Below are 144,179 nucleotides of genomic sequence, written 5' to 3' on the forward strand. Positions count from 1 at the left end.
ATGGTCATTGGTAAGAAAAAAGATAATAGTTTCACATATTAGTTTTAAAAATTCCTATGAAATTTCAAACCACCTACTCAATTAACTGGTACCTTAATTCACTACAAATGTTCACTTATTGTCCAAAGAACTCAAGTAATCAATAATTTGTATGAAAATCTTGTTTGACCGAACTGGAGTTTTAGCAACAGCTAAAACTTACTGTGTAACTCCAATAGATATTTATCTTGCCTGGTGAGGGTGTCTGATGTCATAAAGCTACCTTTCTGACAAAAGGACCAAAATTATTTGATTTGAGAAATTTCAGGCTTGGGTGGTTTTTCAGTTTTAGTGTTTGGGGTTTTTGTGTTTCATTTTTTGTTTTGTTCTGTTTTTGTCTGAACATGGACAGCGCAAAAATCTTAAAACTTTCAGTGTTTAAATATACATATTTTTGCAAAAGCAAGGTATTCACTTCAGCCAAATTTGATTATTAATGAATTTCCAGTTACATCAATTCATCTAAAAATGATGCAAAACCTTATAGCTCTATTTCAAAAAGATAGTATTTGAGACATTCCTTTTACATAAAGGTTTATTTCCAAATTTTTTAGAGAGATTATTCCTGGAAAATAGCAGTCTACTGGTCTTTTTAAACTAGCTACCCATTTCAGCTTTAGTCTGGGCTTATTAACTCATAAAAAATACACCATGGTGGTAAAATAGATTATATGTTATCCCCAGAGAAAAAGAACCAGAAGGAGTAAGGACACATAGAGTATTAAATCCTGTTATTTAGCCTTACAGAGCAAAGAACAGGGCAAAAATCCCAGCAGATGTTAAAATCAGTGTGGCTAACCTCAGTCCAATTATTCTGTGCTGATTTACACCAGCCAAGGCTCAGGAGGTGAATGCCTAAGGTGCAGATGGGAACTACATAAGCTGCTGCCCCCTTTAAGGATGCTTCTCTCTTCAAGTCAATAAAGTGTTTCTGAGGCACCTTGATTATATTCATATTTATCTCTTGCCATTTACATGAATTGGGTTGTCATGACAGCTGTTCTTCGCTTATCTAGCTAATAATAGTTTCTGGAGTTTTTTGCAGTAGTCTTTTTCTCTCAATGTGTGCATATCTATTGTGACTTTTCAGTGCCTTTCAGATTTAAGCATTCTCAGAAATGTGTCTTCAAATCTGTGCTGCATATTCCAAAGGTCATAGCTAAGCTGACGTGTACAGATTTATGCATTATAATTCCTCTGTTTTTGCACTTACTGCACAGAATACTTGTGAAATGTTGTATTGATTTTCATAATTTTAATGTGGTTACTTTCAGAACTTCCCTAGTCCCTTTTAGCCACTTACATCTGACCAGTTAAGTGGCCAAATTAGAGACACTTTCTTTTCGTTTATCCAATCAAAATATTCTTCTCCATTTAGAATATTTTAGAATTGCTTTCTGTGCTTTGATTTCTAACCTACGGAATATCCTCTCAAGGGCAAATGAACCTTAAAACCTCATTGCTACTTGCACATTTCAAGGCCTTTCCCTTGGCACTGCTGCATTGTTGTCCAAGTTTTGCCATTGGCTTAGCCACGTCCATAAGTTGAAATGTACTTTGGGTACTTTATTGTCTATAGACTTAGCTATACTAAAATTAGAAGGGTGATATTCACTATTATTGTATGAGTAGCTGCTACAGTATAAGCCTGTCTGAAAATCACAGCAAAACCAAATATAAACAGCTGCTGCAATTACATGAGGTAGAATTCAGTTTGCAAGAGTTGTTGTCCTTTGGAGCACAAGCCAGTTACCAGCAGGAGTCAGGAATTGTTCCACCAGGAACAATTATCTAAATTATATGGGAGGTAACAGGGATTTTCATCCCGGAACATTTTAAATTCTTTTGGTTTTGAGTGAAACAGTTTCTTACCTAGAAATTGTAATCATTCCAAGGCACTTATCTATCCAGAGCTATACAGCTATGGACTGTGTCCTGTGGTCATTGAAAAGATAATAAAACAGTGCTGCTAATACATATACCACAAAAACTTGGAGTAAACTCAGTATTGTGTGAAAAGACCTTAGGGGCTATCTCACTGGCTCTCTGGTCTCCAATTATGCAACTTATTTTTTGAATTTAGTAGGGGTATTGGCCACCTAGAATCAAACTGTGGTCTTGAATTCAGCCTTTGATTTATTTCTTGTGTTTCTATTGAAAAACATACACTTTTTTCCCCCCACACTGAAAGACACCAAACAGCAACACTCAGGTTGAGCCAGAGTCCAGGTGTATGCAGAGACCTGGGACCCCTTTTCTGTTCCTGTTCTCTGTGATACTGAAAGTGATTTGCTGCTCTTATTTCCTTTGAGATGGAGGATTAGGGACAACCTGTCAAGGAGGAAAAGGGGTCCCCTTGTGACTTGCATCACAAGTCCCATGACTATTAGTGTAAGCTCATTTTCTGGCTGGTGATGGAAGATTACACCTACCTTTTGTGTTTCCTGTAATAAGGTCTTTGCCAGGGCTCCTCTGCTTCCTTGAGGCTTTTTAGTGCACTGGTTTAGTGCACAAGAGTTGCAGAGTCCCCGTGGTTTTGCAGTTGCAGGCTAACCTGCACAGCTAATTTGACAATCCTGTGGCATGGCTTCTCCTGTAATTGCCTTACGGAGCCTTTTAACAATGGTAATAATATATTTCTTGCTGTTTGAGAAATGGAGGTGGTGGCAGTTACCACAGGTGAGCACAACAAATACTGGCACAGTTAAAAAGAATCAGTTTAGGGAGGGCTGCGGAGCTGTGCATTAGGGCTGCACAATTTGACACTTTGCCCATAGAGATCTGTTTCAGAGATTTTCAATTATTTTCTTTGTGGATTTATGACTTTTGAAAGGCTTCATGCTGATGGCCACAGAGACGGAAATCCTTTATTCATAAGACAAATAGTGGCAGTACCAGATTTCTAACACTAATATGCCTCAAGTGCAACTCTGTCCTACAGAAATGATTGCAGCCTTTACATTCTTTCATGACTTTGCTAGGAGATTAGTGGGCATGCTGATAAGAGCCAGATGAGGGTTTTAATTAGGTGAATACATATTCAGTATTGGCAAGATTTAGATAATTTTAGCTGCATTCATGGAGTAGGCTACAACTATCATACTATAGAAATTTCTAGTCAATGTGGACTTGAATAAAAAGTTAATCACTAACTTACACCTGAAAGTGCTTTGGAAAATCTCCTGTGAGTGTCCCAAGACAGAGGTGATGCTCGTGACTTCAAGAAAGAGTTGAGTCTTGTACTCAAGGTCTAGACATAAAATCAGGAAGAGGTGAACAAAGGGAAAATGTGTCATATCAAAGAGTTATTACTTCTGCTTTAGCATTTCTATTAAGAAGAATTACAGGGTGAAAAAAATTGCATGTTTTCAACAGGAAATCTGTAAAGAACTTGAAGTTCACAGTTTATCTGATTTTTACCTGGGTGTTGTGACCACTTCAATAATACATGGCATGCAGTACATTTTGTGGAGAAAAAGGTTCAAACGTACATGGAGCAATAAGCAGAATTTTATATAGTATGTGTATCTCTCTCTCTCTCTCTCTCTCTCTCTATATATATATATATATACATGGATATAGTTTGCTTAGTTCATCCAACAAGTTCCTATTCAAAAGATCCTTAGAGAAATTTCTTACTCCTTAGTGTAGATGCAGGGAGGTCCTTCTTCTCCTGGTGGCACTAACAGCAGTGTTTCCTTTGAATCTTTTTCTCTGAAATTTCTGCCTGCTTGGATACCCACGGCATAGCTGAACACCTGAATCATCTTTGAATCTTTAAATAATGATACTGTAGAAACAGTTACTAAGCCCTGAAAGTAAAAATCTTTCTGTTCAATCTTGTCAAAGGAAGTGCCTGAAGTTTTTAGCAGCAGACACTCCCTACCTTGCACTGTCTTCCAGTCAGACTGATGCCATCATTATGGTGGCTCAGGGGTCCTCAGCTCACAGCTCCTAGGTTACATGCAGCTTTTTCAAGATCTTCCCTGGAACCTTCAGTTTTCTAACTGGAGATTACAGCCTTATTATTTTTCTTTCTCCATATGGATCCTTCAGGGTGACTTTTTAAGTTTTATGAAAATGAAATGAAATTATATTTGTCGCATGACTTGTGAGGGTTCCTCAGGGTGAGAGAGATAGACGAGAATCTTGCTTCATGATCAGAAGGCTGGATTTATTAATTTAAAATATATAATACATCAAGACTATACTAATAGGAATAGAGAGAAAAGTTGCAGAAGCTGCTAAGCTAAGAATAGAATAGGAATCTAAAAACAAGAGAGCTCTCTGTGAATCTGTCCCCGAGCTTGGTCCTGTGATTGGCCCTTAGTTGTAAACATGGAACATGAGCTCATGGAACATGAGCCAATCACAGGTGCACCTATTGCATTTCACATCAGCAGATAATAATTGTTTACATTCTCTTTCTGAGGCCTCAGCTTCCCAGAAGAGGAAAAATCCCAAAGAGAGGATTTTTATGAAAAAATGTCTGTGACAGATATTAAATGGGAGTTAGTGCCTTTTGAAGCTATATAAATACTTTTTCAGTTCTGTGGTATAATACCCTAAAAAAAATCCCAACAATAAGAAAATCCTGTATGTATCAAGTTTTACCACTATAAAAAGTCCAAACAACAACAACAAAAACCTGTGTGAAAACTTAATAAAATGAAAATACTAAATCTGAACCCAGTGTACACAATCAAAATCAGCTACAGTCAACAGTGGCACTCCTGACCTTGATCCAGACTGCTGGCCATATTTAAACAGCAATCTTTCAGATTATATCTCCATATACATGGATTTCAGTTTTCCTCTGACTCCATCCCCACCTGACATTTATGATGTGCTGATTCCATCCGTCCTTATCCCCTGGATGGGATGAAAAACACATAATTGGAAAATACTGACAGCAGTTCTCTGAATAACCCCAATAGAAGCTGGGTGAGATGTAGCTGATTGCCTGAAGCTGGTACTGCATACAATGAACATTCACACAAACACATAATAAGCAATTCCCTACTAAACTTTCCCCAAGGTGAGGCATCATGATGCTAAGTCTTGTCTCCTCCTGGTCTGATCCTGGAGAGAGAATCGTGACATTTTTTCTCCCATGGCACTTTTCAGATGCAGGACTTAACCCCTAGGGCTGTAGACAGCTGAGCATAATTTAGGGAGTCACAGACTTTTCTAAATTGCACTGAAGACTGAAGAAAAACAAATATGATTTATAGCCACATTGGTTATTTCCCTTCTTTCTTCAGCCATGCTAAGATTATATTGGCTTCAGCTTAAGCATCTAAATTAGTTCTTATCCTGTATTCATGAAATTCATGATACGCATAAAAGGTGATGCCTTTGTGAGGTCCTTTTGGCCTTATAAATCTCCACAAGAAAGATAAAACTGTGTTATGTAAGTTTTATGATATTTACCAACTAATTTCTCAAAAATGCAGCTGATTGTGACTGCGTTCTTTGTAATGGATCTGCAGCAATGACAACCATATGCTCTCTGTTTTGTATAACCAGGTTTTTAAATCATTAAAATCATTAAGGATTCTTGGTGGCTTTGTAAAGAAAAATAATTGCAGTAATAAGGATATGTCTAAAGGCTTTTTCACTGGTGAAGACTTAGCTTGGCAGACTGTTTAGTTTATTTTCTTTCTATACTCCTTCCTAGTTTAAAGCATTGTAGTGATCATCATTTAAGGGATCATCTCAGTTGTGCCCTCACACATTAAAATCATGTTATGTAAAAGACCAAAGTAACATGAAATGCTAAATCTTTTACATCTCTAGAAGAAAATATAAAGGCATACATTTGCAAGACTCTTATTAAGAAATACAATGGCACTGTAGACTTCCAAGAGGAAGAAATCCATGATGCATAGTAAGAAATTAAAGTGTTACTCTCCTACCCACTTTGGCAGTGTGAAAGAGTTACATAATTTCCCAAATGCTGCAGATTATTTTTCTATTAATTCCTTAATGATGTAAGGATGTGGCTCATTCTGTGATGTACTTTTCAAGAACTGTGGCAAAGACAAATAACAGAGAAATCAGTATGAGTGGATCAGAGTATTTCTGCCACAGACTTGAGTAATTTGGGATAACTGCAGGGCCAGAATTACCACCAGAGTCCTGAAGGGCATCTCTATGACAGGGACAATTAATGTACAAAATAATCATTGGCCTTTTACAATTAATGCTTCTCAGAAATCTGTCAAATATATTCTGCTTAAAATTATATAAATCCATCCAAATAATTACTACTTCTGCCAGCAACATTTTCTTGAATTTTATCTGAATGGTCTCCAAACGTGGTCATTACCTCATCCATTTCAAGGACATTTGGCCTCATGGAATAATAACATGTCACTTTCAGGGATAGAATATCCTGTGAAAACCATCTATCTATTCACTCAGCTCTCAATTCATATTACTTTACATTATTCACATGTTTTCAATGTTCTGAGGGCACTTCTCAGTTAAGATGGGTTTGTTAGCTCACACCATTTTAAATAAAGTCTAAATGTGTTGACTTAAGAGCTTTGCTTCTGATGTCTGCAGTGATTTAGGCTCATAATCTACTCCCTGCTCTACTTTAATCTTATAGTCCTAGTTAGAGACTAGGACAGCAAATAAAAGGAAAGAAGCATGTCCCGACCTTGTTGTAATCAACTGAATTCATTGATCTCTGTCAAAGGACAGACCTTAATTCTTAAAACTGTGGACATCTTTATTCTTTGGTAGTGTTTTCACTGCTCTCGAGATGCAAGTTTCATGAATTAATTAATTAATAAACTAAAGTAAGGCTTAAATATGTAAAAAGACAATTTGTATGAAGAAAGTTTGGAAAAATGTGGTAGAAAAAGAAGCATGAAGAATGTGCTCCAGAGAAGTGCCAAAAGGGAACTCAGAAACTCATGCAGGAGCAGCAGCATTGTTTGTGCTGAATAGTGGCAGCAGGACTTCATGTGCCTTGTACTTTGGGATAGTGGATAGATAGAAGCCTGTGACCCCAGTGGACATGCTGGGCTTTTTTTTCTTCTCCTTTGTTGCAGATTTACCTTTCTATTGAGAGTCTATTTATGGAGAGGGTCTGCTGCAGAGCTGTGCTCTCATGCAAGAAGGTGGTATGTCATGCTGTGGGTTCTTTTTGGATCAAGATCTTCCCTGGATGGAGGAGGGTTGATAGTTCTTGGATGTCATAGACACTAAGGAAAAGAACTAAGTGTATTGCTCACTCTCCCAATGGAAAGGGATGATTTATTTTACCCATTTTGAAGAAATAAATCATTGGGGCCAGGAGATAACTATCCCTGGCCTTATTTCTCCCTCACTTGAAACAGACAAAGAAACTACACAAAATTCTTTTTGGTTATGTCTTCCTAGCTGTAGCTTACAAATAGTTTTGTGTTAGTTAAGAACTGGGATAACTCATATAGCATTCAAAAGAACCGCCAAAGACGAAGTAATAGGAACTTTAAAAGAAAGAAATTTAAAACAACTGTCATTCCATGTAAGTGATACTATTTCAGCAATCCCAAACTAGGACACACTGGATTGGGGAAATGGCTGCACCCTGTAAACAGATCTGCTCTAGGGCTGTAAGTCTGTGAAACTATTTGAAGCCACCGGATCTACATGAATTTTATGATTGAATCTTAGTGTATAATAACAAGGATACTCTTAATTGAATGCATAGGATGAAAGTTTAAAGCAAATGAACTAAAATTGACAAAAGAAATAGAAGATTAAAGATGATTCTTGTTTCTCATATATACAAGAAGATAAAGTTAAAAGAAAGCCTCTTTCTCAGACCATAAAAACCCTGTAGTCAAAATATTGCATCTATTCCAAGCTTCTCTTTTTTATGTTTCACTAACCTATTATATTACTGATTAATAATTAGTAAGTTGATCCTAGAGGCTGTTTCAGGTTAATTACTTTTTAAAAAATAATGACAAAATTTAATGTATTTGAAAGACAATAATTATTTTTCTATTTAAAAAATGCACAGCACAAGTAAATGTGCTGAAAAAAAGACTCTCTTCATCATAGTTTAATTAGGCTGCTGCAAAGTATCTACTTGCTATAATATCTGATTTTTATCTCTTTTAAAAAAAATTGACTTTATTTATTAAATTGACTGTTCTCCAGTTTAGAATTTATTGATACTCATCTACAAATTCTTTTCATTCTCTCATTAAGATTTCTTTACTGAGACATTAATGTCTTAAAACATCCTCATGTAACTTTTATTCTTCAATCTGAAATCCCAGCTGTGTGCAAGATAATAAAAAGGTCTCATCTATTTTAGCAGGATCAAGATTTCATTCTAGCATAGCAAATAGCAAGCTTTGTAGCTGAATGCATGAGGAAAGTACTCATATTTGTGACAAACTGTCTGTCTAACCTTTTTAAGTGCAACCGTGTTTGAGTGCACAGCATTGTTAATGGGAACTGGTGTTTTACTTTTATTTTTAGATTCAATATTAGCACACAGCAGCAAGAATTCAAGTGAAGCCTCCTGCACCAGCAATCAAAGGAGCTATGACAGCAATGGCTGGGTTATTAATTGAAATCTGATGCACATTTATTTGGGCTTGGTAGACTTTTTCCTCCAAGAATAAGGCACGTGGCAAAGGAGGGTTGTGGGCTCCCAGAGCCCACACAAAGAAGAGACAATGCTGAACAACTGACAGGGACATTTCAGACATAAAAGTTTTACAGAAGCCAAGCTGTTTTCATTGTGGCAATGCAGAAGATAGCTCATCTGAAGGGGATTTACAAAGGTGTAAACAATACCCTGAATGTAGGCCATTTGCCGTGTTTATGCATTAGTCTGAATGTGTTGCACATTCATTTGATGAGTAGATAAACCACAGAAAGTTTTAAAGAAGGTTCTTAGACATCATTTGAGTCAAATTCTGTCATGTGTCTCCAGTTCAAGATATTTGTAGGATCCAGCCAGGCTGAGTCTCTTGAAATAGTAACATTTTGTACCCTTGTGACTGCCACACCAATCATGATCTGAGAGAATAATGACAGATTTCTATTTTGGATATTGGCTTGAGTCTGACAGCAAGGAAGAAGAGAGGAGATCTTCCTTTGACTGGCCTGACATGAGATCTCAACACAGTTACAACTGTGCAGGGAATTTAGATCTATGCAGTGAGTTTCCTAAACAATAACCAAAAGTTTTCAAACGAACAAACAAACGTACAAACAAAGAAAATATCCCGGTTTTAGTAGAAAATAAAGAAGGTTAATTAATTTTTTTAATACAGAAACTAAGATGGAGTAGTGATAAAAGGGATTGTCAGCCAGCTTCCCCTAGTCCACCATGTCCTTGTAGCTAGACCATTGTCTCAGCTCTGTGGCTTTCTGACATGCAGCAAAATGCACAACCCCTCTGCACGCTTTTTGCAGTGCCTTGGGCCCAGCAATGTCTCCAGTTCCTGTTTCTCTGGGCATTATCTTTGATGCTTTTGGAGCTGCAGGCTATTTTCCTCTGTATGCTCTTCTGGTAGCCTTTATTCCTCTAATTTCTTAGAAAGAGATTCTCTGTGGATCTGTGCAATTCCTGCCAAAAAACATTTTCCCTCATCCTCCAGAGGGTTATATATGACCTCCAGTTCCCTTTTTAAGAAGTGTAGTGCCTACACTAAAAAAAAAAAAACCAAAGAAAGGGTACAGTCTGTCAGAACACTGATCTTGCTAAAATCCTCAAAAAGGAAACTGGTCCTCCTACTTCTGTTGCCATGACAATGAACATTTTTACAGAAAACTGCATTGTGGCTACAAAATATATTGTATAGCAGTTCATACAAAGCAGTAGCATCATAGCAATTAACTTCCTGACTCAAACAAACTGGCTGCCAACACCAATATCCCTTTTCTGGTGGTGATTAGCACCAGATGCTTCAGAGAAAGATGACAATAAATTAGTTTTAAACAATTATGCAACAAATTGTCCACGGAGAACTTTTCTAACTGCTTTTAGTTAGAAATTAGCTCATTACATAAGTCAAGGGTTTGTGATTTTTTTTTTCTATTTACATAGTTTTCCTCTGCAATGTAACTGTAACAGTTCTCACTGGACATACAAATGTTTAGTTGTCTTTAACTGTCTTCTAAAATCTGATTTCCAGAGTTGTCTGTGGCTGTGAGTTAGGATCAATAGTTTAACATTGTTTAAGTTTTTTTTTAAATCTGTTCCTCATAGATCAGTTTCTCTTTTGATGAGAACTCTGTTTATGTTATGTTATATATTATGTTGTGTTATCTCTCTGCTGTATCTTACCTTACTCACTTTTCTCACAAAACTAAGCAGCCCATACATTTTAATGTTTGCCTTGCTATGTTGGTCCCTGTCTGTATAAACTCTGACCACCTCCTCCAAGTGCAGCCATGTCTCTTAGGAATGAGATAAGAGCACAATCTGAACTGTACTGATTATCACAATAATCAGTACTGGGCTGTACTGATTATTGTGATAATGACATCACAGCAGTATTTATTTCTAACTTACCTACATAAAAAAACCTACATAAAACCTTTCCAACTTACCTACATAAAAAAGATGTGGGAGTTGATTGTGTGGAAAGTATAAAAGGAATTAAGGGGTAAAAAGTACAAAGGTAAAAAAGAAGTAAAAGTCCTGACAGTTACACCAGAATGTTCTGTTTCAAAAAATGTAGAAGAAATTCCCTTGTCTCAACACAGGACAAAAGCACTAAAACAAGCAAGAAAAATCCTCAGACTAAACAGACACTTGGAGAAACTCTTGGCTCGCACAGACAGTGATTGGAAGATGGTGCAGATCATCCAATAGACTTTGGCACTCAACCTGAGAAGCATTTAGAAACACTGCACATTTTTTGGGTCCTAATAAACTTATGGTGTCTTCTGCAAACAGCTGACTTACTTGCTTAAAGGACTAAGTGTATTTGTTCCTTTCCTGAGCTAAAGACTAGACCATTAAGGCAGAAACAAGAATAGATTTGGGGGCACTTGAGAAAAAATAATGAAATATTTCTTGCCAGGGAGTTATCCCAAGTTTCAACTAAGATGAAATAATGGTTTTCTCCTCTTCTAATAGAAATTGCTATCACAATATTAATTATTCTTTTGTCCAAGAAAAAACAGTGTTTGAAATAATAATAAAGGAAATAAAAAGAATCAAGAATCAATCAATAATCTTTGTTTCAAGAATATTACTAGCAAGTCAGCTGTAATTCTGTTTGACACAGATACTATTAAAATTTCAAGTAAAACCTGAGTTCAAACTTGAGTGAATATAGATTGATTAAAAAGAAACAAGTAAAAGATACCTTGAGCTTGTTATTTAGATTCATGCCATAAACAGAATTTTATGTATTTACGCAGCTGAGTTATGGAACATCTACCCTTTTCAGTACTTCAAAGATGTACCTTCTTGGCAAATATGAGTACATTAAATTATAAATTCAATCAAATAAAGTACTTATGATTAAGTTAAATATACAAGCATGCAGCAACACCACTAAACCTTTTTTAGAGGATTTTAAATAAGTCCATCTTTATTTTGCATATATTCATTTAAAAGAAGTATTTTGTGAGCAAATTCCTGTGCATCAATGCATTCTGGCACAGACAGTTATAAAATAAATATGTCAGAAAATTTTTTATAAGATGATTTAGAGCTTGTCATTGTTAGTATTTAAAACTAAGCTTGGATAGGGAAGATAAGAAAGTGAGTGTGACTCATAAAGGTAAAAATATGATGACCACTATGCCCATTTGAAAAAGTGCAAAAGTTTTTAAATAAGATATTAAACCCTTGATCAGAGACAAAGACCATAGTCATACATAAAAATACATCAATATATTTATTTCTGGAGTCCTAAAGCCACATCTAATTGGGCAGGGTATGTCTTTCCTGAGCAGGGGAGGGATCTTGAGAAAGGGAAAAAAAGACATCTGAATCCCCTTCTCTGTTCATTTCGTAAAGGTAATTACAAACTGGTCCAAATCAAATTATCTCTGAGTGCTGCTGTTAATGCTATCCAAATTACAGGAGAGCAATTTCCAGAAAAATGGGCAGGATCCTATTTTCACCAGAACAATATACTACTAACATGTCTGCCCAAAAGCCAAAATTATCTCCTCAGCTTGCTAAAGAATAATCTGCAGAAAATATCTAAGACACTTATATATTTAAAAGGAAGTGGAGAGTTTGTGGAGCAGATAATTTTCACAGGAGCTGGTTTGAAGAGGGAAAACACACCCATAAGTGATCTTGCTGAAATCTAATTCACGTTACAGACCCAATCTCCAGTTTCATTGCACAGTGCTTGTAGGGGGTGACGTGTTAGCAGAGCCATGGTGCAGTCTGCATTTTAAATGCTCCATAATTGAGTCTTTATTCATTTCTTTGCAGGATTACTTGTAATTGCAGCGAGGCCCTCGATCGTTGGGTGGTGGCGTGCGCAGAGAGATCGAGCGTCCAATTGAATTAAGGCAAATGTGCTTCAGCAGGGAATTGCAAAGGAGAAATTGAACAGAAAAGAGATGGAATATTGTATTAATCGGGGGCATGACTTTGCAGCAGAGGTCACTGTACATAATTCAGACCTACTAACAGCATCCAGGCTGAAGTGAATATGATAAATTGATGTGGGAGGTGCAATAATTGCAGGCTCAGAACAGCATATACTGCCAGAGGGTCTTTGAAGGGCAGAGGATCAAACAGAGGTTACGTTTAGGATTTACAGGGAGTAGATTCCTGTGACCTTGGTGGCAGCAAAAGCACAGCTGTGAACCTGAGAAGATGGCTAAAGCAAAAGAGTTCCAGAATACAAATTGGTCTTGGAAACTGTGTTAGACCAGCTTAAATTGTTTTGTTTCAATTTTGATAAATATAATGAAGTTTCAAATTAAGAATCCTCCTCCTTTTTTACTTAGCCTATTAGGACTAGGACCACTGCACTCTATAATGATGCACTCAATTTCATCAGTGAGCAGTAATTATTGCTCCTCCTTGCATGGGAGACCTCTGAGACTACCCTGGGTCATTCTTGAGAAATGCTGTGGTTGATTAAGAACTATAAGGGTCATTCTTCCTTCAAAACAGGCACTGAATTAAAATCCTACCCTGCAACAGATAGTGATGCTGTTTTCAGCCGAGACATAAAACAAGGATCCAAGAGGTACAAAAACATTTTAATTAGAAATGTTACTTTGAGCATCTCAATTAAATCTCCTTTGTTCCTACAAATCTGGCCCAAATTCTGCCCGTTTAGTCATTACACTGTTTGTCAATATAGTTCTACTGTGTTCTATCATTTTACAGGGCCTTTCTCCTTATAGAGGTAAATCAGATATCACTAAAATTAAAGTTTTTAAAACATTTGTTATTATTTCTCTAATATTTAGAAGAAGCTTTGCGTAATTTTGACTGACAAAGCCCTAATGGACTTAAATCAAAGGATTTAAGTGAGTATCAAAATCAGTACCACCTGAAAATCAGCCTCATATAGTGGTATAAATACATACTACCATAATTACGTCAAATTTGTTTAATTTTGGCTTTTATGTCAATTCATTAATTTGATACCACTGAGAAAAATACTTGCATCATAAATATTTTTGATAAATATACTTAATGTAATCTCCAAAACAGAATAGCCCATCTGACAAACCTGGTTCATATCTACTACTTTTATCTCACACTCTAATTCCTCTGAAACTAGCAAGTTAGAATAAGAAAAACTTTTCTACTGCTCTGCTATATGAATCTCCTGCTCATAACAACAGGCAGCTTGCATAGACACTAAAGGTGTTTCAGAAGTCATTAATTAACAATCCCACTGTTAATTTGAAAGAGAATTTAAAACAGAGATGCATTGTAAACCAAATATATCCTCCTCTCTGCGATTTCCATTTTCTTTTGATCATAACGATCAACTCACATTACTAACCTGAATCTTGTCTCTTAGAGATGAAATTCACAAAATTCCCACAAGTGTTTCGCAGCAAACAGAGCAATCAGTCCCTTAAGCCAAAATAGAATCTCTCAAGAAAGAAGAAGTGAACTAATCAATTAATGTGTGTTTATAGCAGGATAATTTATAATGGAAAATTATTATAGCAAAGCATTTTTGAAGTACAGCTCAAAAAAGGTATCAATATTAAAATCTTTCTGTTAGTAATGTGATCTCTCACTTGTGAGTGGGGAAAAAATTTTAGAATGATCTGGTTTTCATAACATACCTGTATCTCACAGTGGACTGTAAACATGACATGCATAATTAGAAGAGCGGGAAACAAATTGACAGAGTAGTGAACTGTGCCACAGCTCAGTGTTAGAAGCTGTTCTCTGCAGTAAAACCTATTTACTGCAGCTCCAGTACTGTGTTCAATTTCAGTCCACTTTATGCCATAAAGGTAGGCGGACTACAGGAGTTAAGGAAGAGACAACATGGTGCAGAAAGCAATGGTTTGTAACCATGCACAAAGAAAGCACTGTGGGCAATGTTAAAAGCCAATTGTTAACACAGAAGTGAAACAATAATAAGCATACTGCAAAATAGGTGAATGGAGATAATAGATTGTAGTTAAGACAAGAAAAATTTATTCTTTGTTGAAAATCTTCTTACTGGAGTTATATGAATATGTAATCTCCCATAAGAGGTACTAGAAAACTTGGACTGGTGAAAAAACTAGGAAGAATGTGACAATAAATGGTTGTACAAGAAGACAAATTAGATATTCTGCTGCCACCAAACCCCCGTTCCCTTCCAATTTCCATGAGCTGAAACCCATGCAGATACATTTCAAAAAAAATCCAGAAGGAAATTGAAGGTATTCAAGCCCACATAATTTTTGTTTCCCTCTCTTCTGTTTCTGTGTCTTGGAGTAAACCACGTGGCTGAAAGCACAGCGATTACTATCACAGTCAGACTGAATAGGTCTGACTTAAAGTTATACTAGCCTTAGACAGTAGTAGGAGTTCTGAGGTGTTTCTTTATTTATTATTTGTTTTGGAGAGGGGGTGAGAGGATGAGGGGAATTTAAAGGGCAGAAAATATTTGTATGAAAATAACTCCTCTCTGGTGCTTTGTCTTGATATATGCTCCAGTAGTGCATGCATAACCTTGAAGATCACTGCCCAATGCCAAAGATTTCATTAGCTTCTGGACTGGAGCTATTTGTAAGTGAACAATCATACTGACACAGCAAAATTAATCATTAAGATTATTATAATAAAGTTGTGAGGCCTTCAAAGATTCTTCCTCTGCACAGCTGTGGCAAATCATGAAAGCTATTGCTAAATGTGAATCAATGTACATGCATTCACATATTTAGTCTGTTGCTCACTCACAAGAAAAATAACTGCAAGCAGAAAAAGCTATTATTTCCTTATAGCATAAAGCCTATGAACGTTTGCATGGGCAGTCAATACACAGGATATACTGGATTCATAAAAGTGTTTTTGTTCTGAAGAAAATAATAATTTTTTAGTTCAGGACAAAAGCCCTAGAAATGAAGGATAAAGGGTTATGTCATGGGCATTGCTTCAGCTTCTCTGCTGCTCTTGCTCATTTGCTTGGACAAAACTGGGTAAAACTCTTCTAGCAAGCACTCATTTCCTGCAAGACATCTGTGGAGCCTGTATTGAGATAATTAACCACAAATGGAGGAGTTTGTATTATTTCCTGGACTTCATTTCCTTAACTTCCTCTACTTATTATTATATACTCTGTGTTTCATAACTTTGATGCCACCATAAAATTGTTCTAACAGGAGTCTTCTCTGATGTCACCAAGCAATTCTTCTAACAGAAAAAGAATTCAGGAACAACTGGATGGCTGGACAGCTATTTACCTGCATATCCTAAGAAGAAGGAAAGAGTTTGGAAAGCCTTTTTTACTGGTTCTGTTTACATTCCCTTTAACAGATCACTGCTTTGTACATCCTTCTGCCCTTCTGCCTTTATACATGGCTGGTTTTTTTGCAATGTCCTGAATAAATTCCTTCTTTCTTTAAGTGTCACTTAATTATCAATTCTTTCATATCGAGTCCTAACTGCAGACTCTGAACTGGCAGAGTTTATTCAATTCCTCATGTAAGGCTCTGTGTGATACGAATGCTGCAGCTGCATATATCCCCGCCTGGCAGGGCTGATGGCAAGAGTACATCTGGTCAAAGAGAACAGAAGTGCAGCATGTCCAGAAAAGCATTGATGTGCTTATCTGCTGTTCTCATTCCTTCAGGAGAGTGACAATGTGGTTTGCCATAGTTCTTTTTTAGTCACAGGGAGGGTATGAGCAGTAGGACAGCCCTAAATTCACATAATTTTAAATACCGTAATGAAAAAGATGACTGCAAGGTACCATCAACCTTCTCCACCTAATTCCAAATAATGTCAGCATATGTCTGGTCCCAAAAAATAGGTTAATCATATTTTCTCAAGAAATAATTTTGGCATAATCTAGGACAACACTCTATTCCACTAGGGAAAAAATTCAATATAAACATAAGATAGGGGTAATTCTTCCTTGAAAAATACAGTAACAAAGAAAAAGCTTGAAGGCTCTTACTCTTAATCAGCACATAAGAATGAAAAAAGATCTTGTTGAGCTTGAAAATTGTAAAGATATAATTAAGGTATCTGTTCTTATCTTCTCCAAGAATGTGAGATGGAATTTAAAACATTCACTAAAACAAAAAATCAAGTTTTCCCAGCAAACCAGAAAGTTTGGGAACCCAAGTAATCTCCTTCAAAATTTATCTGATCAGGTCAAGGTAAGGATTCCCTAGAGATGTTTTTAATGAAATCTTAGTCCTCACACCCATTGGAAAAATTAAGCCATGCTCAAAGTTTTTCAAAATTTTCTTGTGACTGATGTAAGCAATACACTAAAATCCCACTTTAGGTCTGCCCCAATAGAGAGGTATTTACACAGGAAAATATTTCACCTGCATACAGTAGGAGTACAGAAGAAATAACACACGTGTATATTTATGAGGATTATGTGTAGTGAGCTAATGAAAAATACAAGAACATTTCCGATTCTTTTATTCCATCACTAAGGATGTAAACTGGCTATGCAACTCTAGCAGAGAGCCAAAAAAGGAAAATTTTAGAAACAACCATTTACAGGATTTTTTTCTTACCCCAGTGATGTGGTTGTTTTTAACATCCTGGGACAATGCTGAATGGGAAAATAATATCTTCCAAAGCACATTAGTAAAATCTTTTGAAGGTACATATGTACCCTTTGAAGGTACATACATACATGACATATAGATGATATAAGGCGTAGTTTAAAACCTGACTGGAAACCAGATACTGCTACGTTGTAGTTTGTCTTAAAGTGTAATGAAATCCTAACATTTGAAGTTAATACCTTCCTAGATAGACCACTTTTTTACAAAAAAGAGTATCAATGTTTCAAAAGAAGTTGCTACATGGTATTGGCCAAACGCTGTACACATCCCCATTTAAGGATGCTGCCTAGAACAAAATAAAAGCAGCCTAACAGTCACAGTTCATTTATATTTGCAGGTATTTAAATAGTTGATATCTGACATATGAAGTACAGATAAAAATCACAAGATTGTACTTTTAGAGAGAGCTCTTCCTCTTGTATTAGATGGGCAAGCTTGGGGTTTTTTTGAAATTGCAAATTAATAGCTGACATTTCTCTTTCCTAATATTTTCTAAGCTGATTAATTCTGAGAACCAATTCCAGTAAAGGTATCAAGCCAGACTATATTAAGTGATAAGGATTACACTAATTCATCCACAGCATCTTGATAAACAATCTTTCAGTGATGGATGAGAGGAATTTAATTTCTACCAACTGCAGACTGAATTCCTTCAGAGTTCTATGACCTACTGAAAAAGGTCTTGCATACAGACGTATAAACTGATTCCAGCAACCAAAGCAATCAAAATAACTTCTGCCTGATTACCAGCTGCAAATCCGCAAGCAGCAGTTTGTGCATTTGTGGTATTATATGCCCAAATAATAATAGATTTATAGGGACACTTTAGGTGGACTTTGATACTCCTTTTTCATGGATGTGGTCCCCTGTCCTGTTCTGAAAGTGCTTAGCATCTCCCAGGGTCTGCATCCTTATTAGGCAATGATTCATGCTGAACTCCATCTAACTGGGAAAAATGACATGGAGCCAGTTTAATACAGAAGGAAATATGGTTTTTCCCAACAGACAGGCCAGCCTGAGAAAGACCATCTCAATCAACATAAACATTTTACAAAAATTATGCACTTCCGTTGTGATCATTTACCCAGTTGGAAAAAAGACTGCAAAAAAAAAATCATATCAGATAATATGGAATCATAAATTTCTGTATAATAAACATACAAAATAGCATATTATATGCACATTTCATTTCTTATAACACAGATTTATTAGTTTCACTGAATTATCTTCAAATATTTCTCTGCCTTATGGATACCATTCTATATATATACAGTAAAATGTTTATATGTAGAAGATACTTTCTAGTGGTGAGATACATGATGTATGCACATTTAGTTTAGTAGTCTAGCACTTTAAAATAAATTTTTCTCCTAAAAATGACTAATATATACACAAGGTGTTTCAAACTAATCTCAGTAATCTTCTTATCCATTATCATTCCTAACAGGCAGATCTTCAAATCCTTTGGAAGGACAATATCAAACATTTCATCTATTATAAAACCTGTTTTATTTGAAATCAAGTACTTTGGTGATGTTTCTCTTTTCAGGAATAAAAACTGGGAGCCCGGTTTTCATTTTGCTACTGAGAATGGCATGATAATGAAAAATCCAGGTCAAAGATATGGCAAGACACAATTACTTAAAGAGTAGTGGAATGTACACAAATTTCAGGTAAGGAGCCAAACCCTAATGCTGTGCTAATGGTAACAGATTTCTATACCATTAAAAAAAAATAAATTGTGTTTAAGAAATGCATCTAAATATCTAGTTACATGTAATTCTTCATTGTCTTTATTCCTTGTGAAAACAAACTTGTATCTTTTAATATTTATGCTTAAAAAGTAGGTTCAAGTATATTTGCTGTTATGGAATGAGTTTTCATGCTTTTTGATAGTGTATCACCAAATGGCTTGGGCTGGAAGGGACCTTAGAGATCATCTCATTCTAACCCCAATGCTATGGCCAGGGACACCCTGCTGTAGAGCAGCTACTGACAGCCCCATACAGCCTGGCCTTGAACTCTGCCAGGAATGGGATACCCACAGCTTCTCTGGACAACCTGTTCCAGTGTCTCACTCCCTTCAAAGTGAAAAAAAATTCCTTCTAATATCTACTCTAAACAGGTTGAAGCCTTTAGCCCTTGTGGTATCACTTTATGCCCTTGTAAAAGGATCCCTGCTGAGCTTCCTTGTGAGTCCCCTTCAGGTATTGAAAAGCTGCAATGAGGTCACTCCAGAGCCTTCTCTTCTCCAGTAGGAACAATTACAAATGTCTCATAGGAAAGGTACTCCATTCCTCTAACCATCTTCATGGCTGTCCTCTGGACTTACTCCAGCAGGTCGATGTCCCAGCTGTGCTGAGGATCCCAGTCCTTTACTCAGTACTCCATGAGGGGCTTCACAAAGGAAAAGTAGAGGAGGATGACTTTCTTTTGATGCAGCCCACGATATGATCGGTTTTCTAGGCTGCAGACTCACATTCCTGGCTCATGTCCTCACCCACCAGTGCCCCCAAGTTCTTCTCATCAGAGCTGCCCTCTATCCATTCATTCCCTGGTTCATGTCAATATTGAGGGTTGCCCCAGCCCAAGTGCAGGATCTTACCCCATATGAATATCAATACCAATATTGCACTTCCACTGCAAAGTTACTTGCAGTGCTCTTTGCCTTGAACTCTCACTTCTAACTGTGAATGTAAGCAATCCTTTCTTCCTTTTGTTTCAAGCCTGAATCAAAATCTCATCCTTTTTCCTTTTTTCTACCTCCCTCTCCCAGTTGTCTGGAATACCTCTTCTTGGGGAATTATGTCATTACTTAGATGTATTAAAATGCATTAGTGAATTACCTTTATGCAAATTATTATGAAAATACATAAGTTGAAAATAACAAAGTTAAACAATAACTTCAGGAGGCTGTCAGGATTTGACAGGACTAAATCACTCCTACAAACTGTGTGTTAAATAAAAACTTCTATAGGTAAGATCCATTAATTTTTTCATTAATGCCAGTAGCATTTCTTTAAGTAGTTTCCATAGCTTCTTGTATAATGAGCACAAAAGAGAGTCTTGCATTCAAACTAGGGCTTATATAAATGCAATGCTGCATGAAATCTCAGTTCTCAAACAGTGCAAAGAGTCAATGACATTAATGTAGCACTGGTGACTCCTCTCCTTTGCAAATATGGCTGAAACAGCAGTTTTCACAATGGATTTTATCCAAATTAACTTTATTTCACACTCAATTTGTTGTGCATAGTTTACCCTGTCTTTCATGGCAATTAACTTCCAGAAATGCTTGGTGTGCAAAATGAGGAAGATCTAAATGAATTAAATTGGAACTTAATTGTACTATGTGATAATAGCTGCTTTGCAGTTTACACTGTGGTTTCCATTAATGCACATGTGCTTTAATAAGTTGCATTTGTAATGTATTCACCTCAAAATCATCTGGGAAGCCAAAGTAAGTAGCTGTTTCAAAAGCCTGAAATCTCTTCTGTTGTCATATTAAAGAGGGGAGAAATTTTACTTGATCAACCAGCAAAGATGCTAAACACATCACTTTGAGAAGTTACAAGATACCAAGTGGGAATGAAATCTCTCATGATTGTCTTTCTGCTCATCATTAGTAAAGCCAATTAGTTAGCAGAATGCCCATTCTTTTTAGGTGCATTATAAACACAACTGAGTATTATTAACTTGCTATGAATGTGATAACCTCAGAGGTAAACAATATGCTTTTCAAATACTGACCTAAATATTAGGAGACATTTTCCACTGGCTAGAACATCAGTCTAGCAGACAGAAATAATGGATATTTGCCTCAGGCTCCTCCACAGACTGAATCTAGTTATTTAATACAGGAGATATATGTATACACATAATGTCACCTGCACTTACATATATCTATACATATGTTTATACACATTTTCACAGAGATTAGTTAATTGTGAAAGTTCTTTAAGATCTGTGGATGGACTTTTTTGAATAGAACTTCAGAAAGGGGTAGAGCATCTACAGGAATATTAAATAAACTTAGGTGAATGTGTGATCTTTATGAATGGTTTATGAATAGCAAGAATTTATTTTCTAGAATGGCGGTATTTATTTTCACGTGAGCTCTTTTCCTAAATTTATACGTGAATATAATTCACTCCTATAGGCATTGTTATTGTCTGCAAATACAAATTTGAGTGTTACACCCAATACAACCCAATGTTTCTTATCACTTGGGGCACAGAGATAGTGGCCACAGAAGTGGCACAGAGAGTCTGAGATAGTCTATCTCTGTGCCACTTCTGGACCTCAAAGCTTTGGAACACGGCCACTGTTGACATCTCTTCTAAATATCGTGACTAAAAAATGAAAATCAGCAGTCTTAGCCTTTTCTGGAATTTTGGATGCTCTGGGGAGAAGCATTCCATCTAGTCTCCTGGAGCCAGAAGAATGATTTTTTGGGAACTAGAAGTGCTGGAAACATGTATGACATCTCCCTCTCAATTGCATCTTTCCTCTCTACCCTTCTCTGCTTGGAAAGAAAGGAACCAAAAATGAATCAAGAATTGCAAATCTTCTAGTTGCCTCCTACATGGCTAATATTCAGAAGGGAAAAGTCACATGGCACCAAAATTAAGCAACGCATTTGTAAAAATTCTCTGTAGAATGGGACGTATAACAACGGTATAGTTTGCAAATTGCCTTTACCCTCAATTTCATACAACATATTTGTGAACTGCTGAACAGATCAGGATTAAGACCTGATGATACAAGTCAACAACTTTCTGGGATGATTTCTGAAAAATAGGATAAACTGTCTAAAAATTTAATGAAATGTAATGCAAAATTCAGGAAATTCTTGTGTTAACATTCTTGGAAAACAAATCTCTTTCTCACTGATGCAAAAGGAAGCAATGATGTGAAGCACTTCACAACACACCGCGGAACTGGGACTGGCTGTTTCTTAATGAAATCCAGAGAAGCAAAAATAGAAACCTCTGTACAATTTCACAGGACTCAGAGGGATGCTCAGCATGATGGCTCCACTCAGTTATCTGTACTCTTGTGAAGAATAGTTGATGAAGTGTAACATGCTTGCCTGGAGGCATGACCCGTATCAGTGCTAATTTTGCAGATTGAAGGATCAAGGAGTAATTAGACAAGCAGGGGCATCATTAAAGTGTAGCATGTTTTCCTTTTATTCTCATAATTTTCAAATGCATTTGAGTTGTTTAAAAAGGAGAGACAAGTCAGTGTTTGCTGCATTATTAAAATTCTGAACTATGTTTTAAATCTTAGTGCACAAAACGTTTCTCAAGACAAATTGCTATACCTAAGCAGTTGTTTCAACCACTCTAGGAGATAAAAAAGGTAACTGATTATGTTCACTTTCCAGTAGTGGCAGAGGTTTGTCTGTGCTCCTTTAAGGATTTGCTGAAACAAAAGTGTATCTCATTTACAGCCACAGTAATCAGCTTACCTTTAATCTTTTGTTTTCTTTATAAATAGCAAAGATTTATTTGCTTTGAGCTGTCTAAAACCAGAGCTGCCATAGATCATCCAAGAGAATTAATCTTTGTTCTCTGCAACCTGATTTCTGAAAACTGGGGGGCAATGCAAAGAAGTCAATGCAAGAAAGTGAAATAAACATATTTTTTCCCAAATTCTGGGGTTGCTGTCACTAAGTTAAGATGTGAGAAAAAGAATTTTTCTCCCAGGAAAAAATTTCTATTCAAGAAAAATTTTGAAGTAGTTCTTTATTGATTCAGATTTCATTGAAAATCCATTGCTACAAAATTTGTTGGCAAATTGCTGTCCTTCATTAAAAAGCCCCATCACAGAATACTAAACACCAAGAAAGAATTAAACCAGCCAACCAGCAGAGCTATTCACCATGCTGTTGGCTCTTAGAATTTGGCAATGCTGATGGAATTAGGGCCTAAGCTTCTAACTGAACCAAACCAAATGTTAGCAAAACAGTTTATGTGTGCAAACCATAAGTGACTTCTTAATTCCTTGCTTTCTTTAGTTGGAATGCTAATTAATGTAGTTATGATTAATAACAGGATGCCTAATTGCTATTTTTTTCCTTATCTGTAAATGTCCATTTTTATTTAAAGAGATTGTTTTATTTAACTTGTATTGTATGTTTTTGAAGTCCTGATTTATTTGTCGCCCCAAATTGCTTGTTAGAAATGCATGACAAAGGGATAATTACAGTCAGATCTGGGCAAAGCATGCCACGTGTTCAAGAGTATAATTTGAATCTATAACTAATTATATCAAATTAGTTTGTGCAAATGGAACTTTCAGGTGGAGATTCAAATAATGTCAATAAAATGAAAAAAAAAATTAAAATTATGAATACTGTAGAAAGGTCATAACCAGGCTAAATGACAAGGAGTAATAACCTTTACAGTTAAGACCATGTAATCTACCAAAGGATGACAATTACTTTCAGTTGTCTGAAACTAATACATCTGAACATCACAAGCCTAATACAGCTGTGAACTAATTAGCAAGCCAGGTGCTACACATCTTATATCAACCTTTTCCATGAATTAACAAAAGTTTTAGTCTTAGAATCACTTAAATCAAATGAGACATTAGTATTATACTTCTGGAGTGGCAGGTCTACTTCTCTCCACTAGAAATTTTGTTGGTTTCATAAAGCTGGTCAGTGCCCTCTGAATTTTATCTTTCAATTCCTTTTACTGTAAATGTGATGAATATTGAGAACATGGTTTTCTTCTTACTCCATTGAGATCTAATGGAACACCCAAGTTGGTTTTGTTTCTGTGTTTGGGTTTTTGATTTTCCTTGGGTTTTTTTGTTTGGTTTTGGGGTGTTTGTTTGTTTGTTTGTTTGCTTTATTGGAAGTGAAACTATATTCCTTGAACTTTCCCAAATCACTTTGTTTGTCTTACTGGAACATGAGACTACCTGAAAAAACAGGTGACATTATAGATCCTCTTTTCACTATTTTATATCACAGGAGAAAAGCATTAGCATTATTTTGATGATGTTAAAGCCACATCACGTGATCCTGTTCCTATAGTTTGAATCTTAATAATCTTAATAGTTCCTATAGGCTAAACCTATAGTAGATCTTTGCTCATAAAGTACTGAGAGTTGCCTTTCATCATTCACAAGGGACAACAGCTGGTCAGTTTGACAGAGTGATCTTTGAAACAATATAAACACATAAATGGTGATCTCAGGATTCTTCTGAGCCTTTACTCCAAAGGATTTTTAAGATGCTCTTCATTCTCTCAAAATAATATTATTATTAAGGGTTTTTCTCAGGACAATTATTCTTCATGAAATTCCTGTATGCAGTTCATTGTGCAAATATACATTTAACCTTTTTTTACAAGGTCAAATATTTTTTCTTGACAAGACCTTGAGCTAATTTTTGAGTAACGTCTTTCACATTGTAATCCATTTCTTTTACTGGGAAACATATGATGGTTGTAGTCTGACAGACAGGCTATGATGGCAATGGTATGGTAATAGGTAAGATCCTATTCTATATAGGAATTGACCTGTCTCTGCTTGGGAGGAAAACTTTGGGGTGAGCAGTGTGTGTGATTCTTTAAGGTTACTCTAGTATATTACCCAGACTAGAGTGAGTACTTTAATAAGCAGAAAAATGAGTATTTGTGCTTTTGCCATTGACATTTGCCAAATTATTTTTAAGGCAAAAGCCTTGACCACTCATCAGTATGGAAGATGAGTTATCACTTATCATAAACAAGACAGTGGTGACTCTAGATATGGTGGTCTTGCTCCAACCCAGGCAATCAGATTCCATTTACTTCAAATTTAAAATGTTTTCTGGTAGGTCTGGTGTTTTTTTCAAATATCGTCTAAGCTGATGACTAGAGTTTCTGCATGCTATGGAATAAGTAATGTGGTCTACCTGACACAGGGATATATTTCAGCTATTGAAAATTGACCTGTTAAGCACCCACCAAAAAAAAAAAAACTACCATTAAAAGCTCATTATTCTCTGCTCTAGGTAGCTGCAGTAACCATGGTACTGATCTACACATAACACTAAAGGTACAGTACAATAATCCCTGTGGAATGGCAAATGTAGAATTTTAATGATGCCTGCTTTATTTAGGTTGTAAAGTGCTTTGGGAAAGGTATCCTTCAAGATGAAAGCTAGTACAGAAATATAAGCTATTGCTATTATGCTTTGAATTAATCACTACTTGCTTTCCCCTCCAGAGTGATGCAGAAAAACATCTTGACATCTATTTTACTTTCAGCCTAAAAAGAAAAAAGGCCTTCCTCTCATAAAATAGGATAAAGCAAAGAAAAATATAAAGCTCCTTCAAACCTGAAAGAAAGAAAATCAGTTTTGTGTTGATATATATAGCTTTCATCCTGCATTTCTTGAAATTGATATTCATCTGAAGGAAAGAAAATGACCTATGAAACAGAATCAAGTCCTTGGTTATTAAATATCTGCTAGGACAGATTCTGAATGGGTAATGTCTGTAAGCCCCTAAAGTAGGGGAATTGAGGAGAAAAAGCCTACCACCCACTTAACACTGTTACTGTAAATGAGCCACTATCATAATGCACAATAATTATGCTAGGCAGACTCTTAATTAATTAAACTTCAGTGTGTGAGGGGCAATACACTTAAACAAAAGAAAGGCAGAAAAAATTAAAATTGGGCTGGATAATATATTAATATAAAGGATAATAAAATTTGCATAAATAGACACCCTTAAAATTTGCACTCTTAAATAGCTCAATGGGGATCCTGTTTTCAGTGTACAGTGGTACACACATATAGTTAGATGCATGTATTGGTGATCAATGCGATGTAAATCAGCCTTTGATTATTTTATTTCTGTCTCAGAATATAAAATTAGTACCATAGAAAATAGAGAATTATCATTGAGGCAGGGAGGGACATCATGTTTTTATTCCAAGTCAAAAGAGTGCAGAATAGTCCTGTGTACAACATTCTCTTTCTCCTTTATGCATGTCCATCATTCTACACAGGTGATATAGTCTAATCATGGCTGTATGTAATGATTTGACTTGGAAAGGACCTTTAATGATCATCAGGAACAACCACCCTGCAATGAGCAGGGACGTCTTCAACGGGGCCTGTTTACTCAAGCACCATCCAGCATGATTTTGAGCATTTCCATTGATGGGGCATCCAGTACTTCTCTGGGAAACTTGTTCCAGTGTCTCAGCACCCTCATCATTAAAAAAAAAAAAGAAAAAAAATCCTTGTAGCCAATAGAAATGTGCACACTTTCAGTTTAAACCACTGCCCCTTGTGCTGTCACTACAGGTCTCAGTAAAATATTTTTCTTCATCTTCGTAGTAAGCCTCCTTTTTATATTGAAAGTCTGCAGTGTGGTCTCACACAAGTTTTCTCTTCCCCATGTTAAATAATCCAAACTGTCTCATCCTTTCTTCATAAAAAGGGGTGTTGCAGCCCTCTGATAATTTTTGTGAATGTCCTCTCTAGATACTGTAACAGGTCCATGTCTTTCTTGCGCTGGAGACCCAGGAATGCATGTATCTAACCTTGATCATAGGGGAGAAGATCTAGCTGTACTTTATAGAATCTCCTGCTTGACACTTGTGGGAAAAATAAAAATAGTTTTTGTTATTACCCACTCTGCTGAGAAAAGCTGTTAACCTCAGCCATCATATCCAGAAGCCTACATGGGAATTAGTGGGGGCATGGGAACGCAAGCCAAAGTCTGAAGAGATTCTGTATTGTCTTGTCTGATAACTTTAGAAAGTCTATGTGATTTCAGACCAGTGGGTCTGTAATTATTTGAGACCAGTGGGTCTCATTGCAGAAAACAGGCTGACATGGAGTCTGAACTGTACTACTCACTCTTTCACAGCACCCATCAATTATTCTTGAGGTAGAGGGGCACAGAAAAATGCATCTCTTTGGATTCTTTCTTCTATTCTTTGGGTACTGTAACACATGTAGGTGATATGTACATATGTCACTGTATGTATCAGTCTGGGAAGTGGCATTGTTTAGCTGGAGAAAAGGACAGGACGCTCAGCAAGGACCTTGCCACTCTTTACAACTGCCTGAATGAAGGTTGCAGTGAGTGAGGGGTCAGTCTCTTCTGCCATCTCTCAAGTGAAAAGATGAGAGGAAATGGCCTCAAATTGTACCAGGGAAGGCACAGATTAGATATCAGATAGAAAAACCACTGAAAGAGTGGTTAGGCACTGGAATAAGCTGTTCAGGGAGGTGGTGTAGTTACTCTCTCCAGAAGTGCTAAAGAGGTGTCTGGATGCGGCACTTGAAGATTTTATGAGGTTTAGGGGCAATTATGGCAGTGCTGGGTTGGTGGTCAGGCTAGATGATCTTGAAGGTCTCTTCCAACCCTTAGGATTCTGTGACATAAACATAAGATTGCTAAGATATAAGCAGATTCAGAGTCTTTCAGTTATGAGAGGATTTCTTCTCTGAGCAAGGTTCTATCCGTGGGTGGCTTTCAAAGGATCCTGATGAACAGATGATCCTGTCTTTGATTTTATCTGGGACACAGATACGGAAATGCAGGTCAACCAACCAATGATGCAAAAATCATAAATGAAAATACAGCAGTGGATACTAATTTACTATAGTTACATCAATGAAGAACCTCTGGCCCACCCCACCACACAGGTAGGTATATGTACTTCTTGCAAAGCTATAGCAGAATCAGAATTCCTGTCTGACTTTCTAAGTGGGCCTCACTCCCTCCTGTCCTGGACTCCACTTAGATGACACTCTTTAATAATTGCTTAGATACTGCACACTCTGTACACAGTGCAGGAATACACCAAAACTGCCAGTTCAGTACACACTCCTGGCTGACTGCAAACACTTTGCCAGCTATTAATGTCTTTATCCCTTCTTGAGAGCTTAAGCATGGGAATGAGGATGTTATTTAGTATAATAAAGCCAGAACTGGCTGTTAAATTAACAGAGCAACTCAACCAAGAGTGCCATAAAAGCTGTTTATCTCCTCTTTTCACACAACTGAACTCCAGCTAGTCTGAGTTTGGCTGTCTCAATTCTATGCTGTTCCATGGACACAGCACAAATACCATATAGCTATAGATGGTTACTGTATTAATTTCATATTTCTTTCCTCTCCAGCTAATAATTTAAAGCAGCAACTGGTAATTGTATATTTATCTCCCTCTTTGCCTTCTTTAAATAATCACTTTCCATTACTTCCAAGACATACATGATGTGTCAATGTGTCTGAAGTAATTTTTCATAAATCCAAATCCATTCCTTGCTGCTAAGCAAGCCAAAAATTGTGTTTTCCTAGGTTTGAGGATGCCCCAAACACCCAGAGATGCTTTATCCAAAACCACACTTAACCCTGAACACTGGAAGATTATATAAATCATGTATCAATTATTTTCATGCTATTTTGATTTTGCATCTGAAGAGGCAAAACACAGACACTTGAAGAGGTTTCTACTGAGAAGTAGAAAAGAAGGAATTTAAAAGATGACAGTCATCTTGTTCTCCTCTGCCTATTAGCAGCCATAATTTGATAACAAAGGACACACTAGTCAGAGTGGATATCTAAATGCAGACTAAAGTATGAATGGCAAAGCACATCTACTCTCAAAGTTGCCAGTATTGTCTCTGAAGTGGCTTCCCATGATTTCAGCCTTCTGGGTTAAATGCTCAGTTGGTGAATATTGATATAATGTCATTGACTCTAACGGAGTCAAACTGAATTAGATGAGCCGAGGATCTGAATGCCTGTCACAGTTTACTGAAGCAGATTCCTTGTACCAAAAATTGCCTTTTTATTTTCATGAAGATGTCATGCCTAGCAGGAAATCGCAGTTCTTGCACTTTGTGAGTGTTCCTCAGGTATCTCCTGTCTTGCTGAAGTTGGTTGATGCCTTGTTAAACAGTGCATGAAACCAGTTGGACAAGTGAACACAGTGAGCACAAGGGAGAATTTTCATCACACTGTCACAGCTTGCTTGCTTTCTAACATAATAAATTCCACATCTCCTAGACAGCTTCCCCAGAGAACAGTGCATCCAAAATCCTCTAAACGTCAGAAGTCTGAAGAAATAAAGATAAGCTGTTTACTCTTAAAATGATGGGCCCAGCAGATTAACTCCCAAAGACTTGGGTTTGTATCTGCAAGCTGAAAAATTAAGCTGTTGCCACAATAATATCAGTGCACGGCTGTAGAGTCCAGCTCTCTCCAAGGCAGTCATGTAACTATTGTATCAAGGAAGATCTCCATTAAGGATTTTGCAGGTGTTTGAGGCTAATTGTGAAAAAGTCAGCAGGACAGCTGAGTAACCCAATCAGAGAGGACTTATTTTTGCAGTGGCTAAATGGACCTTAATGGCAATTTACCTGGAAAAAAACAAAAAATGTTTTGTTGCTTTGTAAATAACCTCACAATATTTAGTGTCCAAACATAACAATTATTTGAGACTCTCATGTCTTTTTCCTCTCATCTTTTTATTTTCTTATTGAGGTTGAAGAAAATAATCCTGAAAGAACATTTAACCCAAGCTGACTTCAAGACTAAAATAATAGTCTAAAGCAAATCATAAAGACATGTTTAAACCTCTTTTAAAAACTTATCTCTGTTTCATACCTCCTCAAGAAAAAGAACCCCAAAAACCAAAAATACAAACCATTGATTAAGACTTGACTCAGGACATTTGAATCCTTGTTTTTGATGCTTCTTTTCACCATTCATTCAGATAAAAGGGTGGTCCTTCAATTCTATATAATGATTGGGCTTTTATGACACACTCAGTTTCTAGGGTAAAGTTTTTTAAAAGACTTCATGGCTGAACTGTATTTCACTGTTCTGATCATCCAGCATATTTTGATTTCTTCTGACACTTTATAAGATTCATCAGCTAAAACTCAGATCATGGAGGGAGGGCAGTGAATTAACATTTAGAAAAACATAGTGCAAAGATAAGTGTCAGGTCCATTTCCACAGATACGATCCAGTTGTGTTTAAGTAATGCATATCCTAGAAACCACACTGTAGAACATGAAAACATCAGTGAAATCTCTTTGTTGGGTTTTCCAGCGCAAGCCCAAGTCTGTTTAATAAAAGAAAATAGGAAGAGTTTGGAATATTTTGTTTTGGATAGACCCTTAAAAAGTACATAAATTTTACTTTTGCAATCCACTGTGGGAATTTTGGTTTTGACAGCTCAGCTTGGCTTAGGCAGTGCTCTTGATGCAGTTACCTGTCACTTACAAGTAGCAAATCTCTACTGATTTTCTCAGCAGATGTCAGCCACAAAAATCACAGCTGGTTTGACAACTTGCTTGTAAGAAAAAAGAAGAGCAAAAATGAAAATACATTTATAATTTTCCAGCAAGCAGTTCTCTCGTATGAAACCCATAACTCTTTACTCCTGATTCCTGAGGAGCACCTTTCCCTGTCCCCAGACACCACCACCGGGGCCCGTAGCACACGTGTGAGGTACCGTCGGTGAGGCAGGTGCAGCGCAGGTGTTCAGGTATCTATCAGTGATGGATAGAAGGCAGACAGATGGGAATGCACTGCCCTCTTTTTCCCTTGTTCAAGTCATGAAAGCCAGCAGGCTGGCTCCCTAATCCGCTGCCTGGAACTCTCCCTGATCTCAGTTTTGGAGCAGGGCGCTGTGCGTGCCCTTATCGCCGGCGGTGCCCCCGTCACAGGATAATTGCTGGTTGCTGGGTGAGCATCGCAAATCCGACTGCACGGATGGAGCTCAGCGCTTCCTGCCAGGGAACCTCCGGCCCCTGCTCCCACAGCTTAAGGAGCAGATCTGCTTCTCAGTAGCAGAGACAATGAAACCAGAAGCTGTTCCTAATTTCACTAGGAGAACATAATGATCTTACTCATCAGCTAACAATGACAGTATTTGAACTCCCTTTATGCACCTAGAAGAAAAGCATTTATTCAAACTAGTAATTATCGTTAATAGGAAGAACCAGGCTAGCTATAATGGATGAATGTGATGTAGGAAGCCCTAAAAAATGAGAAACCTGCATCATAAACAGAGGGGAAGCAGACCTTTCTTGCTTTATGAAACTGCTAATACTTCGAAAATTTATTTGTTTATCCAAGCTATTTCAGATGAATGAACTGTAGGGGAACAGCTAGATGCTAATTTTCTCCATCAGCAAGAACTTCCTAGAAAAACTATACATCTTCTTACAGTCATCTGAGGCAAGAATATTTTAAATACATTCAGAATAGCATTAATTCTTAAGAGATACCTGTGGTTTTTAATATTAATTATTTATATTTCTCATTTTTTGTTCCTTATCCTCTCGTTTCAGAAGTTCTATTTATTTGAACACAGATCAAAAATGGTATTTTGCAAGTTAATGGCTAGTCTGCTAATTCTAATGATGTACTGCAACAGCCTCGCAGACGAAAAACTATTTATCCAGTGCAGAAATACAGTTACTTTATGACCAGAGAGAAAAGTGTAAAACCCATCAGCTAATTTATAAAATAATTACTCTGCACAAGTTTAATTGGGTTATCAAATGAATACTATAGTCTTAGAAATATATATAATTTTAAGTAACTATATGTATATATATGTAATTTATATATATATATCTATCTATATGTGTGTGTGTGTGTGTTTCTGCATATAAATGGAATGAACTTTTAAAATTTACTCTCTCTGTTTTCAATGACGACAAACTTCTGTGATCAAGCATACTGGCAAATCACTGACTGTATATTCAGCTTAAGAATAAATTGCAAATTGAGCATTCATGCATGATTTTATCTTCTTTACTATCAGTGAATGCTTTAAAATCCTCCTGATCCTTTAAAAAAAGCTGAAGAAACCAAAGTGATTTTTCATTACAGAACTAAAACTGATTGTCTGGTAGCTTTCAATGTGAAAATAAAGAAATATGAGAGAGAAGGAGAGATGGAGAAATACTAAATAAGGATAAACGTACCAGTATACTGAAAAACCATAACAGTACTGTCAGAATTGATAAGGATTCTAGAGTAAAGTGCAGGAACTTTGAGGAGGCAAACACAGGGCAATATGGACATTATATTTGCTCATAACTGTAATAGATCTAATGACTATAAGAAATAAGCCATACATAATTTTAACTTTTAGTAAATGAAGTAACGCACTTCATATCTCACTTGCCCATTCAGATTCATACAAAAGTATCTCTAACTAGAATAATTATTTAGGAGGTGGAGTAAATGCTTTCTATTTATTTCCTTCTTTTTATCTGAATGAACATTTCTTCTGATAGCATGGTCATAAACTTCACATTTATAAACTAATCTTAGCCCTTAAAAACTACAGTCACATTGTGTAAATGATCCCTGTGATGGTATATGAACAAAACATCCAAAACTGAGAAAAAGTCACATTTGCTGGTACTAAATGACTATGCTGGTATTCTAAGGACCATTGTTTATTTCCTCACAGAGATTATATGGTTTTCTATTTTCTATGTTGAGAATAACCCAATATTTTTGAAACTATTGAAACACAGAACAGTGGTTAAAAAAGAAGCATGATTTTATACCCTGCCCTTCATCACAATTCCTTGTTATGGGTGTGATTCAGAGTTACAAAGGTCAGTGGTATCTGCTCCATTGACCTCCTGATCCATTTCTTTCCTAAATGTTTCCTTTCTTGCAGCTTGCCATTTCTGATACTGTGTATGGTAAAAAAGACAAATTACACATTCATGCCTTTCTGCCCTCTGAGTTTAGCAGCCCATGAAGTACAGTTCCCCCATGCCTGGCCACCCCAAAGGGCTGTATCTATTACCCACTGAATTGATTACTCATTGATTTTCCTGTCACTGTTCCTTATCCATCAGCAGCAAGACAGAAAATAACCCTCTCTGTAACTCTGTATGTGGCACACGCAATAAGCTGTGAAGCTGAGACCACACTGGTGAAATGATAACTGGATGGCCTGGGAAATTATGCTCTTTAAGCATTTTTGACAGATTGATACCTACAAGCCCTGCATTCTCACGACTGGAGGGCATGCAGCCATCTCCTTGCAGTACTTCACAGGAAAAGATCATGTGCACTTCTTCCTAAGTGAAACAAGGTGGCTAAAAGTATCTGTTCTTTGATGTTTGAAAATTATGTGAAGACATTTATTGTTTTGTAAATGGAATTTGAAAAATCATGTCCAGTTTATAGATTGTTTCCAGTCAGCTGAATGTGAATGTTTGATGTGCAAAACTCTGAGCAGTGTCACTGGGCACAAGATTCACATAACTCATTGGTACAATTGTCGAGAATTGAGTTTCATATTCAAAATGTTCACACTAATACTGATTTCAAAATGCAGTTTCTCAAAATGTCTTTCAATGTCTTCTTTCCTCTTCCCTGTTGAACTTGCCATAGTAACTTCATTAGCTGTCAAATTTGCGAAAAACAACACTAAGGGAAAGCTAATGGCAAAAGGAGAAAAAAATTAAGACAAAGTTCACAGAAAAAAATTAGTATTAAAAAATAGCAGTACTGCCTACTTTTTCAGCAATTAATAGAAAGTTTTCAGCAATGAATAGAAGCCCATCACAATCAGTCTGAATTGCTGAGTGATTTACTGTACTTTGGTTGCTGCCCTTTGTTTCTGTAACACACTGTATAATTTATGGTCAATTTAGAGAATGCATGGCAAAACTCAAGAATCTTTTTTGTTCTGAACTGGACTTGATATTAAATAGATGTAGGAGGCATAAAAGCAGTCTGCATAATTGGGGTGATGCTGTATAAAATTGTAAAACATGGTCAGAGGGATTAATTAAGCTAATATGCAACAGTGACCCCAGTTTGTGCTCTCTGCTATGAATCCTGCTGTTGCAAAATGTCGGATTTTTTAAAAGCATCAAACAGTAAGAGAATAAAAGCTACGATTGACATGCACAGATCTCAGCTTAATTGTAGTTGTTATCACCACAGTAGTCAAGAAATCCCTCTTAGAGGTCACAGTGGCTGCTGCAGGGATAATTTCACTCTTTACAGAGGCCAGCAGACCCTTTGCAAGCTACACACCAACTGATTTCAGTAACACAGCATCTACCTGTTTTTCTCAACATATAATTTGCAGCATCTTATCTGCTGTAATGTTCAGCAGATTAGCAGCCTAAAAAATCAGCCCTCTACCCAGCTGAGGAGGGATAAATAATTGATGGTTGGAACTATAATCCAAAGAAAGTAATTTTTGCTCATCAGGTCACTCAGATTCACGAAGTTCTCAGAAAAGAAAAAAATATACAATTTTAAGTAGAAAATGTTGACATGCTCTCATAAAGGAATAATATTTTCTACTGTTTCTGGTGATAGTATAGCATACCTGTGTGGGAATGAGACAGGTACTATTTTATTTACTTCCCAAAGGAAAACAGACCCAATAGTCTTGATTTTTTTTAATTATTATTTTTCCCAATTTTTTTGGTCATTCTTAGTCAATTTTTATACTGATTCATAGCATTTCAATGTCACCCTAATGACTGTTCATGTAAGAAGATATAAAATAATCTTTATTTTATGTTAAATATCCACTATTCAGAAACATTATCCACCTTAGAAAACACAGGAGTGAGAATGAAGCATATTTACCTGTGTGTTGCTGTAGAGATTTCTTGTGGAGACAGTCATAAGTGAACAGGAACATTCAATTTACAAATGTTTAATTTCACCTTCTTCAGCTAATTTAGCTTAGAAGTTACCATCAGGCAGCTGATGAAATATTAATTATAAATGGCTTTCAATAAGGTTAGGTTCATATTCACAGAAAGTATTTCTTCCTGACATTTCAATTCAAATGACTTCCTACTTGAATATTCTAAAAGTTTAAGATTTACACATGAATGCAGTGTTTGCAACAGTGATACTTACCATATTTAATTTTTCTGTTTATATGAATGCACAGAAAGAAACATCTCTACACAAGATATTTCATTACTGACTCAGATCAACTTCAAATCACAGAGTAGTTTTAGGAGCAGTACATGGACCACATTAGGGAAACTGGGATAGCCTGAGCAGTAAGATGTTGTTGCTCTTGATTTTTACAGATAACTACATTATACTCAGTGCATTCCTAAAGCTTCCCATTGACATAATTCTATTTGACCACTGATGGAAGAAGAGGCGCTGTTATTTGAGCTGGATATGGAAAAGCAATATCTACAAGAAAAACTATTGCAGGTGAGGTGTTCATTGCAACTTCTTTTTTTTTTTTTTTCCTGTTTTTCTTGAAGAAGAAATTGACTACATATATAAAAACATTTGTCCTTTATCTTGCTCAAATGAGCCTAAAGTCTAAAAGGTGTATAGTGAGAATACACAGAAGTTACAGTAATTAGCATTTTAAGAAAATTAACATGAACTCAGGACATAGTCCAGATAGGAATGATGATTTCCATAATTGGAATGCATATTACACTGTGCAAAGACATGAACTTATCAACAACAGGCATTTGATGGAAAATCTCTGCGTCCTCTGTGAACTCAGCTCCTGAGCCATGCCTTGGTCCATCCCTGCTGTGTACTGAACAACCAAAGTTATAAAATGCTCTTGGCTGTGGCTTGATTGATTCTTTTTGCAGCAGGCAAACATCTTTAACTAAAACTTGTGTTCATTGTCTGCAGCTGCCCAAAGATCCAGCCCTGCCCCTTTGTCTGGGCTTCAGCTTCTGGTTACTGCATTTTATTTAGCCTGACAAATACAGTCTTACACTATTAATTCTCAGAGTGATGATGCTCTGAGTTATTCTGCTCTTTAGTCCCTTTGGCAAAACCTTACCTCCTTCCATAATTTTCCCTCTAGTTTTTCTTTCTCCAGTGCCTTGGACATGAATATCATCAGTATCTTCCCCACCTAAGACAGGTACCCACTTCAGCATCAAAATGAGGCACCACACTTTTGGCTAAGCTTTAAAAACAGAGCTCCATTCCTTAAGTCCTGCTCAGGGTTTGGATAGCAGGCATGATGGTGATAGTCAATAACAATTGTCACAACAGGGCTGCAAAATTTTTGTGCAAACTTCCTTTCACTATGATATATTTTTTGTAACCAATCCCAAGATTCCTTCCACCTTCCTTGCAAGTCTTTATCTCACCATTTCTGTATCTTGTCAGTGTTTGGGTCAGGCCTTTCATCCAGCGGCAAGGCATGTTCAGTAGCTTAATTCCAAATGGAGGAGTACCTTAGCTTCAGCAGAGAGGCTGATCAATAGTTTAATCAGTGATACTGTTTCTAATTCCCGCCATGCTGCTGTACCATTTCGTTAGCTTTGAATGCTGCGGATCCAGGGTCAAACTGGGGTCATGCTGAGACATGAGCCAATGGGAAAGAAAGGAAATATACCTGGCTGCTGAATGCCTTTGGAGCTGCCAGGTGAAACAAAGAGGGTGCATAAATCCATACACCATGCTTGTACTTCCACTCTGCCTCAGGAGCAGTTTATTTGCATTAAAAGATCAAGAAGTTGTTTTCATGAGAAGAAAGCTTTCAGAAGGAGTAACAAGAAGAGTAACAGTGTTAAGGGAAATTTAAATACATTTCTTCAGTGCCTCTGAATTGAAAAACTAGAACTCATTCTTTATTTCCCAGCTAGGTGCAATATGATTTACTGAGTCTAATTTTGGAGCTGTTTACATTTTATTTTAGTTGATTAGTGTGAGCTACTGAAATATCCCTGCAGCAATTTTATTTCTGCAGAAGCATTATTGATATTCACCAGGTAATTTATGCTAATGCAGAGAACATTTACAGCTGTTCTCTTCCAATACTAGCACTTGCAGATGTTTTGTCAGTCACTTAAAAACACAAGGTGTACAACTGGATTACTTAAATGTTCTAATTAGTACAGTTGCTGAGAAACAATGGTGAACAACAGAATGTGTTTTTTGCATGATTACTTATAATAAATAGGTCAATAAACAAAAATCACACCTATGCCTGCAATAATATGAAGTAAACAATAATCTTCAATAGATCTGTAATGATTTCCACCAGGCTAGGTCCAGATATCCAGTATAGCATCAAGAATAAAATCATTGAAAGCAATGTGAGATGTTTAGGATGGAAGAAGGGCAAATTTTCAAATCTTGCCACCTCAAAAAAAAAAAAAAAATCAGTGTTCATTTAATGTTATTGTTTTGGCTCATAACAGAATCAAATGTTATTTTACACTACACCTTTTTTCCTCTATTTAACTGCCTTTTTAGGTCCAGACAGACTGCTCACATGTCAGAACTAATCAGCAGTGAATTAATTACAAACACAGATTTAGTAATTGCTTCTTTGCTAGAATTTAATATTTGCCTTCCAGTAATCTAGCAAGGAAGTCAGCAGTACATTGTTCAGCATAGTTCCAAGGGATAAAGAAGAGTTTCATAACTACTGTATTTTTAGTCTTTTCAATGATTCTTAATTAACTGAAGCATATAGTACAAACACTGCTGGAGTAAAAATCTTGTAGTGATTCTACCAGGCCAGTCACAATTTTAATCTGTTTGGAATCCCTGCAAACATTTTTGCAGATATTCTGGAAATACCTGTCTGTTTTTGAATGCTGGTAAAAACCCTGCAGATTTATACAGATTAGAAAGCACCTGAAAAACAGAAAACAGCCTCTCACCTGACATGTAATTGCTTAGGGTATAAAAAGTAAACCTAACCATCCAATACTAAGGCAGTGGTGCATGATTTCTAACTGTGATTTCATTATTACAGATAATGGTAAACAAAATATTTAGGATAGTAAAAGTCTACTGGGCTGCACAGAAAGGAAAAAAGACCATGCTGAAAGAGAGTCTGCCAAGGTACAGGCTGGTGCTGAAGTTATGCCCAAATAATTACTTCATACAGCTAGTGATGTCTCTAAAAATGTGATAAACTTGTCCAGCTTCAGAAGAAATGGAGTTCTTCCCTCTCTGGAATTAAAGGGGACACACCTTGCCAAGAAAGGAGCTTTGAGAGCGCAGGAAAAGCTGTCATCATGTGCAATGGCTCAAGTCAGCTACAATAAACCAACAAACCCCCTGAGGAATTGTAAGGGGCAGGGCTGAAGTCCCAGAGCATCACTGACCCTGCAGGTCCTTTGATCAGTTTCAGCAAGACTTCAGCTCATAGGGGGACTCTTAATTTTCAGAAGACAATTTGTTGTTTTAGGCATCTTCTCTAAAGCCTGCTCTCAGTGTCTTCTGTGGGTTTCCTTTAAGAAAGTGTGCAGATATTTCCGCAAACAAATCCATTAACTCTCTTAATTTAATACCCTCCCTCTAAAACAAGATTTCAGAGTAGAGGGCGATCAAATAACTGGTCCATTAGAAGTACTTTTTTCTAAATCCCATTTTCAGGTGGATTTTTTTCCTGATGCATCTTTAATATATGTAGTATATGTTTTGATACTTTTAATCTAATTTCCATGGGAAGAAAAAAGTTAGGAATATTAGACTATGAAGAACCAAACCCAGAAATCAGCTATTGTATCAGAAAACCACCCATCTGCTTTTGCAGCTGAATTTATAACAGATAAAAAACAATGTGAACAAAGCAGTATGGAGGTAACACATTCCCTACCCTTCCCCTTTCTTGTGTTAATAAACAAAGTAAAGAAAGATGGAGGTTACAATTCCTGTTATTTCCTTTCTTTAGCTGGCAGAATGTTAAGCAATGGATGGCTTTAAAAACGTCTGTTTGGCCATGAATGCTTTTGGCCAACAGCATCGTGGCTTTTTGAACAAAACATGCAGTCAAGTCAAATTGGGCCAGATCATCAAGCAGCTGTAGCTGCAATAACATCTGTCAGCTGAATGTTGTACCTAGTATCTTGGTCTGATTTATAGAAAATAAAAATTTCTAACTGAATTCAATAGGCGCCCTTTCCTTTAATGTAAGATTGTAACCAAAAATTAATGAAGTTAGATAGAAGGTCTCCAACACAGGGAAAGTATAAATTCTGCAGCATTACTTTGCAATAAGGTAGACAGATATTCTTATTTAATTTACTTAAAGTGAGGGTTTCTGACATAGGGAAGTTTGGGTATTTGGAAGATCAAAGCTGATAGAACTAGTTTAATACTTTAAATAAACTGAGTATATTCAAATCCTTAGACTGGATGCATTCTTTTGCTTTGACTTCAATAAAAAAGAAGCAGTAAGATGTTATTTTCAATTTGTATGCAAAGTGTGTTGAGGGGCACAAAAGTGTAATGGGCCATTACATTTGTTTTAAATTCATGTGAACAATATTAATATGAAATACCAAAGACTTTTCTCTGAGATTTTCATAAGAAATGGGTAAAGGTTTATTATGTGAAACTGCATACAATATTTCTTTCTGAATTGTACTGTGAATTATCACCTTGAAACTATGCTTGTTAGAAAATATTTAACTGTCTCAGTCTAGAACAGGAACATTTTGTCCTACATCTGCTTGTTTATTGTCTACTGCTGATTGTTAATTTAAAATATGCAACTCATGCTATAAAGTACTTGAAACATTTTTCCTTTTTTCTTATTTGCTGAATACCTACAGTGTACTCCATCCATCACATTACTAGGAGAGGCAGACAGACCCAATTTTACCTTCCCTTAAATTTGTTTAAAGCCTAGATCTAGAGGGTGATCAGTGAGTGCAACACTGAGCGTGGGGTACGTGAGAGCCCCTGTGGCCACCACCCATGGGTGGGCACCCAAGGAATGAGGGAGCCAGTCTGGCAAACCAGGCTTGCTTGGCATTCCCTGAAATGGGTGCTGGGATACTTTTGCCTGCCCAACCGTCCCTTGCTTGTGATTTATTTTGAATTCAACCTCACCCAGGTTTGATAGGTTTTAAGTTTAGGTGTTAATATTTAGTGGGTTTGGTTTTTTGTTGGATTCGCTTGCTCAGGCATTTTCTTACCTCCACAGAAAAGTTGGACAACACTAGTTTTAGCTGGAGAAAACTCTTCAGCAAGACACTGGCAATATTAATTGTTTTTTAATTGTCTTTGATCTAACAGACAAGTAGCATAGCTGCTAGTGTACAATAACTCCTACTCAAAAGAATTTCTTAAGTATAATAAACTTTAAGTAACCCTAAACAGAATTTATAAGTGCATGTTTATTCATAGACTTATTTTTTATGGATTATCAGTATAAAAAATTCAACTTTGGAGAAATATATATTTAATTAGGGTGCATATTTTTGTTAATATATATTGCTTGTTATTCTTTCATTTTGGGTTTGTACCATAAGAAACTTGATTCTGAATTCTTGTCACCCTTGCTGCAGTAAATTAGAGGTCTTGCTACCTAATATTTCTGAAAATCAGGCCTAATTGTTGTCCTTTTAAAGGGAGAGATTGATAAAATTGTAAAGGGAATTATTTTAGGAACTGTGGAATAGAATATGATGCACTGCAAACAATTAGACAAGTGTCTGTGTGAGCTTGAGGGGAAGAGCTGGGACATAAGTAAAAATAAGTCAGATTATACCTCTCTGAGCTGGGTAATTTGAGTTTTTTTCATTTTGAAACTCTTCACTATTGTGATTCCTGTCAATGACACACTCCAAAATATAAATTACTTAGAAGATGTTTTAAAGTTTAAATGTCAGGTTTAAATGTCTAAATTATAGCTTCACTGGATTTTAATGTTTTCACAACATAATGTTTTTATGACATTCAAAGGCTTGAAATTTCATGAGTGCATCTTTTGATATTTTGGTTCATACCTATGTTTGGCAATGAAAATGATTCTACTTTTATTTTTAATAATTTGGCCCCCATTATATTGCCTTGTCTTTTTTTTTTATTTTTCACACTAAAAGTTTAAAGAAAATCAGCAAAAAGCATAGAACAATGTTGAATAAAGCTTCATGTAAGAAAAATAATTTCAATGTCCTATTAGAACAGGTAAGACTTCCTGAAACAATATTTCAGTCTTTAAAAAAAATATGCCATAATGGCAACGGCTTATGCAAAATGTAAGCTAGGAAGAGCAGTCAAGAATTCTTTACAACCTTCCTGTTCTCCCAGTTCTCTGAATTCAATCTCTGAATTGTAACAAATTCCATAAAATTGTAGCACACCTCTCTCAATTTTTAGGAGCTTTCTGACAAGACGAATTATTTACCCCACAGTTTCATGGAGGAAACGTGGATTAGAAATGTCTCACTGATGTGAAAGTTCAGCTCCCAGCTGCTCTGGGGCTCACAAGGATGCAGGACTGGAGGATTTGTCCACAGGTGAGGAGATGATGCTGTGTCAGAAAAACACTGGGACAATGATTTCCTCCAACTGATTATTGTGCCTTGTGTGTTTGTAGCACTTGCTATTGTCTGTGATTGTGAGCATAGCTGTGTTTTCTCTGAATGTTTCCGTGCTCCACTATTGATGTGACCAAACTATTCTGAATCATGGTAATCTTTATCTAACATGATAGTTATTGTGCCTTTGTGGCTGGCAAATTGTTGCTGTATTACCCAATCTTCAGCGTTCTTCCAGGAGGGTGATAAATTTTGCTGTCTTGAAATGGGCTTGCTTTTCTTTTTTGTCCCTGTCATTGGATTGTTCAGGACTTTCTCTATAAATATAAAATGTGGCACAAATCTATTTTCCTCTTCCTTCAAGATCCTGGTATGGCTTTTTGTTTGCACTGATCTTTAAAAATATCAGATAGGGCATGAAAACAAGGGCAGTCCTGGAGATTGGTACTTTTGAAGGCACAAATAAGTGAAGCCCTAATTCCAATTAACAATTTCAGAAGTGTTCTGACATCTCAGGGAATTTTTTTAACTCTAGCATGAATTTTGGTAGCTTTTTGTCTGCTGCTTATTGATGGCTCCTAGCTGGCATTTCTGGCATTCTGCAGTAGTCATTTGCACTTAGCTGCTTTTCATGTAAGAATATGAAAGCAGTTTAGAAAATAGTAAGTATTATATGAATTTTGTAGCTTAGGCATCTGAAGGAGCAAGATAATGAATTATAAGATGAAGTCTTTGGGAAATTCCTCAGCAGAGTTGAATACAAACTTAAAAAATCACAGCTCCTGCTGCCTTTCAGAGGTAAAACACAGGGCTACACAGAGACTGTGAGGAAGCTCAGAAGAAAACAGTTATGGCAGGAGACAGTGAATTAATGCACAACAGGCACCACAGGTACCTACTGAATTCCATCATTCTGAATGCAACCACTTCACCATGAATGACACAAAAAATTCTTATAATTGTCTCTAAATGCAAAAACTTAATTTGTTTTGAGAATTTGGATTTTGAGAGTTGAAAATTCATATCTGATGCAAGGAAGAAACAGGATTTCTTTGATAATTTACTCAGTTGTCTGATGAATTTCTGACAAACTGTAAATTAGATAACATCCCCAACCCCACTTTGAAGTTCCTTGATCTTTACTGTGCTAATGCCTTCCCTTCTTCCATTTGCTATATTTGCTGACACTGCCAGCTAGTTTCTCAATCTGTCTGTTATCCAAAAGCTGATGCAGGAACACTGGTACATCTGCGACTCCTCAAAGACTCCTGGCGGGTGACAATGGGTTCTCTTGAGTACCAACACACCTGAGAGTGGCATGGACAGAGTTGCCATCACTCTTCCACTGACCAAGAGTAGTGGGTGTGCAGCGTTATGCAGATAAATTTTATTTGCTGTAAAATGACTTTTTAAACCAAGACATCTCTTAGTTGACACCAACACACTTTGGTTGCATGGGGCTGGCACTTTATACAGCAGCAGTATTTTCAGGTGGTAACATAACTACAGAAACAATTAATCAGTTGCATAATAATAAAAATTGTGAGCTGTGAAGTTCTGCAGCTGCAGTGTGAAATACACAAGTGCCTTCTGTCAGCAGATCACTCTTGCCAGCACTGAGGCCTTGGTGTGCACTGACCATCTCAATGTCGCTTCGTTATTCCAACATTAGGGTGGATTATCCTCATTAAAACAAACAAAAAAAGGTTGATCATGCAGTACATGCTGTTAAAAATACTCACAGCCCAATGCTTGTTAGATGACACCTTTGCTTGGTTTCTACCTTGTTCCTCTTATTCCAGCATTTGACTCACTGCAAATACATTATTGAATTACTTGAATGCAATTACCCTTTAATACCTATTAATCAAACTGTCCCAGGAAGAGGGACAAGTCCCTGATCAATTTTCAAAATCCATGGAAGCTACCTTTATAACAATGGCTGAATCATTGTTATGTACCTCAATCTGCTAAGGGCACTTGGTGGCCCAGCCCCGACACACTGAGGGACAGATGGCATCCACTGTCTCCACTGCCAGGGTCTGGGGCCACCTGAATGCTGCAGGTCAAAAATTCCTTGGTGGTAATTTCCCATGTGCTGGTGCCACCCTGTGGAGTTCAACACAAACATTTTGGGATAGCACAAAAGGAGACGCAATTCAGGTGCTGAAGAAGTCAGGCCATAACATCAACACCTGCTTCTCCTTAGAAAAAGCATTTCTCGTTTTACAATTACAATAGAAATGCCTGTCATAGAGGAAAGTCTTGCTCCATAGTCTAAAATACCTTTGCACTCAGAGGAATGTGATTAATTTATTTTTCACATAATTTTGAGTTTGTTGACTCCAATATGGACGCTTATGTGAGCATGAATTTCTATCCAAATCACTATCATTAATTTCTATCCAAATCACTACCATTAACTATGAAGAATCAAGGCACAGATAGATTAAATAAGCTGAGTGAAACATTACCTAAAAAATATATTCCTATTATTTAAAATTTCTACTTTGTGCCATTTCTGCTCTGGGAAATACTCAAGCTAATGAGAATATATTCTTTAGTCTGCTCACAATTAAGGCACTAGAAAGAATCATACTTAATTTTACTGCTAATTTTCTGTGCCTTCCAACCAAAATATCCATCTCTGTGCTTGTGACCAGTATCCAAACCTCTTGGCAGGCATGCTGTGATCCATCTCCATACATGACTGCCAGTACCCAGAACTCTTGGCTTGCTCCAGAACAGACGCTAAGCCATCTTCTTTCATGTGTGCTGGGATGTGCCGATGATCTCCCGCTGCCCTGCTCTGTGAACACTCTCCCTGCCCTGAGAACTCCCTTATGTTTTCCTAGCATTCTCACAAAAATAAGATGCTGTATACCAGCTCCTGCCAGCTGCTTGCTTTTGCCTCAAGACATAACCTTGTAGACAAAATCCACAATGGCCTCAACAAACAGAAGGTGGCTTTTTCTTCTGTCGTCATCTTACCCTGAAACAACTTTAAAAGCCTCTCCCACACAAGGCATAACTCTTTATACGTCAGTTTACAGCAATTCTACTTTCAAAAGCTATGAAGAAAAGCCAGGAGGCTGAAGGATCTTGCTGGGCACTAAAGCATTAGATTTCTGTTCTTATCTCATAAACACACATCATCTTGGGCAGCACTGGGGTGAACATCCCCCCTGCACTGGGGGTTCAGCTGGGCGACTACATCAAAGGTGATCACTGCAATAATTTAGTTTTGTCACTCAGCTTCAGCCACAGAATTTCCTTCAGTGCTCATTGTATAAATACAAAACCTAGTTTTAAACCGGACTATTTTTCTCAGGAGTGCTGAAGTGCTCAAATTTTCTGAAGAAAATTTGAGATGGTAAGTGGAAAGAGTGTGATTGGCGTGTGGATGGATCTATGTAATGAAAAGAGAATGAAGATAATTACAGGGTAGTTAGTTTCATATGCAAATAATTATGTCTGTGTTCATGGCAACATGTTACTAGCTGATTCTTATATCTTGCAATTCTTGCAGTACTCTAGATACATTTTGGTTGAATAAAAGGGCTTTTGATCTACAAGATCATAATCAGGCTCAGGTGTGATTTCCAATGAAGCTTATGCTACTGAAACACTTCACTTGTTTTGGAAGGATCATACCAGCAATATGCTTAAATTGGATTTTAAGGAATTTATTCTCTTCTTATTGTAGCTAAGTATTAGTTCTGCCCCAGTGGGGCTGAAATATTAGGCAAGGTGCCCAATTTCTTTCGCTGCCTACCCCATTCCCACCTGAATGCCACGCTATCCTATCTCCTGGCTAAAAGGCTCTCTCACTCTCTCCCCATTTCCCTTAGGTTCCTGTTAGTTTAAAGCAATAATTTTTGCCTCATTTTATTTTTACAGTTACTTCCAGAAAAAAAAAACATTTAGGTCAAGCCTCAGCAACTGACCTTAGGTGTTTCTATAACACAGCATCATATATAAATATCTGGAGCCTTCTGAGCTGTATGTTCACCTCCTGCTCCCAGTCAGCGTGACCAGAAATCTACATTTACTACTCTCCATTAGGAGGAATTGCCAGGCTGCACCAGGGAAAAGTAGGGACACGTCCAAGAAGCAATGCCTGGGCAGCTGTCAAGATATGCTTCCCTTGATAAGGTGGGAACTTGGAAGGGTGACAAAACCCCTGAGCAACAATAAATGCTACTCACACAGAGAGGTGGTGGAGAGGCATTTTCCCAAGGATGGTATTAGTCAGGATGCCTTGCAGTGAGTCATTTCTGCCTAATGTACTACTGTCACTTGGGATCCTAAGAAACTGCATAGTTTAATTGGATATCTGTTAATGAAGGCAAGTTTCATGTTTATCCAGGTTTAATCCTGGATTCTGTCAAATGAGAATTCTGCCAAAGAATTAGAAAATTTAAAGCTTCTGTTCATATAATGAGAAAAAAATATAGCTCAAAATAATATATTTAATTTCAAATTTATGTCTCCAAGCTTGAATTTTATTTTACTATCCATGTACTTCAATTTGCCTTAAATTAAGAAAAAAAAAATTAAAGTTAGCATAGTTAACTTTTTTTTATTATTTATTTGGGACAGAACTTGTTATTGACAATGCTAGTCTGAAAATGAATTACCATTATTGTAACTCTTCCAAAGCATTTATTTGCATTAACTTGAAAAATTAAGTCATTGAAATATGGTTATATAATAAATTTATGTTACTGCAAGGAACTTTGTTGAGTGTGCTTCTTGAACCTAGGAATAATAAATAAATGCAATAATTTTGGTTTTAACCATAAAATATATTAAGGGTCTAAAGATATTTTGGTCCTGAACAAGCTTAAATATATATTTAATTAAAAGTACCAGAGTGACCCATTGAAATCACAGGAAGGATACCTACATACAAGGAAAAGCTATTACATGCATCAGTAAATCATTCTAGAATAGATTTTTCATTTCGGGTATTTTTGTTTTGGGAAACATAAGGGTTCACAAACTGACTCATTTAAATTGTCCTGGATTTTCTTATTATCTTGTGTTATTCACAACACATAATATTTGAGCATTAGTTCAATTATCAGGATTATTAAAACAGCTGAAGACTGCTAGATCTGTTTACATTTATATTTTTTAATCAATTTGAAAGACAGAATCCTATCTGCACTGAAATAAAGGGATTAGGTAGTTTTGGTTTTATTTGCCTCTGTTTTTTTCTTCTGAGCTGTACTTGTGCATGAGCTGAAGGTCTGTGCCTGGGGCAGCAGAGAACGGGGACTTTCTGGCCACCCCACCTCCTCAGCTGCTCTTTGCCTGCTTTGCTGAACCTGGGCATGGGGCAGCACTGCCCATGGCAATTTGCAGGGACAAAGTCCATCCCACTTCAGTCTCAGCATCTTGGCCTCTACATCCATGTCCACTGATGGATGTAGGGGCAGTAAATTTGGCTTTGAGGGCAGCTTAAGGGCTGATTCTGCAGGAGAGACTGGTCCAACTTATCCACCATAACTGCAGTTCTTGGACCAAGCAGGACAGCCCAGGGGCACAGGGTAGTGGCTGGAATGGAATCCTTATTTTGTCCTCTACCATTTCATGCCATAAAATTTTATTTCCAGATTGAAAGTCAAAGATAATCGAGGCCAGGTCTGGCAAATGTTTTTCATTTTTGATGAGCTGCAGTGTATGTAATGAGAGATATTTCAAAGCCATATATTCCACAGTGCTTCATTGTCCTCAAGCTACTCAAATGATTTGGAACAAGTACAGTGTTACAATAAGCAATACATTTGAAAGTTAAATATAGAAGTCCTTTGATTTATCTTCCTTCTCCTGCAATATTTCATACAGGACAGGATTAGTGGAACCTTTCTGTAGTGCAGCATCCTAGGAGGACTCTAAGGGGACATTATTTGGTTTGTAGGAGGAATAGGTTACATATGTTTACTGCATCATTTCTCTTTCTCACTGCTATTGTTGCCAAGGAATGGATTAATGCTGTTCCATTTCACAAGAGCAATGCAGCTGTAATTTCCATGTACAAAATGCATTCCTTTTGAATAACTGCTTCCTTCTACTTAGAGAGAAAAGTGTTATATTCACAGAAAAAAATTCTGATGTAATATTTTGTTGCTGCTTTACAAAACCTTCATCACACAAGGTTAAGGACAGCAAGAAAACAGATACAAATACTGAAAAATGTTGATACGTCTTTCTTTGAGCAATTTCACACTATCACCACAGAAAGAAATGCGATGGCTAAATAACAAAGTAAGAGATTCTCAGGACTAATTCCTCTAATGCCAGTTTTCAGCTTATTCTCTTTACAGTCTGTTCATGTAGGGTGATTTTAGTCTTCTGTGTGCATATTTTTAGTTTATTCATTACCAGCTATTTATAAATTTAGTTTTTAAGGACAGAAGTAGCAGTGAGGGACACCATCTGTTTGGGTAGCCAACTTCTTTTAGAGACTTTAGAATTTGTTTTGCATTTGCTGTCATTAGAGGGTAGTCAGCCATCCCTTTGACTCCGAATCTATGCACTACTGATTTAATTCAGACTTGTGAGACTGAACACATTTTGCTTAAAGTAACAGCCAAGATTTCCCTTCTATTCAAAATGTAGAGTCTTGGATGAGGAAAATTCTGTAAAAGGCCTATTCCTCAAAACACACATGATTCAGTGTGCTTTTTCCAAGCTATTTGTATACTTAGGGATGACCACAGAAAACTTAGGGTTGCCATGCCAACCTAGCTGGATCTACATGGCCAGTCCATTAAATGTTCAGTTGTACTTACATCCATTCTGCACTGCCTCTCTGAATGCAATGCCATAAAATCACCCCTCTGATGATGTGCAACAAAGAGTCCATTTTATTTCAGGTATTTAATTTTGAGAAAGATGAGGAAATATTGTCTTAGGATTGGCAGAGCACTTCCTGTGTATGGGTATATGCTCCCTATGTGGTGTATAGGGACCACTGGGGGCTGCGTACACATGGATGTGGAAGTGTGTTTCAGATGCACTGTGTCTGTGAAGCATTTTCAGTCATTTGGCTTCAGCAGTAGGATTTTTCCATGGCACTCTTTTGGTTAGCAGTATAGGAGAAACCTTGGATGATTTAAATACAACACCTCCTGTGCTTATTTCCAGCATTAGAAACAGCTGGTTGGTGATAAAAAAGCTGATGCTTGAAATCAGGATGGTTCCCATTACATTTTACAGACCTTAATAAAGGCCCAGATGACCTGTTTATCTGTGAAATTGTTACTGGCACTGGATGGATGAATTCCTGTACATGAAGGAAGACAAAAATGGTGATGCGTTTGATTTAGGACTGATACACAGTGTCTGCCTTGCTCAAGGAGATTCTGTGGAAAATCTTGTGAAAACACAAGAATGTAGCCTCAAGATTTTCTTGTACCTAATGAAATGAGATACATAAGCTTTAACAATTTTTATTTAATTTAAAATAGTCACAGTTTTTAGTATTAACATTCTTAATTTTGTTTTCTTACAATGCTTACTTCTGTTCAAATTGTGAAAAGTTTAACAAGTAAACAATCAAGTTTGTCAGAAAGTTTAGTGAGTAAATGATCATACTATGATTCTTGCCATTTGCTGCAAGCAATCATGTAGTCAAGTGGAATTATTGTCCAGAGATTATAAAATATTGTGGCACTAATGGAAATGTCATTGGGAGTTTCTTTGGAATAAAATAGTGTTTTTCAGAACAGAACTGCAGCAACCTCAAATCTGGATTTTCTCTCCTTTGCTCATAGTTACTGCAGTTTTTTAACCCTTGCAATTTCTTGTAAAACTGGGTTGTATTTCCCAGCTGTTGTAGGAATTTAATATCAGCCTAGTAGAAAGTAAAGACTGCCAACAGTTCAAACAAAGGGGGTCTTTATTTGCAGAGTGTTTGCCATCAGAGCACTGGGGAGGTATTCCCAGTGAGCTCTCTGAAATGGATTTAAGCTCACATTTATAAGAAATTTGTAAAGACAGGAGAGTTGTACAAAATGGACAGCCTCACAATACTAAAACCCCACAGTTATTTTTTGTCTTCAAGCCACAGAGTCCTGCTGAGAGGGCTTTATGTCAAGGTTAGAGTGGGAAAACTGAAGGCATTGTGGAAGTTCAAACAAGCCCTGTGACCCCCTGAAAATGGGACATTAGGCAGCTCTCAGGCACTGATGATTTTCAGATGTGTAGTGGGCATGGGGACAGCTTTTCTACATGAATGGAACAATTGCTTTTTAAAGATTTTGCAGAAGGGAAAACAGAGCAGATCTTGTCATGGCTTTGACAGGATAAGGTGAGTTTCTGTCCCTCCCCTCAAAGCTTTCCCTAAGTCCAGTGCTTGCCTGGGGACTAATCTGACAGCCTGGGCTGCAGTCAGCCATGCAGAGCCCAATTTTGCCTTGACACCGGCTCTTTGCTAGCAGGACTTTCTTGACCTCTGTGCTGCCTCTCTGAATGCAAGCTAAAGAAGAATGATGTCTGAATCCTCTCAAGGAACAGGTTTCTCCCACGTGCCCTTGCACAGGGTACAACTGCACATGTAAGGCTGCAGTAAACTCTGGGAGATCCACGAAGTTTAACTGGTGGGGACGGATTGAGTAGAGCTACTTCTTGTTACAGAAGGTAGGAAGCAGGAGGCATGCAGGCAAGTTTAGCATAAACAGTGTCACAACAACATAACAAGGATGTAAAAAGAAATTCTCATATGGGTAAGCAAATAAACAGAACTGACATATGGTGTAGTACTCTTTCCTAGTGTAAAAAAGGGTGGCATCTAGATCCTGTAAATCCTAATTCTTGCTGGTAGGTCCTGACTCCTTTTTCTATTTCAGTATTCCAAAGAGGCCTGTAAATGTGGAGCTCATGCATGTGTCTCATTGAAAACAAATGAACTTGTATTCAAAAATGAAAATTTATCAAGTACATCACTCATTATTTGTATATATGGTTTGTACATAATTTCTGCCCAAAATCCCTGCCAAGAATTGATGCAACCTTGCATTTGATCACTATTAAGAGCAGAAATGGTTATCTGTGCATAATCCTGATGAAATTAAATATTTCTAGCAATAAAGCTGGAAAATAAAATGCTGTTTTCCTTAAGAATATTTATTATTCCTATTGAAGAATTACTCATGTTACTATAATTATTGTTCATGATGTTAAACACTGGTGAGTCCCGAGTCAGGCAAGCCAAAAAATAAGTTTGTGCTGTAGAGAAAGATTGTATTGATCATTACAGTATGAATTTCTCTTTGAATTTGTGCTACTACTGTGGCTGAATCTGTATTCTCTTTAGATCAGCTCTGAAATATAATATTAGGAATGTTTATTATTACGGCTAATATGATTATTACATCTACATGGCTCCTGTGCCTATTTTATAAGCCTCTGGTCATGTTTAAAATTGTTTTAAAGACACTTTCTAGTATTAAACTGTTAAGATTTGGTAACAGGCAGAAAGCATCTGTATTTATCAGAAGCAGTCAATAATAGCACTTGATTATTAACTAAATGCCTCAGATTATTCTAGTACATTAAAAGTCCCCAAATTTAAATGGATATGCAGGGGTTTTTACTTCCTTCCTCATCTCCTTATTCTCCATCATGTTCTTGATTATAAATAATTTAAGCTGCATTTTCATCACTACAGAAGAATAATATTTACATGATATAAATGTCCTTAACTTGTACGTGATTGGCACCTTTCACTTTTCCTTCTGGGGCATGAAAACATATGCCTAATGAAAAGGATAGCCTCACTGTTAGCAGAGGTCTACAATATCCTTTCATAACCCTTTTTTATTGATGATTTCATTATTAGAATCTAGCTTTCATTCAAGAAATTCTATAATAATTGCTTCTTGCTGCCTACCTGAAATGTACATATTTTTGTCTAAGAACTAACTCTGGAAATTTTGCTTTGTGCTACCTTTAATCTAACCTTTTCCAGATAAGGCATAAAAAAGCAGGTTCAGAAGGTTTTGGAGATGTCATTCACACTGACTGCAAAAATCCACATTGATTCCACCAGAGTGAAAGAAAGAACAGAAGAGAGACAGATGAGGATCTAAGTGCAGCATTATGCAAAGGACTGATGGAGCACTTCTCATAAGAAGTACACTCACAAATTTGTATCTAAAAGTGACCAGCAGAAAGTGAAAAGACACTTCAGTCATGCTAAATCTAAGCATTCAAAGATCAAAAGACAATCCCACAAAAGCAAGGCCGGTATCAAATCATGGCTTGCTTTATTACAATCCAATTTTATTGGCCTTTTGAGACTTCAGTTCCGTTTAAAGTGCATTTCTCTGCAGCTAAAATCTCTGGCAAAATTATTTTAAAATATGGGAAAGCACAGAGACACATAACAGCTCTAGGAGGTGGGAATGTAGGGGCAGTATCTAAAAGCATGATAGCTGGGATGGCCAGGATGCAGAATGATGATCTAGATGATAAAGGTTCTGTTCCTTTCTCTAGGAGTGATATCTGTTATGGGAGTAAGAGATAAAGAAAATATATAAATGAGAAAATGTATTAATGACTCATTTCTACTTCCAGTAAAGTCTGACTTCAATTAAGTCTTTAGAGTTATGTTCTCTCTAGTTTTAAAAGTTTCAGGTGATGGCTCAAGTGGAGAACCATTCTATAGCAACTATTCTTACTCATGTACTAGCACATTATCTTTTCTGTATATGACTCTTGTCTGAAAATCAGGTCTTTGAGAGACCTAACACCTAATACAAATGTTGATATCTGCTGTTAAAAATATTTTCTTTCTATTTAGTATTTCACACTCTATTCTCACAAAGGGAAAGGAGCAGATAATAAACATATTAGAAAAATTAATTCAGAGAATATTCATGTAAGGAAATGGAAAGGTCTTAAGACTATTCCTCTCTTTCCATTGGGGGAAGTAATTAAAATACAACAATTCAATTAGTAGCCTCTTTACTTAAACAAGAACTCATGAGTAGTCTAAATAAAAAAATTCATCTGAAGAAAGAATGTAAAATATGTGTTAATCAGCCTTATCACAAAAAAAAGCCCAATTCTCATTCCACCTTAAATACTGTACTTTCTCTATCACTGTAATTTTCATATATAAATTCCCAGTGTTCTCATCAAATACAAACTTGAATTCTGGTTTTAACACTTCAAGGAAGAGTTTTACAACCACCTACTCATGGCTATCATTCTAATGAAATCTGATACAGTGTAATGAAAAGAAGATTTCTTATGTTTAGTGAAACAGAAAACATAGCAATTATTAATCCAGCATATTGCACAAGCCTGGTCTAGCACAAAGTAGAAGAAAATCAAAATTTTCTATGACTGACTGCTAAAAATTACCACCCAAATTAAAGGGCATAGGAACAACACAATACTCCTTTAACTTTCTCAAACTCATGGCACATTTTTAAACAGATTATTTAGAGTGAATTTTTCTCTCTCCAAAGAACTTTACACAAAATGAAGAAAAGCATAGATAACAGAAGTGTAGTTATGCAAATTTATTATGAGTGAAGTGATGGACACACAGTGAAGGAAGAATGGTGGAAGGGTGGAAAGGAAAGGGGAGCATTCATAGTGGCTACCTGACATTGCAAGCACAGAGGCATTTAGTGAAGGATCCAGCATCTGAGGAGAGACAAGGGTGATTTATCTAACTTTGGTGACACCTAGGATCTATCAATTTTTTCCCTAGATTGTGGACCCAAATTGAAATCAAGAGATGCACAGTGTGACAGACATTAAAAACTGTGTGCAGGGAAAGACCATTCTGTTATTTTCATTCTCAGCCATGAGCATTTCAAAAGTTAGTACCAACAGCCTCAATCTTTGTTATTACAGAGTAGTCAGCTTCTTTCCTACTAAAAGGAAACCCTGTGTTTGCTCTGGAAAATAAATACAAACAGGTTTTGCTTCCCCTTTTTGGCTCGCGCACCTCATCTAATAGTTTCTGCACAATGTTCCCTGGTCCTTCATTTTTAAAGGTAATTCTGCTGAGAACCATGGCTTGGTGCTTAAATAGTAGTAAAACTGAAAGTAAAAAGCCAAGATAGTCACCTATATTCCAAGAAACCCTATATTCTGAAAAGCATATGCTCTCCATGCAAGTGTTGTTGCTTTTCAGGTTTAATGATTGGAATTCTATAGAAATTTAGAGAGACAAGGTAAATGTTGAACCTCTGGTAATGAGATAGCTAAAATATGATTTAATTTGGGCAAAAAATAATCACAGAATACAATATTTGTGGCAGAGATTTGAATGCTGAGTAAAGAAGAGGAAAAGTAACACTTTAGAACCAGCTCCAAACTTTCATTTGCATAGACAATAAAGCTGGTCACTGCTAATGAGAATATGCCAGGTACATTGCTGAGATACTGGCACACTGTAGTGACTCATATAAATTATGTTTCCTTTTTTAGGTGACAGAAATATTTGCTGTATCAATATATTTGTGTTTTTCCAAAGCAGGTATGGAGTAACAGCCACATGAAACACAGTTAATAAGGCTAAGCATGAATTATACCTATGCACAGGAAGGCACAGTTTTGCTGGTACTGTTCACCAGGCATGTTTTCAGAGTTTGTATCACTGTGTCAGGATTCAACTGATATGCCACTCACCTGACCTATTTTTACTAAATAATGTGCCATATTCATTTCTGCTGCCTCTCCCAAAACTGAGTATTATATATACCTAATTATATCTATAATAATAGATAACATGCTTTATATATTAATATAATTATTTATTATTATTTATTACATTAATATATTAATATTTTATATATATGAATTATATATATGCTTAATTATACTACTGTGTGCTGGTTTTTAACCACAGCAAATATTTTACAATTCTACTTTATTATGTATTCACATGTAATACATAAGTTTTTTACTTTTTGTACCATTACAATGTTTAAGATTTAAAGCACAAATTCTGCTTAAGATTTTATTGGAGTATATTTAGAATAAGGACACTGAAATCTGTGTCATGTTTTGGACAGAATGATCCCAAAGTACCTTGATTTACATTGCTATTACAGGAAGCAGTAGTTGGCTCACCATCTCTGGACAGCACCAACGTGAAGCATGAAGCATTGTGTAGGTCATGACTGATGGCTCTACTCTCAGCAGGCAAATTAAAATCTGAAAAGATAAGTAACTTGGAAAAAAAACGCAGGTAAAACCTTCATTTCCACTCATTATTTCATTCTAAGATTTTTCAGCAGGGAAAAGCAAGCCTACAAAGATTCAGGATGAAGGCCATCTTCATGGAAACTATCCATCATAAGTAAATCCCAGAGATGCAGTTCAATATAGGAGGAAAATGCTATGTAATAAGCCATTCCAAATGCTGTACATGTAGTACAAACAACAGCCTCTTTCTGTAGTCTTATCCAAGAAACAAAGTTACAAATTAACAGATGACAGTCTCCAAAGTCCAAAGCAAGCAAATCAGGGGCTATGAGTTACAGAAACAAATAATGATCCAGCACTGTAAAGTTCTGGACAGCCTTGACATCATCAGCACAATGACATTCAAAGTTTTGGTTTTAGTGGATGATTTCCTTGAGAGCCACGGGTGCTACGCTGCTGAGCTGTGGTTTATCATAGGTAACATACCGTTGTTAGATTTATTGCTCAAGTATAAGTAGCAATGGTAAAATATTTGCAAAGATATAGTTCTTGAAATTGGTGTAGCAAGCATGAATAACAGCAATAATTGTAGCTCACCAATATTTATGAACTTTCATGTAACACTGTCCCTGAGGGTGGCTGCTTATCAGAACTCTTCCAAATTCCCTCATTTTCACTCTCCTGACAATTGAATAGTAAGCTTACAGCTTTTTGTTTCAAAAGCCATCACCTAAAGCACTAGCTGCCAAAATCCTTTATTTTTTCATTTTTGCGGAACACACCACAGGTGATTAAAAAAAAATTAAAAAAAAAACCAAAAACAAAACCAAAAACAACTAAAGCCCACAAAATATTTACATTTCAATCTGAGGCAGTTGGGATTATTCTTATTCTTATTGTGCTAATAATGAACTGAAGTCTGCTCCTTTCACTCTGTCAGCTTCCCCCCCCCACCTCCCTTTTTCTTCACACCACATGCCAGATAAATACCCTCAGTGACATGTTTGAAGTTTTCATTCCCTGTATGATACAGCTCATCTTTATACACAATCAAATGAACCATGAACAAATGTAAGTATCTGTGTTTGCTCTGGAAAATGTCAGGTCTCATTACTGGCAGGAAGCGAGCACTAATCATAGCTGGGGAGAGGCCAAGGCAGCCCCTTGGTGCTCTGAGTGACACAGAGAACACAAGGAGACACCTGCAGGAGTGGACTGATGGTGTATGCTTGATCTTTCAGAACCAACACCACCACACAAAGGAAATCAGGATGATTTTTGGTCAAAGCAGAAAGAGCTGATTGTATTTTAGACAGCCAGTATAGCTGATATATTTGTGTCCAATTAATATTGAGATGTGAAAGCCACACTTACCTGAACTGATTGAATACTGTTAAGTAACTTAGCTGACATGACTATTTATAAAAATTAATGAGTACACTCTGTCTCCAACTGTTATGTCCTTTTATTTATGAATACACTAAGGAATAGATACCCTTTTACTATTAATACTGAAACAATTTTAGGCAGACACTGTGAAATTTTTATAAGCTTTAAGGGAAATTCAGTATATAACAGTTATGAGTCTGCTCCAGAAACTTAGTTCCAGTAATTATACATATTCAAACTGCAAACAGAAACACGTGTTGTGACCTTCTGGTATAGGTCTAATGAACTCTGCTTCAATGTCAAATGTCAAATGTTTGAATTATCTCCCTGCACAAGAATTATGTATATAAATTATAGTTTCAATAAATTTTAAACAGAAGGAAGTCACTCCCTAATTGTTGAAAAATGCCAGGCAGATACAAGGTACTAAAAGCCAAAACCAAACGTGTTTGCAAGTTCTTTTTTTTCCTGTGACCAACATCCTCTACTAACAAGTTTCTTGCAGCTTTCTTTAGAGGGCATTCTGGCTATGGGACTAAAAATCAGATTTTATCCATACAGATATACTTGTGCTAGTATTCTTTGGTTGTTGTGAGAATTAATTTAGACTGAGTGTGGATTTATCCTAGGTATATGTAACACAAGAAACTGTTCTGAGCAATACTAATTTGCTCATTTTTCATATTAGCAAAACAAAAGGAAGCTACTGCTACTACACAGCAAGACAGTGAAGATTTTTTACTGGTGCCACGACAGCTTGTCTGGGAAAGATTGGTATCCTGTGCCTTGTGCTGGTATCCACCTTCCTGAAAAGTGAGGAGATTTAGCACACACTCTGGCAGCAAACAGATTAAGGAAGAACGATCTGGTGATTTTGTGAGAGGTTAAGGGTGAAATTGCTCAGCACTGCTAAGCAGTCTAGTAAGGAGATCCTAAATAAAATGTAGGAGACAACTTTTTTTGAGTCTCTTGATCTTGAACAAATGAAATAATCTCTCCAAGCTAGGCTGAGCCAAGAAATCAATCCATGTTTCCTCACGGGAGGCAGAGTTTCAAATGGCTACATTTTGTCTTCTCGCTTGAGAAAGTTGCTCCTTGAAAAACTGCTCTGAAGGGCCTTTGCTGTGGTACCTGGAAGGTACACAGTTCAACAGTTCAACATACTTGCTTTAACAGTAAAGTGTTAAAGCAGCTTTATCTACCTCTGGATTACCTGCCCAGACATTAGAGAATCAGTGTGGTTGCTGGTTTTGTAGAGTCATAAGTTTAGTCACTTTTAACTTAGTATATGCAGCATGAAATTAGTAGCACCTATCTATTTATCTATTCCTTGAAAGGCTTTTTTTTTTTTTTTTTTTTTTTTTTTTTTTCTTACTATTACAACTGCTGGAAGACTTTAATTACAAGCCTGTACACAGCCTTGAGATGAGATATGTCAGCCCTACAGTTGTGTGTGATGTTGTAACCATGAAGTTTAAAGATTTGTAAATAGGTACACTATGTCTGCTGGTCTAAGAAAAAAATAAAATAAAATACTGCCTCTTCCTAAAAAAACAGCTGTGCAGCTTTTAAAACAATTCTGAAAAACGCCTTCTTACTTTTTATGGGTCTTAAAGAAACTATACTGGCGTTCAAGCTATTCAAACAGAAAAAAAGAAAAAAAAATCAGTCCATAATAACCTGGTCTGTATGCACATTTATGTCAAACAGAAAGTTGTTAGTTGACTGGCATCAGATTCAGGTTGATATATGTTTAAAGGTCTATGTTTTATGGAGTCATGCTGACAGCTTGTAGACATCTTCAAAAGAAACTTTAAGAGCTAAACCCCTGTTTTTGCTACATCCTGTAACTGCAGTGTGACAACCTGACACAAATTCAGCTGAAGTTCAGGGTCTGTTCACTAACTAATAAAAATGATCTCTGTTGCCAAACCCGTTTCCCTTTTTTTTTTTTTCTGTTAAAGAAAATCTGGCTATATTTGCTAGATCTATTAGAATCTATAATAATATAGTATAAGTCACTTTCTGTACATATGGAATTCCACAGAGGAGAAAACTATACATTGCAAAGAATTGGAGGCTGGATTACTTCTGTCACCTTTGAGAAGCGGGCAAATGCAATATACAACATAAAACAGATATTATGATAGTTTCATGGGAAAAGCTGGTGTTATTTTTATGTTGCAAATAATGTATTTTTTTTCTTCTACAATCCTCTTATGAGAAAATACCATCAGTGTGAACATCATCAATCTAGGTGCAATATAAAACCAAAAAAGATTGGTGATGTTGTTTTGCTTATACCCTCTGGAAAGAGGCTTGACCAGAAGCACAATACTGTCAAGAAGTTTTGCCACAATCTGGCAATCACGGCTAAGTACTTCACAAAAAACCCCTGCTTCCCTTTACAATGGGTGGGATGTTTCTCATTACATTTCATACAGAATCTCAGGTTGCTATTGATTGCATTTCCATAGGAAACCAGGTACCTCTATTCTAGCAAATAAAATAAACAAATGTTGCTCCCTGTTACTCTTTTGCACTGTCCAAAGTGTGACAGGATGAAGATGGGGTACCATATTCTCCCAGAAATGTCACAATTTTCCAAACTCTAACTGTATTTTAATGCAGTTATAGTTTCAGCTGTACTTTTACAGGGGAAAGTACAGCGTTTGCTGTTTGTTCTTCAACTCACCTGTTTAAAATGTTTCATATAGCCAGATAGGCAAATTAGTCATTCACACAGCAAACAGTCAAAGTGAACAGTTCCCAAATATTCCACAAACTGACATTTGTTCATGCAAATTCTTGGAAGTAAACTTATGATTAACAAATACATTACCAGAAATCCGAATTAGATGATAGATCTGTGTTGACCAGTGAACATCACAAAAACTCTAATCCCCATTTGCTAATTCTGAAATTGCTGATCCATTGGCCTGAATTCCAAAGGCATAACATAAGACTCTTATATTGTGGAAATATATCTGTTTTCAGGTGTTCTTTTCCCACTGGATACAGATATCATATCTGGAGTGACAAGTTTTTCATCACATTAATATTGAACTATTACCTCAGGACCGCCCTCAATCTTAATAACAATCAAAGATTAAAAACATTTAAAAGAAGTTTGGCCATTCTTTCTAACTATTATGCAGTCACTTGAATGGGCATTAATTCAAGGGGAATCTACATCCTATATCACACAATTCAGTGAACACTGTGGTCGTATTTTCACCTTGGGAATCTGAGCAGTTTCAAGATTCCTACTCTCTCTCTCTCTGCACAGGACTGGGCAGCCAGTCATCCAAACAGCCTCAGCCTAGGCAGTCTGACTAGTTATTTGCCTCTGAATTTTCTTCAGTCATGCTGGGTGCTGCTTTTCTCTGCTTTCAATTTGTAACTCCCACAAATCTGTCTTGGAGTGCATCTGTGTGAAGACTGATGGTTCTACCCAAGTGCTTTTGATCAGTAATAAAGAGGCCTGTGTTTGCATTGTCGATACATGTAAAGTTTAATTCCTCAGTCCATTAATATGGAACCTGCCTAAGATTTATCCCAGATTTTTAAAAAATATTTTAGCATAGAAATTAGTTAATTTTGAACTTTTCATGCTGTTTCATAGGCTTCTTCATGTCAGGCTAAAAAATGCAGGGAAAGAAGCAAATCTTGCTTTGGTTTGTCTTTTTGAGAAAATGGATTTGCTCCTCATAAAGAAAAATGAGACTTCAAAGCCTGAGCATCTAAAAATCACATGGAAGCCACATACTGGTAGCCTTCCCTCCAGGTAGCAGAGCTCCCCATGAAGCCACGGGGAAGCAGACACAGTCACTCATTACTGCCTGAAGATGACTCATGTCTTCACAGGAAAAAAAATTTAAAAGAGGATTGTTTTTGGAAATAGATTTAAAGATGTGAATACCTGTTTATCATTTAAAGAGTTCCACTGATTATTATTGCTTTGGTGTGTATCTGAAGTAGACTTGTGGAAATCTGGGTCAGGATATGCCCACAAACTGAAAATGAAAATGGTTGTCACAGAAATTATTTCACTTAAAATCAGGTTCTGAAAATAGAAAGAAATTGTAATGGAATCAGACTCTTTTTTTGACAGAACCAACCTGAACTTTTTTCAGCTTTTTGAAATAGAGCATAATAATTACATTCATAGGAGCTGGCTGAGACCAGGCAGCCAATTCACAGGTGGAAGAAACATCTGACTAAATCCCTTTTAGCAGGGAAACTGCCAGAGCATGCACCTGGCTTTCTGTTGGAGTCATTTCCATCTGCCAAAAAGCATTGTTGCGAAATGATGGGGAAAAAAACACAAGGGATAAACCATACTGGAATGTTAACTAAAACAGCATCTTGCCTTAGTTTGGGAAAGGCCAGGGGTAGCACTGGAGGGCCTGGTGCCTTCCCATCTGCAAAACAGGGGAAACGAAGATTCTTTTTTCACTTCATCTAACTTTCACATGTTTTTCTAATATTTATTATTTGTTTTTAAGCAGTCATGAGGACCATATTGTTGGACAAGAGCCCCGTTATTTAGGAATTTTAAAAATGCAAACAGAATTCTGGGTCTTGTTCCAATGACACACTATAGTGATTTGTAAACATTTCTGAATGACGTCAAACTCTTACTAATAATATTTAAGTGCCAATGATTTTTAGTTTGCAGGCTTGAGTTCACAAATCAGGTATGTCACTTCTGGGTAAGTGCACTATACCAGGAGATGCTGGCCTTCCTAACTGATGTAATTTAATGTCCAGAATGTAAGTGCTAAGTGCTCAGAAACTAACACTGATTATGTGCAGTGAGGGCTGACCAAGTGGAGAATACAACACCACGGTTCCTGCACACTTTTCTATTTAAATTATTACAACAGAAATAACAATGATTATAAACGAAAGTAAGTAAAACAGAACTAGGTCCTCTGGGTTTTATCCATGTTGAATCTCCTAAAACTTGCACGAAGTGTAGCTTTAAAATGGCCAGCATGGCTCTTCAACACCTTGGAGATTTTCTGCATAAGGGGCATGCCAGGCAGATTCTTGGTCCCTGTCTTATTGGAACATTTTTCATGTTCTATATATTTCTGAGTCCTAAAATAGACTCTTGACAACCAAAAGCATCCATTGTGCAGAATTTCTTAGACCTTTTGCCAAGCTCATCACTGGCAAGAGGTGAATCAAGCTCTGAGCCTGTAAATGAAAGCAAAATGCTATAACTTACATCAATCTGCTGACACTTCTGTCAGACAACCCCAAATTCTGCCCTGCACATTTTGTGTTTCATCTGTTTTGTCTCCTTATTTTGTATTGCACTTCTTTGCATGTGGAAGGTATCACAACTAATTTATCACAACTAAGAAGACTTCTCAAGTAAAGTTTTGTATCATTTCTGTTTATACAGCCTTCTCAAAGAGGAAGGAGGGAAGCCTCCAGATTCTTGAATTTGAAGATGAAGAAGACATTTTGCAGTTCTTTTACAGAAAAGGAAGAGACAGCAGAAAGGGAGGAGGTCCAAGCTGCTCTATGCAGCGAGCACCTTCTCTCTTTCCATTTCCCTTCTCTAAAATGCATTGCAGGGCTTGGTCACTAACTTGAAAATCCCCACCTTTTTGGGGAAAAAAAAAAGTAGACTTCATCCAGGTAAATCCAGATATACAAACTCCTGATTTGATCAGCTCTGGGAATTGAAGAGTAAAACTTATCCTGTGTTTCATTAAAAAGAATGATAAAGATGATATTTCCAGGGACATCAGCTGCAGCTCCCTGTAGAAGGTAGCATTTGTTGTGATTCATATGAATGGAATTCATTTTATGACAGCATATATCCAGAAATTCTATGAAGGATAAAGCAACTCCCTGGACAAGAAGATAGTAATTGTTTTTAAGCAGAAAGAGAGCACTGTAGTTTCATTTTACCTTCTGGCTTTGACCTGAGTCAAAAATTTACAGATGAACTCTCTATTGAAATAGGTGCCCGAAAGACACCTTGATTGTTTCCTTTGTTTTCTCTGTATAACAGAGAAATGCATGCAGTGAGAAAGTACATGAAAAACAATTTTCCTTGTTGCACAAAATGAAAAAAAATTCAGGCATGTCACAGCCTTGAAACACTTCTTCATGGACTGTACAAGGGATTGGCAGATATACGGGTGGATGTTTTTTAAATCTTTATTCCTGTTCATGTTCCTTTGACCTATGGTTGTGTTCTGTGTATGTGAAAGCAGAATGGTGAAATGTATTTGAAGTTATCAAATACAGCTTGGAACATTACTTAAGAAACACATTTCAGTCAATTTTGACTGATGAACTGTGTCTGAAGCCTTAGACTATAGAAGCTGGTGTCCTGAACCATGCTAAGATATCATTCAAGCTGGACATTCTCCAACTCTTGTCAGCGTTTCGTCATTGGGACCAAAACATCCTTTTTATCAAAGCCTGTAAGATCCTAAGATCCTTCAGTTTATGATCATATCCTGTCTCGGTGAGGAAATGCACATTTTCCCCTATATGCATTTCCCTTCATCTTGCTTTAAAAAAGCAAATGGAAAAGCAAATGTGTGATAAGTTTCATGCAAAGATGACTTCTGTTTTGTAAGCGTTCATCTGTTCTGGCTGCTTTTTTCTCCCTCAGAGTCATAATCCCTTTCTGCCATATCACAATTAAGCAGTGGAGAAGTCTGGGATTTACATTCAGTGGATTACAACTTTCAGAGAGAAAAAGGCAGCAGGAGTGAATGAAGTATGCAGCATAAATCCTGTCTTTGTGCAAACGCTTTAGCAATAAAAGTGAAGTTTCACACACATTTAAAAAAGGAGGAAAATACATTTGCAGTATTCTCTAAGACATCAAGTGAATAGAGGAGTCCGTATCCCCCTGAAAGTTACACTTATAACTCTATAGATTTTTTAAAAACATCGACAAAATGCTTTCTAAGCTTTTCAAAAGTTCTACAACTTCTGACGGACAAAATGAAGTCCTTCAATAGGCATTGTGACACAGAGAAGCAACCAGGCTCAATCTCAGGTGGCACAAAATATTCTGATGGCTATTGGCAAAACTGCTCACTTGAGGCAGATGAAATACCTACAACCCAAACCCCATGATTATTCTCTACTTCAGTGATACTTAGTGATAAATGGAATTGCCAAGGTAGAGTGGGTTTTTTGCCAGTTGGATCAGTGATATATATATATCCTTGGGTAACATTGAGTAACAGCAGAGATAACCCACTTGCAGTTTCGATGGCTTCAGATGGGAAACAGTGTATTAACAGATACATTTGTGGGAAGATGAAAAAAAATCATGTGATGTTGAGTGTGTTCAAGACAAAATTATAAATTCTATGGATCTTGATCTAAAGTTGATAAGTAGAAAAAAATCCTTTCCTTGAACTCATGGATATATTCATCAGAATGGACCAAGGAACTGGAAGGAGTAATTATTCTGAGGTACTATTTTTATTCTTGCAAACAGTCTTTAAAAACTTTACTCTTTCTTATTTGAAGCCTTCTTCCTGAGCTGAGGTAGAAGAGAATTTATCAATTTATTAATCCCAAATTGTAATTCTGACGGTACCCTTTCCTTTTAGTGTCATGGTGAAGGAGAAGAGGAACAGAAATGTTTGGTGCAGTGCTGGGCAGGACACACAGCTCCCACAGAAGACAGTCTACCCCTCCTTTACCCATCTCCTTACTATTTTTTCTGCTTCTAAATGGATAAATGCCAAGATGTTCCTCCCTGTAACCTCCAGATAACCTGTAACTGTAAAGTATATTGTAGCACCTTATTAAGTAGTTTCTGTTCCACACTACCAGATAAATACATTACAGACCTTAAGAGTAAACTCTTTTGACTGAGAGAGTATTTGATGACAGTTATACCCAGATTCAAGTCCAGAGCTAAGAGTCACATCATCTCTAGTTTTTTGTATACTCAATATATACTTTTTCTTTTCCCAATGATCTATTTCAAGTTAAATGCAGATTTATAGATAAGATATAGAATTTAAACTGAAGTTCTTTCTATGACTTCATCTGCATTCACTCTGGTGTTGTTTCATTAACACTGAAAATATGAGACTCTTTTTACCCTTCCATAGCAGACAAAAGAAAGGTTTTCTCATAATTCACCCTTTACAAAATACATAAGCAATAAATTTAAACCAGTTGATATAACTACAATGGCTGGTTACTTTGATTTCAAATTATAAAGGAAAATAGCATCAGATAAATATTTTGAAAGGATTTTTGTTCACCACGATCTGCAACGTTCTGTTCTTATTGGCAGCTAACATTTTATCCTGAAAATTTATCCCTTTACAACTGCTGAAATCCAAGTGGACTCCCTCCAAAACATTTCATATCAATTTTACTCCCACTTTTATGCAATTGATTTGGCACTGCAGGAGTCAAATAACTAGCTCTTAGAGAGTAAGATGGGTAACTGTTCAAAAATATGTAATTACTCTGAATAATGTCACTCCTGCACAGAGCTGCAGATCAGCAAAATACAATTGCACTGTCATTAACAGCATAAATATTATACATGAATTTTAAACCCCACCTTGTTTCTTTAAACAAATCATGGAAGGCTGGAATGGCTTGTGTAGGAAATGACCTTTAATTGTTGTATAGCTCCAATCCCCCTGCCACGGGCAGGAACAGCTCCCATTAGAAGAGGCTCCTTAAAGTCTCATCTAACTTCCAGGGATGGGGCATTCACAACTTCCCTAAAAACCTGCTCCAGTCCCTCACTACTCTCAGAGTAAAAAATTTTCTCCTAATATCTAACCTAAGTAATTTTTCATTTGAAGCCATTGTCTCTGGTCACTAGCTGTTTTTTGTAAAAAAGTCCAGTATTAATCAAGACAAAAGCACAAATCCATTTTTGTATAACTATTATATTAAACAAAGATTTAAAGTGAAAAGAGGTGGGGTTAGATTAGTAACATGAATTGAAAACCAAACCCTTAATAAGTAAATAAATGAGTTTTTAGGCTTCCTCTGTTCCAATAATTTTTATCAGCCTGATAGGTAATGGAACACAAGGTTCATACTTAATAATATTTATCCCTTTCATTTTAATTGTCAAGGAGTACAAGAATTTTACAGAGATAATCTGAGAAAGTTAAATCAATTCTTATGTATGCTATGGGTTAATTTAGTACTAGCTGAAAGACCTTATCAGATAAAGACTCATAATGTTAAAAACACCTTACTATTGCCAAATCAGCCAGCACAGAGAAGCTAGTAATTGTGAAGAGTAGGTTTTTTTACTCTCTTTAGCTTTTTAACCATTGAGCAAAATGAGAGATCCAGTTCTTCTATGGCAATTTTCTTCCAGAGTAAGTACAAGTTGCAGCAGAAGATTGAAATGGAAGAGCTTTCCAGCCTGCCATCATAACTATGCATGTTGCTCCCAGATTGTACTGGGTTATCAGCTACGAAGATGATCTCTCCAGTTCAGCTTAGCAAGATAAGCAAAGGGAGTCTTTGTTTGGATAAAATGGCTGCATGCTATGTTTAGGGACAACTGAAACTGAATCTTCTTTGATAAACTCAAACAGAGCAATATGTACATTAGTGTTTTAGTGAGAATCAAGGGGGCACTTTTGAAACAAACCTGATTGAACCCAGCTACAGAATAGCCTCAGAGCATATGAACTGTATTTCTTTTGGGTGAAACTACACTGAAAAATGTGTACACAATGCACACCTGACACACTCCAGTAATTAATCCATGTTCAGACCTTGGGACCAGAGAAAACCTTGTCCAAAGCAGACTGCCTTCTCCCTTCTTAACATATCCAGTTCTCCTTAATAATATTAAAGATCTTCCCTTGTTTTGTTTTTTTGTTGTTTTTTTTTTTCTCTCATACTACTTGCTGATATAGTCATAAAACAGTGATGACAAAAACCATCTCCTGTTAATTTCTAATATTAATCCAGAAATACCTAATTTTGTTGGAAAATCAGTATTGACATGGAATCTCTTATCAAAAAATTATTGAAAATGTCCTTGATGAGAATCTAAAAGATGATATCTTAGCAGTATCAACCTTTCAACCAACAGTATTATCACAAATATTTTACTGTACAGCCAAATATACTAATTCACATTCAAGGTTAGCTATATTCATGTCACCTTACACATCAAAACAGTGTATCCAACCTCTGTTGAAGACAGCCTAACTATTTCTATGTAAGGACTCTATATTTGTTACACAGCTTGCAGTAAAGGCAATAAAAGGTACTCTTTTTCCTGAAATATGCATCTATTCCTAGACTGAAGGTGATAGCAAAGGCTTAGATATGAACAGGTTCTTGTTGTCTTTAATTATTTTAAATCTAATGCTCTCCTTTATGTTCTTTTAACACTGGAAGGTGTTAAAAGACCCTTTATTTGATAGACATCCTCTAGATTTAATAAAAAGCTGCAGTCTGCCTTAGCAGTCCAATCAACTTGAAAGAAAGACAGAAATCAAAGTGTCGGTAGTATTTGGAATATAGATGCCCTCTAACTTTGCCCTTGATAATCAATGCACAGTTAAATAGTTTTAGTGCATGTGGGAAAATATCAGAAATGGCTCCAGGCTAATAAACCTATGTTTGCTGCACAGACTGTCTTAATTATTTTTTGTTTCCTGAAAATGTGCACCTGTGTGTGCTAAGACCGTGCAGCAAAAATGCAAGATAAAAACCATTCTAGTGAATGGTTTTTACAATTTTGTTTTTGTCTTTGCTATTAGTGAATCATTTTGCATAAGGCAGCTCTATCTGGAGAGACTAGATTGAAGCCTATTTTCAAAATTAGATGTAGAGTCAGGATCATGTTGACTTTATAAGTGGAGATGAAGTGACTTGCCACACCATGTCAGGACCACACACTCTTGGAGACAGAATCCCACAGATGGATACTCAGGCTTGGTATTCTGAATCTACCTGAAATGAGTTAGCAGGTCTCAGGTATTTCCATGAGTTCTGTGTTGTTATGGGAACATAAAGATCTATTTCCCTTTGGAGATTGCTTGCAAGAGGGATGTGGAATCCATCATCTACCTGGAAAACACTGGTATGGGTTCCTTGAGGATCTTAAATCTCATAATGAAACAATAAACTTGGTTCTTTATTTTAACCTTTATCACCACAAAATTAAACTTAGTGGGAAAAAACCTAAGCATTTCTCGGTGATGGGAAACCTGAGTCTTTTTTTCCTACCTAGATAGATTCCATCAATTGTGAAGTGAACCAAGAAATTTGTAAAGTTAGGGAGCATTTCCCTGGAACAAATGTAGCCAAATGAGCCAAGGAAAACACTCTCAGAGAAGGTAGGGGAAATGTTTTGTAGATAATCCAGAAACTGAACCTAAAAGTGCATTGTATTCTCATATCATCAGGAGATTATTTCAGAAAAGTTAGCAGGCTGTATATAACATTATTCAAAGAAGTTCTTCTTTCCAAAAAGTCCTAATATTTCTGGTAGTTTCGAGATTAGTCCCGTAGAGTCTTAAAAAGATCTCTCTGAATACTTCACCAAAACCAAAGGGGCATTCGTCAGACCTGTCGGATACAGAAACCATTTGTGTCGATAAAATCCTCTGAACATAGAAGAATTGGATTATGGATTTAGTAAGCCACATTTTCTATTTCTGATGCAAGTACTGCATGTGGGATTGAGCCTACGATGTATTTTGTGCCAGCTATGCTGTTACTCTCTGAAGACACAAAATATTTTATTCACCATATACTTCCAGATCATTGTTTTACTCAGTATCATCAGTCTTCATGAACTGGGATCTTATGAACTCATTGGCATTAAGGACTAGGGACTGATATTTGGTCCCTGATATTCCAGTATTGCTTTCTGCACTATTTCTGTACTATTATTCAATTAATTTAATATGGATAAAATATGTGGGCTTTAATTTGCTAAAGGAGCTCTGAAGCTGTTCACAAACAGTATAACTGCAGATCCTCACACAAAATCACGTTTTCTTTAAGCAGAAATCACACCTCTGTCCAGTAAACAAATTTTACAGCTGTGTAGTCAAAACAGAGGCCTGAAATGGCTACACCTTAAAAGTGCATTAATCTGGGCAGAATCAATACTTGCTTGTCTTGAAGCCAAACATAAGCATAAAATAATAGTGTAACAAACACATTTTGTGATACTGTGACTGCATGGCCAGGCAGAATGTACAAGCATTTTGCATAAGTGTGTGGGCAATGTGACCTCCAAAGAAGGCAAAGTCTTGTACAAGTGCACTCAAATGGCACAGGAAAGCACTGAAAAAATCAAGAAAAGAGCACAAAATAAGCACAAAGGCCTGCAAATGAGGAGGGCATTTTGCTGAACACACAAGGACAGCTCACAAAACCAGAAATGAGATGAGCATCATCAGAAGCACATGAGATCCTCCTTTTGGAGGGAGGAAAGCAACCAGGAAAACCACCAGATGTGAGCTAGGAGAGGTGCATAAAAAAAAAGACATTCAGCTCTGACTTTTCTCTTGGAATAGCTGTGAAGCCTGGTCACCTTCACCTCAGGAACTGAGGTGCTTTAAGGGCCTCATCCACCAGTTCTCACAATCTAGGATGGCATTTATGCTACTGTATAGTCACAACCATTTTATTTAGATGTTAAGATCTTACTGGGTGAGAACTAGGCATTAGACCAAAGTATGTTAATAAGTACAAGTCTACCCCGCTGCTGTTAAAAGTTTAAATCTGGTTTAATCAGTCTTCCAAACCCTCTCATCACAGCAATCTCTAAATCAGCTATTGACATTTATGTATATGGTGACATTTATAACATTTATTCATTTGTGACTGTTGTATTTTTGGTCGCCTGTTAAAAGGAGGAATCCAACAGAGGTACCAAAGGCTACTATTTCCTTTGTACTTCACCTTAAATCAGGAAGAGGCAGAGGAGATGGTTTTCTCACAAAACATGAAAGTAAACAGCAGATGTCAAGAGGCAGTAGATATCACAAGCAATACATTCGCAATAGCAGGGATTGTGATTTTTTGACTCAAAAATCCTCACGTTCAACAGTTCTGTATCACTGGAAGCACTAAGCAAAAATTCATTGCATATTAGGGACATGGGAATTACTGAAAGTTTCTCTGCTTGTGGAGGTATGAAGCCACAGATACTGATGACTATTTAAGCATCAGTATTTGCCCCTCCGAGCTACAGACATCGAGTGAGGCTTACACAAAGTACAAGAGCTTTGAACAAAACTACCCCGGGTGCAGCCTAGCTCAGGACATCTTTTGGGAAATAAAAGCCTCAGTTACCACTACAGCTATATTGACTCTTTATTTCAACAAAGATAGCTGCACAGTTTATACTTAATATCACATTTTGCATAGAATTTACTGAGTGATTCTGTGGTTTACTTTTTTGTTTTTTAAACAACTACCATATTCTAACAGTTTTTCTTGAAAAAATGTTAAGATTTTTTTTCCTATAATTGCTGCTAGCAATATGCTGTGGCAGTGGCTGTCTTTGCTCTGCATTTAGAGGAAATGAATTATTTCAGCTAACAGGAACAATTTCTATTTAATCTAAATTATATCTTGGTAGCTCGCAATCAAATCTTATACATGATACTAAGCCATGAGGTACAAAACTGACTTTGCTTTCTTAAAGTTGTATAATCTTATTGACAAGCTAGAATTATGCAGCTGGGATCTCATAAAAATTTCACAGTGTAACCAAAGACCTTTTAAGTTTCTTCTCTCAGTTTGAGCTGCAGTCTTCAAGAATGTCCCAATATGATGCTTTAGTTTGTAGTGCTGGGATGATGCTCAAGTGAACTGGGCCTACAATGAAATCCTGATATAGGATGGTGTTTATTTTTCTTTAGACATTTAATATTCCTATTTAATAAAAACAGAACAAGGTTAAAAATTGCATTGTGACTGTCTTCATAAGGCTGAGTGGTGTCATAGACTAGATAGTGCTCTTGGCAAACTTCAGTTTTACTGTGAATAAGGATTCAATAGACAGGGATTTTTTTCAGATTACATATCCTAGAAAGATACAAAAGGGAGTTATTTCATTAAAAGTCATAGCTGTCAACTATCACTGTTTAATTTTAAAACTCTATGAATGCTTAATTTCAGACAACACTACTTCTACCTAAATTTTATGGTTTTCACCTGTATATTCAAGCTTTCTTTTAATTTGATTACCATTAACAAATAGAATTTATCCCATCTTTTTTCCACAGTTAGAAGATATGCTTAATAACTGCATTTCTATAATGACATTAAAATGTGTAATTTAATTTATACATTTCTGAGAATAGTAACTGCTCTGAAACAAGGTTCAGCATCCTTCCTCTTACATGGTCCTAATGTTTAGAATATATAATTTTGGTCAGAATATTTAATTGGCTCTGGATGAAGAAACAGGTATTAGGAGATGGTAGGCATTTTTTTCCTAGATTTCATAAATGTAAGGAGCAAAACCCTCTGACCTGTAATCAAAAGGAAGCGATGCAGTTTTAAGAGAGTCAAGCAAATAGAAGCAAAAAAGTAAATATCAATACTACTGTAATGACATAGGTGTTAAAATATTCATACATGTAGTTGCAGAAGTATTGCATCCATGTATGATTTTAAACCTATGTATGTCAAATGAACAGACTGAAGTCAGGCACCCTAGATCTAAAAACAGAGCAGTGTTTGAGTACTCACTTGAGCCTGAGTAAGTGAATTGCAAGTGAAAATAGGAATATAAAAACACTAAAATAATGGCAGATGGAATCAGACACCAGCCCACCTAATGAAACACATTAATTCCTCCAGTAAGCAGTACAAGTTCTGTCCTGTGTTTGTTCTGAAGACACATAAATTCACAGAGATCATGCAGGATGTCCTGCTTTGTCTCAGCTGTGTTTTGTTAATATTGCCATCATCAAAAGATCCGCCAGAAAAAAAATAAAAATTTGTTCCAAATACTGACTAAAGAAAAAATAAAGCCTTAAGGTGATGAAACTCTGGGTGTAACCAATAAACTGTGTTTTGATGATTGAAAATTAGAAACTCTAGATCAGTTTTGACTGTAGAGGAACATTTCATGTGCAATTTGTTAATCTTCTCCATTTCTTGAGGGAATGTTATTGCAGTCCAATTAGACAGAAAAAAAATTGCAAAAGCTAATTTTATGTTACACCCCCCATAGGCCAAACAATAGAAAATGTATGTGAGGGGAAAACTTGGTAATGTGGAAGAGACCACTCTGAAAATTAACCTCATAGTGATAGAATCCACAGAAAACTCTGTACACATGCTGCTCAGCCAAGGCAATCATTTAATCAGCAACTGCTTCTTTATAAGATTCAGTTTGTGAAGTTCTTTTAGATGCATCATTAGGAAATCAAAGGCTGGGGGTCTGAAAGGTGTTTTCAGAGGTCACTGTCAAGGCATAATCCTAAAACAGATAACAAAAGCATTTCTGGAAGATGCCAGTTTAATCTACAGCTGAAAAATCTCCAAATACAATATTACTGATCCTTCTAACAGTCAACTCTGATTCTCTTTTGCTTTCATAATAAAAAATGTCTTACTTCCATTTAACAAAATAATGCTGCAGTTTAAATACATCCTTCTGTATTCTACACTCAGTCAACATAGAACAACTTGCTTTTTTAAGGCTTCATGTGTTTGAGGTTACTGTCTTTCTACTTTCTTTCTAGTTTTTTTTTTTTTTGTAAACTAAACATATCTGATGTTTTTTCAGGTCAAATGGAGGTGGCCCTGTAAATGCAGAGATATTTTGTGGTTAAAATGAACTGAGTACTTCTAATGAAGCAGAATATTTATATCACATGAATAATAAATAAACTTAATTATAAATGCAGAACTGTTGTGTCTTGTAATTCTGTATTAGAATCATAGAATGCTTAGAAATAAAAAGAAAACATCGTCTAGCTCCTTTTCCTGGATCAAGTTGCTCAAAGCCCCATCCAACCTGGCCTTAAACTTTCAGGGGTAGGGCATCCACAACTTCTCTGTGCAATCTCTTTCAGTGTCTCACCAAATCAATATCTTCCTAATTTCCATTCTAAATCTACCCTCTTTCAGCTTAAACCTGCTTTCACTTGTCCTTTCACTACACTTCCTTATAATGAGTCTCTCCATCTTTTCTGTAGCCCCCTTTTAAACGCTGGGAGACTGCTAGAAGGTTTCCCTGGAGTCTTCTATTCCCCAGGGCAAATAACCCCAGGCTCTATAGATCCCAATCCCCTGTACTTCTCCGGATCATTTGTGCTTAATTCATTAATTTACACACGGTGCTTTCCTATTTAGTTTTTTCAGACCCTTTCTTCAATTTATCAAGACTATACTGTGTTCTAATTCTGTCCTGCTGAGTGTTTGCAGTTTTGCCTGCTTTGTGTAATTTGCAAGGTTAATACACCTGTTCTTCCTCCTGGAAGTTCCTGGGGTTTTATTTATTTTTTTTTTTAGCTTAAATTGCCCTTTTCTGTTTTGATTACACCAGAGCTCATTTTCTGCCTCAGCTCCCTGTACCTGGCAGCCAATGCATTTCTTCCACTGCCACCAGTTATGTTCTCAGTCCTCCCAGTTATCTCCAATCCTTGTCATTGTAACCTGTTTCTTCCCTCCAAAAAAAGTATCTATCTTCTGGAGGATTCAATCTCTCAATGAAAGTCAAGGTCCCCAGCTGCCCTATCTTACCAACTCTTAGAAAGTATGCAACAGCCTTGTCTCCCCAGCAGGGGAGGTGCTGTGTTCTATTCCCCTGCCACAGCAGGTGGAGAGGGGCTGGAGCAGCCACAGCAGGTACAGAGCTCCCACACACCCCAAGCCACCTCCAGCCTGGCTGATTTTCCTCTCTGTTTGCCCCATAATGTCATAAAAGGGACTAGATTCATCCTAAGGCTCAGATGGTGAATGGGTACCATCAGACTCAAAATAGTTCTGGTAGAAATCAACTTCGCATCTCCTCCAGTGAGACCAAGATCCACTGAGAATTCCTTGGTGAAAACAGAGCAGCTGTTGGGATTTCCTAGGCTGTAGCTGCTTAGTTTGCCCAAGACAACATGATGTTGAGGCAATAGCAAAGCCTTACAGAACTCGAGGTTATTCTGACTCTCACCTACAGCAATTGCATGTGTGTATTTATAATGCATGTGATAAAAGTTGCTATTGACTCAGTACATTTTGGTCAAATATCTGATGACAATTGTTTTTTTTCTGAAATACTTCTACAAATTGATTATTTTCTGTTCCCTTCTAGGAAGTTAAACGAAAACAGTTAGACTGGAATTCTCAGTTCCCTTGCAAGCCAAGTACATTTCCTTTCATCCTAGTCACTTAAAATAGTTTTCCACTAATATTTTTAAATTCAGAAATAGAACTATAACTGATATATATAACAGATCCTGGGGCTGTTAGAAATGCTAAAGGTTATTAATCATTAGGTTACTAGAGAATATGTCTGATTTAAGTGCTGTCTAACTTGCTCTTTATAAGGCATCTTTTAAAAAAAATCAACTTACTTCTTAACTTACCTCCTCCTAAATTTTTAAGAGGAAAATCAAGTTAAGATTATGTTTTCAGATGAAAATTATTTCTAGAAAATTAATATTACTGTTATAACTTTACTAGATTAAGCCTGCCTAAGTTGGATATCAGGAGAAAGCTTTTTATCCACAAGGTGGTTGAACACAGAAAAGTGGTTACAGCACCATGCCTGTTTGAATACCTGTTTGAAGAAGCATTTGGACAATACTTGGAGAGAAATGGTGTGATTTTTGGGATGTCCTTTGTAGGGCCAAGTGTTGAACTTAATGATTCTCTTCCACTTCAGCATATTCTGTGATTCTATGATGCTTGCTCAACTGAGCTATCACAAGATGTTTCAGATATTTTTGGTAATAGATTAAATAGCCTGCCTGCAGAATAATCTATTACAAGCAAAAAAAAAGTTTTTCTAATTTATTTTCTTGACTGCAAAAAACCTCCATATCCCTGTATTCTAAACCCAAAGTAATGAAGACAAAGAGACCCTAAATCAAACACTGCTTTGCCCATCAAGAGTGAAAGGCCTCTTTTTTCTGTCTCAATCTGTTTAATTCTGTTAATCTAACTGGGCTCAATTGCATCTTATTTGTCTCAATAAGGACTGCTGTTCTTCTCTAGTTGTAAGAACAATTTATAAATACCAAAACAGTGTACAATTTTTGAGATTTTGCTGGTGTGTACAAGAAGTTGCACTGCAAAAATAGGAAGAGTAAAGCAAGTTCTCAATCTATTTTTCCCCTGCCTTCCTCCATTCTCTTTTAGTTTTGTCAAAAATCTATATTCTCAGAGACATTTTGCTGGTATCAATGACTTTCCTTAACTGCAAGATAGCAAAAGTGGAAAGAATTAGTGCAGATGGCACTGGACATGCAAGACAGAAGAGGTAATATGAATTAAATTTCAAGACAAGAATTTTCAAAAAAGTCTGATTAATTTAAGTTAGAAAGGAGATGAAGAGTTATATAGCTGAAACTTTGAAATTTTCTCTTCAGTGGATGTTATTCCACAGAATGACTTAACTTTAATAGCATCAGATTTCTTATCTTAAGCATGTTCATTAATAACATTGATAAGAACCAAATAATTACTCTTGTTACTCTGTAATATCCTGATGAGTACTGTTTGGTAACTATTTTAAACAAAAAATGAGATACAGATTCCTTCCTTTATTTTTCTGCTCAGACATACAAAGAAGAGAAGCTGAAATTATGCATTTCTTTAGTAAGCAATTACTAAAATAAATATTATATTTATTCTTATTAGATCTGTTACACATCTTAATTACTTACTGAAGAAAGGCTTTCTAAAGTCCCAAATGCATCCATTGTCTGAATGGAAAAATATGGAACCTCCTGCTACTATGAAGCTAATATGAAGCGACAAAGGATGAAGAAAATGTAGATACTTTCTTTGCCTCAATCTTTGAGAGCAAGACCACTTCTCTCTGGGCATCAAAGCCTCTGAGGTGGAAAACAGAGACAGGGAGCAGAATAAAGCCCCCATGAAACAGGAGGAAAGGGTTAGAGACTGCTACATGACTTAGACACCCACAGGTCTATGGGGATAGGTGGGATCTGCCCAAGGATACTGCGGGAGTTGGTAAAAGCGCTCACCGAGCCACTTTCCAGCCCTCTCAATTCCATGGCTCTATGAACTTATTGAATGAGAGAACAGAAGTTCTTGGATCATACTAAATACATTCTATATTCACAATCAAAAGCTCTCTGTTCATACAGCTCTGCTGTATGGGGGTTTATTTCAGAAGAATATAATTTTCATATTAATTTTCAATAAAGGAGAAAAGGCTAGAGAGTTTTATAATGTTTGTTTCTCTATTGAAAGGCAGGTTGCATTTTACGTCAGAGTTCTTTAATCTTTCTTAAAACATTAGAGTGTTCTTTAATGCTCTTATAAACATTTCTTTATTCCTAGAAGCAAAAGAATTTAAATTAGTATAGAACTTATTGATTTGTTGTGTGATGCATGGAAAATTACAACCTCCTTTTTTTTTCCTTTAACATTTTGCAAACTGAAAAGACCATTCATAAACATGTAGCTACAGAGAAATTCTACGAAGAGACTTGCTTCTATATTCATGCAATAAGCAGTTTTGTTTAAGAAAGGGAAGCATTCAAGAAGACAATAGAAGACTGGACTGTGAGCCTCCAAATGCCTTCTTCCAAAATACTCCAATTCACAGAGGCATATCTATTAGCAGATACAAAAAGAAATAATCTGCTGTATAGACACTAATCGTGCTGGCGAGCATATAACAGCCCTACTCACCAAGAAGGAATTAACTATTCTGTAAACAGAGAAAGCAATCTAAGTAAATGGGCCATTTGGACATCACTAGTAATAAAATTGTATACTTCTCCAGAGAAAGTTAAGTTCCGCTTTCAGGGACAAATTCTTTGTTCCCTTGCCACATACCTTGCATTATGATGTTCATATTAGGCTTGTCACTGGAACTTTAATTTCTTTCACAGAGCATTGTGTTAGCCAATCAAAAATTCCTTTTGTAAATTAGTTTTATGACAAGGGAGTATTAAAAGGTCAATACCCCCTACAATATATTGGAAATTATTTTTGCTTTTGCATTTAAGATGTTTAAAAATTCAAAGAATGTTAGTTCTGAGCATATATGATGCTATAAAGTTATAGAAGATGAGGAAGTAAGTTGCCATTATCCCCATAACTAAACCAAAAAGGAATTAGCTAATGAGTCTCATTAACTTTTGCTGGTGAAACAGAAAACTCTCTCTTTCTCCTCATGTGGTGCAGAGTAGAGATTCATGAAGATATTGTGCTAACATGTCAGTAAAAGGGAACAAATGCAGGTATATGGATGTTATTTTATCAATATCCTCAAAACACAATGAACAGAAGAAAACAGAGGGAAGATGAGTCAAAGTAACTAGAGGATGAAACATAAAAACCAGATATTATACATGTGTTCTGTTTTTCTCAGACTTATGTCTGGCTTCCATGCAGTAACAAACAAACTTCTGAAATGTTTTAAATTTTGAAGAGGAAAGACTGAACTCAGAAACACCATAATGACTCATTTGCTGTAGAAGAAATTAACATTTACAGGCTTGTGTAAGAACTGTAGAAAAGATAGCAAAGTTTCATGGAGGTGATAAATTTTAAGACCCTCAAATGCTGAGTAGCTACTTTATCAAATAACAAACAAGAATGGAATGTGAACAAAATTTTTTTTGCACGGCTAGTGATAAACTTTCTATCTGTTTGCCTGTTTCCAGATGAAAAACTTCAGAAATATTCACTTGAGTTGCAAATTCATTCTTTTTTGATGACAAGATTATCGTAACAAAAACACATTTCAAATGACCAAAGAAGTTGGCAATGGTGATATTGCCAACTTTTGTCAAAATAAACACCAGTCCTAAAGAACTTGACATGTATGGGAATACAGTTAACATCTGAGAACATTTTTATCCAAAATGTCTTTGTATCCTGTTAGACTGATCTCTGATAGCTTTGAGGATAGAAAACTTAGGAGACTGGATCAGTCCAAAAGATCACCAAAGGTACAGTAATCTCTAAAGCCAGTCAGTTTCCAGTAATAGCAAAGCGAATTACCAGGGACGTATGGAATGAAAAACTCAGAACACATTGAAGGTCCTCTTTTTCCTTCTACAGATTTCTGTTTTCCAGAAGGCAATTTTAGGGACTTTCTGATTCTCCCCCTCAATGAGGTTATGATAAACATTCTGATATCATGTTCACTGAAACTGACGACAGAAAAAAACAAAACCTCAACTACAAATGGAAACAAGTTAAGTGATTAGTGTTAGGATAGAGGAATTGGATGAGACCTCACATATTTTTATAGAGCCCAAACGCTGTGGGGGAAAAAGCCTTATTGTCGAGATGTAACCTTGTTTATTTAGCCCTGGGGAACTGCCACCACTTCCTCAGACTTTTTTTGTAATGTGAGTTCCATATGTTCTGAAGTGATTTCTGTCAAGATGCAGTGTTTATGGAGCTTGAACAGAAGGGACATTTCAAAAGCTGATATATGGTGAAAAGAAGTAGATTTTTGTGCCACATTGCAATAATCAAGCCTATTTGGAATTAAGACAACTTTAGTAAATAAAAAGCCTACAGGATCCTTGTTTTAACTAATAACAGCATCATAGTTCTGACAAATATCTAAAAGAAAGGGAAGTAAAGGGGAATGATGAGATTGTAGTTATGAGTTGTACAGCTTTATCTACCTTTTGCTGGAATTTATAAACATTTGGGAAAACAAAAGCCATAGGAAAACCTATACTCCTTCCTTGATCATGGCAAACATGCCATGTCCCAAGGGTTGTTTCTTAGCTAAGAGAGAAAGCAGTGAAGACTGTTAAAAATGGTGGACACTAGAGAAATGGAGACCTATTAAAATTTTCAAGGCTATAGGTGAGTGACAAGGAACAGTAAACACTGCAGCTATAGAAAATTAGGTACTTCAGTTAAAAGGGAAAAAAATGAGAGGCAGACAGATGAGTAGACATGTATAAACAAAAGAAAGATCTAAAATGGTGCAAGAATATCAGTATTCAAGTCATTGAAATGGAAAACATGTACAAAACTTCTAGCACACCCAGTGAAACAGCAGCTGTAGACAACACAGTGTTTTTCCTCTTTCTGTTGAGGAAAGACAGTAGCACAACCTAAGTTATACAGCAGCTGTAGGAACATGTAATCACAATCAGAGTCTCATTTCATTCATCAGTGGTCATTAACAGTGTTACTTCCGTCTTGTTAGCTTATAAGAAGCATCCAATTTTATTTTGCCAAGAACTGCAAAGACCAAAGAGTAGCATCTATGGGCTAGAGGCTTTTTAATTTTTTTTTCCTTATCTGTATAATATATCATATTTTACTTGGTTTCATTAGGGTGGTTTTTGAAGCACATGTTTACAAGAGGAATAGGTAATACAGTATGACTGGAGTAATTACAAGAAGAGCTTATAAACAAACTTAGGGTGTCTTGTGGTCTTTTGTTATAGCGCTGACCAAGAAATAGTCTTCAAAATTGTTCTGATATGATCCAAGGAAACCTGCATTTTTGGTTCTTCTATAAAATGCTCTGGTTAAATTCTTTTATGACTTGAGGAAGAGGGGAGGGGAACACTCAGTGGCAGAGACTAAAGAGGATGAATTTTGTTGGAATCTGTATTATATTTTGTGATGGTTTTGTAATTTTCAGGGCTGTTTGGATTATTAAATCAGCTGAAACCCCTTAAAAAAAATTATGTTGATTATAATGCTCCCAAGCTGATACTGTCATGTCATGCATTAACTCATTCCTTCAAATTCATTGAGCAAAATCTACATCTAAAAGGTTGATGATTTTTACAGTCTGTAAAGTCTATTAAGCATATAAAATGCATTAATATTAAAAATTGATTCCACCCCTTTCCTGAGGTTTGGATCTACCTATGACCGTTTACCCTCATTTACCTTACTTGATCTCTGCAGTGGGATAAAATAATAACAAAACCATCTTTCTGAATTTTTCAGCCCAAGGATCTCCTCTGAGTTTTTGGAGTGGACTATCTCCAGGAATCTTATTCGAGTCTTGATTTTTTTTGACAATTATCTTCACTTTTCCCCCTCAGATTTCCCAGTGTTTAATTTGTGAGGAGATTTGGCCTCTTACTGCTGTTACAATTTTTGTTACAATTCTGCAGGTTATCTGCTGTAAATGAAAGGCAGCAATGTGTACTCATGCATTTACGTACACAGGGCTACTTAATATTCTCAGAAGGAAAGTACATAAAAAATTAATACTTTAAAAAAGCAATAAACCACCTCAACCACAAAAGCATTTAGTCCCGACAAGGTGCTCAGATAAAAATTTTCTTCTAAATTAGTTTTATTTTCAGTTATGAATATGATAAATGAACTTTCCAGAGCCATATATTAGGCTAGCCTAAAAGTGTTCAAACTTGAAAAACATAACCCTTTCACTAAAATTGAAAAAATAGATACTGAAGAAAGTATGAGTCAGTCAAAACAATATTAAAATATTTAAGATAGACTAAAAATATTTTAATTCAGAAAGGAATGACTGTTGACAATCTGAAGGGATTATCCTGTGACCCAACTATGTTTAGTCTCCAAATCTCCCTCAGGCAAAATTAACTGAAACAGTCATGTGCCTGTTCAGACTTCATTTTGAAAAGCTCAGGCCAGTGATGAGGAATGGGATTATCTAATTATTATAACCAGGAGAAGCAGTAAATATTTATATTAAACTGATAATTTTTTTACTGGTAATGATCTTGGACTAATAAATAATGGGGGTACACAACACACCATCATAGATCACTATAGCATTGTTGGAAAACTTCCATAGTGAACAGTCTGACAAAGAAGTATAAATAGGAGGTAAAAAATCCAAGTCTACTAGTGAAGAAAATTATTACTATTATATAAACATATTAAACATAATATCTTAAACACATTAAACATAAATTACTATTAAGTGTCTAAACATGTGGGAGGTAGGGGCAGAGAGAAGTGAAAGAAAGGGGAAGAAAACAGACATAAAAGCTAGAATTTATACTTCAGTTTTGATTCTGCCTGATGTCTAATCAACTTATGCATCAGTCCACCCAATGCTCTCAGAACAACAAAGGGTGTCCTCGCCAGTGAAAGACAAATAGGGTAACAGGTATGAGCTACAGCTAAGGTTTTATACTGTTCAGAAACAAGGCAGTATAACTTCAGATCAGTAGGGATTTAATATTGTCTGATATGAATTGAGAATTTCTCCTGTTTAACTGGCTTCCTACATTGCCTGAATACAAACCACAAGTTTGCATGCAAAGCCTAATGTGCTTACACAGATGCGCCTCTCATCATCTGTGTTTCTGGCTTCCAACAGTAAAGTTGAACACTGAAAAAGAGTTCTTGAGAGATTATGGGGGTTTGATGGACCCCATATGGAAAAATTAAATGAAATGGAAAAATAAGTAAAGATAAGTTTGGGAGGGTGCGTTTTATTTTTTTTCAGGAGGAGGAAGGATCCTTGAGTTCTTCTAGACCTGCTTCAGAAAGAGCACTATCTGACTTGCTGTAACACAGTGTGTGCAGATCCAGTACTAAGTGTTTAAAGAAGTCTTTCTTACTTCTCCAAGGCAGCCTTCTATCATCTTTTCATTAGAGATGTAATTTTTCATGGGTGGCACTTGACATCCTACACAATCTCCTCAATTTAGTAGAAAATATGGCCCTGAATTTCAGCTTCCTCTCAGATTTAGTCTTAGGCAATAGACAGTGGTGGATACTTCTGCTTTCTGTCCTGGTTAAGACCTTTAAATGGAATTATTTTTAATGATTCTTGGCATGCAGTTGACATTATTAAAATGAACCCTTCTAAGACCGACAGATTAATTTCAATCCCAGTTCTCCATTTCCCTGTTTTCTGTTCTCTTCTCCTCACACTTCCACTTGTTAAATTGTCTCCTCATACAGCTGATATTAAGAAGAATTTATTTTTCCAAATCTGGCACTGATAAGAAGAGGTTGGAAGTGCAGACATATAATTTTTGAAGCAGTAGTGAAATTCCAGCTCATTGCCAACACTAATAAAGAGTTATAATTTACAGACATGCAGAATGAACTTGAAAAGACATAAATGACACTGAATCCTTCATAACTGAATGGACAAATCATGATAACCAAGTGACAATAGAAAACCTTTGTAGGCATTATGAGAGAACCAAGCTACATGACAAATGACAGAACTTGGGTTGTAAAACTTCCAAGAGATCTTGGAAACCAATTATTCAAATTCTGTTCTCGAACAATGGGCTCACCTTGTATGGCTTTATGTGCCTGTCACTATTCCCATTTGTTCAGCAATCTAATTATAGCTTAAAGATTTTTTCCTCACTGGAGAAGCATCGGGGTGTAGTTAGTCCATGGATTAACAGTAGGGCATGACACTGCAGCAAGCTGTATATTTTGGGATGGGCAAGTCACCCTTTAGATTGTGGGGACAAGCAATTGGTTTTATATGAAGGATTTCAACAGGAACATTATTTTCATTGAGCTTCCATGCAAACCCACCAAGAAGATAAAATGTGCTGTGAGACTACCATTTAACTACAGTAAAACTTCAAATGAATACTTTAAAACTTTTCCTGGGCCTTCACTTCTTGAGGGAAGCTCCCTTCGGAACACAAACAAAAACCCCCCCATATTGCACCTAGGTTTTATTTTGGTGCAAAGAATCACTCTGTGAGAGCTGTAAGCAGTGCTTATCTTGCAAGCTTGGAATCTTACTAATTTTTCTCCACTTATTTCTTCTACTCAGTTTGTAGCTTTTTGCTCATATTGCTTTTGGTTTTCACCTAAATTGCCCCAGTTACTGCCCTTCAAATGACACAGAGAACTCTATTGTTAAAAAAAGTAAAAATAAGTAAAATTTGAGAAAAAAATCAAATAATCTTATCACAAAGAAATGTTGATAAATGAATGCTTCCAAAATCTGAAATAGTGACAATATGTGTCTGGAATACCTTATAAAAGAATGCAAATCAAAATTAATATTCTCTTTATTTTTCTATTTTGACAGCAGATGTTGCGAACATTGAAAGATGACAGTGAATGTATGGGGAGACATTAAATGAGTGTCTGGAATGACTGGCACTTCTGAGTTGTTGGGAATCAACTCATGAAGAAATAATCAAGTTTACTGGCTTTGAGGCTATCACAGAATTAGCTTTGTCAAGTTCATAAAATGGAGATGCTGAGTCAGAATATGATCAATAGTTTTATTCAGGAGTTGAGTTATTCAACAATTAAGGGGAGATTCTTTTTTTTTTAAAGCTTAGAATGATGATTGGAAATAGGCTGAAGATTCCAATCAGCATGCATCTGATTTGTTCGCTTGTTTTTTTGATAAAATGTTATTTTCTTTGAATTCAAATGTACACTGAAAGAAAATAATGGTGATCTTAATGGTTTGTTTCACCTACCAGAACCTAGCCCAGCTTTGCCAAGTGTTCACTTGGTTTGTTAGTTTTAGAAACTGATGAACATTTATGTAATGTTCACATAAATGTGAACTACAAGGACAAAATTATTTCATCTTTAACAGATGTCAATGTCTCAGCACTAAATCCTGTTTATTTACAGCATATAATAACAATGTCTTGCAGTCTGGTTTATGATCTACACTGGTGTCTTCAGCTGTGTGCTGAATATTTAGCCTTGGCTTTGCAATCATATTAGTAAATATACACTTTTAAAATTCAAACTGCTAAGACAGCCTTTGATTTTAAAAGGAAATACTTTTTTTTCATTCAGCTTCTGGTGTTAGAAAAGCTGAAAGAGAGATCACATCTGACAGAAGTTTCACAGGACATGCACTTTTAAAAGAGGTTTCAGAAGACATGTGCCTGACAAAGATTGGTAAGAGCTGTGCTTTTGTGATGCTAGGGAGGTGTTTGGAGATCACAGAACGACAGAATGGTCAAGGTTGGAAAGGGACCAAAGGTGGGGTCATCTGGTCACACCTCCCTGTACAAGCAGAGTCTTTCCAGGACACATTGCACAGAACTGCATCCAGATAGATCCTGAGTATCTCCAGTGAGGGAGGCTCCACACCCTCTCCGGGCAATTGTTCCAGTGCTCAGTCACCCACACTATAGAGAAGTTCTTTGTCCTATCCTAGGTATAACTTCTGTACATCAGTTTCTGCCCATGTCCTCTTGTCCTATCACTCAGCAGCACTGAAAAGAGCCTGGCTCCACCTTCTTGACAGCCTCCTTGCAGATATGAGCAGTCTGGTCGGTGTCACCCTGCTTGCTGGCACATCGGCTCTATGACTGCTTAAGGACTGTCTCTTCTGAGTTTAGTTGAAGATCAAGTCTACCTTCCTGGGAGATGTGGTAAAGAGGGCATCATGTCTCACACAGAGCCTCCTATTTCTGTGCAGGGTAGTCCTGCTGCCTTGTATTTTGCAAAAGTCTTAGTAATACATGAGCATGAACTTTGAAGGTCTTTCTGAAGAAGCACATAGTGAGAGCTGTAATGAAGGGGTTAGCCTACATGTGTAGAGATATACAAGTAGGAGATTGAAAGATGATGTTGCATATCTGCTCCGGAAATACCTTTCTTTCTCCCTGGTGCAATGACCTGAAAAGATTTGCAGGAATGCAATTTCTTCATCTGACATCTTTGAGTACTTCCTTCTGGTAAGCAGGGGAGAAAGATGCTTGCCCTTGAGCAGCTGAATGGTGATGAAAAGCAGGCACCTAGTCTGGTCATGGTGTGTCACCTAATTTTGGGCTACTACTTTTAGTCAGATGAATTGTACCATAATGAAAAAGGAAATAAAATCTGGGAGTCTTATGAGTTTTCCCTGTCACTGCTCTGCATACTAAACAAAGCACAAGCTACAGCAGATGGTGGGTATTTTAATGCCTTCACATGTCTGTGTATCTAGGGAAAAGAACCCTTCATCACTGATAGTTCCTGAGTAAGTTTAATAATTTCTATTAAAGTTCTCACATACATTTAGAATCCAGGTTTTGTTAGTTTTGGCTTTTTTTTTCTCTTAGTGTTTGTGGGTTTGTTTGATAGGTTTTTAATTTTCTTTTTTTTAAATCCAACACATGCTTAGGGAAAAAAAAGTTCCTTGTCAAGAAAATTTACAGCTTTTATATTTTTCCCTGAAAGCATCTATTTTAGTTAAACTGTCAAAATATGCCAATCTCTAGACACCCTGAAATTATGTGGGTGTCCAATATAAAGAAAACTATTTTGTTTTCAATTGTGGCAGCATCTGGAGGAGTGTCCAATCTTATACACTGCTCATGCCTACCTAACTTAGAGATCTGCCAGCTGGTTCAAGCTATCCACAAGGGCTTCACTTTACTGCTGGGAACTGAAGAATTCCACTGGAGCAAGTCATGGCTGAACAGTGCTTAGTGTTACTCACAGGAGCAGGGTGACAGCTTCATGGTGTTATAATACAAAACACTTCACTGAAAGTTCTGATTTATAACAATTGGCTGATATTTTGTAAAGTATTTGACCAGGCAATTGTTGCCTAGTTAGATAAATGTTTTAGAAAATCAAGAGAAGAATCAGGATTGTTGCTTCATCACATGTATATTTCATCCTGAACTCTTTCATTGTAAATACTAAATGTTTGCAATTTACCTTGTCTATATGTTGTGGTCTTTTTGCCTAATGACTCTCTGGCCACAGGAAGACTAAACTACAGTTATTGGAAAGTCAGCTGAGGTCTTAAAAATGCATCTACTAGACAAAGTCTACCACAGAAAACTTTCAGACTAAATGATTTTACGCTTGTAAACTTCTGAAGAGTGCCCAAAGGAGGGCCATGAGGATGGTGAAGGGCCTTGAGGGGAAGCTGTGTGAGGAGCAGCTGAGGTCACTTGGTCTGTCCAGGATGGAGGAGACTAAGGGGAGACCTCATTACAGTCTGCAACTTCCTCCTGAGGGGAAGAGGGGGGGCAGACACTGATCTCTTCTTTCTGGTAAGCGACAGGACCCAAGAGAATGACCTGAGGTTATGTTAGAGCAGGTTTAGAAATTAGAATATTAGGAAAAGGTTCCTCACCCAGAGGTGGCTGGGCACTGGAACAGGCTCCCCAGGGAAGTGGTCACAGCACCAAACCTGACAGAGCTGAGGAAGGGTTTGGACACTGCTCTTGGGCACGCAGTGTGACTGACTCCTGGGGATGTTCTATGCAGGGCCAGGAGTTGAACTTGATGATCATTGTGAGTGCCTTCCAATGCAGCATATTCTCTGATTCTGAAAAGTATTTTCAAATGCATCCAGTGACCTAGTGCATAAATGATGATTTTGTAATCCCTGGATATACTAGACAACCACAACAAGAATCCCAAAACAAGAGTTGTGGTAGTGCCCCTTAAATGCCATGTGCACACAACTTTAAACATATACATATTAAAACCATTCTGATTAAAAGATGAAAAATCCTCAACTTGTATCCTTCTGTCTTTCCCTAAAATAAAACAGTGAAAATATATTACAGTACATACAATTCTGTATGTGATAATACATGCCATACACATTTTTTGTGATAACAAAAGTTAAGGATGGTACTGTAAATAGTCAATGCATACAGATTTTTCCTCCACATTGGAATAATGAGTGCATGAGCAGTTTCTTTTATTATGCTTGAATTATCAATATCTTTACAATATGATGTTGTAAAGAACATAATTTATGCACACATTTATTTGTTTGTTAAAAACACAAGCCATTATACGTGCTTTAACAACCAGTACTGTGTAACCTATTTCTTTATATTTCTTTGCTTGCCAATTATGCTTGAAGGGATGAGAGTCACTTTTTATCTGAAGCCTCATTAAATATGTTCTGGATGAAGCACCAGTAATAAATATGAAAAGGAAGGACCACTTTCCCCACCATCTTACTGCCTAGCATATATCACCATAATATTAAAACACTTAGCATGCAATACAGGAAATAAGTGATGTACAAAGAGTGTTGCAGTAAGAAGCAGGAAACCCAACCCCAGTGAAAGAGCAGACAACATCCAAAGTAGCTTATCTTGGAGAAAACTCTACAAAGAGAAACAGCAAATATTCTGGTATTACTGGAGGGTGACTCTGCAGGTGAACCTTAGTGGAAGTTTCTTGCAACGATCTATTACAAATGGGGATTGCTTTTCAGACTTGACTGTGTACCAAAGTTTTGAGGCCATACACAGTGTTTGGAGAATGTATTTCCCTGTCTCTTGGGGAAAATCCACTACTCTACTTCCCTCTTTTTATGTCCCAGAGCATGCTTGACAGATCTTGCCTGTAATGCTGTGCATTGTCTGATAGGTCTGGCTCTTCCTTGCAGCTGCCCACTGGTATGCTGGACTATAATAAACTCCTTTTCTTTATTCCCACCTACTTCTTATGGCTTTAATGCAAGAATGAGATTTTCAGTGATTAATATTAGACTCAGCATAATTTTGAGCTGTAAACCATTTCTTATCTGTCATGTATCTACCAACAGATTAGCTAGTTCATGTCAAATCAAGAGGGGCCGGACTGATTTTTTCAGTCTGATCAAACTGAAAGGTTAAGAAGACTACAGTAGGGGTTTGCATTTCAAAAGTTTGCTTTTAAAATGTTCATGAGAAATTAAGTTTCTTTAAGAAAATCTGGTAATTTTGAAATGTGTAGAAGTAAAAGAAAGGGAAATAAAAGCTTTATATTTTTACTTAATACACTAAAATAGATTGTGATATTATAAATTTTTTCTATCTATTCCAGAATCCTAATTTCTTTTGGAGAGAGTGATTAATGGCCAAAGTTGAGTTCAGTTTTTATAGTATTGCATGTTGCCTAGGACAGTATATTCAGGAGACAGACTACAGAGACATCAAAAGAACTGTGTTGTTGGTGCATTTCATGATAAAACATAACTTTCTGCTGGAAAACATACTGGTGCAATCCATTCATATCACATTGGAAGACCAGCTATCAAACAGAAATATTATTTTTTCAACACAAAACAAAACTCCTTCATTTCATTTAGGAGAGATTTTGTCAGGTCTATTTTATAGTCACATGAATTTTCCATGGCTATCCTTCACCTGCTTATAAATTCTCAATCCTCCAGGTGACACAAAAATAACAGGAAAGGATTTTTCTCCAGAAGATAAAAATAATTGATTATCAAAAGTGAAGTTGCAGAATGAAAGAAACAAGATAAGGCCTACATTGCCAACAAGCCATATAAGGCCCAAATAGCATTTAAAAGATCACAGGCTTGAGCTGCCTCCTGTTTTGTGTTTACAAATTTTTCAGTCTTTTTAAAGGTGCTCACCTATACAAGTAAAAATAATTTCAGATAATGTAGATAAAACAGCGATTTTAGATTTAGATTTTGACCTTGTCCAAGTAGAGTAGCTGGTTTGACAGATAAAAACTATGGGAATAACCAAATGAGTAGCAGTAGATACATATTCTCATCCGCATTTATCCAAAAGGCTGAGATCCAACATTTATTCTTAACTGAAATTAAACAATTTCAATTTAATAATTACCTTCAAACATTTGTCATTGAAATGCTTGAATTTTCATAAGACAAATTATCCATGTCTGTTGGAAGAAATTCTGAAAACCAGGTTACACCTCTTCAGCTTCATTAACTCTGAATCTAATACTGTAGTATAAATCATTTCCAACCTAGTTTTCAGGAATAGAATTAAATATTAAAAAAAAAAAAATTAATTCTTATGCAGCCAAAAATCACATCCAGAGCTACCACAACTGCTCTTGTTAGCAAAGCCCATCTATCTTCCACAATCTCAAATCACTTTTAATTAATCCAGATACTGCAAGATAAATCCCATTACAGCTGACACTTTATATTTTATCCCATGTCTTGTATTAAATATTTCTACTAATAATGTTTCTGACATTTCCACTTTGAATTCATGGGTTTCTTTCCTTAAGTAGAAAACAGACTCCTGTTTTTGGTTTGGATTTTCTCTTTATCATGAACTTGACACGTTATTAAAATCTTTAGTTGATTGTTTGTAATTATTAGTGTTCAAAGGAATGGCTTACAAAATTTTAATGCCAGACGTGATACAGTGGATCCTCTAATGGGACAACAGAAGCACACAGGATTCTCCTGAAATAATTTTATCTATGCCTAATCAATGCAAAAAAATTGCTTCCATAGGTTCCCTATTCATATTAAATAGATAATTAAAATTGAAAGATCCATTTGAACATACCTGTCAGCATTGACTAAAAAGAAAATTTCAGACCTAATATTAGCTGTATCTGCTTACACAGCTAGAGTTAGGAGAGCTGAATTATGCCTGCAATGCCTAGATGAATGCTAACAACATCAAATCTTTGAGTGAGCAACTGTTCACCAATGACCTAAAAGGCCAGAAATGAAAGCCTCAGCACCAGTTCTGTTGCAATGACTGGACATTGTCATTGGTAACAATTAATTTTGTTCTTCCTAATTACTAAGACAGTAAGCTGATAGCCATATGAATTGATTAAAAAAAAATATAAGAAAAAGTGTTCACTTAAATGAATAAAATGTGCCTATATAAAAGAGACTATCACTCTGCATGAGAATAACCTAAAATATGTCTTTACTTTGAAAACAAAAATACTGTCAATGACCTTGATTAAAAATGGTGATTTGGAGGTTTCTGAGCTTCGAAGAAAAATGGGGTTTCATATGAGAATGGGTTTCATATTAGAAATGCAGAAGACATATTTTCTTCTGCTGTTATTTATATTGTACTGATCATCCATCCATCTGTGATGTAAGCCATACTATTCAGATCCCTGAATAAGATTCCAATTTTTTTTCTGCTTAAAATGTTTCCAGAGTTTCTTACCATCACACTGAATATTCTCAGGGGGGTGTGGGTTAATTATCCTGATATACAGTTTGCTCTCTGAAATCTTACAAGAAGAGTAAAACTAAATGGCATATCTCCACACAAACATGATATAATAGAAGACACAAAAGTAAATCACTATGACTGATAAAATTCTGCACATCATTCCCACTAATATTTTCCAAACCGTGCTATGAAATGGAGTATTTTTCATTGAATTTACCAATCAATAGAAAAAAATCAGACCTCTGTAAAGCAGAGTGGAATTGGATTTTGATGAAGAATGATGCAGAGAACTGTGCTAGTTAGTTTTGAGGGAAATAGAAATTAATTACTTTTATTCAGAAAGATAGTAATAAAAGTCTTCAAGAACATCAGCTGCCTAGACTTCCAGGCATAGATATGAAGTGAGTTTTAGATCATTACTAAAGCAGGGATTGAAGAAGGTCCAGGGAGTGAATTGTTAGCAGTATGTACAGTTCTTTCATCTTCACATTAAAAATTTATTGCATTTACAAGCCATGTGGCTTGAAAGTATCTTTTCATGGCTGATTAATCTTTATTTATGCTAGCAGAGATAAGTGTCCAGTGACTTGATGAAAATTAATTAACTTACTAATTTTATTAAGGTGGAATTTGGAGACATGTTAATTATGAAAAGAAAAAAAATATGCTGAGAGTGATGTTGAGATCGTAACTGGAATGCCCACTGTGGCTCTGGCAGGAGGACAGCGTGGGTGGTGCCTCCTTCTCCTGTGCATCCCCACAGTGTCGTGACCACAGAGGGGAGGCAGATGCAGCAGGAACCGGGGGCCTCCACACCTTGTCCTTCTCCTTGTGCCTGCAGAGGCAGCCTTAAGGACAGCAGCACCCCTACACAGCTTCCACAGGGCTCCCTGAAGCTGCCAGATTTATCCATCACACCATAAAGCATGCCCCATCTCCTGATGGTTGGTTCTGCACATGGCAAGTCCCTTTTTCTAGTGCTCTTGCCACACAAGGTTCTTGCCTTGAACTAACAGATTAAATCATTTTAGGAATAATTTTTAGTATTTTGCTGAAAAAAATCTTAAATATCATTTCCCTGAGACATGTTCTGATTTTTGACTCCTTGTGATTCTTAACTGATTTATTATTTATACTACATCTTTAGCATGCAATAGTAACAAAAAACTGCTTTGTTCTTATTTAACCTCTTATATTATTGTAAACTTGAATGTTACAATAAAATAAAGGAAAACAAAAAAGAGAAGTAGACAATATCTTAGAACTAATGATTCTGCAGCACTGACTGCAGAATAGAGCTCTTGATACACTGCCCTAAGTACCATATCAATACCAATAAAAATAAATGGGATGTTGAACTGCTGCATCCTGGACTAACATCACTGAGTCACCTCTCCCAGATAGTCCTTGGAAAAAAAGCTTTCTGCTTTCCCTGGAGGTGGAAACCACCTTCTTTCTAGAACAGGAGTCCTCCAACTCCCTGTCAAATAAGGCTGTCCAGCCTGTTTCTAAATGAGCTCATCCTCATCCCCCATCACTCAGAGGATGGGGGGAAATCCTGTATGAATTTACCATTGAACAGTTTTTCAAAAAAAAGTCTTTAAAGACTATGGTAGTTACCTTTACCTTCAGCCATTCCTTTAGTCAGGAATTTAATAATGGCTGAACAGAAAATGGTGATCAGACCTGTCCATGTAGCAGTAAATATTTGTGAGGACATGTGTGAACACGGCTATGTGATTATCCCTATGTCCCCATCCCATGATTATTTGAACTGGAAAATACATTCTTTAAATGACTACATTCTTCTAAAAAAATTATATATCTTACTGGCTTATTTTTTCTACAAAAAAGCAGGGAAACATTGAGCACCTACACATTTTGGCAAAGCATAGAGTGTTGCCAAGAGAAAATGATGAAATTCTGGTAACCACCGTACCCTTCAACCTGTTAACAGTCAGGGCTGAAGTACTGCAGTGCTTCAGTGATCTCTGCAGAACACAGCTTTTCTTTTCAGGAGGAACAGCTTTGGCAGACAAACTCACTACCTTTCCCCTGCTCTGTGTGACCTTTTCTAGCTGGGAGAGGGAGAGCCTAATACAAAGATGGATTAATACATGTAGAATCTAAAGAAAGATGTAGATTAAATATATAAATAAGATATATTTAATGAGATATAAATTAAGATATAAATTAAGAGCCTAGCTGTTTTCTGCTTGGAAATAGAACAAATTCAATGCTCAAACCAGTATGTTTCTTTAATATACTTTAGTCTTGGGAATCTTTCTTACTTGTGCTCCAATCAAACACAGAAACTTGAAGTCCACACTAAGTGCTATCTATCCTGGGCAAAAGTAAAGGTTACCATTAAATTCATACTTCCCTGCTGCAGTAAGGTAGAAAAATCATAAAGAAAGGCTTCATAAAATCAAGTCTGCTGTCATGGAATCAGTGGCTGGCCTTGCCATTTTGCAAGCTCCCATGTGAAAGAAATCCTGGTGTGAGCAGTTGCTTAACATAACAATCTATTCCTGGGTGAAAAACAGCTAGCACCTGTATAAACTGTTTTTACACCGTTAGATAGAAAAATGAAAACTATCTCTCACACACAATTTTTCCTGCTCATATATACCAGGGGTTTGAGTGACCAATGAATACAGAATAACAACTTGTTACTAACCAAGAAAAATAATTGGCAAGAAAACTACTAACCAATTAGAGTCCCACACAAGGTCTGTAAAACTGTATAAAAAGGAGTTATATGAATAAAGAATGGGCTTTTTCCACCATGAAGAAAATGGAGTCCCTGTGATTTATTCCCATACTTCCCCTCAATCTGATCATTTGCACAGTTCAGAAGAGAAATAATATTTGCTGCATATTCCAGAAATTCTTCCTATGTTTCTAGAAGAACACATATGTTCTTAAACATATAATGTGTGTTTAACAACTTACTGACCAGGAGACTGCTGCATCTGAGAGAGACACTGCACTAAACCCCAGAGATCCATGCCTGTGAGGTGTAAAGTTGATTATGACACTTAACACCCACTTTTTTGGTAAACTGAGGTTTAGGCAGCTGCTCTGGGAAGTCCTTGGTTATCTTGAGAGTCTCAGCTGAGGACAGCACTTGTCACTTAGGTCCACAAGAGAAAGGTTTATTTGGTAATCAAGAGTGAAAATGCAGGTGGAGCTTAAGCTGCACAGCGTCCTGAGAGTGTGCTATGTTTCTTCTGCTGTACAGAAAGGTATGGTTCTTAAGCTGTTTCCCTGTTCTTAATAAACGGTATGGGAGTTGAGTGTAATCTAGGAGAAGCCAGAGAAAAAAAGGAAAGTAATATTTTTCAGAAAATTATATGACCTGAATTGAGAAGACTTCTTGATTTTGTTTTCCATTCTGTGTGTATATATACTATGTTCAGGCTGCATAAATTGCTTTACTTCTACAAGAAAAGCCAAACTATATTCACAAAATAAAATGTGTGTAATTATTAGAAGAAAATACACCATTCTGTCAACAAATCTCCTGCATAATTAGAATAGTAATGCTGTTGTGCACAAGTTAATAAAATTTTAATATGTTTTTGCTAAGTCAATAAGTAATATATTTTCTACTGAAAAACTGAAAGACCCTCTGGAAACTTCAGTGCCAAATGTATGTATGCATGCCCATGTTACTGACCAATTTGTCAAACAAATCTTTGTGGAGGACACGCACATTAGAGTCAACTGTGTCATGCTGTTGTGAAAAAGCATCATACTGGGATGTATAAACAGCCATACAGACTGCAAGACACACACAGTAATTACTGCTTCCAGTATGGGTGATGCCTTAGGTGATGTACTGTGCTCATTTTGTGCACCACAATTCAAGAATGAAGTGGACCATTTGGACAGCAACAAGACTGATCAAACATCTGAAACTTATGACTTTTGGAGAAGGAGAGAACACACTGGGGTTATTAAGCCTACAAAAAAGAAAATATAGGGCAGACATAGTAACAGTCTTCAAATATGCTGCCTTCTGCCAAAGATTAATAATCTACTCTCCTGTCCCTGCTGAGCAGGTCAGGAAACAGTGGCCTTAAATTCCAGGAAGGAAGATACAGGTTAGAGACTCGTGAGGAAAAAATAGAAACCTGAAAGACTGGGAACTACTACAATAAAGTTTGCAATGGCTACAAAAGTTTTAGCTGGTGAAAATTTGTATGGAGTAGATTAGATTAATATTTTTCAGAAATGACACAGATATGTATGAAGTTGTCTTGAAGGTAAGATTCAACTTAATATTGCTCCCCTACTGTTTTCTTATCTTTGATTCTGAGACATCTGTGCAGTGCTCCACAATTAGTTTTCAGTCTGGGTTAAGAGGACACTGCTAAGCTCTTTTCTCTAATTCAAAGCATAGGATATTTAGTTCAGACCTAAGATTCATGACTTTAGTTTTTAGTCAATTGAACTGGATTGTGGAGTTTTGAGGAAGTCACCTGGGAGAAACAGAATTTAGGAGTAAATTGTAAATAGAATCAGCTGTTAGATGGTCTGGGGAGAAAAGTTTGTAAGTACTTTATTAGTTTGAACCTCATTAACAAAAAATGTTGTGCTCAATTGGTCTTTCAAGCTGATCATACTGAAAGCCTTTGGTTGTGAAACTAAGTAGAAAGTGAGATTCAGTCAGTTTTTTCTCATGAAATTTATCTTGCCTTGTAAACCTCTAGAAACTATAAAATACAAGACTAAACTTAACTGCTGATAGCCATTCAGTAGAAGATAATTTTCCCTGACCTCTACAACTTGCCAATGCTGCTTCTTGATATGTTACACTTAGATCTCCTATTCCTTAATCACCAAATGCAAATGGCTGACGTGCTGTTCAGAAGGTGTTCATAGTTATCTTTTTATAACTAAAATGAGGCAAAATTCTTAACTGCATTCTTATATGGCTACAGTTATATAAATTGACATGGTACTTTATTCTACCTTCCTTATAAGCTGTCTTGTTTGCTTAGTTCTGTAGTCACAATCTGCTCTAAATATCTCGCTGACATATTCCTTGATAAAATTACTTTTCATATGCTTATATGATTAGTTGTGCTCAATAAAAACATCTTAACAAAGATGAGTAGAGTCTAAAGAAAAACATGCCCACAAGAGTTATGTAAACTGGTTTCTAAATAGGACCATTCCCTCACAAATCACAATGGATAAATACATGTCTTCCAAAGGTCACTTTTGTAATTTTTCAGTGTCATACTGCTAAATACTGTGGGAGATGCTGAGTGCCAGCATTAAAGCTGGAAGTGTTTGAGGACTGTGGACAGAGCTCCCACGGAGAGGCAGAGGAAGTGCAGCATGACAGATGGAGTCAGCGCCTTTCCAGGAATGCCTCTGCATGGGAGGTCAGCCTCTTGTTCCACAAAATGCTTCACTCCAATCACTATCCCCAAAGTCCTTCTGAAGAAAACTGTGAGTAAATGGGTGCATGTAACACTGTCAGCAGAGAGAAAAGTGGTTTGCCCTGGTGTATCTGGTGGGCAACATTTGTTGGAAATGCTAAAACAAGGACAGAAGTTCGTGTTTCCCACTCCTGCTTCTGCATTTTAGGATTATCACTGCTTATCTTTACCTTTCTTTTGAATGAAGTAGGTGAACACTAGGAGGAATGAACATGAATATTTTTTTGTAATTGTAGAAAATCCTCATATGTGAACTGAACAGTAAAAATTTGGTTAATTTAAATGTTCAGGTCATAACTTTGGTGGAAGCGTAAAAGCACCTAAGATAAACTGCAACAGCAAATTTTTCTGTTCCAATAATGCCTTTGGCTGAGTAAAACTTGTGATACATGCCTGGATCTATTAGTGACAGATATATTTTATTATAGGGATTAATCATACAATAAAGATCAATAATTTGTTCTCTTTTATTTTTTAAACCAGAGAGTCTTGAATGCTTGTTAAGATTCTGAGGGAAGAGGAGTAATTTATGTCAGTCATTCAATATCAGATTTTGTGAGAAAGGCTAAATGAAGCACTTTTGAAAACTAGACACAAAGGCCAGATTGCACCAATACAGGCCAATTTTGCTCCTGTTCCATCACTGAATCTGCACTTTTCTGTAGAGCAGCTGAAGAGACTGGCAATTCTCATTCTATCACATTACAGTAACAGCATGTCCTTTGCTGCATCTTCAACCTTGAGGTATGTTTATCAGCATCCTTCATATTTTTGGTTTGACAACAGAGCTCCAGGAAGCATAAGATTATGGCATGCATCTGTGAGCTGTTTAAATGCATTTAAATAGATTTATTGCTTCACTTTGTGACATCATACAAAGAGTTCCAACAACTGTAATAGAAATCTGATAACATCTTCTAGATGATTGAGACATTTTTGATTCATTTGCCTGGCAGAGGACAGTAAAATAGATGTCAAAATGATGATACCCTCTAGACATTTTTCCTCTACCTCTATGCATTAATAATACATTTTAAACATGGCAAAGCAGCTTTGATTTCTGTCTTGCAGTAACAGCTGAAATTAGAAGAAGATTACTACATACTGTCAGTATAAAGGAGAGAAAAATGCTTATCATTGATAAGGCAGAATCAGACAGAAGAAATGCAAGAAAGAAAGCAAAACAATCTGTGCAATCTCAAAGATATTTCTTTTTAATTTTGTGTGTTAAATTTTCTCTAACAGGGAATGAATTAAGCTGAGCTAAAATTTCCATTAATTTGTTGTACAGAAGTAGTGGTGTTATTACTTTCCTCTTATAGTCTGCAAGACTGGATAAAAACAATAAGAATTAAAGTCACAGAAAAAGTATGCAAGTAATTTTTGTGCTAATTGTCTGTTCAGGATTTAAATAAGGCTGTATTCATCAATATCTACCTTCACAAGGTGGAGCTCCTTAGCAGGACTTTTAACTCCTGTAAATCTATTTACCCAACACTGAAAAATCATAAGAAATTATTTAAAAATATCCAGAATTCAAAAATTCATGCTCTGGGTATTGGCTTAGGAGCTGTCATCTTAATTTGGTGCTCTCTTCAAGATGAATACAATACTAGAGAATTTTAAACAAGCCCTAAGGGGAGGAAAATATGTACACACAAATGAAAAGCAAGCTTTTTGTTAAAGAATTTTACACTTGTATATGATACAGGAATACATGAATGTAGAATTGTATTCAGTTTTATGTCCCTACACCCCACATTATTGAGTCTACAAAGCCAGAAGTTGATTTTACAAGAGCTTAAAATGTAGATGTCAGCAATATCTTAGGATTCTTGGAGTGTCAGGGTTTCTTTTTACCCTTAAAGTCTGCCATTGCTCCAGATTGATCCCACAGGTATAACAATACAATCCCAGATGTCACAACTGTTCTTATGACAGAGGGATTGTTGGGCATCAATTTTACATGTGGCAAAGTGTGTCAGGAAGTTTTTGAGGTTTTATTAAAGCCATTTGTGACTCCCAAAACCGTTACATCCTGTCTTTTCAGCTGTAGCTGTTCAGGAGCTGGCGGATGAATGCAGTGACCACAGGGCTGCACAGAGGCTCCAAGCCACAGCTGAACTTCCTTTGTATTGTGAGCTGCTGAAAATAGCTTTGAGGGCAGCTAGGAGAACCTGTACCTAGGCAATGAAGTCAACATCTTAGTAACATGGCTGCTTTCTGTTCAGCTGACCACAGATGTTTTTTACTCCTTGGAAATAATATTATTAGCAATTCAGTTTCCTGCATCCAAATATTTAAATTTAAAAAGTAGCCAAAGTAATCCACACAAAAAGAATATGGAAAGAGATGTGGGAAGGACTGCAAGACAGTCTCACTGTAAATGAAATAAGGGTATTTGAATCTCAGAAATATTTCTATCCTTGCAGACATTTTTCACCCTTAGTAAAAAGAAGTAGAATAGGAATTTGCTGTTAAAGATTATATCTGAATCAATGTAATAAAAATACTGCATTCCAAGAGAACATAGATGAAGTAATGAAGAGGAAAAAAAAACAAACAAAAGAAATAATAAGTTTTTGTCTTAAAATTTACATGAGGTAAAGGTTAGAATGATGCTCTTTGTCATGAGTGCATGGAAGCCTGTGGGGAAATGGAAATTAATGTGATGCATTAATTTAATCAGTATCTCTACATATGTGATATCTGCCCAAGGAAAGTTACTTATAGTACCATGCAGGATGCTGTGTGAGCTGATGGTGCATTGGAAATAACACTAATGCTCCTAAAAACTACATGTGACCTTAAATCCACAGGGAAAACAAGAATGCAATAGAATTAAAATATGTAAAGCAACTAAAATGTGAATGTTATGCTCTAAGGCAAACTGATATTTTGCTAGGCTTTTATTTTTATATTATTCAGAAGACATAAAGAAAACCAGTACCTATGAAAAAGGGTATGAAAAAGGGGTAAAGAAAATTTAAGTGTGTTTGGAGAAAGGCAGAACCAGGCATAGCTTAGGATCCTTCTCAAGAAAAAGTCCTACAAAAATGTGTGGATTTGATTACTTATTTCCCATAAACTCTTAAATAGTCATTTATTTTACAGCAGAACACTAACCAAATGCAATATGGGGTTTCATAGCTACCAGCTCAGCACAACATCACATAATAGTGACTTTACAATCACTTTTCACTCATCTTGTATTGAAAGCAATGTATTTGGATAAAAATTTTGATCTCTATACACCTTTTCCAAAATTATGAACAAAAAAATTCTGTAGTGTAAAACATGAAAGCAAAAATCCTATTAATATTAGAAGATACTTATTTTAAAATACTAAATATTTCAGTTATTTCTCTGTGCTCCCTCAGAGAAAAATGTTTAAATGAGAAAATCCTCTGTGGCTTTCAAAATTAACTGACTCTCCTGTTGGCAGTCAAAGCTCAGAAGCCAGCTATTCTTTTCCATTAAAATAATCCCTCTATATCCTGGAATGAGAATGCCTGTATTTGTGGGGGCAAACAACAAAAACCAATGGTGGCTTCATTCCCTCTGCTAATAGATTTTAGTTAATCTTCTGAGAACTATTTTACTTTCTAAGTTTCATAACAATTAGATTCTGCATTACCTACTAGTGTACACTGGTGAGAACAAAGAAAATAAAGTTTTTATGATCCTTGCATTAAAACTGAAAATCAATTTGGGATGCCTTCCTAGATGGGTACAGTGCTGACAAACAGGAATTAACTGGTGTTAATACAGTCCTAACAGTGTCTTGTGACATAAAGAAATATATTAAAGAGTTTAAAGTTTTACTAATCAAAGAAACACAGTAAAACTAAATGGGAAGCATAATAGATGACTACTAGCTTAAGGAAAGATTGGGAAAACTACCTTGTATTTATGAAACCAAGAAAACACAGCAGCAAAGATAGAAGTAAACAAAAGCCCTAGCCAATGTCTGTGGAAACATCATACACTATTCATAGGATGCAATTGCACTACTGACAATCATTCCAAATCACTCCAAGAGCAACTGTGACAAACCTCTGGTGTTTGAAGATTTTTCATGACATTCACCAGAGGATAAATGAAAAATGATTAATTTATAACTTTTATACAGCACACAGTATTTTCAACTTTCTGAAGTCCATATATTCACAGCTTTAACTCTATACTGAGAATGAGGATAGCAGAAACAGGGCTGGCAACATGAAGGTTTTGAAGGAATAGACCTTACTGACCTGAGTCCTGATCGTATTTATGCCTCTCTGAAGAATGCAGCAAGCAATTTCCCTCTCACAGGTCATGAAGTGTAACATACAGAGAATTTTTCAGAAGCAGAATTTTGTTAATAGTAATGTGGAGGTGAGGAAGCATCAAAGATGATCTGAGATAGTACTAAAAGTTGCTTTTTACTTTTCAGTTAGATTGTATATTAAGATTTGATTTTCTTGTTAAAGGCTCAGCTGAAGTTTGTCAGAATACTTTTAAACTATAAAAAAATATGCTCATACATTAAAGAGAAATTTTAGTTTATATGACAGATAAAGGAACACTCTGTTCCATAAATTCTTTTTATGTCATATATTTCCATATTATTTTTAATATCTTGCCATCTGAAATGCCTTCACTTCAGGATAGCTTTTATTATCATTCATCCTAACCAAAGGAGACAGTATTTTCTTAAAGTTTAGCATTATAAAAAGTGTTGGTTACACTGCCAAATCATAGATAAAATAATGGATAGAAAATACATTAAATGCTATGTTGACAAGAGTGCTGCCATGTTCCTCTCAGTAAAGTCATTACTGATATACTCTCAGATATATATTACATGTTTTCTTCCTAAACCTATGGACTCAGTCTCTTTGGAGTTTAAGAGTTTGGTTTAGCTGCATACTTGGCTTGCTTTTTTTTCCCTTTACTTTGACTTTTTGATGATAGGTTGGAGGTGTGAGGTGATCCTCCTCACAGCTTTTGCTGAATACATGCTTAGACTGCTGAAGTATGCATTGTTCCATCGGTACCAAGGAAGTAAGAAAAGAAGGAAAAACAGGAAAACCATTAAGAAAGTGTATACACTCAAGTCCTGGTTTTGTATGTTTCTACACAGAAGTAAAGGTGTTGTAAATCTGGGCATTTGAAATCTATGCAGCAAAACACTCCCTGAGCTCTCTGGATAAGAAGCAGGGACAGATTCTGTGCCTGACTGACTTAAGTCATCCATGATAGAACAATACTGTCATTCATTATTAACAAAGCCCAGATGTGAACAGACTTTTAACCTCAAACAGGAGCTTTCGGTTCAACTGCTCCCTCTATAAGTCCATCCGGCACTTTCTTTTCTAGGTTTTAGTTTTTATAAGAGAAACAAAAAGGAGATAGGATCACTTACTTTGCTGAATATGGTTTTCCTGGTATATTGAGTCATTTTCTGTTGCTCTGGTCTTTAACCAGAGAGGAATCACAGCCAATGGAAGTCCCTGGTTTTTTTCCTGCCAAATCAAACAGGCTTCACAGTTGGGAAAGCTGGGGTAGCAGCCTTGTCCTTTGCCAGCACTAGAGATATGAAATTATCCTGAGCAGAGACTGGAGTGAGAAGAAACATCAGGCATGCTGCAAACTCATGGACCATAATCACAGAGAAAAAATACCATAAAAGGTTCAGCTTAGTGAGAAAATCATAAAGACCCTGGATGTTCTACATAGCATAGATTAGCACCATTTTTGCTTTGCTTCATTTCACCACTGAATCCAGCAGTGTTATGCAGCTTCCAACAGGCTTTTGAGCAACAGTAGCATTGTGGCTCTGAGCACTTCTGGCTCTGAAATAGAATGCAAATGTTGAAAACCGGCTGGCAATGGACATAACACACCCCCTCCTGTGTCAGCAGTCAGAGCCTCAGACATTTTGTGCTCTAGACACTTCCAGATGGCAAATCTTCAGATGCTCCTGGTTTCTAAGACAAACTGAATCAGTGTGCTTCTATGGCAATTGGGATTTGGAGGACTGTGGAACTGCAGAGTGCAATTAGCTTATCATCCAGCAGTCAAGTCATGACATGAACAGGTTTTAGCCCACCAGCTCACCAGCAGAATGACCAGCAGCACTTGCAAAAGACACACTTTGAGCTGGCTTCCTGCCAGCAGGTCTGAGCTGAACTACCTATTATTATTGGTGAGACAGCAAGGTCCTTCAAGGCTGCGCTGCTTGTGCAGATGAGCCCTCACATACAATGGCAAGGAGCTACCCTCTTTGGATCATCGGTGTCCCAGGCATCTGGGTGGAGGGTGCTGTGCCTGCTGTCACCTCTGCTCCTTGAGGGACAGTCCTGCAGGCAAATATATCTATGTCCTCTTTCAGCCTTGCTTGTGGGAGAGTAATAGCTGGTCAAACAGGGAAACCCTTATTTCTCATACACTGTACCATCACTTAAGGTCTTACACTCTATTTTATATTTGTCCTCTACTAGCTACAGCTATATTGATGAATTTAACCCTCCTCTAGAAAAAGAAAGCTCTGCACCAATTCCCTTGTGTTGCAGTTGTTCTGTAAAATATCAATCACCCTTTTATTTGTGGGCAGGAAAAGAGAAAAGAAACAAGGGAGTTAAGCAAATTTTGGCATTAGGACATGCTTAGAGTGTTAAAATAAGTTTACCATTCCAAATATTTCCCAAACACTACTGTGAAACCTTAGTGTTGTTTAAAAAACCCAAATCCTCTGTGAAAGCTTCTTGAAAGGAAGGAGAGAATATCAAACCAAATCCATTTTTAAAGGTGCCTTTTTTATCAGTTTAGAATCACAGTGACATGCTACCAGAGGGGCTATTGAAGTACTGAAGAAAACTGCTTTCTAGATTTGAAGTTTAGGCAGATGACTTAATCAAGTAAAATGACACTTTTAATGTTATCTTTCATTAATGGGAAGTTGGTTTTATGTCTCACATTCAAACAGCTGCCTCCTCAGAGCAGAATTGTGCTCTTCAGGTGTCAGAGCCATGCTCTGGTACAGCCCTCAGCTCTGCTCTGTGTCTGTGCCTGGTGATTTCCTGGAGCTCAGAAGGCAATTCATGAGGAAACAGAGTGGCATGGTTTTAATGAACGGGATTAAAGATTCTGGGTCAGGCAATCAGAGCAAAAAGGGGTCCCTCCTGATTTTGATGAAGTTTCAAGGAGCTAAATGCTGCAATAAAGGATGACTTTTGCAATTGCCTTTCTCTCTTATCATTAGATTAATGCTGGAAAAAGTGACACTTTAAAAGGTTTAATGCTGAGCTTAGAGCTGTAGCACTGCTGCTAAGTGGATGCTTTTCTTGTTGAAAGAGCAATGCAACAAGGAAACTCACATTGCTTCCTTTCTAAATTGCAGGCTGATATCCATTTATAGTTCTAATTCTAGGTCATTATTGGGAATAGAGAATTGTAGTGTCCCCTCTTCATTTTCCATTGCTTCAATGACATTAACAGTTCTGAGTCAAGAATTAAGTCTTACAACTCATGTGAAGAAGTCCCTTCACACAGCATCTGCATTTCAGTGTCTTGCTATAGGTTTCAATCTTGTTTATACGCATTTCAACAGGATGACATGCTGCACGTTTTCTCTTTACAAACTCTCTGTCCCTGATTATTTGTCTAAAAAAGATTTATCACATTTTAATTCTTTCTCCCATAAAATATGAGATTTAATAATACACTTTAAATCCCTTTATGCTTCAGAATTATATCTTCCACACCACATTTCTAGAGATTTTTTTATTCACACAACTTTTTATTGACAGGTTGACAAGAATAATTTCAGTTCAAAGCAGCTCTGTCTTTCTGATCCCAATTCTCTTTACTACTGTGTATTGGGTTTCGCTGAGATGGAGTTAATTTTTTTAAATTTAATTTTTCCCATATCATCCTCACTTTGCTGTGCTGTTTACTGGTAGCTAGAAGGGTGTGGAGAACACACTGGTGTTTTAGTTACTGCTGAGCACTCCCTGCACAGCATCAGGGCTGCCTCACTAACATTCCGCACACACACCTGTAGTGTTGGGCTGGGTATGTAGTGACATATGAGGACAGGTGATCCAAACTGATCGAAGGAATATTCCATACCATGTAATAACTGATCAAACATACAAGCTAAGAGAAAGGAAGGTGTGAGGCTGGTTTTGCTTTTTTAACCTGCCTTTATCTTGACCAATAAATTTTCTTTTCCATCTTATTTTCTCCCTTTCCAGTCATTCTGAGGAGGGGAGTGATAGAGCACCTTGGTAAGCATCTCATACTCAGACAAGGTCAACCCACCACATGTTAGCTGCAAAATTTTATTGTTCATGTTTTAAATATGAAATATGGGCTATGAGTCTTAAGGAAAATACTCTTTTAATCCACTGAAACAATGACTGTGAATCAAACATAGGACTGCAAAATTTTAAACTATGCAGTATCATAATAGCTCAATCTAAAACAAAAATGACAGATACTTTCCAGGCAGTATAATGCTCTGTCAGGATACAGCAATTTTTTTAGGGATGTTAAAAATGAATTCAAGACCACTTTGATTTCCTCATGTTAAATGTATTTCTGTTTCTTAAATATACCCCATAGCATAGAAAGTAATTTTATACTGTCTTTTTCCCTAGATCAATAAGTTCTGTTTTCAAGGAACTAAGTTTTATTTTAAGCTGAGGAAACACCATGTCTTTAGTGCTGGATGGAATGTGCTGCTTTGGGCTAAGGTAGGGTTAGCTGGCTGCTCTTTGGGGTTAAACCACAACAGGAAGCAGAATAACTTGCTTGATAATATTCTGTGTCTGAAATAAAAATAAAAGCAGCCGTGTCCCAGAGTTGTGTTCAGACAAACAGAAAGAGTCTTACATGTTTAAAACAAAGCCACAATGACAGCACCTTCTCTTTCTTCGCAGCATCCTATGTATGCTTCATCTGTGTAGTAAGTAATAGAGCAAACCTTATCACTGAACTCTGTTAAAAGTAGCAATTTCACAAACTCATGTCGAAACCTACTTTTTGCTAATATCATTGATGGTATTTTCTTAAGAGGACAAAATCATTTATTCACAGCAGGAAGGGAGTGATAGAAGCAGCTTTGGTGGCACTTGGTACCCAGTCAGAGTCAACCCACCACAAATTACCAAACACGTTGGCTGTAGACGAGAGAAAAATCTCTGCTAGTATTTCAACATTGATCAGAAGAAAGACAAATCACTTTCACTTGCATTTTGTTCTTCCTAGAGTATAGAGGATAAAGAGACCTCCCTGCCCTCTTTGGACTTTGATTCATATTCTTTTCTCTGACTTTTTCATCTTAGTCCCTGTTCCTTTCTCATGGACATATGGGAGTTTAATTCAAGATGCCAATCCTTCATGGCAGTTTATGCACAAATACTCTAGAATAAGCATGACACTGGTGATCGAGGTATGCAGACCTTGCATCTACATCTGAGCAACCTGTAGAAATCTACTATTTGATTCCTAATGGCATTGGCATGGGTCAGAAGGTTTGATGACTTGCAGGGAACACTGAAATCCTCTTAGAGAAAAAATAGATCTCACTCAGCTTTAATGGCAAGAAATTCTTCTATATTCACATTAGCTTCATTGAATCAGCTGCAGATCAGCACGAGGAGGTTTTGTATCTATTTTCTAAAGTGATGCTTAGAGATGCTATGGCAATCATTGAAGTCAGAGAAAAATTTTTTTTAATTAAATTCAAGTAAAATTTTGGAATTAATTTTTTCCTTGGTTAACATTTTGGACCTTATTCAAGGGGTAATACTAATATTGATAAGATGCAGTAAGCCCGTAAAATGTGCAAAATTAGTTTGGTAGTTTTGGTTTGGTTTGTTTTAGAAGTCACAAAATCCAGCTAAAAGGTGCAAAGAACAGGATATTAAATGCCAAATTGTGATGCAAGCTTTCTTTCTAGTCTTTCTCGAGTTAGTAATTTTCAGCTTGTCTCACTTGTAGGTTCCCTCCCCACACCAGAGGAGCAGGAGTGGAATGCTCCCAGCAGTACCACTGCAATCCATTAAGCTGTGACTCCAGCAGCTGAATATAGCTCTGCTTACAAGAAACTAGTTTCCTCTGATCTTAAAATTGAAGAAATGAAACAGGACAGCTCTTAAAACGCTGTCGCCCCCTGCTGCTCAGAGAGCTGAGGACTGACTCGTGTGAATTAGAGTTCCCCATTAGTGATGGTGTAAGTGGATTTCACGCTCTGTGCTCACCTCAACCTGCCGAGACTCCGTCTCTATCTGCAAAGCCTCTCCGCCAATTTCCCTCACAGCTCAAAGCTTAATGGGCCATTCAGGAGCTAGACTGCTCTTCACTGGCCCTACAAATAATAATTTCTATAAGCCTGGGACTTTTATCCACAGGTATTCCCCTCTCTACAGCCTGATAATTCACCTCTAATTACTGCTGCATGAACACCACCATTCTCTCAGGCTCAATTCCATATCCTTTCTCCTCTGTGCTACCTGGCACATCAGAAAATCAATAGATGGCTAAAGCAAGTTCTCCCAATACTCTGCCTTCACCAGATGTAGTCTTCCTTGGCAATTCTAAAGCTTGCTTCTATTTGCTTTTCCCAGCCTGTGAGCTGCCTTTTTTATTCCCTGTGCCTGATCTGATTCCAGACTGTTTTAAACTTGATTTCATGTCTTTTTTGTGAACGCCCTTGAATGAACCTCTTCTGTGGCCATGTGAGACTTCAGAATCTTGTCACAGATTTTCAAGTCCTAATTGTGTAACAAATGGTGATGTTGTTCCACAATTAACCTTCAGTTGCATGGCATCACTCCTTACACATGATAATGACATTTGTACTGATGTAATTCTATGTATAGTTTGATTAGGTGATACAATTTATACAAATACATGGTAAAAATTTCCAGTAAACTTATGACTGGGAAGTGATTAGACTTGGATATAAAGGACATTTTGGGTAATGAGATATTTCTTACTTATCCTTATTTAAAGTGGATAAAATAATAAAAAAAAAAACAAAACCCATTTATATAAATTATTTCCTGGAAAAGGGATTGTTTACTTTGTGAAGTCCAATGCTTCATGTATGCATTCTCATTTAAGTAGTCATAGCTAAGGTTTAACAGTTTTAAATCTAAAGCCCTACAAATAAGCTAGTTAAGTTGATAATTTTGAAAACTGTAGATTTCTAAAGAATTTCCTCTGACTAAACCAAGGTCATAATCTCATACAGGGAGTTTTAAATTAACAAAATATTAACATACATTAACAGACATTAATGTGGTAATATTTACATCTCAAGTCCTGGTCAATGATATTTGTGGGGGATTTGTGTAATTTTTCCTACTATGTATATGTATGTCTTCAGCTAGAAACTTTTAAAAGACCAGATGGTGCTGAAACAATTCTGATGCATTTACGTATGGATAAAGAAAGCTTCAGTGTTCTGCTTGTCTTGGATAAGACTTTCTCTATAAGATCAGTACAGGGAGTAATTACCTGCCTGAGAGAACTTCTGAAATCGGTTTTCCAGCAAACTGGCTGTAGCCTATTATTTCCTCCAGCACTCTCAAGACATGTTTTGTGTCAATGCACCCTGCTCAAACAAGCAAGATCACACTGAAGCAAAGGATCTTGCCTAAAAGGTTAAGATTTCAGTGCTGCAAGGGAATGAGTGACCACAGGACATTGAACTGCCTCCATCCTTCATCAGCTCCACAGGAGGAGCACCCCAGCTCCTTGCAGACTGACTCCTTCCTCAGATATGCTGGACAGCCACTCTTGGTCCCAGGTATGTACAAACAGCCTAAAAGCTGCTTCTCTCTCACCATGAGTTAGCTGCAGGTGAGGGCAACTCAATCTCCAGTTAGTTGTCACAAGGGGGAAAGTCAGTTTCTCTTTTTCCTGGGCAGATAACCATTAGAATGTCATGAGCTGGAAGGGACCTTCAACATCATCCATTTCCAATCCCCTGCCATGGGCAGGGACAGCTTCCTCTGCTCAAAGTCCCATCCAACCTGGCCTCAAACACTTTTAGGGATGGGGCATCCACAGCTTCCCTGCACAGCCTGTTCCAGCGTCTCACAACCCTGACCATGAAAACTTTTTTCCTAGTATCCAATCTAAACCTCTCCTCTTTTAGTTTAAAGCAATTCCCCCTCGTCCTGTCACTACATGCCCTTGTAAAAAGTCCCCCTCCAACTTTCTTGTGAGCCTTCTGAGCACTGGAAGGTTCTCTGAGGTCTGCCTAAGTTTCTCTTCTCCAGGCTGAACAACCCCAGCTCTCTCAGCCTGTCCTCATAGGAGAGGTTCTCCAGCCCCCTGACCATTATTGTGGCATCTCAGCACTCTCTCCAACAGGTTCACTTTTTTCCTGTGTTTGGTCCTCCAGAGCTGGACAAATCATGTAAAGTACAATAGTGTTTGTGGATCTGGGGGTTTAGGCTGTAAATGTGAAATCTTTAAAGCAAAATAGAAGGAAAAACACCCATCAAGAAATCTTAGAAAGTAGAGAACACTAGATCATGTATGAAGGGGAAAGCATCAGTTGACAGGGAAGCACTAAAAGGGACTAAATCAAATGGAACTGTAAGGGCAAAATTTCAGTACGTATACTGAGAAATACTGAGCATGAAACAAAAGTAAAATTTGGAACTGACCTATTGTTCACGCCTTTTGAAAACTTTACATTGTTTTATTAAAGTAGGAAGATTTTTTTTTCTTTTTGCTGAGATTAGCAAGGTATCAATGAAAAAGGATAGCAGTTTCCTGGCCAAGGGATTGCAGACTCATTGTAAGTAGTGGGTGCCTCATTTCTGGATGTACAACCATAGACTCTTCCTTTGAACTGAATTTCACCAAAATTACTCAGCAAGTGTATTTTGAAAATCAAGTCCTTTCAAGAATCTCAATTTGTGTAAACAAAAGTTTAAGCAGCTGAAAACACCAAAAAAACCATTTTGAAGCATGTCCCAAGGCTTAAGGGGCATTTGCTTGTTATTTAATGGTATAGGACTTACATCTGGGAAGTCAAGTCTTTGCTCCTGTTAAAATAGTCAAGGCAAACCAGGAAGGCAAGTACCAGGGTTTTTTTTTTTTTTTTATTTGTATTTGTACTTACTAAATCATGCTTTTCCTTTTCTTGCACGTGGCTTAATATTCCTTAACTAAAAAGATAGGTATGACCGAGATGACTTATATACAAGGTTCTTCTGCAGCCTCATGGTATTTGATCTTAATTGAAACATTGTAAAGGGCTTGCTAAGCCTTTCCCAGTACAATAGCTACATTTTAGTAGAAATACTAAGAACATACAAGAAATCTAACATATTCAGTCGCTACATCTTGAGAGACTGTAATGCCCTCAAGGACTATGCAGATAAATTGGCAGAAAAGTAAATATTCAGGTGAAAGAAAGGTTAAAATTGCAAAAAAAAGCACTGTGAAAATTATCTTGAAAATATTGCATTTGTTATATACTCTAAAAAGCCAGTCGTCCTGGCTATAAAGAGTTTATTTTTTGTTTTACTTGAGTGAAAAACAATTTTCATTCTCTTATTTAAAATGAACAGACAGCAAGTGAATAGACCTTTTCCCTGGGTACATGTGAGATCTGTATCGTTAAAAAAAAATATGAAAATGATTAAGAATTATTTTTAGGAAAGACAAGAAAACCACAGGGAAATCTTTTTGTATAGCAGTAAGACTAAAGTACTATCATCTCTATTATTCATGTCCATCAGGAAACCACTGAGCTGAGGGAATAGGTCAAGAAATGAATGAGATTCATGAAGTTTTGGATCAAAAACTTTCAGACTTCTTGAAGTTATATTGCAGGCCTGTGGACTGTGCTGTAAACTTAAACATTGCCATAGATTTTGCCAAATATTTTAGATGCAGAATTTTAATGTCTTTTACAACTGCTGTACAGCAAAATCCATGGTATCTTAACAGAATTTTCCATTTATAGGTGAATGCTTAAGTATTTTATTTTCAACAGTTTCACCTTTTTATAACACAGGAGACCCAAAGAAGATTTTTTAATTAGCTCCTCTTCTATAAAATTAGTCTTTTCATTATTCATTCCAGCCTAATCATACATGGGTCACTAAAATGGATAAATTTGGGATATCAGCTTTTAGCATCAAGAATTCTGGTGTGTCAAAGCAGTCTTTAAAAAGAGAGAAAGTTAATATCTACCTGTTTATCCATTAAATGTCTTCCAGGAATTTGGTTTGGCAAAAATAGAGGTGTTACTTTTGCTGATTTCTCCTCAGTTTTCCAATGACCTTGAATCATGCTGATTGTTTCAGCAGGGGAACATGGGGACCATTCTTCAGTTCACCTTCTAAAATCAAAGAAAAAAGCAATTCTGAATATACTATGTAGCAAAAAATTGTCTTGCAAATTGCTCAGAAGTGACCACAGTAGTGAATATTCTTTATAAGGCTAAAATGTGAAGAACAATTTCTATCTGTTACCATTTTGATTTTTATCATCACACCTTCCAGTGGTCTTTGAATACATTGCATTCCTTTAGAGATACAGACCAGAAAAGACTGAACTTTCATTTTCATTTTAATGCCATTTCTTCATAGGAGAGATGAAAATAAATGCTATCCAGAGCAAATCCGACCCCAAAAAGATGCTATAGCCTTAAATAAACTCATCAAATAAATGTTAAATGTGGGATGCAATGGATATTTACCTGGCTACTTCACAAAAACCCTAATGCAGTATATGGCCCTGTTTTATAGCATGGTCTGCCACAGTTGTGTTTCAGGCAGAGCGAATCCTCACTTTTGGATTCACTGATCCTTTTGGAGAGTGACACAAGTTCCAAAGCTGCCAGCTTTCCCTGCCAGGACCGCAGGGTCCATAGGCTCAGGCAAGCCGCAGACCTGAGGGCAGGCTCACGGCACCCCAGACTGTCACATCCAGCCCACAAGTACCCCAAATAAATGGCTTTACAGAAAGTGCTCATAGCCAGAGCCACAGACACAAAACAGGGATGGAGACAGGTATCTTCTGGGCTACATTCACCTCTGGACTGTTGCAAAAGAAAAGTGAAGGTCACTCTTTCCATTAGATTCTTTCAGGCATGAATGCATTGGTATGTGCATATTTTGAGACAATGTCTGAGGGAAGTGCACAGGATGGCAGGAGAGAAAGTTATTATAAAACAGCAGAAAATGCACAGTGGCTACAATTTTATATTTCCCCGTTTTCCGAATAATACCTAAAAATAATTCTGAGAATCTAATTTAAAGAAATACGTGCACAGAATTTGTTTAGGATAGAAACTATATTGTGTGGTTCTTTAGACATGCAGGACAATCATATGCAGAACTGTGGTTTTGAGATACGATTTCATTCAAATATGGACATTTGAAGTGTAAATGGAAAATTTTCACACCTTGCTGACACTGTTCTGCAGTTTCAGTGACAAAGAGCTTTTCTGAAATGTTTCACATAGATCTTTGTTGCAACAGGGGAATCCCTCCTGTTGAAAAATGTGCATTTTAAATTTTAGTATACAATATAATAGTATATAGAGCATAGAACATAACATCACATTGCAATATTGTTGCAATTTTACTCACTGGATATTGTCACTAAATTAGTGATGTAATTATGTTAAACATAAAAATTCTGGGAAACTATGCTCTGTGATAGAGGTGGCAATTTCTTGTTCTTCAGTTAACAAGGAAAATTCAGCTATGCCAGAAGCAAGTTTCACAGAAAAATTGACTTGTCCAGTTCTCAGTAATAAATAATTAAATAATCATAAAAGAAGAATAAGTCCTTTTATAAAACACTCATGAAAGACTTCATATCCTGAAGTTGCTCAATTTATGTAAGAGGTGACTTTTGTTTTAACATCTGCCAGTCTTCATTGTCATACTGCAGAAACACATCTTTATGTATAAGCAGAGAAAAAGGCTGACAAGGTCTTTGCCAATATGGAAATCTCTTCTTTGATCTTTTTGCCCACAAAGGGTGATGAAAAAACAACACTAATTCGCCTTTTGTACTTTATGGTTGATGAAACATTACCAGTTGTCAGAGGATTTTTAAGTATTCATGAATACTAGTGCTCTAAAACATGGATAATACAACTGCACTTGATTATTTATAACCCAAGACATCAAACTGGAGGCTCTGAGCCAGACAAGTGTTTAGTTTACATTCTGGCTCTTTATTCTGTTTTGCTTTTTGCTTATTTGTTTCTCCATTGCCTTCCGTTCCTGAAACGAATTAATTGCTGAGAAGCATTTGTAAATCAAAGACCAGTCTCGTTTCCTTGCTGTCTTTCTCTCTGTGTGTTGTTTTAAGCTGGCTGTGCTCTGCTCACATGCATTTGAAGCTCCTCTTCAGCACTACCAAGTGAAGGGATGCCATTTTCTACATTAAATAGTGGCTCTGTGCTTGTGAAACTTGGCAACTGGAAAAACAAGTGTCTTAATTAAAAACTTATTTTTTAGATTCTTGTGAATTCATATTGGTCAAAAATATTCATAAAACCCTTAATGTTGTTTTTATGGAATTTAATGTAATTAAAATATCATTCACAGAATCTATAATGATATTTTGGAAGCCACTTGTTGGATCACAAAATGCAGGATATGTTGGTCAACAGCTGTGCCCACATTGTGGTGACACTGTCCTAACACTTCTCCCTGTGTCTCTCGGGAATGCCTCTCACCTTCAGGACTTCTGTAGTCCATTTATAGTTGTCTATTTCCATGACATCCTAAAACTGAAGTTCACAGCTCCAATCTTTAGTCACCTTTCAAATAGCTTGGTTTTGCTGGCTGGCTGCAGCTCCATTATTAATCACCAAAATTAATTTCTAGTGCAGTCACTTTAGCAATGCCAGAATCTTTCTTTTTATTTCTTTAGATTTATATTTTGAGCTTTTTGGGGCTCAATTATTTTATTTATCAAATAAAAAATTATTTTCTCCCTGTGGTTGATTGGTAAGAATCTTGATATCATCTTACTTTATTTCCATGGATGCAACAGTACCCTTCATATCTTCTATCTCTTACTCTTTTTGACAACCTTGTCTCATCATGGGATTTTTAAATAAATCCTGATTTTATTCAATTTTGCCTTGAAACTTTTTGGTAGAGTCTGCTGAAACTTCATCCCTAATTAGAGTATTTAAAAGTTCTCTCCCTCTGTCCTTTGTGTACTCTCCAGTACTTAAAATGGTATAAACTTTCACTGCAACATTTTTTTTAATCATCAAAAGCATTTATATGAGTAAATGAAAGCATCCAATTTGTATCTATAGATCTATTTCAGTAAACACATATGACTAACATACCTTTGGGAAATATTATTGCTATATCAAATTTGTTCAACATTAACTAATGAATGTAAAATTATTTAAACAGGGGCAGAGGGAATTGAGAAATAAAAATAAAGAATGAAACTGATACACAATAAGACATAAGCCTGCACCAGGACCACATATTTTTAACTTTAAAAATCAAAAGAGTTTTTCTTGTTATCTATAATGTTCATTAAAATCTATTCATAATTTTTGTCAAGTTTTAACATTTCATTTGTATTTACTATTGTGCCACGTTCCATTGTATTTTGCTTCACATGTAGACTGTTTTATTTCAGATCTCTTTATAAATTATTTTTATCTTGCAGTGCCTGAAGACAATCTGTTCTACAACATTCTAGAAAAAAACTGCTTAATTAGTTGGCTGTGTCTCCTCATCCTATATCCTTTCCTGGCTTTGTCTCTGTTGAGGTTTAACCCCAACCAGCAACTAAGTACCACACAGCTGCTCACTCCCTCACCATCAGGACTGGGGAGAGAATTGGAAGAGTTAAAGTAAAAAAAAATCATGAGTTGATATAAAGACAGTTTATTAGGGAAAACAAGAGCTGTGCATGCAAGCAAAGCAAAACAAGGAAATCATTCACTGCTTCTCCTGAGCAGGTGTTCAGCCATCTCTAGGAAAGCAGGACTCTGTCATGCATATCTTTTGCTTGGGTAGACAAATGTCATCTCTCCAAAAGCTCCCCCAATTTGTTCTTCTCCCCCTGGCTTACGTGCTCAGCATGATGCCATATGGTCTGGAATATCTGTTTGGTCAGTTGAGATTGGCTGTCCCAGATATGTTCCTTAGCTTCTTGTGTACTCCCAGCCTTCTCCCTGGAGGGGTGATACAAGATGCAGAAAAGCCCCTGATGCTGGGCAAACATCACTTGGCAATAACAGAAACCTCTCTATATTATCAACACTTTTTCCAGTATAGAAAATTACCTCAGCCAAAACCTTATGAAACTCACACAAAGCATAAGTTTGATTGTGCTTTGATAGAACTCATTCTCTACACAGCATTGTGAGTAATGTTGAGATCTTCTACTTGGTATTTGGTCCTTTTAAACCCAGCAGAGATTATAACACAGGCTGAAGGTAAAAAAGCTAAAGGCAGTGGAGGTGAAAAGCCAAAAGGAAGGAGCTGTTAATTTGGAAGATGATAGTAAAGAGAAAGGTAGTGTAGTTACCACAACAGGGTAAGTATGCTACCCTGAGCTAACAGAGAGCAACAGATAACACATCTGCAATAATATGTGAGCCCTGAAGAGCTAAGCAGGGGAAGGAGCAAAAGATTCAGCTCAGAGAAAGCAATCCTGCATATAGACTCCTCGCAGCATCTTAGGAACATGGAGTACATGACGGTTTGGTGAGTGCTACTTTCAATTATATATGTAGCTGAGCCTTTTAATTTAAACTTCAGAGATAACTTACAGATGAGCATTAAAAAGATGTGTAAATCTCTACGTGTGTGCTATGCCTCTTTGCAGGGCAGTTCTCTCAGAAGCAGTGTGTGAGCTGAAAAACTGCCTGGATTAGACACTGATGTGAACAATAGTCCAATAACATCCATAGCCATGGGAAAAAGTTACTGTGTGGGAAGGATTAGCATGGAGCAGCTGGTGGTGTAGCCAAGGGCTGCAGGAAAGCTTTTGGAGTAGAGCTGCATTGCTTGCATATTGATGGTTTCACTTGCATATCCACCCCTGTACCCTGGGGCTGCAGAAATCAAAATTCATTAAAGCGGTGTGTAGGACAAAGAGATTTATTGACCTTATCTTCAGCATCTGAATAAACATACTTCTCTCAAAATCTTAGATTCCTCCCTGGCATGCACAATGCCTAGTCAGACAGGGGAACGCATTTCCTCAGATTTTCTAGTTCTTTCTTCTGAATCTTTTTCTCTTGCCAGGAATCACAAGAATGTTCTCAAGCCATTGAATCTGCACAGCCCTACTCCTCCTGCCTCCATACTGCTTTGCACACAGTATTGTAAATGGGGCTACTCCCTCTTCACTCCCTCTCTCCCTCCCTCCTTGTCTCTCCCCCTTCTCCAGGGTTAGAGACACCTGCAGTTGTCTCCCCACATTGAGGAGCGAGGTGTCTCCAGCAAAGACCTCAGCTAAATTCCATTGGCCTGAGATCTGCCTGGAGAAACAGTATCTTAACTGGGTGTGCTTAAAATTTATTAGAGGAGGAGAAGCCGACTGCAAATGGCTTTGGAGAGGTACTTAACTGACCTGGGCCACCGAATAAAGTGGGAAGAAAGGAAGTCTGTCTCAGAAGGCTTTTTTACCTTTCTTTTTAACTAGGTGTGCTAAGCTTTGCAAGGGGGTGAGTCAATCCTAATAAAAGGTGAAAAATCCTAGGAAGTGTACATGGCATCAGAGGAAATGGAGTCTAGTGTATTTACTCCAACAAAATTCATCCCCTTGACAGAGCCATATATTTCTGTACAAGCAAGAAAACATTCAGAGCAGAGATGTGTTTAGGTTTATTACATTGAAAATATTCAGTGCTAGCAGATTACATTTACAGATACAAATTTTTATGTCCTGCTTTAAGGCACAATTTAAAACATTTTTTTCAATATTTTGTTTCTTGCTGGAGACAATAATAAACTTTAAAGAGCTTGAAAGTATTCATCCTAGCCATAGTGTCTGATTTAACTTTGAAAAAGCATTTCTTTTCAGCAGGAATGGAAATAGTAATTTTATTAAACCTATAATTTGGTGGTGTTTACAATGAACCTATACTGTTTATAAAATATGATATTAAATGGTCAAGAAGCTACATGCAGAAATTCCATAATATTGCTGCCCAGTGATTTTCATGTCCTGCCATTGCTCTCTTCAATACAAACACAAAAAAGTGTTCCACATTCAAAATAAAGCTGCATAAACACAGTTTATTGTGTTTCACTTGCACATTATGATCTGACATCTTTAAAACGTTCACCGAATTTTGAAAGATATTAAATGTAGCTATGTACCTTGAAAGATACTAAGCCAATTTCTGTCTCAGTCTAAGTCATATCAACTCAAAATAATAAAATATTGCAGACAAATAGGGCTAAAATTATTTTAAACAGGCAGAATTATTCTTTCCCCCGAGAGAATATTTCTACAGGAAATCAAGCTGTAACTCAGTCAGCACAGTGGGAAACAAGAAGAGATTTTTTGTAAATGTGCTAAACGATGAAATGCAAACAATCCCCCCAACAAATATAAGAAGAAAAATAAAGACAGAAAGAGACAACCAAAAGCTCTGAGAAATTCTTAGAGACAGAAATGTTCCCTGAACCCCTTGTGTTTGCCTTGCAGGTCTCTGGCTCTGCCAAGGAATGAAGGATGGCTTTGAATGTCGGCCAGTTTGTGTTTCAGATGGTTGATGCAGTCCAGTTTAGCTTCTTCAGTAACAGAAGCTGGGGATCTAAAAACATGCACCTTAGCTTCCCAAACAAGCAAACTCTGCTTCAGTACTGGAAAAGGAGAGGATAAAAAAAGTTTTTTTTTTTTCCATAATTATTCATGGCGTCATTTATAAGATGGGCTACTGATGAAACAGTACACTAACATATGTGTAAAAAATAACTACAAATTGTCTTGAAAGAAGACATGAAAAATTTTTTGGAAGGGAAAAGAAGAACAAGCTGTCCCTCAGTTATACTACTTTATTAGAGGAGGAGAAGCCTCCTCTAATAGGAGAGTCAGGCTGTGTCTGTGCCATGGCCTGATTCTTCACTTTGAACAAGAACTGAGCAAAAAAAACCTGTCTGCACTGAAAAACACATGTTTCTAGCACAAAAGTTCTATGTTTCATAATAACTAGAAGGCCCAGGTAAAGCTAGTCACCTCTTCTTCAGTCTTTGCTCCCATCTGGTAATACAGACAAAAGGTGCAAACTGTCTTACACTGACAAGACCGTCCAGGTGTCTCCCAGGTGAAAAGATCATTCCATTTCCTTATCAATAGGCACACAATTTTGTTTTTGTCAAAAGATATAAAATGTAAAGGAAAAAAGATGTAAATTTTAAAGCAGAGTTTTAAGGGATTTAATCTTCATTCAGAAAGAATATAGGTAGCATTTCCTAAGTGTCTGCTTCGCTGCTGCTGAGCAGATCACGACAGAGAATACAGAGTAGTTAGAATCAAAGCTCTATGGAACCAGGAAACAGGGTGAGGGGACACAAGGAGGGGGAATGTTGTCTCAGAGCCACTGAGTCACTTGGAAGCTTTTCATGGGACTGTCTGCAGTTGCTGAAGCCATGGCAGATGGGAAGCCCTGCAGAGCCATATGCTACCTGTAGCAGAATACCTTTCACAGCTGGATCTTTCTGGCTTGTACTGATAATTACATGCTGCGGGGCAGGGCCATGTACTCTGATGAGACTGCTGGAAATGTGGTGGCTGCAGGGGAGAAAAGGAAATGGCCCTTTGGCTGTGAAAAGTAAAGAAATATATTTTTATGTGAGCAGCAAAAGTATTTGTTTGTGCAGTTCCCTTTAAATGGGGATGCAGAGTGCAAAGCAGTGCTCTAAATTACAGAGGGCATTACTCTCTGAAGCCAACTGACACGCAATCTCAAAAAAGAATCCTGAAATTATTCCAGAGAAAGGATTAGGGAAATGAAGCACAAAGTGACAACAGAGATTTATACTATTCTACTCAGTAGCAGTGCAGCTTAGTAACAGAATCTCTTAAATATTCAGAAGTGCCACAAACAGAGAAACCATTTCCAGAGTATGTGTGTGTAAACACTGTGAAACAGGCTACTGCACAGGAAAACTGCACTGTGATGTCACAGTGGGATCACTCAAAATCACTATAAACTTTACCTCTTATTTCTTTAGACACTGAATTTAAAGAGAGCACACACAAAAGTTGTCTGATGAGTTATTAAGCCTCAGGCTTGTTTTTTATTTTAAAAAATTTTTATATCTAGCAGTAGTAAAGAGATATAAGAAGTTTGGAAATTGTTATTACAGCAAGGAAACATTTATTTTGCAAAAAACATTCTTTAGAGAACCACAGGCATTCAAATTTTGGCAAAAACCCTAAGAAGTAAATAGCAGATTTATCACCATAATTGGAAGAAACAGATATAATATTTAATGTGTATCTTCCAGTATGGAATTGCAGAATTTTGTATTTATTACTTCAAATAATTTCTTGATCAACAGGTCCTCTGTTTACCAGTCAAAAAAAGATTTTTCTCATTGTGAATCAAGAAATTCTTTATGGGTCTAAAAACTGATTTTTGTGCTGCATCCTGTAACATAAAAAAGGTTTATACCCGCACATATTTCCTGTGTGAAAAAAGAGCATTCAAAAATATGTTTTATATTAAATGGGTACCTATTTGAAATTTGTGACATACCAAAACTTACTAACAATTACTAACACCCGGTTGGAGACTTCTCCATGGTGTGCTAATCTTCTCCCATGACTTTTTTCCCTCTGGTTTATGAAACAATATTTATGGTTAGAAGCTCAGGTCAGCTGTTGTGACTTTACATATAAGTGAATTCAGGCTTGTTTCTCTGCTCAAAATTAAAGACCACAACCCAAATGAAAAATATTCTATATAAGAAAAAAAAAAGGCAAAAATGGTGGAAAATAACAACTGTAACTGTTGTATGGAAGTCAAATAATGTTCCTGTAAGTCCATGATATTTACTGAGAAACAATGAAAAAGTCTTATATGAAACTAAGTCTGAGCTTAAAAGGAAGTTTTATACTGGTGGGGTTTTTTTTGGTGTCCTTTTTATTTTTCTTCATTGTTTGCTTAGGTTATTTGTGGCTAATGAAATTTTGATAAACTCTTAAGCAGTCTTTTAGACAAAATAATATGGCAGTTTATGAAAATGAGAGATGTGGAAGCAACAAAAATACATTTAATAATCCTTGTTCACAGTAGTAAACTTATTTCAGATGGATGTGAGGAAAATTTTTACCTGTTAAATATAAGCCACGTAGTTAAAAATCCTTCCTGTATTGCTTCTTTCATGTGGTAGAAAAATGTTATTAGCATCTGCAGCACATATTTGGCTGCAAATATGAAGAATTACAGAAAATCTGACCTTTTTACTTATCCATGATTATAGATTTCCTGTTGGAACCACTTATTTCCAAAAGGAACAATCTGCCTGATGAAAAGTGTTATTCATCTCTAGATTAGTATTCCTACACTGACCTTCAGGTCAAGGAAGGCTTACTGTTTCTGATATCATAAGTGAGATCAATGAAATACTGAAAAATTTTAGGGGGCTAACAATTTCCATGACAATTCCTGCTATTTACAGCAACCAAGACACATCACTATAAGCAAAATATTTGAGTTGCTAGCTAACAAATGTCTGTATTGCCTATATATTCTGTTTTAAATTTCTCCTTGCATTCCTCACTTGAAAAATCACTTTTCTTCAAAGGTGCATGAGGTGCACCAGGAAGCATGCATTTGGATTAGTTTTAATACAAGATAAATAATAGGGCTTTAATGTTTAAAGGTATTTCATTGGCTAGTATCTCTTTAAATATATTGGAAATTTTAGAAGAAGGCATTGACCTGAATGTATCTTATGAAACTGTAGCAGCTTAGTCAGTTTTGTAGTTTATATGATGTTGTAGCAGTATTTTCAACACAATGAGCAGTAAGAATTTTGAGTGCATTTTTCTAGTCAGTGAATAGCTTGGGGGTGGGCTTTGTGGTGAAGGCATTCCCAGCTCTTCATTACACAGGTCTCCAAATGAATGGACTGACTGCTGTGCTCAGTGTAAACCATGCTGCAGAAGCTACTATCCACCTAAACAGCTGGAATAAGAGAAGGCAAAAATAGAGAAGGGAATCAAAGAAAAAAAAAAAAGGGACTGAGAAGAAAATAAACAAATTCTGAATAATGATCCCAATTTATCACTCAACAGTCTTATGGTGAAGAATGAAATTGTCAGAGTTAGTCTCAGTAAAAGATTTCCAAAACTGAGGATTAAAGGTTTGAAAGTTTCTTCTTGGATCAAAGGATGTACTGGAGGATTACAGGATGGTTTTGCCACTGAGTAAAGAAATTTATTTTCTTTTTTGAAATTAATATGAAAAAATTTCATTTCATGCAAGGACCTCTGATAAAGAATTATAGGCAGAATGAGGTAGCAAGATCCTGCCAGTATCCAAAATGTCTTCATTTTTCATCAGGGAAGAAGATTAACTTTTGCTAAGAACAAGTATTCAATCCTGTATACTTGAGCTGAGGCTGAAAGCCAATTACAGCCTGTTGTGGTGATGATTTTGTAAATGAGAAGCTTTACATTTACATACATGTATAACATTAAAAGCATAAATCTTTACATTATCATTTCAATAAAGCAGCAGAGGATTTTCAGAGGAAGTTGGTTCCCAGATATTAGTGGATAATAAACCTTCATTTCTGAGAAAAAGACTTCTTTCACATTTAAATACTGACAAGTTACGTGTGTAACCTAAGGCGCCACATTTTGAAAAATACCAGCCCTACTGTTAAGTTTTACACCCCCCTCCCCTGCCCCATCCCTGTCAAGGATTTAGTGCCCAAAATAACAACACACATATCATGATGCCTTAAGTTTTAGCATTCATGTTTTGCAGATTCTGTACGGCATTAGTATACAACTCTGAACTTCATATGAAGTGTTAGCAAGTTCTCCTCACAGTTTAGTCAGACAAAACAATCCTTTTCCAGCCCAAGAACCAAGGACACCATTACAGCTTCAGGCCCCAAAAGCATAAACAGCAGTGAACTGAGGAGAGCAGTCTGGGAGGATGGGACTGCATAACCTGAAGCTGCAATTGGACAATTAACCCCAATATATAATAGTGGTTAAGATCCCAGATCATTGTAGTATTAGTAGTATTAGGATATTAGAGGTATTCAATTATTCAAAGACTAAAAAAAATCAGGTAATTAAGAAATATATTTTATGTATGAGCTGCAAAGGCCTTTTATTATTGGCCTTTCTGGGCAATGTCTGGGTTACAAGCCAAGAAAACTTCCTGTAAAATGTGGTGAGGTTCTTCAGCCTGCAGGTCTCATCTCTGCTGTACTCTGCTTCTCTTTTTATAGATTTTTTATTTCAAACTAAAATATTATTAGCATCAAATTGATTATATTTAAATAGTTTATTCACAGATATTCTATCATCTGTGTGTCATAGTACACCTTTATTTTACAGTGTATCACACCTATGTGTTTATTCTATACTACGGGAAATACTCAAGGTTTTAAGGGGATTTGCACCTTTTACTGCTGTAGAAGAGGTAGAAAAGGGAGAGAAAATATGTTCTATGACTTGCTCAGTATAAGAAAAATGAATCACTGTACCTTCAAGGACATCTCCAGTGGAGTGTAATCTCCAACTCAGTGTAAAAGAAGTTCTGAAACCTCTCATCTTCTCCTTCTCATTATTCACTCACTGACTAGACCTAAAATAAATTGACAAATTGTTATACAAAAGAGAAGATCCTTCTACAATTATTCTGTATCTTTCTATGAAATTTCTGTTCCCAAAAAGCCTGTTATTTCCAGATCTCTTGATCCCCCCTGCTTGCAGTGGTTCATGTGATATGTAATCATATTCATAATGAAGAAAGCTTCACAAGAAAATTATTCATTAAAATGTTGGCTTTCCTAGTGTATATCTAAAGAAAAAATTGCTTTTCTTCTCTTAAAATTCTATTATGTCATTGTGTACCACAGACTACCCTGCCTCCCTCTTGGCACAAGGGACACAGCCTAGCCCAGCCCATTTTTAATAGTCTACACTCATTAGGCTTTCCCCAAACCAGAAAATTTTCAATGTATCTTAGAATTGTCCAGTCACCAGCATTCTGCAGAAAACTACCCAAACTTCTAAATGTTGACAAAAGTGAAATTTGGCCTCTATTTTTCTAGTGTTGATGCATATGAAACAAGGTTCAAATTTAAGAGATGGAATCTATGTTGTTCCCACTCATTTGATTCTTTTGGAGGAAAACAATTCCATGCTTTACTGATTTAAGAAATACATGAGACAAATAATTTGCAGACATTGTAAATGGCAGTCTCTTTACTGCAACTTTGACTTCCTTTTATATTAATGCAATTAAATAATCATAAACCCAAGGTTTTTACAAATGTGCAATTTGAATATTTTCAAGGAAGTTTTAAGGACATATAAATCAGTACCATGTAGGCCAAATCCAGATGCCATAGTATTGACCACCTGATCAAGAGGGCAAAAAAGCTGGCAGATAGGGAAAGAGCAAGAATGTGTCTGCAATTTGAGGAGAGGATCAAAAAGCAGACTATGTATGCCTCAGCTAAAGAGGTAGATGTGAGTGCAATTTGGATCAGGCTGGACTCAAGAATGAAGAATTTATACAGCAATAAGAGAATCTGAGGCATGAAAGGGGCAGGGTGGACCAAGGCTGGATGAGCTGACCTGCAGCTGAGGAGGTAAAATCAGGGTCTGGGTTTGAGATCTGGAAGCAAAATGGTATCAAAGACAAGACTTCAGCCTGAAGCAGTTCTACTAGTCAAGTTTTCCCAGGTGCTGCCTAAAATATCTGTGCTTGGCAGGGTTGTATAAATATGCACTTCTGTTTGATGGATGACTCAGGGCTGAACGAACTGTTTATCATTTCTTATTTGAAAGTATTTGAAATATTCATGTCTTATATTCTGAAATAGGGGGTAAATTCCTAATCTCTGCAGCAAACAGCTTCCTTTCTTCACAGTTTTTCATTAGGGAACTATGCCATTAAAAAGGATACAGATAAATGTCTTTCACCAATTTTTTCCCCATTAGATAGACACTCAAACACAGCTCACTTTTAAAAGCTTGCTTGCTCTAAGTATCACTTGCTCTAAGTTTAATATGTGAAATAGCTTTGTCATAAGCCAGTACCTTCATTTTGTCTTTTACTTTACTTAAATATTTTCTTCAAGAGTCCTATGCATAAATAACGGTAATATACCATATAGTGTTCAGAAGTTTTTTCCCTATTCTCCCATGCCTGGAATAAATTATGGAACATTATTCTAGATGGGGGAAAAATAGGCTTGATATAACCTTCTCTCCTCATCAAAAGTGTGTGTAGTATGGTGTATGAAACATATTTATAGTTGATGGTGAATTCCTAATGTCTGGAGCCAAGCACAAGTGGCAATCTGCATCCAGAAGTGACACAGATTCTGCTGGTTAGGCCTCTGACCTGTATGCATGTGATGATGAAACAACACCAGCCCCTCTTCTACCCTAATCAGGCATAAAAGTGACTAAAAGAGAAAATCCCTGTGAGTTAATGAAATAGTACTTTTAACTGAATAACATATGTGAGGAGAGATATGATGGTGTCATCTCTAAATAGCCAGGTATGATCTCTATGCTAACAAAACCAGGTAATTTTAACAACTTATCAGCAACTGAAAATTTGACAATCCAGTCATAATATTTTTTTTTTTAAATAATTGCACATGGAGTAAGGACTGACCACAGCTAAAAATTTCTGATATTCTCTGTATTACAGCTTGCTGCTGCTGTTTGCTCCCTAGGCATACCTGCCATACCTTGTGTCATGTTTGAACCAGAAAGCCTAATGCAGTGCTATATTTATTTAGACTTACTAGTGAGCAAGATTATGAGTCAATATCTCAGTAATACAAGTCATTACTCTTCTGTTGTGCACAGTTTGACAGGTACCTTGGTGCTAGGGGTGGGTCTACAGCAACAGACCTGTGTGAGTGTTCACAAGGCACACAGGCCACCTCACGCCATCAAAGAGGAGATATTTTTTCCTAATCTACCAATTGTAAAGATAAAACACACAAGTTGATGTGAGGCACTCAGATACAAACCTGAACAGGACAGGCCTTTGCCAAGGGGTAAGAAGTAAAGCCCATGAAAGGATGTAAATGCTTTTGAAAATTAATGGATGAACAGCCTAAGCCCCACAGGGTCCTAAATAAATCTGTACGATTAACACACGGTGACAAGCACAAAAACATTGTATTGTCTGCTATACACTTTAAAAGGGAACATCCTAGAAATGAATTAAGGTAGGAGAGAGGGATTAAATAAAGTATCTTTGTAATTCAATAATTTTATTTTTCCAAAATAATTATTCTTTCTTCAGCTCAAAAGTATTTTCAGTGATTTACTCCAATGCGAATATTTTTTTCTACCATTGAAGCACACTTGATAATTGTTATCACTAGAGGACAAACTGTGCCAATTGCACCTGCATCTTAGGTCTGTTTTTTGCACAAATGTGTACAGAAAGGTGAAGAAACATTTACTTAACAACATATCAAAATTTTCATCATTTGAAATTTATCTGTGCTCCATCATTTTGATGTCTATGTTAACAAAGAATTTATACATGGAAAAAATGACAGAAAATAATTATTAGTTTCAGTCCTAACAAATAGTCTGTGTGTTTGTGCACATACATATATATATATATATATATATGTGTGTGTGTGTGTGTGTGTGTGTGTGTGTGTGTGTGTGTGTGTGTGTTCTTCAATGATCATGGAGACTGTAGAGTTGTTTTACTCAGTTATTCTCACTCTTCATTCCAGCTGCAGTTGTTGAGAGCTTTTACCCTTCTCTTAAATCACAGAGGTGCTACCACAGCCACTGATGGTCTTGGCCAGCAGCTGGTCCATCTTGGAGCTGACTGCTGTTGGCTCTATTGGACATGGGTAAAGCTTCTGGAAGCTTCTCACAGAAGCCACCCCTGTAGTCTTCCCCAGTGCCCAGTTCAGTTACAAACTTTTCTGAGTGCACTAACATGGATTAATCCCAGTGCTTCACTCTGAGGTGTTAGATAAATAAAAGAAAAGCCATACACAAGTGTTGGTTTGCAAATAAATTTCCATTTGGAAACAGCTAACACAGTTTCCTAAAGGCTTACAGATGCCAGAAAGGAATGAACAAACATCTGGTTTATCCAGACAACAGATACTCCAAAACATACAATCAATCAAGAGCAACAGCTACGTTGGGTATGAGGGGTACCCTACCTTTGTGGTAAGTGAAAGGGGAAGTTTGGTTGCATTGGCAGATCTATGTCGCTGAAAAGCAAATTTCAATTTTTTTTTTCTGCTATGAAGCAACAGCCAACTGGGTTGGTAAAAAAATTAGAGAAAGCGAATAGAATAATACTGTGTCTTTTTCTCTGCAGTTTTATTAAAATTTGGAAAATCAGCCAGCACAGTACTTTCAGTGCAGGTTGAGAAATTTATTAAAAAAGGGAAAAGAAGCCTGCAGTCACAAAGAGACCACACTAATTTTTTTTTCAGTGGTGGCCAATATTCTACAACCATGGTCATTTAAGATTTGACATGCTATTCATGCAATATTTAAAATTCCAGCAGTTGGGCCAGGACAGACTATGTGTCCTTGCAAAGGGAAGCCACGGGAATTGATGGAAAAGTCCAGCCTAACCTGACCATTGCAAAGCTATGACAATGTGCTATGTTTATTATTCTATGGCAGCAAATCACTACCAAAAACCCAAATAAATAACCATCCTTCAGAGTGTAGCATAGACGTATTCTGAGTGCAGGGAGGAAAGTGGGGATCAGGAGAAGCAAAAGGAAGGAAGAGAAGAAAAGAACTAATAGTTACCTGCAGCTGGTGCCTCAATATATGCTGCAATATATCTAATCAATGTATATTTAAAATGCTCAGAGTTGCAATCAGTGTGGATTGGAGCAGAGAAAAAGATTGCTCTGTTGCAGCATCTGCTGGCTGCCTCAAGGAGGGCCATTTGTTTGGGTGAACAAATCTACAGCCACAGGGAGTTTTTCCCAGCTAATTTACTGATGCTGCCACTTGTGTTACAGAAGAAAAACAACTTATCACGTGATGCAGATGGCGGCTGAAGGAATATGCCATAACAGTTTCTTTGATATGAATTATGTGGACTATTGGTATAGGTCCCAAAGTGACAACAAATCTGGAAGTAATAATTGAATTGAATTGAATTTTGTAAGGAATACACAACTAGATTATGTATAATGTAGTAGTTTTTCCAACATATTTCAAAAGTAATTCAAGGCTCTGCCTAATTACTTCTATGTCCTCCTAGGCCATCCAAAAATGCAGTATTTAATCACTTTTTAACTGAACATTTTAGTGGGCTCTGCTCTTCAGCAACCCAGATATGGAAATTAATGGGTGCCAGCAAATTACATCAATTTATTTGCTGTGGTTTAATTTCATTAACTCGTGATAAAAGAGATTGAGCTTTACATCTCTCCCTTTATGTACAAATAACCCCCAGGGTGACATAGCACGTGAAACCAAAGTACTGTGCATAATAAAATGACACCACAAATAAAAATGTATTTCCTAATACAGTTATACTCGGAGAAGAGCAGTTAGTAAACGCAAATTTGGCACACAGTCAGTAATCAGCACCACTTCCTTGCTTATGGAATAATCTAAAGCATATGATCCCTGGTAGCAGCAGAAGGGGATGAGCAGGCCATGACAGTTCCCATCCCACTTGCTCCTTGTTTCTGGCCCACTGATCACAGCAGGCAAAGTGGGGGCTGCTACAGAGCAACTCCTTGGGGCACTCCTGTGACAGATCTGGGCTCTACACCAGCTCTCTGTCGGATAAACTTCCAGCATTCCTCTGAAACTGCAGCCAACTGATTTGTGAACCCATCTGTTTGGGACATGCAGAAGCAGGTTTGGCATCCGTGAAATAAATGCCCCTCCATTTATTAGGAGCACTTGTCATTTCTATTGTAATGCAAGATAGGTTAGTGATTTCTTGTCAACAAACTGTAGAAACTGAATTAAACAGAGCTATTTCCTCTTCCAAAGAACTTACAATGCATGTATTTTATGGCTGTTTTTTTACAGGACTGTCGAAAGAATTGACATTGGTATGAAATGGACATTTGAGCTGTGGAAGAACAGGAGTAGAAAGATGTGCCAAAGCATGACTGCCTGCATCTCAAGTAGCAGAGGCAGTCAGAAAGCCTGGCTGCAGGATATACAGCAGCTCTGGCACAAGGCCGTGTGAGGAATTAGACTGACTGGAATCCATTTTCGCATGGCTTTGAAGCAATGCTCCTCACTGCTGTGTACTTCAGCCTGCTCTTATTGTGTCTTACCAATTTAGTTATTTTAATGAGCGAGCTAAACAGACAACTGCAGTTAAATGAAAGGTGTTTCAAAGGCTACTGCAGGAAACCCAGTCTTTTAACTCCCTGAATCTCACCTTGTGACTCCTTGAATAAAAATCACTAAGACAGTGGTCCAAGCAAAAGCAAGCTTAAGCCAAAATGTGCAGCATAAAAGCAAGCAAGACAAATTATATTTCTCTTCTATGCTTTCCATTCTCTCTCCTCGCACTATCCCTAAGTTTGTCTTCTGCATTTGGCCCCAGAAACATATATACAATTTTACACTGATTAAAAATACAGGCAAAATACAAATAATACCATTTTTAACTTGCATGGCAATAAACTTGATGCTGGAAACTCTTGAACTGCAACTTGTTGTTATTACTACTACATATTTTCAGTCTTCAAGGAGTTAAAGATGAGGACAGACTACAGCAGTTATCCCCTAAGGGTTAACTGATGTAATAGCCACTGCTTGTTGCTCCAGTCACCACTGCAGAATGTCATGATTTCATAAAATCATATATAGGATCCAAATAAATACATTGCCTTCTATAGGAAAGCAGGACCATTTATCAACCCTGAGGATATTGTCAGGAGAAAATAAGGAAAGTCAAGTGCAGTAATGCTCTTGATATACTGCCTGATGACACCACAAGATGTAAAACACAACTTGGAAAAAAACAGATACAAACAAGAGGTTGCTTTTCCTCAAGGCTATCCCCCTCAGGGATGTATGAAACAGCCTTTGAGAGCACTGGAAAAGAGAAAGGAAAATTGCATACAGACATAACTGAGATAAAGTTCTTTTATCCTTTACCCTGAAATAATTTTGGGTACCAAAAATCAACTCTTCAGGAAATGTCAAGTACATATTGTGGGAGTAAAGCAATTTTTTCTTGTAGAGATGGAGCTGACACTGAAAGATTCTGTGCTTGGACTTGGATCAAAGAGAACTTGAAAGATTGGGAATTTATCTGCAACTTTTGGGCAAAATAAAGTGTGCATGTCCTTGCCTTTGCAATGGGACAATGGAGCAGACTAAAGAATTTGTTGAGATCGTGGCTGAATCTTAGGTCCAAAATATGAATAGGGTCAGTTATGTACAATGATATTTCATATCCTTATTGAATAGTACCTGCCCTACAGGGACCCCAAAGGTTGCAAGGTATGGATATGATGGGTGGATGGTTTTTAGCAGTCTGTTGTGATAGAACAAGGGGTAACTGTTTTAAACTGAGAGTGTCAATCAATTTATATTAGATATAGGGAAGAAGACTTACAAACAAGGTGATAACACAGTAAAAGAATTTGCCCAGAGATATGGTAGATGTCCTGTCACTGGGAATATTCAAGGTCAGACGGAATGTGGAATGTTAGTTGGAATAGAGGACCACTGAAAGTCAAACCCCAACTGTTCCATTATTCTATAAAAGGAATAGTAATTGAAGTCACAGATTTCTCAACATGTTTGAAATGTCCAAGTCCTTGTATTAGTCTGTCCTACAGAGTTAGTGTCACAAAATGTTTCTTGACTGCTGCATCCTCTAAAAGCTTTTTATGTTTTCCCTCATTATTCAATGTTAATGAGTATTATATACTCTTCTGAGAACTGTCTTTGACTTTCTAATATCATGTTCTTCTTTACTTCACTATTGAGGTTGAATTTCACTCCTGATTGCCTGTAAACCATCTATAGTTTGAATGTAGGAATCATTTAATTTAAGAACAATTTCCAGATTCCATAGATTCCAAAATTTTATAAGAAAGGAAATATATTGCTACAAAATAATAATTTATACTTTTCAGTAGTATTTTTAGAAAGACTACATCTAACAATATGTTTTTTTATTGCTAAAGTGTTTCTTTTGAGTTTTCAGTATTTAAAAAAAAATCCTGTTTCTTTCTACACCTATTTCCTAGGTTCCATCATGTCTACAGACACGCTTTTCTGTTTGCAAGATTTCATATTTTTATATGGAGAATAAGAAAAGGACCATGCTCTAAAGAAAAACTAATCTTGACAATTTAAAAAGTGTTTTAGAATAATTACTCAGAATCCTGCAAATATTTTTTAGCTGGTTTTATATTAGGGGAAACTAAGGGTAAAAAATACTTTCCCTATACCTTTAATTTTACAGAAGTTACAGTAATTGTTACCTCCATCTAATGGTATCTAGGTTTTGCAATCAGTTGAAATTCCAGAATCCTGATACATTCTGTCCTCTCTATGGTCTTGTGTAATTTAGTTAGTGAGAACTAATTTCTCTGTTTTAGGCTAAGTGAAGTAATAGACTTGTGAGCTATCGCTAGCACTTATGTAGTTGCCTCTTTTTAGTTTACTTTTTTCCTAAAAAGATTATATAGCAAACTAAGCCAAGAAGAGGGATGAGTCAATAAAACAGAATATTCAATGAGTGCCCCAAGCAGCTGAACAATCCTCTCAGAGTGGCTAATGGTAATCACTTAATGTATGTAAGTATTTATTCCTCTTTAGCAATGCACCAAACACTTATTCTAAAAGGTAAATGCCCAGTGAATGTTGTTGGTTTGTCTAATATATTAAACACTTCAACACATCTGCAGGCATAACATATTAACTCTAAGGCTGCATTTGTAAAAATGTAAAATGCTTTGTATAGAATTATGCTGTAAAATACCTGGAAGTGATCAAGTTTACCTATTTTAAAAAGAGAACTAAAACACCGGTGTCCAATTTTTAACTCAACATGTGGAAGAAATAGTATTTAAAAGGAACCATTAGTTCTATGCACAGACAAAATCTACTGCTTACGAGTAGTGAACTACTAAATGCCCCACTTTTAAACAGGGATTCCTCAAGGGGAGGGACAATAGGGAGGAATAGACTTTGGAATAAGAGCAACTATGCTTCAATGCAATATATTTTTTTTAAATAGCAATTTGCTTTTTTTTTGTCCATATATGTAAGTATATTTAAAAATAATAATATAAATACATTTAAAAAAACCCAAAGTAACAAAAACACAACCAAACACCAAATATGGTGTATTACTAAAAAGAAAAAAAAAAGTATTTAGTCACTTTTAAGTTTGCAGCTTCTACTTAAAATGTCTACATCATTGCATTACTCTCATCATTACCCAGTAGTGGCTGGGCTTTTCCAGCTCCAAAAGGCTTTTATTTTAGCAAATCAACTCTCCAGATATTTCCATTATTATCAGTCTTCTAAAAGCAATTGACTCAAAATACATATTTAACAAAAGGAAAGGAAAACTTTATGGTAGTGGAGATACAGTTTAATAAACAAGACACTTTTTTTTCCCCCCAAAAGTATTCTCAGTTGGCTACCCATAAATAATTGGAAAGAATGGACAAGTAACCTCAGAGACTGCAATCCTACTTCATCTATGATTGCCATACAGCATTATTTTGAAAGCTCAGGTGGCATTTCAGTGGTTCAGAGCCTTGAAAAACTTTTGAATAGGATGAAATTTCATCCTAAAAGAATTATAGCAGAAATAATATGACATTGAAAAATTAGGCAATTTTAAAAAGAATTGCAAATATGATATAGAGATGAATGAGACCCTGATAGCAGATATGGTAGACAAATCTGACAAATACTGCTAGGAAGTCTCAAAAGAGATTTTATTAACACACATAAGTATAAATCATTTGTATAGCTGTACCAAGTAATCCAACAATGTTACTTATCCTTTGAAGTTACAAAATGTAACAGGAACACAGAGCAAAGCCTAAAAAATAAGTGTTGGGTAAACAGCTTTATCTTCAAGGATGTGAACAAAATTTATACCTATTTTTAAGATTTATTCTATTGGTAATTTTTTTTGGTGGAATGTTAGTGATGTATCTGTCATAAAAAAATCCCAGAAACAACCACCAACTTTAGGAGAACACGAGAAAAATATTTAAAGATATTTAAAGACATTCTTTTTTAAATGCACAGAGTTTGTATTTGGAAGTATTGGTCATACTACCAGAGTCTTTCTGTTACAGCAGTCCTTAAATTTGATCCGTGTACACCTCTATTCAACTGAAAAAATTTGTTTTGGCGTAGACATGACTCTTCTGTAGAAGAAGCTTATATTTCAGAAAGCAATCCATATACATACATACATACATACATACATATATATATATATATATATATATATATATGTATAGCTACAGAATCCATGTTTTCATTTGGCCATGTGGTCAATTATTAGCACCATTAAAAAGAATTCTATTATATTTTGGTTTTCACTTAGGATTCAAACAAGACTCCAGCCCTTAAAAATTGTTGCCTGCTAAATGCAAAATGACTTTGCAATGCTTCTTTCTTTTATTTGCATGTTTCATTCAATAAGACTTATTTGAAAATCACACTGTTTACTTTTCTCCTCTCTACTCTGGAATTGTAGAGAGCTGGTTACCAGTGGAGTTTTACAAGTTATAGGCAGAAAGCTGAATGAGACAAGCAGCTAATAATAAGTATTTAAAATTGATATTAAAATGTTCAATGTTAAATAGAGGTCAGGCTGAAAGCTATGAAGGTCACTCTGGGTTTTAGCTATTTTTTCTGTTTGAACTTGGTTAAATATTCTGAGCTATTCTGCTAAACCAATGATGCTGCAAATCAGTTATTTGCTTTCCTAGAAGCATATATTAAGAAAATTTTATATTTTTTTCTTTATCTAATAATTATACTATCTTCCTTAAAATAGTTTTCTTTCTAAAATGCTTACATTCTGGAGCTGCATGATGTGCAACCCAATGACAAATATATATTGATATACATACTTTAAAATGATTAAAAAGATTGTGCAATGAGAGGTTAGCTTTCCTCTTTTTTTATATTTTGACTGTTGAGTAATTTCCCTGGACCACACATCAATAAAACCAAAAAATAGCATAAAGAAGCTTTATATAATGACCATATAACCTTAACTTAAAGTAGGAGCTTCAATATGTGCCAGATCCTCTTTCAGAGAAAAAAAAAATAAATAGTAATGATAAAAACTTTATTCCTTGGTAAGTACCTTCAGAAGACAGAAAATTCCATTTCCTGGATCTTAAATGGATCACTTTCTTTCCAGCACCAATCAGAGTGTTATAGAGATGACAGGCAGCATTCTGGGGACAGTTCCTGGGCGCTGCTCTTTCAATTCATGTGAGCAGCCCCTTGGTCTTCGGGAGTCCTGAAAAATCAGGACACCAACGTGTAAGCTGCCTCTATTTACATAAAAGTGAGTGCACTGACTGCAAACAGTAAAATATTTGATCACCAATCATACAGTGTAATTAGGTCTGGGAGGGAAATATGTATTTTTCTGATGTGTGCTGTAAATTTGTTGTACTATGCAAATGTTTTAAAATAAGTTAAAGAAGGAAAATGCAATGAAAGTATTTATCTGTACATTTTGCTATAGTTCCTCAAAATGTAAACAAGATCTAGTTTGGGGAATTTGAAACATTTCTGATTATCTCCTGGGTTATGATAAATCATTTGTATGATATGGGAATAGATTGTATGGAAAGTTTTGGGGACTATTTTTTTTTTTTTTTTTGCTTGTTATTCTTTGCAATAATTTTTTATCTTTTTGATTGGTAGTTATTTTAAAATGTGTTACACATCTTCATTTTCAAACCTTCCAGCAAGGCCGCATTTCATCAGATAATGCAGAACAGATCATGGACCTTTTGTATCATGCAAACACATTTATCATGGAAACCTTTTGTATAATGCAAACACACTTTTCTCAAATGTGTTGTCCCGGTGGTACACATTAACTCATCCTACATGGTGATTAGGGATCATGGAAAGTTCTTCCAGCTAATGAAAGGCCAAGCCAATCACCCTGCAGTCAATTAAAAAGGTGATCTTCAGTAGACAGCAGCTTTTAAATACATCTTAAGCTAACATAGCCTGAATATTTACAAGATACATAGAAGATCAAATTGGTGATTAAGATTTTTATCTTGCACTGTAATATCTTAAGTTGCACTCAAATACATGCCTAATTTGGAGCTTCTGGTAATAAAACCAGCTCACATGAATGAGTGAAACATAGCCAATAAATTCCAAGTAAATATTGATTGCAATATTTCTGAATTTCCCATGTTATATAACAGCTGCTTTTTTTGCTTTTTTTTTTTTTTTGAGAATAATGGATTTCCTCCAAATTTATCAGAAGTCCTGAAATATTTCTAAACTTTTATTACTTCATTTGCTCATTTAAAACATTTCCAAAATTTACTGTCCAAAATATGAAAATACTTCAAGAAGAAAGGTTTAGGCTAAGTAGCTTCTAGATTTAGAAAATTATTTTTAGGGACTCATATATTTTAGGAGAAATCATCTATTTTCCCAAATACTTGATTTTTTGTTAAAAATCATTTTGTACATGTGAGAGATTAGAAATTATTGCAAAATGTTTTAACTATGATACCTATTTATGATTACTTTTATCCTTTCTTTTCTGACCCAGGGGAAATTTAATCATATGTCTTAAAATGAATATTGGCTGTTCAAGTGTTGCTCATCTCATGCCACTGGTGAGCTGTATGTACCCTCCTTTCGGAAAGTCATTGTGAGCAACACCCTACTCAAGCTTTCACATGGGAATGAAGATGATTGCTAATACAGGAATTACACTTTCAAATAAAAAGGATCATCCTTTTTAAGCTTATATGGTGAACATAGTCAATATGACTTTTGTATTGACATTGTCAATGGTTTCGTGACTTCAGCAGCAAAACTGATTTACACACAAGGGTGTAAAAAATGGCCAGTCCCTACTGGCATATTAACTCTGTTGTAAGGCTCAGATGTGAGTCCACTGCATTTTAGTAGTTTAAAAGTCTTCTTCCAAGATGTTTTCCACAGACGTTTTTACAGAGCTGACTGAAGGTGGACTGAAAATGAATTTTTGCATGAGCGTTGTTGGGGCAGAGGAGGAAGCTGTAGCAAGGGACCTCCTACCATTGGCATGCCTCTGTTCTTCCCCAAAAGAACCAGCCCAAAATGTCCCCAAATGTTTCATTTCAGCTCAGTAAAAGCCTCCCAACACGCTTGCCCTTACACATCTGAAACTGAAGACTTTTTGCAATGGTGATTTAAAATGTCTGTTTTCCATTGATAGTTGAAAAGCAGACAAGAGAAAGTTGCTATTTTTTTCCTTTTCTCAGATAAAAGATGTAAGAACTCTAAAAATTATGTACTTGAGTCTCTGTAGTTGTTAGAAGCCATATGTGTGTTTTTGTTAGAAGATGTGTGTGATGGTCAAAAGATAAGACTAGACTGTGACTATTAATCAGCTTAATTCTAAAATTTAATTGTTTCATTTTTCTAATGTGCAGTAATATCTCTTGGTTCACGCTGATGTTTTTTCCACACATGAAATTGTGTATTCATCAGTATCTCCTATACTCTTATTCCTGCATATATCAAATGCAAACTTGTATTATCTCAGTATTTCCAGTTGACACCTGTGGCTATATAAGAATCAATTACAAACCAATTTTAAACACAGCATGGATACTCACACAGAAATACAGAGGACAAGGAAGATAAGCAGCAGAATTTATATATATTTTTTCTCTATCAAAAATGCCTCTGGAAGGAAGTATAGCCTTTGAACACTGTTTAATTTCAAAGCAAGCCTAATGCTTTTGTTGGTATAAGAGTAGGTGTCTGTGAGGGAAAGAAAGCTCTTCATACAGAAATAGTTCTCATTCTGGAGAACTTCATGGGCCAAGAAAGTTATAAGCAAATGAAGTTCCTTTGCTCAGCTTTCACACTCTCTTTGAATTACTTGCCTTCTGCTTTCAGGTTTTATAAATGTCAGCTAAGCATAAACTTTTCATTAACCTGCAAAGGTATTGATAGCTAGCAAAACAGAAATGAAAACTGTTCATAAATCATGTCAAGTTACAGCTGAATGGGACAGTAAGACCTGAACCTGGCCCTAGAAAGGCATACTTTCATACCTTTGAAGGAAGATTGTGTCAAAGATACCTTTTTGCCATCCTGTCTTGGGGCTCACAGCACATTACATTTGATGAGAGCTCGTCTGGATGGGATTGACTTTTTAGTCCAATTTTAGTGCTAAACATCTGAGTGGACAGATGAAGAACAGGAGGCTCCACATTAATCTTTATTAGTGCTAAACATAACATAAAGTTGTAAATTAAACATATGCTTCACTGTAATTTATCCAGAATATTTTTGCTTTTTCAGTACTTTAATGCAACAGAAATAGTATAAAAACTGTTTTATCAATTCCACTTTTATTATTGTATTAATTCTTCATTTTAAAAATTCAGCTAGGTTCAAAAACACTTTTGACATCATTGAGTCCAACCTATGACCAAACACCACCTTGTCAACAGGACCCAAGGACTGAGTGCCACATCCAGTCTTTCCTTTAAACATCTCCAGGGATGGTGACTCCACCAACTCCCTGAGAAGCTGATTCCAATGTCTAATCAGTCTTTCTGTGAATAATTATTCTGATGCTAATGTTTTAGGCTTTTTTAACAAAATATATGGAAGAAGCCTCACCTAAAGACTGAAATAGCAGAGGGGTAGTATATTTAACAACACCATCTCTAAATTCCTAGAATACCATCCAGAAAGCCAGGATAAAATCCTGGCTGCTCTGAGGAAAAAAAAAAGCAAATTCAAGTAAAAAACCTGTGCTGTACCTTGAGAATTCATTACTTCATTATTCCATTAATATTCAGATCCATATTCATTTGAAGGTCACAGTGCTTAGCTATAAAACCTTAAATAAGTTAAGCTCTGTTGATGCCAAAGACCTCTGCATTTCAGCTGGGCATTTCTATTTAATGGGGATTCATCATTGCCTTTTCATGTGGTTGAGCAGCAGTTTCTGTGTGCTGACCCTGTTTGCAAGCTTGTTATCATGAAGGGCTCTGCTGCACCCAAATATGAGAATTTTGCAGGTGAACCCAAAGACTTTAGTTTTTCTTGAATTCATTTGGCTGAGATATGAAGACAGCTATTACTACTGTGGTATTTAAAGTTGCATTATTAACCCTATCTTCTTATTACCTGTGCTGAAACTGCATTTTTTAATGAGTGATAGGATGCCTTAGGAAATAAAAAACTTTTCTTGAAAGCTAAAAATATTTCCTTTTGATAGGAAAAAATGGACAAATTTGCCATGTCATACCTTAAGGAAAATTAGTAATAACATTCTGTGTACATTGTAGAGGAAAACAAAACAAAACACCTTATTCTCTTCTGTCATGGCACTGATTGGTGCCATTGCATTTAATATGTAGAGAATATTCATGTCATAAGCAGCTGCAACAGATATTGCCATTGCATTTCTTTTGTCCAATTAATTGGTTAAGATAAGCACAAAGCTGTTTAGAAACTTCTTCAGGTGTCTTAAGAACAATCAAAGTACGTATGAGTTTTCTTGGGAGCCTAAACATTTAATTTCCTTTAAAGCAAGAAGGTTCTTGAGAACAAAGACTGGGTTTGATTTTCAATTAAATGAATATGAACTTAGCTTTGAACTCCATGGGCTTTTCCTAGAATGCAATTTCTTACTCAGATAACGGTGAATGTGGTATTCAGTCTTCAGTGAAATCTTCCTAAATAGTTGCAAGCACATTCTTCTGAGGAAGATTGAAAGGAACATGCTTTAATGCACTCAGAAGAGTCCTGTGGTTGCACTTTTAACAAGTATACACTTGATTTCTGTGTGTGTTATAAGAAATACTGAATTGGTGAGACTAAATTGGATGGTTAGAGCTTGTAGAAAAATCAGAGAGGTAAAAGCAGGAAACGATAAGAGAGAAGCTGAAGAAAAAAATGAAACATCCTTGCTATGCAGGAGAAGATCTCAAAAAAAGCAAGCTGCATGTTGACTTTTCAAATCATGGGAATAGATAAAAATGAATCTGTGGAAAAAAAATAGAGCAGAAGGTTTTGCAGAGGACTTGAAAGCCCTGCACTATGAAATCAATTACTTCCCAGCTAAAGAAGAAGTGTTCAAAGACAGCCAAGAGTGCAGAACTCTCAGATGATACAGATCACTGCCAAAGCAGTAACAGAAAGCAAATATTATGTGCTTTGCTTATTTTTCAACTGCATGTATTTTGTCACTTTTCCCATCTCTGAGTGCCCTGAGGCCAAGTCATTTTTTCTTTGGTAAATCTTATGGAAAGGTCAAACAATGAATTTGGCTTGAACAACAGTGGAGGCCGGCAAGGAGTGAGGGGGAATGTGTGTGTGGATTCCCTTCCTGAAACCTGAGATAGGTGCTCACCTCCAAACTTAATTCCTTACTTTTTTCCTACCTTGACACCTCTACATCAGGTGGCTTCTTACAGTGACTCTTCAGTGGTTTAAAAGAACAATGATGGGGTAAGAGGGAAAATCCTGTAATGTGAGAATAACTGTTCCAAAGATAGGAGCTGTAAAACAAGCAGAGGTAATCCACTGTTTGAATGGAGGGAGGTCACCCGTGGAATTTGGTGGGCTCTTGGCTCCATTTGTGCTGATTAGCACACTCATGAAGGCTGTGGAAGAGTGGCTAGAGCAGGAAGGTGACAAAGCACGCATCTGATACAATTGTATTCCAGACAGAAAGGATAAGGGCAGACAGTGAAGGACTACAAATCTGCTAAAGGAGACTGCCTGAGTAATGAAAATAGCTTGTGAAATCTAGTGAAAAGAATCGTGAAGTGATGCACATGGGAAAAAACCATATTTTATATTTCACAGTAAAAACTGATGGGTATTGGGATGACCATTTTCACTGAGGACTGTAGTTCTCATACTTTAAATCTTCCTGAAAAACCCACTTACTCCTTATGCTTCTCTGTGGACAATGGCAGAACCAGCCTTTTATTTCCATTCTTCTGTTTTGCTTAAAAATATTGCTGCCAGAGATACTCCAAGAGTTATCTCTACATAACTAGCCTTTTAAAATTATACTTTTTTTTTTTTTTTTTTCAGTCTAGAAGCCTTCAGTGTTCTCCTTGTCCCACATTAATCTAAGGCCATTTGTTCTCCTGATAATTAGCAAAGGACACTCATGGTAGCCCTTTAGTGCTGTGGAATACATTTTTATATTTGCAGCCTCATGCTGGGCACTTGCAGCACTTTGTTATCAGCTTCCAAGATGATAGGAATGTCAGGTTTTATAGTGGAAGTTGACAAGTGCACTTTAGAAAAGCTTTAAATGTGAAATCTGTGGCCCACTGTGTAACAAAATGGTCAGTGACTGAGGATAAAGGTTAACAAGGTGGAAGCAATAAATCTGATTTAAGTGAAGGGCTCTTCATATCTATCTCAATAGCACATCTTAATTAAACAGTATTTTCCACATCATTCACATAAGATGTTTTCACTTCCTTTTCAATAATTGGATAGAAACTTGAAAGAATAATCAAGAAAAGAGGACTTTATAAGAGAGAGCTGAATTGCTGTCTGCTTCTGCGTTTTCTCCCTTTCCAAGGCATTTTAAGATATTTTTTCTTTAAAGATTGAGGGTAAGATTAAGCTTGAGTGTGCATTGTACTGATTTAAAGAGGAGACTTTGTTGACTTACATCTCGGTCTGGACAGTTCCACCAAGTGTTCAAGGCCTCAAGAAGATGCCTGCTGCCTCTCAGAGAAAGAACAATTTCAGACTAAGACTTCATTACAGCCTGTATTGAAGTATAGGACTTTTCATCAGCAGTACATCAGAGGAAAAAGGCCTTAGCAAGAACCTTATTTAAGTCAACTGGCTGGCTTTAGAGTAAATGATTCCAATAACAATGCTTACTGACTGTCAATAGAAAACCAAGAAATTATGTGAGGATTTGAAAAATTCGAGCTAAATCAGAAAAAAACCCCCACAGCTGCTTAATTTTTTTCTGTAGGGGATTAGGAATTAATTTAATGTGATGTACAGATAGAACTGATTCACCTCATTATAAATTATGAAAAATATGCTTTTTTATTTCCAAACATGCAGATATATGAATATTTTAGCATAAACTTTAGGCACCTGTGACAGCCTATTTTTATATCACACATTCACTGTTCAAATATCTGTAGTCTGCATAGTCCTATGCTTTTTTATATAACTTAGAATGAAACATTATTAAATAATAATGAAACATAATGATGGACATCAAGCATGGAAAACCTTCAACTGAAAATAGGCATTGAAGAGGAGAAAAAATAAGAAGAAGGAAAAAGAAGTAATAGAAAACTGGAGAAAAGAATGAAAGCCTAAATACCTATCTATCAGCATAACTGAACAAAAAAGCTGCATAATTGCTTTGAAGGTCACCTGTCAGTTTTCACAAGACAGCTGCTGAGAAATGAACAGACGTCTTATCAATGCATCCACTGAGAATTTTGCTGAAAGTAGCACAGTCAGGTCAAAAAGGCTCAGAACTCACTGCCACAGGGAGTACAAATCATGTGACTACTTGTTTTTAAAGCACAGGCAATTACCCTTAAAATAAACAAGCAAAAAAATCTCACCAAGATGAACAAACCAGCAGCAAAATAACCCATTTTGTTTATATTGAATTATTCTGTAGGACCTATGACCCACATGAGCTTTTCCAATACCTAAGGAAGGATTTTCACTGTATATATACAAAGAGTTTATAAGATATAAAATACTGCTCGATTTTTTTAATGACTATGTACTATATACAGTTTTTTAGATTCTTTCTCTTGAAGAATTCCTTCAAAATTTGGTACCTATGGTTGGGTACCAAAGGTTGTGTCATATTCTGTTCTATTGCTCAAGATGGTAAGACCTACTCTGAGAGAAATATATTAATCAAATCAAGCAAATCAAATCAAGCAAAAATCAACAAGACTAAGAAGGCACATTTCAGGTGACAAAGAAAAGGATAAAATATCAAAAAAAAGGAGGAAAGGTGTCCTAATATTCACCCAAAATACTTTATTCTTTGAAGTCAAATCAGTACTTTTGATATTTTGGCAGGCGGCCTCGACATTAAAAATATTGGGGGAATAGGCAGCTCATTTTTCCAGTTAAGAGTTAAAAAATGGCTGCACTTAAGATTTGTAAAACTAGGATTTCCCAGCAACACGTTTCTTGTCCACTGTGTGCTTTTCTTCTGAATTTGCAGGTTGATGCATGTATGCAACCACTCTACTTCCAAAACTCCAGTGTTTTTCCCTTGCATCCCCAATATTCAATTTTCTGTATTAATTTGCAAATCTGTGGCATTAAAAACTAAAGTAAATGCAAGTGAAAAAATATGGTTGAAAATTTCACTAAGGTGCAGTTTTGGCTTTTTGATAAATGCATTTCTTTGTTTTCAGAGTCAGAAGTCAGAATGTTATTACACTGACTAGATTGCAATTTTCCTCCCTCTCTCTCACCAATCTCTTCCCCCAGCCATTTTTAATATAGCTTTTTGGTTACTGTTGAGGCTAATATCAAAAGCACTTTGAGGGAATAGTACCAACAAGTAGTGTCAGAGCCTCTGAAAATATAAAAGAGAATCTGTCAACTGTTCAGCTTACAAGTGCTCAAAAACTTGAGAAGGGCCACTTTATTTTGTAGAATAAACACAGAAACAAAAGCTTCTAAACCTGTTATCAAAGCATAAAAACACAACAAAAGCATAGCCAAAGACAATTCCAATTTGTAGGATTAGACTCTTCACTTTTTTTTTTTTTAAATAGGTATAACCTTTGTAACTTAAAAATCCTTATCCAATGCCTCTGTGGGGATAGGACAGTAGGTAGGAAAATATTTCCAATTGCGATGGAAATATTGAAATATTGACACTCATTATGGTGTCAATAACTAATGTAACTACTAACAAAATGCAGTTATCTTTGTTTGGTGAAGGGTTAGGTGGTGAAAGGCTTTTTTATCTTTTCTGCTGCTGAGGGCCTGAGGGCTCACTGCCCTTCTGAATGCTCATGTAAAGTTTGTGCAAAGGAGGAGATCATTTTGCATGGCAAGATAGGACCTGGCAAAGCAGGAGAGGGCACTGCTTCCATGGAGAAGAGCACTGGTCCCCACCTGTCTGCACTGGAATTCAGTGAGTTACAGCCAATCTTGGCACCAAATTGCACCACAGTCACGATTTCTCTCCATGAACAGCACGTGGTAACAGAAGTGAAATTTGCTTCCTGCACTTTGGGCACTTTTTAGCTGGGATGCCCAAACCCAACCACCACTCAGTACGATCACAAACTTCCCTGCTTACAAAGTTTTCAGAGTGATCCTGCACAATATGGCAAACCAGTGTTACTCCAATCCAGCAAGCAGAAAGACAGCTTGGTTGCCTCCAGAGCACTTTATTCACCTTCTCATAGCTCTGTATTTTTATGGATACTATACATTCATTCTTTAGAACTGAAAACAAGTATTAAAATTTAAAATTCCCCATCCAACTGCTTCTGAAAGGTTTTATGTCATCCTAAGAGATTCAAATCTTTGCTGTCAAACATTTTTCTGGATTATGGCTCAATTTTAAGACCTGTGAGCACAAGACTTACTTCCCAGATAATGTAGGTGATCGCTGAGGCAGTGACATGCAGTGGATGAGCAAGAAGACATCAGACATGGTGCTGCCTGACCACACACAGCTAAGCAGATCTTTTGCTTTAAATATGTGACTTTGCTTTAAATATGTGGCATATAATCCCACCTGTGGAAATGTTATCTGAATGCTGTAGCACCAGGACAGTCCTAAATTCAATTCAGACAGAGGAGCAGAATCACAGGCCTTCCTCCATAAATACACCTCACAAATACCTTATCCAATTTCACACTGTTTATCTTGCACTATTCCTCCAACTTGCTAAGATCACAATAAAATCAAAGCCTCCCTTGTCTATACTTGCAGTCTCCCTCAGCTTTGTGCTGTATGCATGGAAATTCAATAAGCTCTTCTCAGTTCAATATGAAAATAAAAGGAGAGCAAGGAGGAGTTTGAACAACCACAGGGACTTCCCTCTCCTCCTCCTCCCACCCTGACATTAACCATGCATCTCTGATCTGTATGTAGTTTTCCAAACAAAATTTCATCTCAGTTGTTTCCTCTGCTTGCTTCTAGGAATGTTTAGTAATATGGTATCAATGGCCTTACTGAGGACACATGCATTGGCTGTTTATCCCTGTCCACAAGGCCTGAGCCTCTGCCACCACAGGGAGAGTGATTGCCTTAGCAGGATTTCTTCTTGGTAGGTCCAGGGAAACTGTCAGTAATCTCCTTGTGGCCTCTTAGGAGTTTGCAGATTGTGTCTGCGATAATTTCTGTCAGTCTGTTTCTGATAAATGTGTATTTTCCACTCTCTAAGTCTGTCTTTTCCCCCTCAATAAGACTGGCATCATCCAAACTCTTTGCCAGACTTTGCCGAACTACCATACATCCTGGTGATTCACTAGAAAAATTCTAAATGATTTAACAAGACATAGAAACAGTTTATTCTCTAATTCAGTAAATGCAACTTATTACTAAAATATCATCAAAACCTGCTGAATTATCAGTATTATCTCCTTTTAATTATTCCTTTTGTTGGTAAAAAAGGTTGGTTTGTATACTACTGACACCCTTCATGAATGATTGGAACTTTTTGTAATTAGTATTTCTGGAACTAAGAATTTATGCCACAATCTGTATTTTTTAGCAAGCATTAATTTTCTGTGTTACAGAATGGAACAAACAAATATGTATTTAAAGAAAGTGTTACAGTGAAAAGTGATTGTGTGAACCAGAGGTCAGAGAAAAGTAAGCACTTTTAATATTGACTGATGGTTAACTTCAACATAAGATAGGCCATATAGGAAAAAAAAAATTAACAAAAGAAAAAGAGAGAATAGTGAAATTGCACTTCCTTCAAAATAAGTTTTTATGTGAAAACAACCATGCAATTTATACTTGGAATTCCACAGCAAAAAGGAGAAAAGAAATCTCATTAGTTATTAATAAGTGGCTCTTAACAGTCTTAAAAAAGCAACCAACCAAGCCAAAACCTACTGGTATGCATGTACAGAAAGAATTCAGGCATTGTAATATACAGGAGAAAAAAAATTTAATTGAAAGTTCTGCATAAGAAACCTGCTTACTTGTTAGCTTATATAAAGGAACCTGTAATGCCAATGAATCACTTTGAACACTTTCTGTGTTCTGTCCAGAAGCTTCATGCAAAATGATTCCATTTCAAATAACGTGGTGTCCTTGTTTCAAACTACAATTTATTCATTAGAATGTCTAGAGTGTTTATCAAAAGACTTCAAAAGAACCTCTTGATACAGTATTAATTAAAAGACTGAAAAAGAAGGGGTGGGAAGGGATTAAAAATTACTAATTTAGGATAAGAGAGGGAAATAAGTTGTTCATATAACTTGACTTCTACTGTGAACCAATCAATAACCAGCTGAGAAAATTTTACTGAATTGGAACAAACACATTTAATTTTTTTGGCAGATAAGAAAAAAGGTTAAGAGACCTAATTTGTATCACTCCTTTTTAAATTGTCTAAACTCCCTACTGTCTCAAACAGAAATTCCAATTCATTAAAAATTGAGGCACAAGTAAAGCGCCTCTAGTCATGCTGGGGCCTACATTTCTTCTTGTCTGGGATTCAAATCTTTGGTATCACTGCTGCTCTGCAAAAACCTACCTACGTTAGCAGACCAATTGTGTGACACAAGCAGGCTTGCTTAAACCAAAGATGGGCAAGATGTACAAGATATACTCTCATATTAATATGAAACATTCTTTTTCTGTAATGAAAATCGGACATTTCAAACTGATAGAGAATAATGTGAGATAACATACTGGGAAATATGGCAATCTGGGGTAAAAAAATTCCATATATATTCAGTGCAGAAATCAAAGAATGAGTTTTATATATGTACACTTTTATCAGTGAAAATTTCAAAAACTAATAAAACTTCTGAGATTCTCATCATGTTGTGAGGAAATTGACGATGGACCTATTGATAAAAAGGCAAAACAGATGGAAATCTGTCAGTGAATACAGTCACATTTCTACTGTAACTGCTTTCTGAATTGGAAACCAGAAATAAGTGACAGTACTGAAATGCAAAGAAAATAAACAGACTGCAAATACTGGTGATTTAGTGCATATCCTAATTTCTGGGAGCAAAAGTTGGATTTGCTTAGTCCTGTCTGACAGTAACTTTTCCTGAGTAACAATGCAAAAAAAATATTTGATTGGTGCTTGCATTCATTGCAACCATTTTCTTTTTATTGTATGTGTAAGGTGCCATCAACATTCAAATTGGAGGTTTGCTAGAAACAATGAAGTCATAGTGGGTATGGATTTGGGCAAAGACAAGGCCCTGTGGTGGACAGGGCCAGGTAACCTACAGAACTGCCACAAAGGGAAGGATAGACCTTATCTGGTGTCACAGCTGGGAATGATTATTTCTCTTGGAACTTGGTAAAATTATAGCATTCAGCATTGGGTTGGACTATGAAAAATGAGATATGGGGGCTTGTAAGTTGCTTTGTGTGTGTACTGTACAACAGAGTTATTTCATCTCCAAAAAACAGCAATACTCGTACTGTGAGAGGGATAAGTAAAGAAAAGGTACATTGAGATCTCTACCCCACTGGCTTATCTCCTCTCTAAATATTTTGAATTTTAACGACAGGCAGTAAGATTGTTCTGGGTTATAGTTATTTAATTCGATGGTTCATGGTTATTTAATTCAATTATATCATGTGCAGTATTTCTTATAGTAAACTGTCATGTTCTTTTGTTTTCCTTCATTCTTACAGCTCCTGGTATAACTCGCAAGTTCTTTGGTGGATCATTATATTTAATACACTATGAAGTGGTCACACATATATTTACCTTAAATTTTTTATCCCAAGACAGTCTGTCTAAACTTCCATTTGATATGCCATAGAACACTTAACACCTTTTTCTCTGTTTTTTACCATGGACAGGTTCCTGTAGGTTTAGTTTTCATAAAGGACACAAGAAATTAGAAGTTGGTAGGACATTGTGGAGGCTGAATTTATGGTATAGTTATGCTTTAGTCTTAACCAAACCAACATATTAAATTCCTCAGTGTCTCATAAAGAATGCCAGGTTATTTGACAAGATATAT

The sequence above is a fragment of the Melozone crissalis genome, unplaced genomic scaffold, assembly GCF_028551555.1.
Source record: "Melozone crissalis strain CALT ecotype California unplaced genomic scaffold, PUWL_Pcris_2 ptg000018l_1, whole genome shotgun sequence".
Classification (NCBI taxonomy): Eukaryota; Metazoa; Chordata; class Aves; order Passeriformes; family Passerellidae; genus Melozone; species Melozone crissalis.